This window comes from Anser brachyrhynchus (genome assembly GCF_964034855.1).
Source record: "Anser brachyrhynchus genome assembly, chromosome: 1".
NCBI classification, from domain to species: domain Eukaryota; kingdom Metazoa; phylum Chordata; class Aves; order Anseriformes; family Anatidae; genus Anser; species Anser brachyrhynchus.
In genome coordinates this window covers 54,535,774-54,679,448 of record NC_137694.1, presented here as the reverse complement: position 1 = coordinate 54,679,448, position 143,675 = coordinate 54,535,774, and the positions used below count along the sequence as shown (strand labels likewise).

At 43.5% G+C, this 143,675-nt stretch overlaps 2 protein-coding genes across 22 annotated transcripts in view; both read left to right on the top strand.

Annotated features, from left to right (window-relative positions):
• Positions 1–32,474, top strand: part of CACNA1I (calcium voltage-gated channel subunit alpha1 I) — a 178,600-nt gene extending 146,126 nt beyond the window's left edge. For 10 of the 13 annotated variants that reach the window (XM_080590047.1, XM_080590052.1, XM_080590051.1 and 7 more), the window contains 21 exons: positions 349–765; positions 1,661–1,761; positions 2,820–2,943; positions 3,871–3,939; positions 4,958–5,142; positions 5,482–5,608; positions 6,665–6,790; positions 7,277–7,366; positions 8,340–8,559; positions 9,612–9,763; positions 11,443–11,552; positions 12,141–12,274; positions 12,916–12,986; positions 16,647–16,725; positions 17,304–17,425; positions 18,184–18,522; positions 19,158–19,304; positions 23,569–23,685; positions 24,047–24,212; positions 24,966–25,162; positions 26,602–32,473. In XM_080590047.1, coding sequence (XP_080446173.1) covers positions 349–765; positions 1,661–1,761; positions 2,820–2,943; positions 3,871–3,939; positions 4,958–5,142; positions 5,482–5,608; positions 6,665–6,790; positions 7,277–7,366; positions 8,340–8,559; positions 9,612–9,763; positions 11,443–11,552; positions 12,141–12,274; positions 12,916–12,986; positions 16,647–16,725; positions 17,304–17,425; positions 18,184–18,522; positions 19,158–19,304; positions 23,569–23,685; positions 24,047–24,212; positions 24,966–25,162; positions 26,602–27,303 — 3,795 coding nt within the window. In that variant the 3' untranslated portion in view covers positions 27,304–32,473. Of the gene's footprint in view, positions 1–348; positions 766–1,660; positions 1,762–2,819; positions 2,944–3,870; positions 3,940–4,957; positions 5,143–5,481; positions 5,609–6,664; positions 6,791–7,276; positions 7,367–8,339; positions 8,560–9,611; positions 9,764–11,442; positions 11,553–12,140; positions 12,275–12,915; positions 12,987–16,646; positions 16,726–17,303; positions 17,426–18,183; positions 18,523–19,157; positions 19,305–23,568; positions 23,686–24,046; positions 24,213–24,965; positions 25,163–26,601 lie in introns of all 13 variants that reach the window. The other 3 variants (XM_080590045.1, XM_080590046.1, XM_080590042.1) reach the window with 2 other exon arrangements.
• Positions 32,475–35,908: 3,434 nt separating this feature from the next.
• On the top strand, positions 35,909–139,867 carry GRAP2 (GRB2 related adaptor protein 2). Of its 9 annotated transcripts, none has more exons than XM_080554932.1 (10): positions 35,909–36,225; positions 36,658–36,721; positions 109,538–109,633; positions 127,151–127,253; positions 130,447–130,538; positions 132,817–132,936; positions 134,101–134,266; positions 135,898–136,029; positions 138,106–138,225; positions 138,607–139,867. In XM_080554932.1, the coding sequence occupies exons 4-10, from the start codon at positions 127,176–127,178 to the stop codon at positions 138,784–138,786; spliced, it is 888 nt and encodes a 295-aa protein (XP_080411058.1). In that variant the 5' UTR covers positions 35,909–36,225; positions 36,658–36,721; positions 109,538–109,633; positions 127,151–127,175; the 3' UTR covers positions 138,787–139,867. The 9 variants fall into 9 exon arrangements, 7 of the variants coding, with proteins under 7 accessions (XP_080411058.1, XP_080411060.1, XP_080411059.1 ...); XM_080554934.1 differs by having other exon boundaries at positions 35,910–36,225; positions 109,624–109,671; XM_080554933.1 differs by lacking the exon at positions 109,538–109,633 and having other exon boundaries at positions 35,911–36,225.
• Positions 139,868–143,675: the final 3,808 nt, after the last annotated feature.

The following is a 143,675-nucleotide window of genomic DNA, read 5'->3' as shown; positions in this document are numbered from 1 at the left end:
TACCCCAGGGCAGTGTAAAATGCTGCCAATCAGATTTTTGGAAAGCTTTATTCTTGCTCTGTGCTGGTGTAAGTAACAACATCAGGCACCTGGCCTTTGGCTTTATTGTTTACCTTCCCTGTAAGTACCTTGCACACAGATGGTGCTATAAAGCAATCTCAGCCAACACCATCACTAGCTCATTATCAATTTGTTGTTAGATTTACAGCAATTACCGCTACCTTCCCAACACGCACCTTCCTCGAGGGTTAAAAAAAGTCCACCTGGGGAAGTCTGCGGCCTGAAACAGGGCAGCATGCTCCCTCCCTGTGCCCTCAGCGGCTGAGTCCCTGTCCTGCTCTCTTACAGTCCAGCTCTCGCAGTTCCCACTACGGGGCCTGGGGCCGCAGCGGGGCCTGGGGGAGCCGTCGCTCCAGCTGGAACAGCCTGGCCCGAGGACACAGCCTGAAGTACAAACCTCCCTCTGCCGAGCACGAGTCCCTCCTGTCTGGGGAGAGGCACAGGACAGGAGATGGGGAGCCAGATGGGGCAGGGAGGGCGTTTCATCACCGCCGGACGCTCTCCCTGGACAACAAAGGCTCCTGTGACCTGCTGGAGTTGGCCTCTGTCCCATCCAGCCACAGAGGGACCCGAAAGCTCGGGACAACATCAGGGGCCAGCGAGCATCAGGACTGCAATGGCAAAATGCCCAGTATTGCCAAGGAGATCTTCCCAAAGATGAACAACCGCAAGGAGCGGGGGGAGGATGATGAAGAGATCGATTATGTGAGTACTTGGTGCAAGGAACCTGGGGTTTTACTACGGTGCTGTGGGAAACCCCAGCTCCATCCTCAAGTGCTTTAAGTACAAGCTGGAGGGCATCACTGAATGTAGGCGGGATCTTCTGTGCACAGATAAGCCCACACCATATCATCAGGCTGCCCATAAGGTAGTTGTGCAGGTGGGTGGTGGGAGGAAGGCAGAGGTGATGGACATGCATGGCCATTTGGAGGCTGTTACTTCAGATCAGTGCAGCCAGTGATCTCTACAGGTTAGGATAGGTGGGTCTTTGTGAGAAGCAAGAGCTTTGCCTTAGGAACCTTAGGAACGTCAGCAGACCAGAGCAGGAAGCAGAGGAACAAGAGAGAAGGCAAGTGGATTTTGCTGTGCCAAACTTGGAGACTGCAATGCCCAGTTTGTGAGCAGATCAAAGGGTGGAAAAAGTGGAGGGAGGGTCAACAGAAATTTTAGCAGACCTACATGCTGTATGAAAATGAATCACCTCTTATCCCGAGTGCCACCAGAAGGCCATCTTGTCCTGGTTTCTCATTCAGCTGAAATAACAAGGGAACACTACCCAAGTAACAGAGCCATTCCAACAGCTCTGAGAAGACATCGTGAACATCCTTCTCTAGATAGGATACTAGCAGTATTATTTCTAACAATGTGAAAAGAAAGAAATTAGAAGCCGAGAGGTAAACAGGCCATGGCAAAATATTGCCTACCTCCTCTTCTGTGTTCTTTGGGTCCATCTCCTCATTCAGGTGGTTAAGAAAGGCAGGTAGTGCACCTGGGAAAGAACAGGTAGTGGTGTTTTGGGATCATATGAAAAAGGAAAAGTACCTTTGTCAGGCAAATGGGAAGTTAACCAGTGACACTCGCTTCTGCTGCATCTCTCCAGAGCCTGTGCTTTCGCATCCGGAAGATGATGGAAGTCTATAAGCCAGACTGGTGTGAGCTCCGGGAAGACTGGTCCATTTATCTCTTTTCTCCTCAAAACAGGTTTGTGCAGTTTTTGCCATGAGAGGGTTGAGGAGGGGGGACAGATTCTGTTGCCATGCCAGCAGCTTTCCCTGAGCTGGACATTAGGTTGCAACTTTAAACTTACCAGTTGGGAATGTGTTTTGTCTCCTCCATCTCTCCTTCTACAGTCAAACAATGTTTCTCTTCCTTGATTCTGGAGACGAAAAGGAGGATGTGAATCCTAAATGGCCATTGTGATTTCTCCTCCCTTTGGAGCATTCCATTTTTCTTCTGTGTAATCATAAATATTTATAGCCAAGTGAGGTAGGGAATACTGACATTAACTCAAAAAGGAGAAGGAATGTATTATTAATGACTCCATAACAATGGTATTTCCTCCCCTGGTACCAGAACAGCCTCTCCATTCCATTTTCAGTCCCAGTGCCAACTTATCAGCAGTCATATCACACCTTTTAGGGCAAAGTTAGAATTCTCCATGCCTGAAAAACAAAACAACAACATGCAAACATTTTGAGATATATTCTTCCTGCTAAATGGCTCTTCCCACCGGGCCAAAATGCTCGTGTAACCCAGACAGCAGTATTCTCACCAGTGGGTTGCCCCTTGAAGTGAAAGGCCTTTTGTCACAGCCCGTGGAGGAGAGCTCTTTGCTTTGTGTGACACCTGTGCTAATGGGCAGTGTCCTTCAGAGCAGGCAGAGGTGTGTTCCCCATGACAGCCAACCTACCTGCCTGTCCTCAGCTTTCAGCATGTGGCCTCTTTGCCCTGGTGTGAGTTTGGGAGGGAAACTGAAACGGAACCTTTCCTGTACAGGGCAAGAGAGGAGCACAGAGTTGTAGTGGTTAGGAGACCGCTCTGGCACTGGGGCGATGGATTAAAGTTCAGTTCCTTGCTCTGCCCCAGGCTCCCAGTGTGGGCTATGCCAAAATACTGCCATGGCAAGAGACATCAGTATTAGCAATAGGAAAGTAGCCACATCAGAGCTCAGTTTTGGCCAGATCACTCAGTTTTCTGTGCTCCTAGCTCCTAAACTCTCTCTGCCCAAGACACAGATGCCTACTGGAACTTTCTTGCAGGTTTCGTCTACTCTGCCAAACCATCATTGCTCACAAGCTCTTCGACTATGTTGTGCTGGCCTTCATCTTCCTGAACTGCATCACCATTGCCCTGGAGAGACCGCAGATTGAACACAGAAGCACGGTGAGCACCATTCCCTCCCACCTACTTTTTAACACAACATTTGACAGAGGTGCACAAGTCTTCCTGGCACCAAAATGGCTTCTGGACAAAACCTACCATCAAACACTAACTCCCGTTCATCTACTCAAATGTCCATGTATTAGCAATTCACATCATACATGCTTCTCCTGTGGGGTCTTGCAATGCAGCAATCCTCTTTGTAATAGGCTCATCCTAGTTCCCTCCCTAACCATGGTAAGAGCCCCCATGGTTAAGAGATTGTTTGGCAGAAGGGTGGGGACTCGGAAATAAAAAACAGAAGTGACTTACGTGTGCAGCAAAGCCTCTGTAGGAATGGTATGATATCATTCATGTACACTGCTTTTGAGCAATATAGGAGGTGGCTCAGACTGGTGTGTCAAAGGGAAGAGAGACTGCGCTGGCAAGTGAATTTTTATTTTTTTTTTTTGTATCTCTGCCTTAACTGACCCCCAGCTCTACTGCACTTAAACACGATTCCAGGTCAGTGCTCAGAAACCCTTTGGGAAGGAGTCCCAGGGTAGTGCAATAGATCAGGAGACTGAGCAGCACTGGCAGACTGGGGCAGTGAGCACCTTGAAACCAGATTCATAGGATGCATTGCAAATCCCACCCACTGTGCTTTTGGAGAGCTTTGTGGGATCTATCCTGGCTGTGGCACAGGGCAGAGCTACGGTGTGCAAGCTAAAAGCTGTCTGGCACCAACCTCTGCCAGGGACACCTCTCATTCCTCCCACCTTCAGACCCCTTGCAGGAAAGTAAAAGATATCGAGGTCATCAGAGAGGCCTCACAGAGTAACAAGAAAAAGTCAAGATGCATTTAAGGCCTTTCTCTGTTTTGCTGTTGTTGTTGTTTTATGCTTGTTTGTTTTCTTTTATTTTGTTGGTTTTATTTTGTTTGTTTTCTAGGAGAGAATCTTTCTTACTGTGTCCAACTACATTTTCACAGCAATTTTCGTAGCTGAGATGACGCTGAAGGTAAGTTAATGGAGCTGAACAGCTCAGAGTCTTTTCCCAGTGTCAGGAATAACATGGTTCATGTTTGCTCAGCACCCTTCTAAAATCTCTGCATCTTTTCGGTGTGCCGGTCCTTCCCCCTACCTTGATAAAGGCAAATACTGCCTGGGGTGTTTCCCTTCTGAACATGCATGGAGGGGATGCTTATCCTGGGTTTTAAAACCAAAGGGATCTTGATGTCTGGGAGGAATAGCTGGCCTCCAGGTATGCATTTTGTAATAATGTCAAATGTCCATTCCCTTCCTCCTGGAGCAAGAGTGGGGAAAATTACAGTGATGTTAACGAATTGTTCTTAGCCGAGATAATTATTCAATAGGTGTCTCTGCAACAATAGGGAAATCTTGTTAATCCTCTCGTGTTGAGGGAAGAGTCTCAAAGCTGTGTAAAGAGAGTCTCAAAACTGGATGCCTGAAGCTAAACCTCCTAAAATTTGTTTCTAAATTACTGCCATGATTTTTAGAGTGTTCAGTTCTCCCTCAGGGCCAGTGATGTCTGTAGCACATGCTGGTGTTGAGAACTGCTGTGAATCAAACCACTCCCTTAGGAGCCAGAGTATGGGTTTTGGTGCCCCGTTTTATCTGCTAAAACCAAGGTGATGTCTGGACTGGGACCCTTGCCCCAGATCTGTGGTATGGTAGGGAAAAGTTTTCTAAACGTTCCCATGTCCTGTTGCTCAGGGAGGCAGAGGAGAGGTGAGAAGGCAAACGTGGTGAAATGCTACTCCAGAGCACGGTTGTTGTTTCTAGAGTTATGTGCCACCACTTTCGCCAAGGACATTTTCCTTTGTAGCCTTCCAGCCAAAAGAAAAAGGTGATGAGATTGATTGTGGGGTGCAAAATGGGTCCTCGCTGCTTCCTTAGGAAGGGTCATATGGAGTTCATGGGAGTTGATAGCCGTTCTCCATCCTTCCTCTCTCTCTGTGGCTGCCCTCTATCAAGCAACATGGAGGAGCCATTTACCCGTCTCCCCTCTCTTGCAGGTGGTTTCTCTAGGCCTGTATTTTGGCGATCAGGCTTATCTCCGCAGCAGCTGGAACATCCTGGATGGCTTCTTGGTCTTTGTGTCTCTCATCGACATTGTGGTCTCGGTGGCTTCTGCTGGTGGTGCCAAAATCCTGGGGGTGCTGCGGGTCCTCCGGCTGCTGCGCACCTTACGGCCCCTCCGGTCAGAGCCCAACCGCGTCCTACTCTGCCTCCCCTTCCCACTGGACCCCCAGGAAGGGTCTCAGAGTCAGACCCCACTGTTACTGGTCAAAGTGTCATCTTTGACAAGCCACTAAACAGAGGGAGGTTCCCCTTAGCCGTATGGCTCTGGCCCTGGAGATACCTCATCAGACAACCAATCCATGGGACAAAAGAAGCTTTTTAGCCCTGATAGGAGTGTTCCCCAATGAAAAGTCACTGCACAGGGAGAGCAGGGGCCCACTTCTGCTGAAAATACTTAGCTGGGGTTGAACATCCCTGCTCTGTTCTTCTGTCACCCCTCCCTTTTCTTCCTTTCCAGAGTCATCAGCCGAGCCCCTGGCCTGAAGCTGGTGGTGGAGACACTCATTTCTTCCCTCAAGCCCATAGGAAACATTGTCCTCATCTGCTGTGCTTTCTTCATCATCTTCGGGATCCTGGGTGTGCAGGTAGGGTTGGTATTACCCTCAAACAGCCCTTGTGACCCCAACAGAGCAGGAGGGGCAGGCAAGCCGGGAAACCTTCTGTAGCTTCCCACCTCCATTAGCTGTCTCCCACCGAAATGTCCCCGTGGCCTTTGGCAAGGGCGGCCAGCTGCTCAGCAAGTGCAAGTGTTGCTGGATGTGTGAGACAGGAGTTAATGCTCGTGCATGCATGGCAGGAGTAGGATCAGGGTTTGGGTCAGTGTTACAGAGAGAGCCCAGGGCTGGCTCACTGGGCACATCCGTGCCACACAGCAAGGGCAAGCAGCTCCATGCCTGCTTGCACAAACCCTGCCTCCAGTCAGCTCTGTTCCTCCCCCTCACTCCCAGCCTGAAGTCCACCCACAACCTCCTTTTATTTTTTTATTTAATCCTCTTTATTTTCGGCTGTTGCGTTGCAGAGGAGCAAGGGCGTGGGCGTTACTTCCATCTCAGGGAATGCGCTATACTTAGTCTGCTCTGATGCATCTGTACAAATGCACAATCCAGTACCTTCCGTATGGGGAAAGGAGCCCTGGGCAGAAGAGATACAGCAGTGCAGATTTGCAGGGAAAAAAAAAAAAGTATCTAAGAAGAAGGGGATGTTTTTTCTGGTTCTTTACCCTCAGATGATATCTTTTTTTCCCATCAGCTAACTGGGAGGCAGGGAGGGGAGATTGGTCTCAGTGGCTGAAAGTATTTTTTTTTTCCTTTTGGGCCAGTGGTTCTAACTGGGCCCCAAAAACTGCCCCAACGTCTATCAGATGGTGAGGGACGTACAGTCACTGCTGGCCTGGGGCAATACAGGAGGCTGAAAAGCCAGATCTGAGTTTACAAGTGTGGCCCTGGTTCCTTACCAGTACATCATCCAGGGCTGTACAATGTGCTGGTCTTCCTCCATGCTTGTCCTGCACTACTCACCTGGCTTATAGCCAGAGGGAGCCCTGCAGCCCCCCTGCCATCTCAGGAGCTTCTGTACGTCCCAGGGAGCATGAGGGGGACCCTGGTACAAAAGGGGCTGATGGTGTTGCTCCTCTCTCGCAGCTCTTCAAAGGCAAGTTCTACCACTGCCTGGGGGTCGACATCAGGAACATCACCAACCGATCCGACTGCGTGGCTGCCAACTACAAGTGGGTGCACCACAAGTACAACTTTGATAACCTGGGACAGGTGAGTGTGCCTGCGGCCCAGCTCTGATGGGAACTCAGCTCAGGGTTTGTCTCCTCCTATATGTACCACTCCCTGGAGCACAGATGCCTTGTGCCTGAAAAGCCTTATCCCAGGGCCAGGAAGAGCAGTTATTTGGAATGGGTATCCATGCAGAGACTCCGTCACTCATATTTTGGTATCACAATGATGCTTACAGGTTGTGGGGGAAAGAAAAGGGTGGCAGCAGCGGGCTTGATTTTCTTTTTTCCTCCTGCTGTGAAACAGATGTTCTTCATGACCTCTCTCCTCTGGTGGGTCTGACTTCCTGTCCCCCCTGCCCCCTTCTCGACAGAGAAAAGAGCAAGTTTTGATGTGTGCAGAGACACAGGCAGGAAGAGTATTTCAACACTGTGTGTGTTAGAGCATAAACCACACTTTTTTTTTTTCTGTTTTTCCCAGCCTGCCAGATGCACCTGCTCCACATCTGTTTTGCTTTTTCTGTTACAGGCCCTGATGTCTCTCTTTGTTCTGGCTTCCAAGGATGGATGGGTCAATATTATGTATAATGGACTAGATGCTGTGGCTGTAGACCAGCAGGTATAAAGAATTTGCAAAAGGACCTTTCTGACTTTCCTTGGGCCGGAAAGGTGGGAGCATGCTCTAACATCCTTTGAACAACCTCCCTCAAACCAGGAGTCCCTTTTGAATCCTTTGGGTCAAGGCTTTGCCAAGTAGAGGTGGGGAAGCGCAGCTGTGGCTGGGCAGTGGGTGTCTGTAGTAATTCTCACCCTCTAACCAGTTCGGATCACACAGCAGGTCTTTATTTGTAACAACGGAGCAACAAAGCCACGTGCATTTCTGGGCATGCTGGCTCCCTCCTAGCCCACAGATGGTTGTTTTAATACCCCATAAGCAGGGGCTGTTGGGCTACTGCCCACTGCAGTGCTATTCCTCCACTGCCAAAGCAATGACCTTGATAGTGCTAGTGTAGGCACCTGCCATAGGCTGCACAGCCACAGGCCTGAACCTTGGGGATGATGCTCCATTTACCTCTGAAACTCTACACAAGACGCACCACTGTTGGCTTCGTATGTGCTTTGTCAGTAGATCCAGTCAAAGGCAGGGCCCCCTTTCTTCTCTGAGCCTGAATGGCATTTCTGTCTGGGTCTGGCGACTGTCCTGGTGGTGTGTGGATGTGCCCTCTACTGGCCCTTGAGCCAAAGGTGTTTCCAGTGCCTGGACTGTCTATTTTACCACGTATTGGGGTTGTACCTGATCTGTGGATGGGGTTGTGTCTGAACTGTGGGTGACTCTGTACAGGTGGGCCCTTGCCCTTCACTGTCACCCACTCCATCAATGCAAGCTGTATTTTCACCAACTGATGCCAAAGTCCAGTCAGCCAATCACAAGTTGCCCTGCATAAAGCTCCAGCTCTTCCCAGCTCATTCCCCTCATTTTCATAATCATGCCCCCCTCCCCAACATCTAATCACTGCAGTGGCTCCCACCCCCATCATTTCTATACCACCGCCCATCTGACCACTGCCTCTCTGTTCTCCTCCCTCCTCCAGCCGGTCACCAACAACAACCCGTGGATGCTCCTCTACTTCATCTCCTTCCTCCTCATCGTCAGCTTCTTCGTGCTCAACATGTTTGTGGGGGTGGTGGTGGAGAACTTCCACAAGTGCCGGCAGCACCAGGAGGCTGAGGAGGCACGCCGGCGGGAAGAGAAGCGCCTGCGGCGCCTGGAGAAGAAAAGAAGGAGTAAGGCACAGCCTAAGTGTTTGGTCGGTTCGTAGGCCAAGGTTTTCTGACAAAAACCTTCTCCTCTTCTTTTTCTTTCTTGACGGGCCGGTCTCTGAAATGCATTGCTTGTGGCCGCGCTCTGAGCCTTCCTCCCCGTGCCATTGCCACGTCGCTACACACCACACCGGGGCGGTCTGGGGGAGAGGGGGTGGTTTATGAGGTCTGTAGGGAAGCTGGGGTGTCAGGGAAGCAATGGGGGTTTAGCACCCAGCCCATGGGGAAATACCATGTACCAAAATATACCTGTGCACATGCTGGCACACACTGTCAACGCAGGACATGCACACATCGGTAGACCTCCTGGGCTTCCTGCAGCCCCAGCTGGTGTTAGGGGGAAGACCTGGACAGGCTATTGTGTTTAACCCAAAATTTAAAAAAAGGGAGAGGGAAAAAAAAGAGGAAGACTTGTGTTTTGTTCTTGGCTGTTTCCATCAGTGTTGCAGTGTCACTCTTTGGGGTCCCAGACCCTTCAGGGTGAAGCAACCCCTCATCCTGGTGTTCCTGTCCTCTTCTGTATTACTTTTAAGCAAAAATTGCAAAAGCATACTTGCCCCTGGATATCTTCCCTACTACCCCAGACTGATGGTTTTCTTCCATTCACAGCCCATGGGCATGCTTTCCCTTCCCATGCTCCAGTTTTTTTCTCTCTCCTGTGACACCCTGGGGCCTCTCCTGGAACCATCTGCTCCCTTTTATCATCTGTGATCTTAATTTGTCGAGGCATGAAATGCTGATTTAGCACCATTCCCACAAACATGGACTGACAGATTTTCGTTTAAGCATTCCTTTCCTTTTCTTTATTCTGTTTATTTTTCACCCTACTTCTACTTTCCTCTTCTTTGCATTTCATTTTTCTCCTTCCTATGGCCCCTATCTTTTATCTATCCTTTGCTGTTCTTTCTCTCTTCTGCCTTCATCTCCTGATCTTTCAACCCATCACCACGTTTATACCTGCTCACTCCTCAATGTTTCTTACCCATCTCTTCCTTTCTTCCAATTTCCTTCTAACTCTCCCCATCTCCCTCTTTCCACTGAAGAAGCGCAGCGTTTGCCGTACTATGCTACCTACTGCCCCATACGCCTCCTTATCCATTCGGTCTGCACCAGCCACTATCTGGACATCTTCATCACTTTCATCATCTGCCTCAACGTGGTCACCATGTCCTTGGAGCACTACAACCAACCTGTGGTGAGTGAGATCATGCAGATATGCCCTGTCTCTAGTAATTATGCTATTTTGCTATGGCTCTCTGTCTACCAGAAGAGGTAGGACACTTGTGTGTCTCTAAAAATACTGTTAAAGTGTGGCAAGAGTTAATGTACTAAGCAGAGATACGTGAGGAGTTTGGTATGTACCCAGAAAGGCAGCCCCTGCACAGACATATGTTATTGCCTGAACTCAATAGAGATAATGCATATAAGAAAGAGTTGGTCCACTAAAATGCTTTGTGCAATTAGGTCTCTGTGCTTTTTATTATTAAGGGTTTATATGGGTCACCCAAATTTAGCTGCCTAGCCTGCTTTGTGTCTTCCCCTGGATCCTAACAAGAATGGTGGAAGCTGCAGTGTCCAGGGAGCTTCAGGCTTTGCATCATGTTTCCAAATGTCAGACCAATTCTCCTGTCGTATGGCCTGCCTGAGCTGTGGGGACTGGATTGTCTGGTTGTTTGTCACAGGAGATGATCTCTTCACTCAGCCACCTGTTTTCTGTAAGAGAAGCTGAAGGGGCAAAGCACTGAGCAGGGCCTCTCTCAGCTGCAGGGAGTGATTCCCAGCAAAGGGCTCTGAAGGCCAAAGAAGTTTTATACTTAGGCTGTAGAAGACCAGGTACCTCTCTCAGTTCCTAGCAAAGCTCTAGATGTCTCTGATACGAAAAAAATATATATGCTGCATATATCAAAGGAACTTTCTGCCTCTATATGCAGACAAAGCATTCATTATGATATCTGCCCAGTGGCATTTCAGTTTATTTTTGAGGAGATTGTTGGTTTAGATAACAGTTGTGGTGCCTGAGCACATGCTGTTCAAGGTATCTCAGGCTTTGATCAGGAGCTGAATCTGTCTCTTATAATTCAAATCTGCTGCCACGTTCCTCTGTTTCTCGCCCATCTTGCCCAGCCGCCCACCTTTTATCTTGCCCCTGGTGGTACCCAGTTTTACTCTGCAGGAACTCTCAGTCCTTACTTGTTGTCACCCTTGTGTTAGGCCTTTGCTCATATCAGAACAAGTCACTCTTCTTACTTCTCAGCTCCTTCCCCTGTAACACTCTGGTACAGCCATGCTGTCAGGCTCTGATCATAAATCCTGCCAAAGCGCTTTGAACACTCCCAGTATGAGGTGCCACCAAATGCTGCCCACTGATCCCATTGATCCTTGGTGGTGGTGAAGGGGCAGCACAATGACCTACCAGAAATCCACAGCTGAGAGGTGACACATGCCTGTCCCAGAGGCCAAGGCATGGAGGGATTTCCTCCCATCAGAGATGGCTTTTATCCACAACTGAAGTAAACTTCTTGCCTCACTCTTGGTCCATAGCTATGCCAGTGTCATTAACATGGTGGCATGGGCTATTGGCAGAGGAGGAGGCTGATAGTACTTAGTGGATTCTCCTTGCAGTAGCCTTCTCCTCCCTCTTGTACAGAGAAGTACAAGAGAAAGGAGCAATAACTGACCCCCAGAACAACATGGGGCAGAGGGGCCAGCTGATGGTTGCTCTTAGAAGGTGGCGTCTATGTTCAAGATGGTAGGAGGCATGGGGCAGCTTCCCCATCTACTCTCAAATTCCTGGTGCTCAGGAGAGTCTCCCACAGGTTACGTACTTGATACTGCTCTTGCCTCAATTATTTCACCCTTTCTTTCTGCTGGCAGTCCCTGGAGACAGCTCTTAAGTACTGCAACTACCTGTTCACTACTGTCTTTGTGTTGGAGGCAGTTCTCAAGCTGGTGGCATTCGGTCTGCGGCGATTCTTCAAAGACAGGTGAGCAGAGGGTTCTGTCAAAGGTGGCTGTGGGACAGTTGGGCTTTGGGTGGAGGTTTTGAGGATGGATCCCTATCTGGAGTGTGAGGCAGGAGCAGAATGTCCCGACTGTCTTTCGGTTCTGCACAGCAGAGCCGCAATGCCTAGGCAATAATAAGAATTGTCCAAGAACTGCTTCTTGGCTGGCATCTACTACTTAGGCTAGAAAGTAAAGGAGGTGGGCTCAGAAACAGCCATTTTTTTTTCCTGCCCTCAAGGCAAACTGGAAGCATGCTGAAGCAGAACGTATATAATGAAGCTGATTCGAGGTAGTAAGGCCATAAAAAGCTGAGCCCATTAGTCAAAGCATAGCACCATAGTAACACAGCTCCATGCTTTCAGATCAGGCTGGCTTGCCTCTGGCTGCTCGGGGTGTGTGCAAAGTGAATCTCTGTTTGTCTGCAAAAGCCCATATAGGCTGACTCAGAGTGGGGCCTTGGATTCATACGTAAAGGAATGTTTAGGTTAAAGTGAAAACAATTCACTTTCTTTTTTGGGGAATTGGAAAAATTCTGTCTTCCCTAACTCTCTTCATTTTTTCTTCTTAAGGTGGAACCAGCTAGATCTAGCCATTGTGTTGCTGTCTGTCATGGGCATCACACTGGAAGAGATTGAAATCAATGCTGCTCTCCCAATTAACCCCACTATCATCCGGATCATGAGGGTGCTGCGCATTGCCCGGGGTGAGAAGGACACTGGCTGGAGGCAGGGGTGTAGGTGGTCACGGGGTGGGACCAGTACAAGCAGAGGCTGTAGAGGCTGAAGGGAGGCAGAGAACGGAAAGGATAGCCTAGAGGCTAAGATTTTCCGGTTTATTTAAGCCAGGCATTTAGATGCAGTGGCTTTAACAGGAGGTGAAGGACCAAGAAGGTGAGGAGATCATGCAAGAGCTGAATTTTTCCTGTTATTCTTCTATGGCTTGAGTATGGCGGCAGCATTTGGAGAGGGGATCACCAAGCAGGTTAAAGTTTGCACAGAAAGAGGATTGAATCCTCCTGGTTACCACCAAGATGTGCTAAGCTGCCTTAACAGATAGTGGCTGGAGAAAGGGAAAGTGGTGGAAAGCATGAAAATTTGGAGCAGAGGGAGAATTGTGATACAGATTGCTGGGAGAAAGAGGGTTCTTTGACAGACCATGTCTGGGTGAAGCAGAAGAAGCATGGGTGGCCTATGGGAAAAAGGAAAATGGGAACACGAGGGACAATCCAGTTTTTCTAGGGCAAGGGGAAATCAGCATCTGTCTTGTGCTACTGACGTTAGTAAGTTACATAAAAGGATGGACCTTCTGAGTGTCTGAGTGACACTTTTATGTTTGTTGTGGCAGTCCTGAAGCTACTGAAGATGGCCACAGGAATGCGAGCACTCCTGGATACAGTTGTTCAAGCCCTGCCACAGGTAAAACACACAAGCTTCCCCCAAGACTCTCCTTTTCTGCACCTTTTTTCCAAAGGGTCACTTCTCTGCGTGTCTCAAAGGTGGTATTGACTGTGTTGTGTAGGCAACTGCCTGAAAGCAGTGCCCAAGTTTTCATGTCATGGGGATACAGCTCACCTCGCATCTCTGTTCTCCAGCGGGTGAATGAAATAAGGCTTGACTTTTGGGTAAGGGCAGGTTTCTTCACATCATGTCTAGCTAGCGTCTTCCACTTGTGGCTAGTCCCCAGCTCCTCTCTCCCCTCTCTGTAAGAAGGGGACAGTGACTGGCAGCCATTTCGGGGGGAAAGCAGGTCTTTGTTTCTCCATCCTTCTCACCCTTCCCTGCATATTCCCCCTCTCTCACTCACATTCCTGTCACTCCTTTGCTTATCCAGTGCCTCCCCCTTCCTACTTTCATTTCTTCCTTTTTCCTCCTGGATCCCTTCACGTTTCCGAGCCTCTCATGTATGAGAAGCAGTGACGCGCTCTGTTGTGGCTCACGCAGCCGGCAGTTAAGTGTCTACCACAAGACAGCTAGACAGAAGGATTTCATGAGCTGTGAGCGGCAGCTGTTCCCGAATGAGATGCTGACATGGTGCTTTACACAGGCACCGAGCCTACTGAGAGGATCCTCCGTGATGGATGAGCAGCCTGGGAGACTGGTCCCTTTCCTTTTGGATCCTCAAGAGAGAATTGTTAAGCAAGGAGTAATGGCACCAAGTTGCTCTACTGATCATACATCAGTCGTTCCCCTGGCAGGCCCCAAGCAGGCAGCTATCTTGGATGATATCAAAATGCATGGGCATTTGTCAGTTGATTTATCAGCTAATGTGCCAGTCTTGCTGAGTGATGCAGAGCTGAGAATCAATCTGAAAACAGCATGAGTAGTTACACAAGGAATTCACTTCCAATGTTAGTGACAATAAATGATGTCAATCTGAATTAGGGGAATCTCATGGCACAAAAGCCAGGGGGAAATGCTGTGATCTTTCCTGGATCTTGAGCTCTGACTGATCTCCCATTTTTTTTTATTAAGCAGTAATAATTTATATTTTTATATAATAATAATAATGATATAACTCATATATAGGATATATAATAATATCCTTTGTCATCAAGGATACTTTGGGGCTGAGGTACATTAAACAATGTGAAGAATGGGAGATTAAGGGTGTTCTGGTAGCAGGCAGCTTTGGACCACTGAAGGGTATTAGTTCTGTCTCTGCTGCCCCAGACTGGCTCAGTGCAGCCCCTCTGCACGTTGTTTTTTTCTGTTCTAGCAGCCACAAGTGATTCACTCAGACAAGGATCTGAAATGGAGCAGGCCTCCAGATCCAACATCTGCATGTCTGTGACATGTTTATTCTGCAGCCCAGATAAATGGACACTGATATGATGAGCTTGCTGAAGTAGTATCTAGAAGCCCTTGGTAAGAGGACTCTGCAGTATATTTGCACTTAAATGGTGAGACTGGACTTCTACCCCCAAAATATTGTGAATAAATAGGAGAAGGGGAAATGTTCATATCTCTGCTATGCAGATGGAGAAACTGAGTCACTGGGCAGAGAAGTGTTTTTCTCAGGATGGCAAAGAACACAGCTGGGACCTCAATTCAAGCCCAGCTCTCCGGTCTTAGCCACAAACCACAAGCATATTCTTCCATTCTTTACAAATTCTTTCTTTTCTCTCTCACACTCACCCACAGACCCTTTGCTAACCGAGATGATCTGTCGTTTGGAGGTCATTAATATCTGCCACAATACCTTCACAAGCAGATGTCTAAAGGTCTGGCTTCTAGGTATTCCCTAGAAGGTAATAACAAGCAGTGCTTAATCCTTCCAGCATCAAAGTCTATGATCAATCCACTTGCTATTGACTGGCTGTTGCTTCCCTCTGTAATGGGTTGGCTTCACTTAATAAAGTTATATAACAGAGGGATCAAAAATCACTCCATAGTTAAAGTTGTGTCAAAATCTGCTCTCAAAGCGGGGCTAAAATCCCCCAGTTTCACTGTTAAAAATTGAATTTAGTCTCCATATTTTACACACTGAGTCTTCAGGGGACAATTGAATTATCTGTAATATTATTCTCCAAGATTTATTGGCTTTGCCAAAAGAAGCAGTTTAAAATAAGCTGTCCTTTCCCTTGCGCTTTTTCCTCCTCTCGACCTTTCTCTTTATGTTCCTAGAACACAGATTCACATCAGGGATTTTGGCTTGCTAGTGGCATATAAGGCGCCTCCAGTTGTCCTGTTTCAATTCTCTTCCTTTCTTTGTTATACAGCAACAATTCTAAATAGTGAATAGAGCTTTAATTTTCAGAGCCCCTTGGAAATTTAGCCCTTAGCTAAATTTTATTAGCTTCTCTTCTTTTAATGCCTGATAGACACAGGCACAGAGGTGTGTGTTCAGAGCATTAACTATGGTGTCCAATTTAGTCATCAGAAATAATTCCTTCCACTGCATATGTAGGGAGCCAGGTTCTGGCAGCCCAGTGGAGTGGGTGGGCTGAATCATTCATTTCTCTCCTGAATCTGGATGTCACAGCAGTTGCAATGACTAAATTAGGCTCCTGAAGTAGATGATCCTAACAAAGGCCCAGTGACCACATGCACTCACAAGCATTCGAATCAGACACTGTTCAGTTTTTCAAAAACACCCAAATACCAGGTCCTTAACTCATCCCTGCCTCCCCTTGCTCCACAAATGGTGTGGTAATCATTACTGGCATTTTCTGTTGCTGTTCAGCCTGCATATTCCAAGCCCCCTCCTGCTTCCCATATATAATCCATATGCCCCACATGCTGGGATGCAGGAGATTCAGAAGCAGAGCAGTGATTTGGGAGAGTGAGGATGTGGGGGCAGAGGACTGGGGGGCAGTGCACACATTGCTGGTGACACTGCTGCCTTTGTGCGCCATGAAGCAGCAATCCTCCCATCGTGGGGTTTCTAAACAGCAACTGCTGGAAGCCCAGAAATCAGGCTTTGCCCTGTTATTCACAGGATGCAAAAGCCCCTCTTGGCTTATTCATAGTGTCTTCCCCTCTTCTCCTCTCTTTGCATTTTAAAAGGGTCTCTTCACCCATCTTCCTTCCCACATGCCTCCCCAAGCCCTGCTCAGCCCTCCGCCTGTGGAGGGTTCATTGCAGGAGCTGGGGTACCTATGCCCCCATCCCTTTGGAGCCCTGTTGTTATGCTTCAAAAAGCATAACTTCAGGGGATTTAGGCAGCTTGGTGGGGCAAGTAACACTGCAGCACATGGCTGTATGCTGTAATACATAGTTTGGCCCTCACCCAGCCAAACTGGGTTCATTTCTCTGTGCCCCTGCTCCAACACGCCCGTCTTCATTTGGCCCAGAAATTGTACAGTTTAGTCAGTCCTGGCCAGAGTTTGTGCTACAGTAGAGGCAGCTAGGAACAGAGCATCCTTCGAGTCTGCTGGTGGCAGTTGTAGCATGGATGGTGCCATCACTAGTGATTTCCCATGCACTGAGTAATTGTTTGGTTGCATTTGTACACTGGTAATTTGCTGCTCTTCTCTTCTGACTTTGAAAGACAGAAACCAGTCTGTGTATGATCCACACTCGCCTGTTCAGATGAGGTAGGCTTTGGGATAGGCTGACCATGCGGTTTGCTTTCAGGTGGGGAACCTTGGACTGCTTTTCATGCTCCTCTTTTTCATCTACGCTGCTCTAGGAGTGGAGCTCTTTGGAAAACTAGGTAAGTCTCAATCAGCTTGTGCTCCAGTGTGAGCTGCAGACCTGCTGGGAAAATGAGGTTTCTCAAGCTCAGTACTCATTCAATAACAGGACTGAATTATTTGGTGTCCTTTATTCTCCTTTTTGCGTACTTGATATAAGCGGAATTTCCCCTCTAAAATTTTGTTGTTCTAACAGCCTAAAAGAATAAAAACAATTTCTGCTTTCTCTTTCATTCCTAAACTTATTTTTTTTTCTGCACTGCCTTCCTTGACACTGCTTTAAGGTTACAGAAGAGAACTCAGAGAAAGCTTATTCACGTCTCTTGCCGTGGAATATTGATCAAAAAGAAAGGCAGCCCAGTGACATTGTTGGAAGGATACCCAAAGCAATCGAGTTACATTGCTATCAGTGATTTTTCTGTATTGCTGGTCAACAGCCAACTGTTGGGCAACAGCCTGCTGTCGGACAGGGTGCTGAGGCCATTAACTGAGATGTCCAGGTTGTGAGAAGCCTGAAGTGCCCTTCCCTAGTTCCTGCTGTTGACCTCAGGGCAGGCAGTGTGTCCTCCACTGATAGTTGTGATCCCCTTCCTTTCAGTATGCAATGACGAGAACCCCTGTGAGGGCATGAGCCGTCACGCCACCTTTGAGAACTTCGGGATGGCCTTCCTCACGCTGTTCCAGGTGTCCACAGGTGACAATTGGAACGGGATCATGAAGGTAACTGGGCCTCAGTGGTGTGGGTGTCCCTGCTATGGGGAAGGAGAAATCCTTACCTGTGCTCAGTTCAGCAGTGCTTTGGTTGGAAAGAGGAGAGGAGCCCAGGAGCTGAGTCGCTAGGTCAAGTCCCAGCTCTGGCCAGAATCTCCCACCTCAACATGGTAACTTAGACCCTGGGCTCATCTGGTCCTACAGCCATCTGGCTGAGAGAAGTGCAGATTGTCCTTGGAAGGAGCAAGAAGGCCATCCCAGCAAAGAGAATATCCACTGTCATAAGGCCCATTACTGAAGTTAAAAGTAATGAATTTTACGTGGCACCCGTCTACAGAGCTACCAGAGCAATCCAAATTAATATTTCCTTCCTTCAAAGGATGGGAAGAGAGGAGAAGATGAGTTCTTTGAACACATATGGTGCTTTTGAGCCTGATGAGAGAAGGTAACACCAGACAGCATCAGTTCATACACATGGGGCTATAGTGGCAGCAACATGCAGTGGTCTGTAAGGAGTTTGTTCTGTACACCTTTGATGACACATTTGCTTTGAAGCAGAGAGCACAAGTTGTGTCCCATGATCAGATAACGTCCTTGATTCTTGGGGTACTTCGTGATCCTAGAGGGTGTGGGGTGATAGAAATGTTGGCTCTGTTCTTTCCAGTGGCATCAGTGTTTTTTTGACAGAAAGAGCAGCCAAGCTTATATTCTTACTTTAGTCCTTCCTTCCTTCCATCATTCTCTCCCAAACCCAACTTCCCCTCAAGGATACCTTACGTGACTGCAGCCACGATGACCGGAGCTGCCTCAGCAACCTGCAGTTCATCTCCCCACTGTACTTTGTCAGCTTTGTGCTCACAGCCCAGTTTGTCCTCATCAATGTGGTGGTAGCTGTGCTCATGAAACATCTGGATGACAGCAACAAGGAAGCCCAGGAGGATGCGGAGATGGATGCTGAGATTGAGCTGGAATTTGCACATGGGCTGTGCTCCCGCAAGTCAGGCTCTCCGAATTCAGGGCAGGGAAAAGGAGCAGGAACAGGAGGCAGTGGTGGGAGAACAGATCCTGAAGGACGTCTGTGCATGAGATGCTACTCTCCGGCACAGGTGGGTACACCTTTGAGCTTACCAACCAGACTGTAGCAAGCAGGTGTGGGGAGAAGCCAGGCAGCCTAGACAACTGAAGGCTTAGCAGCAGCAGGCAGACTCTTCCACCTCAGGGTGAGGGGTTTGCTTTCAGCAGTAGACATCTGAGTTGGTAGCACTGTGCAGGGAAAGGGAGGTAACGGCAGTGGGTCCTGTAGCACTGCCTGGAAGTTTTGGCATCGTGGTGTAGGATCCTGAAGGCCAGCAGAAGAGGGAAGGAGCAGATCAGCTGAAGATGTGTTAGGAGGAATTTGAGAAGGTAGCTCAGGAGAAGAGAGCAGGGGAAATGGCAGATCAAGAGCGAGGCATGCCAGCAGAGCTGGAACGGAGACGTGAGCAGTGCTGTGGTGCATTGACAGTGATTGAAGACAGTCCATCCCTTTTTTTTTTTTTTTGCATTGGACTTTGGCACCTTTACATACCCTAAGGAGCACATGCTCCCCCCGTGATCCTGTGCAGGTACCTGCAGAACAAGGTACTGCTCCAGATGAGTCAGGGTGGAGAACCCAGCCCCAAATTCACAAGAAACTTTGAAGCAAAAAACTCGGCATTCTTAAAATGATTTCTCCCATCCTCCCCCCTTTCTTGTCCCCTAGGAGAACTTATGGCTGGACAGTGTCTCTTTAATTATTAAGGACTCCTTCGACGGGGAGTTAATGATCATCGATAACCTATCGGGCTCCGTCTTCCATCATTACTCCTCGCCGGCCATGTGCGAGAAGTGTAACCATGACAAGCAAGAGGTAACCTGCGTACGAGGATGCGTGAGGGGACTGTCCCCCCAAGACCTGCACACCCACACTCACATGCCCGCAGGTCATCCAACGTGTGCTCTTAGCTGTAGATTATGTAGACAGACAGCTTGGACTGTGTTTTCCATCCGTCACACGTTGCTAATACTTTCTCTGGTACGAGCCTGCCCTCCTTAGTCACGGGGGGATGTCTGAGGTGGCAGAAAGCTGAGATGTCCCAGGATATAGGTCAGGAGGGATGAAACGAGACGTAGAGGAATGACTGTGAAGGCAGTGTTGTGTTCAGTTCTGCAAGAAGAGCAGAGAGTCAAGCTCATGTACAAAGGACTGGAAGGTTTGCACCCCAATAATAGCACTTGGGGACAATTCAATTTAAGCACATGTTTTGCCTTAATTTGAAGCATGTGCTTGCTTATTCCCTGTTGAGATTGGTGAGTTAAGCACATGTTTACATGCCTTGTTGAACTGAGTCACTGTCTGTGAGCAAGGATTGGTTTGTGATGAAAACTGGTTAATTAGTTTGAGCAAAAACTAAATAAAGATGGGCCCACTGAGAAAGTTTTAGAGTCTCTTTTCAGATGTAGAACCTGTTAGCTGACAAATGGATTGTTGCTAAGAGCAGGACGTCAAATGGCTTAGACTTGTGCTCCTAAAGTTCATACGTGTTTGGAAAACCACTTTGTAAGCAATTAGTCTTTTAATGTTGTAGAACTTCAGGAGCAAAGTAGCCTGTGAGAAGTTAGGTGAGAAGCAGAATTATTTTTGTTTCTAAAACAGTTTTGTTATATTTAAGTACTGTGATCATAGTTAGACTTGGCTCAGTAGCTTGTTTCATCTGTCATCAGTGGCAATCTTCACCATCTCCGTCACCATAACTAGCCTGATAGGTTGTTATTGCTTTTAAAGAAACCAGGAAAGTTGGGAAGAGAGCTCTCATTGGCAGATTACTCTATCCATATTTGAAGACAACAATATTTCATTCAGCATTGGACCCCTAGTTCTGATGCTTTAATTTTTTTTCAGCCTTTCAGCTACCTACTTGTCCCAATAGCTTCCCTTTGAAAATACCAGAATGAGAAAATTGCTGCGGTTTCTCAGTGCTGCAACACTTCACCCATGGATACTGCATTAATACAGCCAAATAACTAGTTCTCAAGTCACTGTACTTCCCAACGCCTTACATAAGTCCTTATATTCAGCAGTCAGTGCTCAGCCTTCTCAGAAAAATCAGGTTTTCTAAAGTGTTCCGGAAGGATTACCCCCAAATCAAGTAATTTGCAGCTAGTTTGGTGCATTTGAAAACCTTCCAGATAGTGTTCAGTACCCTGCCTGGGAATAAAGACAACAGCAACAGATTTTCTCACCTTCCCAGCAAGGAAACTAGACAGCAGACTCTTCAAGTGCAACCCACAGCCACAGCAAAGAGTTTAACAGAATGATCACCACCAAATAATTATTCTTAGACCATATTTTCTAATGGCTATTATATAGCCATAAATTATTTTTCTAAATTGATATTTCAGTACATCTAAAATGTGGAATTGGAAAGAAATTATCTATATCCACAGGAATACCTTTAATAATGAAATGTAGATCTTTTATTTCTCATCATATGAATCAAAATTAAAGCTCAGGATTTTAAGTCACGGTTGGTCATGACCTTCTCTTCATATTTCATAGCAGGAAAAACAATGAGGAAATTCCAACAGGAAATCACTGCACACTGTCACAGCTAGGTTTGAATCCAGCACTAACACCAGCAAGGCACATAGCAGTATACATAGTCATTAATTAACTAGAGTGTACTAAGGTATACCAACATAACCAGAGTTGTACATTAGTACTAGCTGTACATTGTACACAACGATTCGTACTGTTTCAGAAACAACAGCAGTTTATACAGGCAGAGCTGTTTTTATCTAGTCCTTTTCAGCACATGTGCGTTTGAACAAAACAGTCTGCTTGCTGCACACCAAATCACCCTTAACTCTGCCCTTGTGAAAACAATCACATATCAGACAAAAAGGTTTGCTCCCATTTCATTTGTAGTTTAATCCAGGAAGATACTGAGCAAAGCAGATAAATACAACACTTAATGTAGGCTCAAAGTTATTAATATGTGCTAAGCTTTCTCCTGTGTTGAGTAGAAGTGCTCAGCATCATTACGAGTCAAACTCCCGGCATCTTATTTTCAAACCAATTCTTTGGACAATGAAGGATTTTTCTAATCATGGCTCTGTTTTAAAGATAGCTTATATCTGCAACTAGTTATTTTCTAAGGGCTATATGTGCGTGTTTCAGTGTCTGTGGTTGATACCCCAAGCATTTTTTTATAGATTGTACTCATCCCCACATTTATTTTACTTTTTTGTCCCTCCATCTTTAGTCAGAATATTTTTAAATATTCTCCAGTAATGGAAACTATAAGAACAAAACAGGAAAACATTACTTTTTTCTCATACCATTAACCTATTCTCATTTCATCTCTATCCTTTCACTTTTGGGCTGGTTGACTGTTAGACATCTGCGTATTGGTGGCTGATAGCATAGCTAGCCAGTGGCAGGAGTTTGTCAGTGAGCAGCCGTGAACAGTGTTTTTGCACATGCAGTTTCTCTACTCGTGACTTTGTTGATTATGCTTTTTTTTGAGGATCACAAGGTGATGAGAATTTGTGAGCAAGTGGTTCAGTGAAGAACAGACGATTCTGGCGTTTGTTGAAACCCTTTTTTTATGGTTGGAGAAGGTAGTCGCAGATGTTATCACATTTCACACTCACGTCTCTACGAGCACAGCTGTAAGGCTGTTCTGCTGTAACAAGCGCTTAGGCGAGTAATGGATGAGTACGCACATTAAGTGGGACTAGATGAAGACAGTGTGTCTATACACAAGCAGTTGCTGACTGGTGGCTGTGTAGTATGCTTGACACAATGTTCTTGTGGGTTCTCTGGTGTGTCTGCACTCCAAGCAGCAGTTGTTGGTTTTGAGCTCTTTTCATGGTTGAATGGCGCCAAGTTTGTAAGTCAGAATAACAACCCAAATGTGGATGCTGTTTGTGCCCTTTATTTAAATCCAGCTCAGGTTTTCCCTTCTGTATATTCGAAGTGCCTTATCCAAGGATGGAGACTTCCAGTCTCTGGCATTGGCCCAGGCCACTAAACTCCCAGCTCGAAGGAGTCATCTCTCCAAATGTTCCACCTGCTCTTAGAGCGCAAAAGCTGTACCTACTTCTTGCAAACACAAAAACAGGGGAGGACAAGATAACTGCCCAGGAAGCAAGCTCTCCTGACTGAGACAGCCCAGAATATAACTATTGAGTCAGGTGCTGGTGGTGGGAACTGATGGGACTCTAGAGACCAGCAACAAAAAGTCAAGCACAAGAGGGGATAGAGCAGCTGCTTAGGCTACTAGAAAAAGGAGGGTACTTTTCAGGCATTGTAGGATGAGATGAAGTCAGGCTGAGGGGAATTAAAAGCTTGGCGGAAGGAGGATGGGAGAGGGGACATATGCTATGAAATAGGCTGAATGATGAAACAAACTCAGGCATGGGACTGGAGCAGAGCTGAGCCTCAAGGACAAGAAAGATGCAGTAGTCAGACTTGGTTTCAGAAAGCAAGAGAGCTGAGCATGGGAAGGCTGGAGGGGTGAGTTTAGGGATGGAGAACAGGAGGGAGGGTGGTGTTAGCTGAGGTCATGGGTAGGTTAGAGGTGAGGGGAGATAAAAGATGCAGGAAAGATGGAGGGAGATGGGGTTTCAGTGGCGAAGGTAAGAGTATATGAAAAGCATGATACCGGCATGGACTGCAAGAGGCATGACTACCCCTGGAATGAAAGCACCTTCATGTTTAAGCAGGGCTGTTCTTGGCGCCTTCAGAGGGATGGGTCCAATCCTCATCCCTCAGCAGAGCAGATTGCCTTATCATCAGCCTGAGGGAGCCCTTTTTCTGCCTGGCTTTACTTGCAGGGCCTTGTGCTAGCTGTATCGCTGGGATGGATTCAGGACTCCTTTCTGTAATGCTGGCACTAGGGGAGCATGGACTGGTGGTGGGCTGCTTGCAGATCTTACATTCAAGCTTCCTTAAAATTGGATTCTCCTGTCCAGCCCAGGTCTGGGTTAGGCAGTACCTGATATATCCAAGGAATATAACGTAAAATTCATCTCGGGTCTACAGGCTCTTACTTATCCATCATAAACGGTGTGAGTGCTTGAAATGTGGGCTCCAGACGTTCAATGACAGCTCCTTTCCCTTCCTGCAGGTCCAGCTGGCCGAAATGGAAGCATTATCTCTCAACTCAGACAAGTCCTCTTCCATCCTTCTAGGAGATGAGTCAGATAATCGCAGCACTTCTCAGCTGAGTCCTAAGGAGACCAAGGTTAGCCCCAGGTGGTCATGGGCATGTTGCACTCTGTATTTCTGTGCCTGCTTTTCTGAAGTGCTCAGTATTCATCCAAGTGTCCCTGCTGAGGAATATAAATGCTGGTCACTTTTCAAGAGCTTCTCCGTAGAAGAGGAAAAAAAAAAGGATGTACGTTTTTGAAAGTTTTCTTCACTGCTGTCAGTAACTGCCTCTGAACGAGACCAAATTTAGGGGATTTTGGTGGGAAATCTGAGCATCTCTCAGCTAACTTGAAGATACCTTCAGAGTCAGGCCTTTCTGAGGCTTTGACAAGTCTACTCTGTTGTCTGCTGTTAAATTTCACCAAGCTTTGTCTTCACTTATTTTTTTCCAACAGGAGGGCAAGGACAGCCCTGACTCCACTGGGGTAGGAGATTTAGGGGAATGCCTCCTCCCAATATCCAGCGCGGATGGCTCTACAAACCCAGACAGTTACTTGTGTGAAATGGAGAAAACTCCTTTCAACTCAGTCCAATCTTGGCTAAAGCATGAAGGTACCAAAGGTAAGGACAGCTTTCATCATTCTCCAGGTTTGCAGAGAGTGTGGGGTGGTGCAGCTCATCTGCCTTCCTCCTGCCTTCCCCCATGCCAGAAATGGAGGTAATCTGATGTGGGGTTACACTAACCAAGAACTAGCTTTCAGTTTGCCAGTCCTCAGGAATGGGGTGAGGAGCATTTCCTTCTTCAACTGCTATGTCTTCCTCCCTCCCTCAGACTTGCCTACGTGTCCCCTGAGACCAGGCTCCTCAGATACAGACATAGGGAACATGTAGCAGGTCTGCCCTTTGTGGAAGTGCCCCTATTCTACTCCTGAGTGCTCTCTAGCCTCCTGTGGTCACCAGGTTTCCTAAATCACCAGTTAATTTATCTCCCTTCATCCCTTGCTTTGTAGAATCTGGGATGAAAGTCCTCTGTCAGTGATTGACAGATTGGTTGAATCAAGGCCTTATGGCTCAGCCTTTCCCTCCAAGAGCAGCAACAGGAGAGGCAAGCTGGGCTGTTGCTTTACAGCTCTGAGCTCTGTTAGATCTTCAGGGTCTGGCACAGGTTTTGGTTGTTGTGCAGAAAGAGGGACTCACGGTGTGAACAGTAGACTGAGGCTCCTTGGCCAGGAGTGCATGTAACCGAATACCCTCCATGTACTGGACTTGCAGGACCCTCAGTGTAACAGCAGAAAAGACACCAAATCAAATTGGAGGACTCCTAAACATTTTTTGTTTGTTTTCTCTTCCCCATTTATTTTGGTGCTTTGTCAGTCCCTCCCAGCCCCTTTTCTCCAGGTACATCTTGCCCTCTGTTACCTGTACCAGCAGAATTTTTCCACCCAGCCATCTCTGCCACCCAGACAGGGCCTGAGAAGGTCTCGTGTCCACGCAACCTTCCTAAGATCTCTCTGCAAGGCTCATGGGCATCACTGAGGTCTCCGAGTGTGAACTGTTCACTTCTTCACCAGGTGAGGAATCCTCTTTCCTCTCTGAAGGAGAGAGGCCAGCTGTGGTCAGAGGCTGGGTGACCTGGATCTGACCTGCTGGAGGAGCACAGGGGACTACAGGGTGCAGGAGGGCTGGGGAGGAGAGAGATTTGTACACCAAAGGAGGGTTGCATAGCTCCATCCCCTGAAATTATATGCTTTTCTGCTTTGGATCAAAAAGTAGCTTGACAGCTGCAGCTAGCCCCACATGAAAATGAAATCATATCACTTTTTAGCTTGCCCCTGAGCCACTGGACCAAGTGCAGTGCAGACACCTGCATGCACAGCAGCCACAGCGTGAGCCAGGGAGATGGCAGCCGCATAGCCACTGCAGTCCCTCCAGGCGCCATGACTCTGGATCACACACCTGCTTTCTCCCCACCTACGTCCTCCACAGTCTGTCGTGCCACATCCGTACTCCATGTCCCAGAGCTCACTGTTTTTCCCCTGCCCACTTAGATCTTGCATTCCAGAAAGGTGCTGTCTTTTTCTGAAAAGGCAGCTATTTCTCACTGAAGAGAAGAATAAAAGCATTGAGGAAAGATCAAGTGTCTCTGAAGAGCAGAGGAGACAGAGAGATGAAAGCACAACAGAGATCCCTGTTATTGTTCTTGGAAGATACTCCATGAACAATTCCTGTTTGAAGTGTACAGGGACACTCTATTCCAGACAAACTAAGAAAAAAATAAAAATAAATTATATGTTATCCAGTTCTATGTGATAGACACAGTTGGCACAATACAAATGTGTATAAATTCACCAGGGATAAATTTAGCCTTGAACTGAGGCCACTGAATTGTTGCAGCGTTGGAACTTCTCATAGAGTTTAGACATGACGGGAGAGAGCTCTGGAGCCGGCATAGTGCTGGGGCAAAAGTACTGAGCCATTGTAAAGGAGAAATTGGTAGACTTCTCATTATGTGAGGTAAACTGTATTGAATAGCTATGGTTTGGGCGACTGGACAACACCAAGCTGAGTAGTGCAGTTGACACACTGGAGGGAAGGGAGGCCATCCACAGGGACCGCGATAGGCTTGAGAGGTGGGCCTGTGTGAACCTCGTGAAGTTCAACAGGGCCAAGTGCAAGGTTCTGCAGCTGGGCTGGAGGAAGCCCAAACATGAACACAGGTTGGGTGATGAGTGGATTGAGAGCAGCCCTGTAGAGAAGAATTTGGGAGTATTGGTGGATGAAAGGATTGGTGGTGACAGGACAAGGAGAAATGGCTTTAAACTAAACGAGGGTAGGTTGTTTAGACTTTTAGCATGTTTCAAACGGATAGTAGCTGCCATCCTCAACAGCAGGGAGAGAGGGAGGAATGAATTTATTTCTTCACATCCTAAATCATTTAAAAAAAATAAAAGAAGTGTCTCGTCTGTCTTCTTGCCTGAGCTCTGTATGTTTTCACCCCACTGCTCCCTAGGCCCCTGAGAGTGACACCTCGCTGGACAGCCGGAGCAGCAGCTCGGCGGGCAGCCTGCAGACCACACTGGAGGACAGCCTCAACCTCAGCGACTCTCCCCAGTGCACCCTGGACCTCCCGGTGGGCCTGTGCCCTGTACCAGCCGCCGGCGACCAAAGACCCCTGGCGGCCCCCCTCTCCCCGGCCTCCCGTCGCCGCAGCTTGCGGGGCCGGGGGCTCTTCAGCCTGCGGAGCATCCGCCGGCACCAGCGGAGCCACAGCAGCGGCGGGAGCACCAGCCCCGGCTGCACCCACCACGACTCCATGGACCCCTCGGACGAGGAGGGGGCAGGCAGCAGCCTGCGGGGGGGCGGCAACAACAGCGAGCCCTCGGAGACCCTCAGCAGCCTCTCGCTGACCTCCCTCTTCTCGCCCCCGCCGCCGGGGCTGACGCTGGGGAAGAAGTGCAGCAGCACCAGCAGCCTCCACGCCAGCCCCTTGCCCCGCCGCCCCGCTGCCCACCACACCAAGCCCTTCTACACCGTCGACCCCCGGGGCTTCCTCTCCATGCCCTCGTGGGTGACGGACTTCTGCAAGGACACCCCCTCGCCCGGGCAAGGAGAGGAGCCGGACGGCCCTGGCAGACTGGGGACAGGGGAGCGCAGCTCCCCGCTGCCGTCCGAGCTGGAGCTGGGTGACGGGGTCAGCAAGAGGAACAGATGAGGGTCCCTGGGGTGCGAGGGGGGGAGCGTTCGGCCGCCAGCATGGGGAGCGCGTTTCACCAGCTGCTCCCCAGCAGCGATTCCAAAGGATTTGCGGGAAAAAGAACCAGGCAAACAAAAAATTATAAATATATATATATACATAAATATATATATATATATAGAATAAATACTCTGGTACCGTACCTCAGAGGCGTGGGAGAGTGCAAGCAATACGGGAACAGTCCTGCCCGAGGGCAAGACCTGGACCATCACTGCAGAGACTACAGTGACTAGAAAAGGCCATGGGGCTGGGAGGGACGGGACCCTCCGGCCAGGTGACTGCTGCCTGGCAGCCATTTAGTTATATACATATATAGAGAGAGATCGATTTATTTATTTTTTTTACCGAGAGATTACGAATTTCAGAAAGTGCTAAGGAGGAAGGAGCAAATGGGGGCTGAAGGAGGTGCTATGCAGAATTAAGGGGGGTGGGCAAGCAGGGTGGGGTGAAGGGAAGCGGGGTGAGCAGCAGGGAAAGAGCATCCGGGGCTTGCCTCGCCTGTTTCTGGGAACTTCCTTATTGTTCATGCTTCCATTTCAAACATTAAAAATTGTGGGCCAGGTCTTCAGGTCTAGCGTAAATTGGCCAAACAGTGATTGTGCACTTCTGTTGGTGTAGTGCAGCGGAGCTCTGGCTTGAAGTGGATTCACTGCTGAAAATCGCGGGAAAATCTAGCCCTGGTGGCGGCGAAAATCAAACAGCCGTGGAGCACGGGAAATGTTTTGAGGTGAAAAGCCTGGCTTTGAAAGGAATGTGCAAGCATAGAGGGGGTGCTCATGGGTGGAGGGGATGGGGGCTCTGTGGTGTATTTTTGTAGCTGTTTTGTTGGGTTTGTCCTTTGCATTTTGTTCCAAAGAAAGAAAACTGCTAAGGGAAAAAATGTGCAAGGTACACAAGGAAATTTGGAGTGGGACAGGCAGGGGAGGAGAGGGAGGGAGAGGTAAAAAAAAAAATAGGGAGAGGGGAAACTGCACTTTTCCCCTTTCATTTGCAGTAATTGTGATATTTTCTTTTAGAAGCCCAAAGGTGCAAAAACCATCTCTAGAGAAACCTATCTGTTATTTTTGTATCTATAGCTATATATATATATATATATATTAAAAGACGACAAAAATAGAATTTTAAAAAGGACAAATAAAAGCAAAGGGGGCTTCAACACAAAACGTAGTGGGCCCCCTGACTGGATACCAACCCTGCCCTACGTCCCGGCAGGAAGAACCTACAAGAGCATCCTTGGCTTGGTGATGGCTCTGCCTCTTCTCCAGTGTCACCTCCATCCGCTGGTGTTTTTCCAATTTCCATCAGTGTAGCCGGGATCAGGGGCCTGCTCTGTGTGCATCCGTGGATGTGGGGAGCAGAAACATCAGCGTGTGTGTCTGTATGTGTGTGTGCATGCACAGATGTGAGGGTGCTTGTGTGCATTGTGTCCCGGCTGGCTCACCAGATGGTGAGAAGGAGGGAGCTGCATCCAGCTGTATCACAGGAGACCATCCATGTGCTGCGGGGTGGTGGGAGAGGGCAGACCGATTCCTCAAACCGAGCTTTCTCAGGACCCCAATCCAGAGATATGATCCTCTCCCATGTGGCTGCAGTGAGGTCTCCAGGGGCTGTGTCCCCCATTCCTCTTCCAGAAATGTGACCACACGTGTCTCCTTCCTCGCTGGGGCCAGCCCACATCTTCCCTGGTTTTGTGCCCTGGCCAGGTTTACAGGTGGGTAGGAAAGGGCATCAGCCAGCCACCCAGGGGGGCACTAAGACTTTGCGATGTTTCCTCCTGACCCACACAAGACCCACCAAGGTATCTCAGAGGAAGCAGAGAAGGGCAGCAGAGGGAGGACAGCAACCCTACAGAGATGGGGAGGCTGATGCACTACTCAGAGAAAGAGCAGGGCTCACTGGTGGATTCCCATCTCATTTTTTTCCACCAGATCAAGAGGGTCACTGCAGCAGAGCTCTCCCTGTTGGCATTTGAGGCATTGCAGAGTGGGTGGCACACCACAGACTTCCTGGTTTTATCGTTACCTGTCTGAATTTTAAGCTGCTGCTGCATTTTATGAACTGGAGTTGTAAACAGCAATCACGTCAATTGGGACAAACAACAGAAAGGAAAAGGATAATTACTACACGGACTTGACTTATTTGCTGAACGGAGCGTTTGTTGTCTCGGCAGTGTGCACGCTGACTGCAGGGAGGTCAGACCTGTGGACAGAGGACAGGAGAGCCCAGGTCCTCCTTGCAGAAAGGTTTCCAGTCCAGATTAATTAAAGCAATAATAAGGGTCTTTAAATGCCTTTTTTTTGCGCTCGTTGTTCTTTGGGTGAGTTGCCCCTGCCCGCTCTCCCAGGGGCAGAGAGGAGAAATGAGACACGTGGTTCCTTGTTCTCGGGGAAGGAGGGCAGTCAGACCCCAAATGGCCAAACATCAAACTCAGGCTACACAAGGCTTAAACTCAAACCCAGAAGCCAGAGGTAGGGCTTACAAAACAAACAAATGGGGAAAAAATATATTAATTAGTCCAACCCCCTCACAGACCGATGCATAGGGTGTTTCCTGCAAAGTGGCTGTAGGGGACTTGGAGGTGGGCTTCCACAGTGCTAGAAGCTATATGGTCATGATACACGTATGGCCTGCAGGTGAGATAGCTGGGAGGGAAGAGGGGTCACACTCCAGGAGGAGCTCACCCAGGTTGCCAGCAGGAGGATCACTACTCCTCCCTCAGTAAAGGAAACACGGGCCTGTTGAAGGTGCAGGTGACTGTGGATCATATCACAAGTCTGGGTGACTGCTCACCTGGTTGCTTTCACCTCCCCAGTGAGAGCAAGCAGTAGGAACTACGGGCAGATGGACAGGCTGGATTTCCCCCCAGGGCTGAGGAATGGTTTTGTGGGGGATGAATGCTGCCTGAAGGCCCCAATTCCTCCTCTGAGGAGTCCAAATCACCTGCTGCCTCTGCAAAATCCTGCCCACTCCTTCTGCAGAGGGTGTCTGCCCCCCCTGCCCCTCACCACTCTGCAGACCCTGCTCCAGGGCTGCAGCTCCTGTGCCAGGCCTCCTTGCCTCCATGCCACGGTGGGCAAGGCGGTGGTGGAGGCCTCACAGGGCGACTAGCAGGCCCCAGGGTGGACGTGCTCTCAGCTTATTCTCACTTCCTCCTGGAACTGACTTGCAAGGGAAAAATCTTTGCTTCTCTGGTGGTTGGGGGTTTGTGACAGCCCTTGTGCTCTGCATGAGGTCTCCCCTTCACCTCCCGACGGGGTCATGCCACTGCTTCTGCCTCCCCAGGAGAGGACTTTCACCCTGCGCCGTACGACTCCAGTAGAAAGCTTCTGGCTTTGGAAGGAGGTTGCCATGGAAACAGAAGAGTAGGTTATCTTTAGAGAATATTTTGTCTCTCTCTTTAAATTATTTACTAACTGTTTGAAGAGGAAGGAGGAAACATCCGTCCTTCCCGAGGAGGACGCAGGATGCTAACACCCAGCAAACACCTTGTGTATCTGCTGGGGCTCTCTGCAGCGGGGCAGGTTGCGTGGTTTCTCCTGGTGAGAGCTGCCTTTCCCAGCTGTCAGCACCAGCAAAAACCTCCATCATCACCCGCCCACCTCCCAGACAACACCTGAGGGCAGCCCAGGATCTGCCTAGCCTCTCCTACTCCCTGCTTCCCACGGGGGAATGCTTTGCAGCAGCTCCTGCTAGGAAGCTCCTTGCTGTTGCCAGCCCAAGATTGCTCCGTTGTGTCAAACTGCCTCACCACCTTCACACCCTGCCCTTCCCCACACTTGTCACCAAAATCATCTCTTCGCCCTGCTTGAAGCCAAGCTCCTCCACGTGCCCTCGCACCACTGCCGCGTCCTCCTTTACCAAGCTGGATGCATTTAGCGCTTTCCACCTTGCCTTGCCAACCAGTTTCTCCACCACTTACATCATTTTTTCTAAGTCCTCCATGTACATTTTCCTCTCTTCCCACATCCTCCAGTCCAGAGCAGCACCCAAACTTCTCACCTTCTCTAAACTGCCCATGGAAAACACACCAGTATTTATTTCTTCTGCACCCAGAGTCCCTTTCCCAGCACTGCCAAATGAACAAGGCATGCCTCTGGAGTTAATTCTCCTGGCTTCTCCATCTTCATCTGTCTTTCTCATCCCCACTACCATAAGCTTCCTAATGAAATTAGAAACACGGAAAGCAATGACCAGTGTGCAGGCTGTCGCCTTTCTTAGGAAGTCAGCATTGCTGTGCATTTGGGTCCCCAGCCAGTGAGGTGCCCAAAAGACACCACAGGAGATGTCCCCGTCACCCGCACAATGAGAGCAAAAGGCGTCATGGCAATGGTTTGGAAGCAGAGAGTTATTTTGGCCAATGTGCTGCCAGTTGCCAACTGAAAACTCAAAATTTTATTACAGAAGATGTGGAGGTAGGCAGCTTCGATTTTCTTGTTCTCATCACCAGCACTTCACAGAGAGGAGGAAAATTAAACCCCGCTGATTTTCTGGTGGGCTGAAATACAAAACGTGCAGCACACCTTGTAGGAGGTGCTCAGTGCTTTGCAAAGTCAGGCCCCTGGATGTATGCCATCTAGTTCAGTTTATCTGCATGTGATCTGACTTTCCAAATATTCACTTCCCTGGTCTTCATGAATACTTTATTTTATGAGCTCTGCCTTACTTCTCAGTTTTTCCATGTTATTTTTGTTCCTTGCTAAGCACTGGCTTCCAGTAGGAGCTCAGTATGTCGGTATCTTTGAATTATCATTCATTTCTTCCCTCTCATTTAGATATATATATTTCTTCTCTAGCACTTTTCCCTTCTTCTGCATATTTCCAAGCCCTGTGTTTATTTCTGCTAAGATCCTGACACACTTTGAACAAGAGCTGGCACTGTGATATTCAATATTTATGCCTCCCGGCCACTTCCAGAGCAGATGTGCTCAATTTACAAGTGAAGAGCTCTCACCCCCACCAAAGCCAGCAGCCCAGCCACCGCTTTGCAGCATGCCTCTTCTGCTCCGGCAGCCGTCACAGCAGTAAGGGCTCTGCCCTTTCACTCATGCCTGTGATGGGATGGCGCAGATGGCAGGGTACATCCCCCATGTTGCTGTATTTCCAAGGATGCTTCCCTGGAGGCCAGCGCACATCAGCCCCCACTGTCTCAGTCAGATGTATTGTTTCTGAAAACTTCAGAAGACGCTGTGGCTTCTTGTTGTTGTTTTGCTTCTGGTTTGCATTGCACCATGGAAAACACCAGCAGCCCCTCCTGCAGCTCTTCCTCTCCCTTTCCTCCAGCACATTCACCCTGGTGGGAATCTTTGTGCTGTAAATCAGGTTTCTGTGCTGACCATGGTGCAGTGGGATTTGCCACCTGTCACTGCCCTGCTGCCATCACTTCCTTTCTCTTCCTTCTCATGAGTGATGCTAAGGGAGTAGTGCTGTCCCTTTGCAGAAGCTGGCAGAGCATTTCCAAGAGAGGGGCAAGCAACCACCAGCACGAGCAAGCAGGGCGGCTACACCTCCTTCGGGCACAAACACCTATATGGGTGCAGATGTCACCTCAAAACAAACCATCAGTGATGGATGGCAAGCCAGAGAGAAAATATTTTTCAGTGAAACAACTTTAATCCAAGCTTTTGTTCTTAAATTGTGAAGTGCCTTCTTAGGAGAAAGCTGCCAACCCGCGCATGAGGGGAGACATTACCCAAGAACCCAAGGTACATGGTATGTGCACAGGCGGGCAGATTTATTACCCTGCCAGTCCTTGGTAAAAGCCTTGCCCTCGAGCTATCACAGCTTTGGATATGAAGTACCAGGTGGGCTTTCCTCTAAAATAACTGCTGTCACCTTTAGCTGCTTCTAATCTTTGCTGGGATGATAGCAATGAAAGCAGATGACCCCATTTCTCCTCTCAATTAAGACGTCACAGTTAATTTATGTTCCCATTTACACACTTCTTCACCCACGTCCTTATCTGAGCCTTGTGAGGGTTTTGTTTCAAGATACAATCTGCGCACAGAAATGCTACATACATGCTGGATAATAATAGGTATTCCTAATAAAGAGTCAAGAGCAATGTGAAGGGGTGGCCTGGATAGTTCTGCACTGGGGTGTGTATTCCCTCTACTTACATATTCCCCACACACTCACACATACAGGTACACTTATCTTTCTTGCCACAGTCTTTAAAAATGACCTTCTATCAAACAAAAAGTTAATAACATGGGAAGGACTGTTAATCAGTTGGCCACTGATTAGTTTGTGATGTTGTAGTAAGCCCAGGCGTAGGAAATAAATTGGAAAATTATATATATACATATATTAAAAAGAAAAAGTAACAAACAACATTTAATCGAACTAGAGAGGGAGAGAGCGAGAGGCTATTTTGAAAATACATTGGTGTGTTTTTATTCCTTAGGGTCTCATAGCCACTGTTGCTTTGTGCGTGTGTGTGTGTGTACGTTTGTAGGCACAGGCATGTATCAGTTGCACAGTGGCTGTGGTTTATAAGCAGATCTGCCACTGTTTCTGTTTTTAAAAGTGCGTATTGAGGCAATAAAGAGCCCAAACTGTTATTTACTGCAATTACTTAGGATCTTAATTACAGATCTCACAGATTCAGAGGGGCAGTTATCATCCACCTGAGCACCCACAGGGGTCTGCATGCAGAACGGAGAATGCAGGCAGCCAGCGGGAGCCTCTGCCCCAGACCCCGACACCCCGGAGCCTGCTCACAGTCTGACCCGTAATGCAGCATTTTGCTTCCAGTCCCAGGCACTTCTGCCATGGGTAAGGCTGAACAGCCCCAAATCCCTCCATGGCTCACCCACAGCCCCCCCTGCTCCTGATCACTGCCCACTGCCCCTGCAAAGCCCTCGCCTCCAGCCCCCAAGCTGCTGGGACCCCAGGGCCAGGGCTGCTGGCTCCATCCCAGCCTGGGCAGTAAGCAGCCTTCCCTTTGTGCTTGTGATGTTTATTTGTGTCCAACCAGGCAAAAATACAGCCTGCGTAACAAAGAGGTGAAAAGGCCCGAGGGGAATTTACAATAATGATGGAGAAAGCTAGTTAAGGGTCTGGAGGAGGTGAAGATCTGAATCCCGGCTTGAGACTGGGCTGATTCACCCTGAGGGACACCCTGCAGGTGCAGGTTTCTTCCCTCCAGCCTCCCGCTAGCTGCCACTGCATTTTTCTTGCTCTGAAAACCCTGCAGGAATCAATGCAGCGGCTAATGTAGCACTTCTGACATTTGAGGGAGGATTATCTCAGAAATGAGTGTATAAAATCTGATTCATCACAAGTCCAGAGGCGGAAAGCGGATGCCAGCTTGCCGAGTCCCTGGTAGCAGCCCTGCAAAGGCAGCACCCATGGGTGCGGGAGGCTGTGGGGCCTCGGCAGCACCCAGCGGCTCCGAGCGTGCAGGTAGGGCGGAAAGGAGGCAGCCCGGCTGGTTGTGGTGTTTGCTTTGCGCTGGTGATGATGCAGCGGTATCATTTCACGCTAAATGCTAATTTTCTGCTTTGCTGGCCTCAGGATTGCCTACATCCGTACCCTTCGTGGCAGCAATTAAAGGGCCAGGTGCTTGAGCTGAGGCTCTCTCGCTTAGCATATGCAGGTTGGGTACAGAGCACAGTTATGGAAGAGCTGTTTTTGCTGAGCATGGGCCACTAGACCCATGTACATGTGTTTTTGACCTGCTTCCCAGCCGGGGGCCAGCCTGCAGGATGAGGAGGTTGAAGCATTTAGAGAGGATGCGGTTTCTCCCCTCCACCAAGCTCCCAGCTCCTGCCCAGTGGGACTTTCTGTCAGACCCCAGAACTGAGGATGAGCAAGAACCTGGCCAGGGTGGACATGGGCTTGGACACAGAGGTTTCTCTCTCCTTCCCCCAGAAACCCAGGTGAGAAGGGAGTGTTTCCCCACATATTTTATACCCAACCTCTCCTCCTTCCTCTGTGTGCGAATAACAGCAAGAAAAGATGAGGAGCTGGGGACTCACAACCATGAGGGATTTCAGTTGTCATTTTGGACAGACCTCCCTCTGTCTCTTGTCTTTCCATTCCTTGCTGCCAATTCCCCCCCCCTTTTTTTTTCCTTCCCCCAACCATTTTACAGCCCCAAACCCTGTCCTTGAGCCCAGCTCTTCTCTTCCTTGTGTCCTTGTCCTTGCCTTTTCTGTAAGCAAGGAATTAAACAAGCCTTTGTGAAGACAAATCCATGTAGTAGTTTCTCTCTTTACTCCCTGGCTAGGATATCAGTACAATTAAAGAAGAAGCAGTGACCAAGGAAGTTGCATTTATTTTAATATCAGCTCTACCGAGTCAAGGCTTTGAGAGCATCCTCTGAGCTGCATGCATGCTTGCAACACGAGAGCTTGCTGTCAAGTCCCAAATCCTCTAGGTACACAGGTCCCTGCCACTTCTGGTGGCAATAAGCCCCCTCCAGACATGTAGGGATAGGGAAAGTGGAATCTCACCAGCACCAAGGCTTCCCCCTCCCTCAAACAAGGCCCACCTAGAAACTCAGTAATAAAGAGGGAAATTGGCAACCAGCCTAAGGTCATTTGCAATTTGTGAGTAATGAAGGAACCTGGAGGTAGTAGAAGCAGATAAGAATGAAGAAGGAGGGAGGGGAAGGGTTTATTTGCTCTCCAGGGCTTCCTAGGCTGGGGCTCTTCCTTAGCACTGCTGTCTGGTCTCTGTGTGTTTCTATCAGAGTAAATAAACCTCCTCTTGTAAATGCTGACCTCCGGCAATGTAGTAAATGCTGGTGTCAGCCAAACCTGGGCTCAGTCACTCGCGGGGATGTGTTGCTCCTCAGTGTGATGCTGTGGTATTGCTTCCCCTACAAGCACCAAAAGGAGAGGCCACGAGACACCTTCCTTTGGGTCTCAGTTCCAGGTATGCTCCAGAGTCTACTGACTTATTTATTTTTATTACTGCTCCCTTTCTGCCCTCGTTTTGTAAAAGCAGCTAACTCCCCTGTTGTGTTTTATGTGATGTTCCTACTTGAGAGCTGACTTAATCTTTGCATTTTGCTCTCCCTGTTAATCTCAGGATTAAGAAACTGCCGTGCAAGTGTGACTGGAGCTTTTAGAAGTGATTTCTACTTTTTTAAAGGAATAAAAAATCTGCAATGAGCAATGCTTTTTATTTAGAACTGAATTCATGAATTTTAACTGAAGATGGGCATGTTGGGCATTAATATATGTATAATTATGCAGAACCACTGTTATGTCTCTAATGAAAATTAGATTCTACCACCGAGGCTGTGTTTGGCGATAGCGTACATCTTCATTTGCGCTGCATATTTATTTATTTATTTTTTCCTAGCTTGCATGACCTAGGATTACAGTTGCTATGGCGATGAGACAGTTAGTGAAGGAAGGAGTGAAAGGTAAGTTTGTTCATCTGCCTGTGTGCTGGGAGGATGGGGGGGGCTGGCAGTCTCATTGCCCGATGCTGTGTCTTGGTTTCTCTGTACTGATGGTCTTAGAGGGATTTAGGGTTGGGGATGCCTGGGCTAGAGGCCCAGAGTCAAATCTTATGACTGTGCTCATGTGTTCATTGATTGATATTTGTGATTTTATGGGCCCTGGACTTGGAGGTGGTGGTGCTGAGCACCAGTAGCAGCTCTGTCCCCCCATACCCAAAGTGATGCTGAGAGCCCTTCCTGCTTGCCGGGGTTGGCCTCATGGCAGGAAGGGAGGCAGCATGCCCCAAAACCTCTTCAGCAGCCTTTGCCACCACCTAACCAGAGCAGCTGGAGTGCAGGGTTTTTTCAACACATAATTGATAGTGAAAGAAAACCTGTCCTTGGTGTGTCTTTACAGATGAGGAATATATGCATGGTCCTACTCACCTAAATGTAGCTGCTTAGAAGTCTGTGCGCCTCTCCTGGCCTGTACTCTGCAGTCAAAGCCGTCTGAGCTTGCCCTGAGTTGTTGGGGAAGTGTTTTCTTGGCATCCTGCCCATCTCCCCTGTGTTTCTGCTTGTGCTTGACTGTGTGCTCCTCCATCAAGACAGTCCTCTCCATTTGCTTGGATCTCCTGGTGGAAATGCCTTCCATGGAAACCCAGGCTGACCAGCTTTAATGGTTGCAAGACTTGAGGCAGTTTCTTGCAATTGTCTATTTCAAACCAGCTGCTTCTTCCTCCCCCTCCCAAAAGATGGGTGGCTGTAACCACCAGCGTTTTCACCTGATCCTCCTAGCAGTAATGCTTTTGTAACTCTGGAGTTTTGAGGTTATGTTCTTCTTTCAAGTACATCATGATTTAACATATCGATGGCCAGTGAGTAAGTCTCAGGCTTTTACCAATTGGTCTCAGTCTAATTTTGAATCTCTCCTTGGAATTCTTGAACTTTTTATTAGGTATAATTTTTCCACCAGAGATCTTATTACCGTGATTATCAAAAGACAAATATGTTTAAAAAAGGTCTCTGCTGCCCTGCCGCGCTTCATGGTTTTTCCCCAAGTGAACTCTTTTCTGGCTTGCAGCTCATCGGCAGCGCAGCCGCTTCAATGCAAGCAGACAGCTCTCTCCCACTCACTTGGATGGGGGTAAGGCAAATGAGCTGGCTGACAGGGACAATCCTGTGCTTGTACTGCTCTCTCCCCTCAAGGAAAACTCTTCCAAGCTGCTGAGCCTCTGAGAGGGGGTCATCTTCATGCTCAGACACCCTCCCACCCGCAACCATCAGTGTCTGCACAAAATGCCTGTGCTCACAATGTGCTCCCTTCCTCCACAGCTGGGGGGAGAAGCTGTAAAAACCTGATGGGTGGTGCCCAGGGCCGACTAGAGAGCAGAGCGGTGTTGATCGTTGGCCATATAGGTGGGAGCTTGAAGATGCTGTATTTCTCTGAGCCTGTTGGAGAGTTGTTGACACCCTTTGATGGGAGAGAACATAGCCTTGGGGCTAAGGCTCTTCCAATCCAGAAGTTGGTGAAATACTGAAAAAACAGAGCACTGCTTCACCTGCTCCTCTAGCAGAAGTCTGTTGTCTTCCCAAAACCCAGATATCATGGCAGGCACCAAGGACAGGGCAAACCTGCAGGTTGCTGCTGCAGTTCCCATGGGAATGCACAACAAAGTAAACTTGCCTGTGATTTCTCCAAAAAAACAGTGCTCAGAAGTGCAGGCTGCCCAACCTTCCCCTTGAGGACTGTTTCAAAGCACTTGCGAGTGTGTACTGGAGAACAGGGTATGCTGTGTGCAAAACCTGAGCAAACAAGGAGGAATAAAGAGCTGTACAAGGGGATGCACATACAGGAAGAGGGAGCAAAATGAAATCCCACATTTTTTGACTCTCCTTCTTGAGGTGCAGAAAACAGTAAGGTGGGGAAAGAAATGGCTTTCTCCTGAGAAACCCCTCTGGTAAAGCCCTGATGCAGCTGCACTGCATCTTTTCAATGAGATGAGCCTGGCCAAGCTGTGGTCCTTCTTACAGCCAGTGCCTGGGGTGAGGGTGAGCATGAAGTAAAGGCAGATTTATTGCACAGCCCCTGGGGAGTTCAGTTAATGCAGCGGGTTGCCTGGTGCTGGTGAAGTGTCAGATAGCAGCTGTCTTTAGAGGGAAGACCCTGAGCCTCTGGGGCTCAGTTATACTGCGGGTCCAGCCCAGGTCAGCAGCACACTGAGTCATAAACACCAGCAGAGGTTTGGGAGCAGGCTGCCTAACAGCACTGGGCTTCGGGTTGGATCTGCCAGCGACAGGTCACCAAAATCAATGCAGCGTTGAGCTGCATCTTCATCAGTCTTTGACTTCTCTGATCTCCTCCCTCAGCCTTCTGCAGGTCAGTGCTGAGGCAGATGAGAAGTGTGTGTGTACATACAAACTCGGTGCCTCTGGCAGCTGGGTACGGAGGGCTGGGAGGCACCCTGGGTGGCTGTCTGAATGGCCTCTTCTCTGGAAGAAAGCCTGTTGGGGAAAAAAAAAATCAGATAATTTCATGATTCCCCCTCCCCTTCTGTAAATATTCATCACAAGCAGTTAAATGGAAGCAGCAGCTGTGGACGATGAATCCTGGCTTGTCATTGTCCTTCATCAGGAGGACAGCCCAGTCAGCACTCAAATATCCTTCCCTTCTCTGCCCCCCTTACTGCCTCCGTGTGCTGCATCCTCATGCTGCAAGGGCTTCGTAAGGAGCATATAGAGGCAGGGATGCAGCAAGCATATGCTGTGACTGTAATCTCAAATGAGCTAGTGAGGTGCTTAAGGACAGAGGCGAGGCTATTTCCAGGGGACGAGCAGTTAGCTGCAAGGTGGCCATGGGGAGTGATGGCTGTCGTGAGTTTGGTGTCCCTGGGGGGGAGTGAGTGAAGGGGTCAGAAGTGGTCACAGCCTTGCTTTTGCATCTTCAGATGCTGATGCAGCAATGTGGCTCCATCGACCCCTCTCGTCCTGTCACCAGCAGTGCCGTCAGGTACAGACATGTCCTGTCCAGGGCCAACAGGTAGCCAGGAGCAATGCAGTTGGAGGAGTGAGGTTCCTTCTTGCTTTGCAGGGAGAACAGGGAGGTGTCACATCCTCCTGGTTGGAGGACAGAAGGAAATGGTGGTGTGTGGAAGGGATACAGGTGGGCAATTTGTCACTGACTGCTTTGGGATGCTTTGTAATTGCAGGGGTTATCAGGCAGGTTATCAGCAATAGCTTGGGGGGGAAGCATTTTAGCATTTTTGTCTTTTTTTAGCAAGACCCACAGGATGTTGTGATGTCTCTTTACATCATTTGCCTGTGCTCTCAGGTTGATCCAGGTCACTAAGCTTGCTCCTGTACCAGCTCAGGACCAGCAGGGATGTGTCATGTCCTCACCCTGGTGGGACAGTGAGATCCTGATGGGAGGAGGACAGGAGTTGGGAGCTATAGTGGGTCCTCAGTGAGGATGGGCAGACACTGCTGTGTCTTCCTGAGATCTTTCTCACCTGAAGGTTTTCCTCTCTCACATAGAATAGCGTGAAGAAGGAAGAGTTGTCTGGTTTGCCTCTTAGCTTGGGAGTAAAGATTTTTTTTTTTTGGCTGGAGGTCTGGTGCTGGGGGTTTCATCTGCAGTGGCTGGGCTCCTGCTGTGACTGGGTGCTAGTGACCTCTAATGGACAGCAATGAAAAGCCTCACCGAGGGATGGAGGCTTTTAGATGGGACTATATTGTTAGTCTCTTTATGTAGGTACAGTGGATGTGGCTTTAGCGATCTCATGCATCTTTAAGGCAATCCTGTTGCTTATGACTTGTGTGCTCTTGCATTTTTATTCCTCCTTCGCCAGTGGAAAGAAGCAGCTGGAACAACCCAACCTGTAGACCTTCATAGCACAACTATTTTCCTTGGCATCCAGACAGTGAGGAGGATGAAAGGGATCCAGGAGGGACAGACTAAAAATGAGGACTGCAGTCAGATTCTTAATCTTTAAATAGTAATTCCACAGTCAGGGAGACCTCTGTGGCTCTACTGTATTCCATTAATCTGCATGTAATTTGGAGTACATATCTCTAAGTGCCTTGTCTTAAAAAATGGAGTATAGAAGTTAAATTCACATAGAATGAGGAGCCTTTCGTGTCCCTTAAATCAAAGGGGAGAGCTCATGGCTGTTTGGCAGCCTGCACAGTCAAGTACTCCACAACCCTTCTGCTCATTGCTGGCAAAAGTGCTCTTTGACATCCTGAGACACCTGCTGAAAGCAAATAATCTGTGCTTACAAGCTGGCTCTTGGGAGCATTTGATATTTCTATTCCTATATCCTCTTAAGGCCCCTGTATTCTTCGCCCTTTGACTTTTGTGGCAAACTCCCGCGGTGGGCCATGGGGGCGTGTTTCCAAGGTGGGTAAAAAAGCATTTCAGCTCTCCTTATACCAGCCTCTTTGGGATGCCTAAAATCCAGCACCTTATTCAGAGGACAACAGATGAAATTAAAAGACAGCAAGCTTTGGAACTAAGCTCCAAATCATTACTAAATGGGAGCATGCTGTAAAACTAATTCCCTGTCCCAGATCAGCACCAAAACAGGATCTCTGCAAGATTCGTTTGGGTTGGGATGTGAGGGGTGACAGAATATCCAGAGGGCTCAGAATAAATATGTATTGGTAGCAAGCTAAACCTTATGCTTCAGTTCCTCAGTGAATTTCTATTCATTGATAAGAATGAATAATTTCTTCATGACTAATACAGAAGATCAATGCTGCTGCATCTTTCACCTTCTGTGTGAGGCCTGGTGGTGGCCACAGGGAGACCAGACTGGGGAGAGGCTTGGCCTGGGCCTGCAGCCCTGTGCTCTCTCAGGGAGCTGCAGGTCTCCTTCCCTTGTTTCATCCCTACCTGCCCCTGTCAGCGGCGCTTACGGGAAGATTAACTGAACCGGAGGGTCGGACAATCATGGCATGACTTACAGCTTCCCGTTCCACATGATTGAGCTGCTGGCAGGGCAAATGGAGGCTGTCATGTTGTTACCAGCACCTCCCATCAGCTTGTTTGTACATATCCCCTCCTGGGGCCTGTCTGGGCACCCAGGAAGGGGGGAAACCTGCTGCTGGGGCACCAGGAGCTTTTTAGACTCTAACTCAAAAATCCAGAGAAATAGCCTGTGCTTAGGGATAGCAACAATCCAGGAGGCAAGGCTGAAATAACCAAATATAAACAGATGAGGAGAGGCCTAAAAGGCAGCTACAATCTCACACCAGTGAGGACAGCGGGAGGGAGCAGGGAAGGAAGGGAGATTGAGGGTGGTGAGAGCTGATATAGCCAGGAGCAATGATGTGGGGCCGAGCGGGGGAAACGGAGCCTGCGGATCAGCAGGGGATTACTGCTTTATTAGCCTCTGGATTAGTGTCCAAGGGCCAGAGACTGCAGAATAGGCTGTATTGAATTATTCCTTATCAGCCGGTGCTGACTGACTGCCTAGGGTCTGTCCCAGTAAGCTCCAGGGTAGGGAGGTATTTTCTGTGTTCAGGCTGGTACGCCACAGTAAAAAGCCTGGAAAGAGATGGCTTTTAGGAACACAAAAGCCACATGGAGATGAGAAATTAGGGGGAATGGGAGGTTAGAGTTATACAGTAGTTGCCTAATACTATCCTTTTTCTTTCCTTAAATTGGAAGGGCTCTCTTATCTCCAGATCAAGTCTCTCAAGACATAGCTGGAGATTTCTAGTCTTTGATTGCAATACCTTTGATTCCAACACCTTTCCATGTTCCTATTTATTCTTCAAAAGTGAATTCAGACTAGTTCAATCTGCTTTGGCTACAGGTCTAAAATATCTGGGGATATCATTTTAACCAAAGAAAACAGTCACACTGTTGATATATGTATGAATGAGGAAGAGAAACAGACTGCGAAGGAGAGGGTAAGTCTGTCTGCAGCCTTCTTGTAACTGCTGTGGGGTCGGAGGAGGCAAAGAGATGGCCAAAGGTGGCAGAAGGTGATATTGTTTCAGCAGGGGATGCACCTCCATCCAAGCTAGCAGCAGTTCCTTATCAGCTGTGAGCGTGGTGATCCTGGTCTGGATGAAACACCAGCACAGGTATCCCATTTGCTTGTCACCATTACGGGCTTTTGTGCTGCGTTCTCTGGGAACAGGACACACTGTTGTGCCTCTGGCTGGGAGGAAAAGTGGATTATGCTTTGCATCCCTACAGTCCTTCAAAAAACATTAGTGGAAGACGCACCCTCCCTTATTTTTCTTCCAATGCCAGGCCACAGACCTTCCCTTTGGAGGCTAGGCTGCCTTCTGATCCATGGCTGGCCACAGCAGAGAGAGGCAACTCTGTGTCTGTTACCATATTAGATGAGGAAAGTTGGTAAGAGGCTATCTGAGATTACTACTTATCTGAGATCTCTTCTGCATCAGTACCTCTTCTCCCAAAGAAAGCCGTTGCCAAGTAAAGCAGTGGGTAGTAGCTGGTCAGAGCATCTGATACCGGGCGGAGGAGGGTTTGATTTGTTGGCTTTGTTTCTGCCACCTTCCAATTCTCCTGGAGGTGTAAAGGAGCATGGGGCTACCTGTGAGAGAAGCTCTGGCAGTTCCAGTGCTGCGAAGAACTATTGAAGTGCTGTGTATTATAAAGCTAACAAAGGAAATTCCTGTTGCTGGGGTATTGCCCTCGGGTTTGGGGATAGTTCTACTCTCTGCAGTATCCAGGACGGTGTTTATACTAATGTTTAGCCTTTGTTTGCAAAGGAAGGTTTCCAAGCGTGAACCAATTACAACTTCACGCGCTTCAAGGCTTGAAACAGCAAACATCCAGAACTAAGGCTTTTGAGCAGGGCTGACTTCCCCTAGTAATCCATCACCAGAAGCTTCTGAATAAAATGCTGGCCACTTGAATATATGAAGCTTGTTGTGATGCAAACAATGAGAGCTGGGTAGTTACAGGCAATAAGCAAAATGAAGGTACTGCTAGCAGCAAGCCTCCTGTCTCCAACATCCATTTTGAAGTGTAGGAAGCAGCTGTAGGTGAATATACAAAAAACAGGTAACTAAAACTGTAGTTCCTGGATGCAAATGGTGGCCTGCCAGCTGCCTCTGTGCAAGTCTCCATGCTTCAATAGCTGGTGGGGATTATGTGCCTCAAATAGGTAGTGTGGTTCACTGTCCAAAACACAATCCCATCCTCCTCCATGCAATCCCACTGGCATATGAGGGGCTTCACTTCCATTAGTTCTTAGAGCAAGCAAGAGAGCCTCCTGTTGCCTGACTGACCTCTCTCAGAAGCTATCCTGAGATTTCCTGGCCTCACAGGAATGTAAGAATGAGTTTTGTGCTTGGGCTATGGTCACACTGGCTCTTGAGAAATTTTAAACTTCACTAGGCTTCACTGATTGATACTCAGCTGGGGAACCTTTGAGCACAGGTGACTCAAAAATTAATGTTGATGACTCACTAGGTAACACTTGGGCCCTCTCTTACACTGGCAGAGGTGGTTACTGGATTTTCATTCAGTGGTAAACCCCAAGGCTTAATTGTTAGTGAGGCTGTAACATCTTCCATGTGAGTTTGAATACAATGTTCAATGTTCTACTAAATTTCACCTAGAGAAAGTACTATTCTGCTGACATAGCGTTTGGTTTGTAATTCAACCAGAACAGTTACTCTTCATTTTCCTCTCTGACGCTGCTATATAGTTTTATTACGTGCTGTTATATAACTTAGTTCTGATGTGAAGGCAGCTATATCTCTGAGTTAGATGAACAATCCCTATATAATATGCATATGTCTGCAAAGTGCTTCAGATAAAAGACCCTAAGAAATGCAGGTTATTATTTTGTCTTTCTGCGGGTCTTGCTTTGTGGCATGCTATTTAGCAACTCTGCTGTTGTTCTGTCTCAATGCTTTGTTGAATGAAGTGTTCTGAACAGTTTTGGGAGTGCTGGCATATTTTATTAATTGCCTTTTATAGGTTGTTTTTCTCTTTTGAAACTCCACATTTTACAGACATAATCATAAAGAAACATTTCAAGCTAGAGTTCTAACAATCAGGTTAGAAGAGAGGAAGGGAAAAAAGCTCAGCAAAATATTTGGCCTATACTAAGATAAGCTTTGGGGATGACATGATATCAGACTTCTTTTAAGGGTCTTAGGGTACAGGAAAAATAACTGGGAAGGGGGAGAGGTGGGTGCGCAGTGTTCCAGGCAGGATAAAATCAGCAGCCCATCTGGGTCTCTGACGACTTCTCAAAGTAGGGTTTTGTACTCCGAGATCTATTCTGACAGCACAGTGTTTGGAAAATGTTTAGGACTCCTGCCATCATATTTCTTTTAAAGTCTGATTACCTTATGTGACATATCCTCAGCTGTTGTAAATTGATAGCGCTTCATCAACTTCAGCAGCATCTTGTCAGTTGTTGTCGGCAGAAGATTAGCCCTCTGCATCCAGACATGTTGCCTTGAGCTGGGTTGGGATCTCATCATAAGTCATTATGAGACTGATGAGAGAGTGCTGAAGGGAAGACATGGGTTATGATAGGTCGTGGTGAGGACTGACCCCATAAGTGGAACTCATTTCTTTTTGATTTATTACTAATTCTAGTTTCTCAGTATGATTTTGGCTCCAGGACATATCTTCTGAGATAACAGTTACAAGTGTGTGTTTTTTTTAAGACCTCCATGCCAGTCTTTAGAAGAATGGGGAAGATGCTGGTGCTTGTGTTCCAGACAGAGCCAAAGTGAGAAATTTTATTCACCCCACCAAAAGTCCCCTTACAACTACCTTTGATACTCATCTTTGTTGCTTGTCATAAGGCTACTGTGTGATACTTAATGTGCTGCAGTGTTTTGTCACAACCCAGGTATAAGAATTTCTCTGCAAAGGACAGTTTGAAGTGTCCTTTGGCATCCATTAGTGTGAAATGTGCCATGGAAATGTAAATCATGTCACTGGTTGTCAGGGAGCACCTGGCCTTCAAAGAGTGCCCTGCCGCATTAGGAAGGGAGGGGTGAGGAGGCCAGCAGGGCAAAGCAAATTTTGCTGATTTTTTTTTATTTCGCTTAAAGGACTAGAATTCAATTCCACACCACACCCTGCTCTGCTGGGATTAGAGCTCCTGAATGTGAGGGCCATGGTGCTGTTCATCTGGTGCACGTGGAAGGTTATGCACTATTGTGCTTGCTCCTACCCTACTGCAGAGGCAGTTCTGTCATTTGGTGAGCAGATTACTTCTCCTGTGGGTAAACCTTCCCATAACAGAGAAACATTTAACTTTCTGGACTCAGGCAGGAACCATCTTTTCCTGTGGCTGTGGATCTGGGCAGGAAGGGCTTCCCCACCTGGGTAGCACCAGCGAGTGCAGTGCTCGGACTCCTGGTCTGGCTTGGTGGGGCTGAGCACACAACACCATCATGGTGAGGAGCTCCTGCCTTGTTTCAGCCCTGATTAAGCTCAGCTGGCTGCATGCGATAATATCGGTGTCTTCCTGTGTGTGAAGTAGTATTTCCAAGGACTGATGCTCTACGTAAAGACACTGGATGACATGACTGAGTAGAGACGATATAAATCTATGGTGTACCATGAGGTACTGCAGTTCAAGCCAACAATAGGCCAATGTATCTACTGTAATGATCCAACGGCAGCTCACTGTCAGATGACTGGGGCTGCAAGACAGCCACCGAGCTTCCATTTGAAAATATTATAATTCATTATTGATGCAGTTTAGTCAATTGGCAGGTTGTGAAGGTCAGACCAGGGCATCTCTTAACCCTTGCCTGTGTACTCAGTCTTTGCAGTAATATCTTCAGTCAAAAAATAAAAATTATTCCAAATGTATCATCTTCATCCCATCCGAACCCCAACCCGTGACACTCACCCAGAAGTGGTGTTATCAAGAAGTGAGCTGTTTTGTTGAAAAGCTGTATTTTTCACTGGCTCTCAATGTCCTGTCACCTTTCTTAATTTGTGGCTAGCTGTGGGTTAGGTGCTTAGTGATTCTTCAAGGCTCCCAGCACAGACATCAGCTTTGTCAATGTGGAGTGCAGTAGTCTACAGTAGGTCTGGTTGTCACTGGGGAGACTATGAACTGAGGATATTTGGTTTGCTGTCCCAGGAAATAACACTTAATCTTGTCTTCTACAGTAGATGCAGCCTTCAAGCTGTCCTTAGGCTAAAGGAAATAGTTTCAAGCCCTGTTAAATGAAGCGTTTCCCAGTAATCTTAGAAAGGAGAAGACTATTATGCTTCTGTATCATGTATGTATTGAACCTACCAAGGCATATATGTCAGACAGGTAATGTGCAGGTCTTTGGGCAAGAGACCCAATTCCACAAGCCTTGCAGATGACTCCCTAATGGACTTTGCTTGAAGCCATATGACCTTGCAAGAGGGAGATCTTTAAACCCTACTGCTTAATTTCTGTCTAATGGTTAAACTTGTGCAGATGGGGACAAGCACAGTGTGTTATGAATGAGAACTGCTCTCCCTGTTAAAAGCAAAGCTAACAGGAAAAGCAGTCTCTCCCCTCAGCTACAGGGTTTTTCCCCCGGTATTAGGCAGGTCTATCTTACAAGGAGATTACATAGCTGAGAGAGAGGGTTTGGAAAACTTCTTCATGCTCCCATATGAAGCATGCTGTAAAAAGATTTTGCTGCTGAGTACTGCAATGTTTGCTTATTGGTGAAACTACACAGATTATTTAGTGATGACTGTCAAACTCTTGCTAATACTGTGTGCGCTACTGATATGACGAGCTACTAAATAACTATGGTGTTGTCAGAGACCAATTTCTATAAGAACTACAGTATCTGGATTTTGGTATAATGAGGCTCCTAATCATGTATAGAATCTCCCCTTGTCAGGATAACATATTGTGCCTCTGAAGTAAACATTTCTGCTAAACTGGAATATTTTCTTAGCCCCTGTGACTACCCAACTTCTATACATGTGCACATAGCATGGAGAATTGGCAATGTCTATGCAGTAATGATTTTAGCTAGCTTTGCATCCAATTTTGAAGCCTTCTAAATCCCCTCAGTAACAAAGTCCATTCTCTTGATTGTTTGTGTGATGTGGGGCCAATAAACCATATTTCTGGCAATTTAAAGCTGTTTTGTTGAAATGAAATTCCAATATCAGCTGTACTATTTGCTTTTCTGCAAATGTTTCTTTCTCATGTTCTATCTCAAAAGTGACTTGGCCTAGACACTCGGTTTCTGCAAGAATCCTTGATGATATGCTGAAATAGCGTGACTTTGGATCAAACTGGGAAATATTTTTAAGCAGCTGGCAAGGTCTTTTTGAATTTTTGCAATATTTGCTGGCTGTGGATTGTATAGACAGATTTTTCCAGAGCATTTTGTGCTTGCTTAACTCTTCTGATCCAAGCCTCCTTGGATTTCCACAGAGTGAAGCCTACTTCAAGATTCTATCCAAAGAGCCTAGATTAGGCTGGTGATGCTGGGCTATGGAGAAGGGTCTGAAGTTCCCAGTCTGCACAAGCAACTTTGGACTGTCTTGTTGCAGATGGTTAAGTGTTAAATTCTGCTAGTTGTACTGTTTGGGTCCAGATTAGTTATGTGCACAACCTATGAATTTTGGAAGATCTGGCTGAGCCCTTCTCTTTTGATGGGGGTATGATAGCTTCTGCCCAAGAAGCCAGTGGAGTTTGTAAACTCCATTAGCCCAGCTGTTTGAATTTACATTCAAGAAATAGTCTCTTGGTCTGGTCTGCACTCTTGCTGATTGCAGCATGCCAAAACAGTCCTGGCAAGATTGAGGTGCTTATTTAAGGAGCTTTTGCTATGGAATTTCTTAAACTTTTGATGCATTTTAGATTAACTTTGTAGGATTCACCTATCACCTAGCAGAGATGAGGACTTCTCACTCAGGCAACAGCTGGGGCTTCTTTTGCTGATTCCTGCAGAACTGAAGAGTCTACTCTCTTCTGTTAGCCTACTTGGTTTAATTGTTCGGATATGAAGCCAATGGAGGGTGGTGTAAAGTGTTCTTTGTGATCTGAGTTATCTGTAATTCTAGGAGCAAACTGATCTTGCCCTTTCTGTAGATTGAAGCTGGTTACAAACAGTTTTTCCTTTTTTTTGAAGGAAAGGGATGCAGAGGAAGAGTATGAGGAAGACATGAGGTCCCACCAGGGATGTTGCTGAGAACTTGGTCAGCTTGATAGAGCCACCTTGCACCTGTGGCATACCTAATGCAGAAGATCTGAGCTAAGGACATCTGATGTCCTCATTGTCTTGTCTGTCCCCATGAACTATGCATCAGTGACCCTGTGGCTGGAGTACTCTATGGCCCCTTTTTATTCTGCTCTGTTCATCTTTGTCACCTGATGTGATATATGTCAACATGAAAACCTCATAGTACAATAAACCCAAACAAAGCACACAGCTAAACAAATGCAATTTAGCTTTTTTTAACGAAGTCACTCCAAGCTTCAGAAAGGTGGGAACTACTCTTCTAAAAGCAAGATCAGTTACCCATTGTAATGTTGGATCTGGGGTTTTGACTACAAAACAGCCAAGGGCTTGCTCTGTCCTCTGCCCCAAGGCTGTTATTGTAATCACACTGGTGGTTCCACTGGGAATGGTATCTGGCCTATTCCAATTGCAACTTACATCCTCAGATAAGGTTCAGTTTTAATTAATATAATTGATATCCTAAAAAGAGAAATTAAAGACTAAATCCAGTCCTTTTTTTATATTTCTAAAGTAATGTCCTGAAAATAACTTTCCAGCGAAATGGGTTCAGGAAAGCGTTCCTTGGGCTTTAACAGGCTCAGGCAAGAATTTGAATTCATCTTGCAGTTCAAGGGCCAGCACAAGGAGGGCATGTGATCTGAAATGACATGAAAACATTTTTCCTAACTAATACTGACAGTCGTATCTTGTTGAAGTCAAAAAAAAAAAAAAAAGGCAACCTTATTTTTAAAAAAGCAAGCCATACTGTAGGAAGACCCTCCTCCTTTTCTCCTGTCTGTCAGCTGATAGACAGAAATATGTTGGCTAAGCTGGAGGCAGATGTCAGGGGAAAGCAGAGGAAGGGAAAGTATGAGGGTGTGCAGAAAGTATTCTGTATCTCCTGTGCCTCAGATGTTGCCCTTCACAGCATTGCATCCCCCGCAGCCTTTCTGGGCTACTCTGAACTGAATCAGAAGCTGTGTCAAAGTTGTCTGGAGTATCCTCTTTTAAGGAGAGCTGGTGCATATCTAGCTTGCTCTTTCCTCTTCTTTCCCCTTCTGCTGGAAGGGGAGATAGGGAAAACATATCTCAGAAGACCCTGCTTCCCGAGACGTAGCCAAACATTGTTCTTTGTTGGGAAGTAGTAATTTCTTTTCTCTCTCTGTGCTTCCATGTGGCCTTTGCTTTTTTTCCCCTCTTCCTTTTCCCTTTAATTAAACTGTCCTTATCTCAACCTGTGAGTTTTCCTTTTCTGGCATACTTGTTTTAACTTTCCAGCATAATTTCATCTTCCCCTTCTAAGGATGGGGAGTGAGAAGCAGTTGTGGTGGAGTCCAGCTGCCCAGCAAGGTAAAACCACCACACGCTGCTACCGAACGCGTGCAGTTTGCTCACTGTAACGTAACTGATTTCTCTGCAGGGTGTGAAGAAGTGAAGCTGTAGGCCATGCAGACATACCATAGGTAGATTAAACCACAGATAGGAAGCATCTGTGTTGAGAACACGAAGGCAGTCATCGCTGGGGGCATCACACCATCAGCTGGCCACATGCTCTGCTGCTTGTGCAACCCAATGGCCTGTGATGGTTTTCTCCACCAGTGAGGCTGAAGCTTGCCTGCGTGTGGCTGTGCAGGTTGCGGTCACGTCTGCTGCTGCTGCACAGCAGGGGACCTGGAGGAGCAGCAAGGTGAACAGCCCTGCACCACGTTTGCAGTAGATGCTGTGCTCTTGCTGCCTGTGGTGGTGTTGGTGACAGGAGCTTTGACTGGACCAAAGGCAGCATGGCTTTACTCTCCTTCTCTGTGCTGCTGCCCTTGCTGGGATGTCAATGAAACCACAGGCTGGCTGATCACTGATCACTCAGTGAGGGTGACATGCGGTGTAATGCTGTCCTTTGAGCATCAGGAAGCAGGACTCTGAAGGAAGGTGCATGTTGCTGGCATTCCTAAGACAGAATAAATGTGAGGGGTAGCACTGGCCAAAACAGGGAAAAAAAAGAGAAATTGCTCCTCAGGTCTTTGGCAGGAGATGATGTGGTTCTCCAAGCGTGGGTTGCCCTTCCAGGGATGGTGATGTCAGGAGACTTGGGAGATCTGGGCTTTGCTCTTGACTTTGCTGAGGGCCCCCCCTGCAGTTCTCGTACTCATCTCTTCAGCTCTGCTCGCCTCTATCTACAATGAGATGTACTTCCCACAGGGGAGCGTTTTGTCAGACTAAATTCAATAACGCCGACGAGGCACTCGGACACAGCAGTGAGAGAGGGCATTAAAAGGATCCAGGTAAAATTCATCAAAATTTGTGTATAGCTGTAAGAGAATGCACTGGAAAAATCACTGTGTAATGCTTCTCTCACTAGTCTGAATTGCATTGAGGGATATTTGGCTGTTGTGCAAATATGTGCATGTGTACACTTATTTACATATCTGTAGAGATAATTAATGTATATATGAATAAACACAAAAATCAATAACCGCAGAGTGGGAAAAGAAAAAGATGTAGTTTGTCTAGTATCTGTATAGACTTCTGTACCCTTTGCCAAGTGAGGGCATTTGATTTCTTCTTTCTCCAGAATGTAGCTGGTAGTAATCTTCCTTTTGTCATATAATCACAAATAAATCTTGTGTTTTGTTTAGTAATTGAAATTGGCATTTTTTAGTCTGATGCTTCAAGGCACTGCACTGCAGGAATCAATATCATATGTGACAGTCGCAATTGATTTGTGAGCAGTGACACCTACGCTGAGGATTTCAGGCCTCGGGGATAAAATGTCTGAAGAGAGCATTAAAATCATTTTAAATCAGGAGGGATTATTAGAAAAGGGAGGTGATCCCCAGGCTCGATCATGAAGCCTAGTACAATGAAGAAATCAATTCCTTGCTTTGTCAGAGACTTTGTGTGTGATCGTATACAAGTACTTAAAATTATCACAAGTGTAACTTATTTATGCTGTAAATTTTGCACTGTCCAAAGCAGCACCTTGCCTGCTCCATGCTTATTGTTTGTGCTGGTACTGATGCTGAGGATTGTAACAAAGGCATGTCCTTAGTGTGAACAAGTGAAACATAAGCAACTTTTTTTTCAAGGTGAACCTGAGCTTGGTGCTGGGCTGCTCCTTTCTCAGGGCATGATACCTGGGCCAGCTGGCAGGGACAGGACAGCCTGTCTCTGAAGAGACAGAGTTTGAGTAGAAAGTTGTTCACTTGTCCCCTTTCACTGAAACCATGTGCGGAGGCTGGTCAGCAAGGTGTGTTTTGACTATTATCAGTGAATAATATCAGCGGTAAGGTTATCAGATTTGCAGATGCTTTAGTTTCTTCCTCTTTCTTCTGGGTGGCAGAAGCTTTCTTTGACAAAATGTTCCATACGTGGCTGTTCCATTATTTTTGAATCCTAGTCCCAGTGGGAATGCTGCAGATCATGGCGTTTAGTGGTAACTATGGGCTTCTTTAAAAGGAGGGGGTAAATAAAAGGTGGAGAGAACTCAGAACACTGCAGTAGATGTCTAGATAGAATTCTGGCAATTTTTCTGCTGTTTTCAGCCCTTCCAGCCTGAGATATTCCTAGCATATTGTTCCTTTACGTACATTGATCCTATGAAGCATGGCCTCTTCAGATGAAGAGGCAGGGATTAATGAACCACATGGAAACACTAATTTGTCTGAGTTAGAGGAGATTAGCTTACTTAGACCATTAACATAATTAATCTGAGGCTAGAAATGCGCATTCAATATTGCAAACTTGCTGGATTTTTAAGAAGGTGTAGTCCAATGCTACTTAAAAAAAAAAAACAACCTTCCTAATACATATTCAAAAAACTTAATCTCTCTTCTTTGAAGGCATGTAGAAGAAAGATGTCTTATTGCTTTAATAATTTACCTCTACAGTGTCTTGAGGGATCCCAAAGTTCCTCTGGGAGCTTCAAATCAAGGGCTACAAGGTACATAGGTTCGAAGGAACAAGCAGTCAAGGAATACAAGGCTCTTGTTGGGGAAAACAGTTTTCCTTGCATTTTGTGGAGCAGTGAGAGGCTTACAGAGATGCTTGCTAAAGCTGATAGGAGAAACTAGAAAAAGAAAATGGGGCTGATGAGAGAGTTCATTTCTGCCATATCAGATCCCTAAGAATACGTATGAAGTTGCACCTGTTTCTGTAGCTGTGCACCCCTGACTACTAAATTGTTTTTTTCCTTTCCGAGTCTTGAGGTTTGATATCGATGCAGTCTGAACTGTACTGCAATGAGTTTGCCTTTAGAAATTCTGTTTTAAGACTTCTACAGTTACAAATCTATCTGAAAAAGTATAAAATATTAAGGGGCTGGTGCTGAAATGAATGTGCAGGCTGAAGCTGTTACAGGAAAAGCATTTGGGGGGGGGGGGGGAAGCAATGATTTGGGGATATAGCTTGTGTTGTTCCTTGATTTGGTTTGAGGGAATTCAGTAACTCTTCTGGAAATATTTTTAATGTGGAGCTACTAAGTGAACTTGTTCTAGCAATGTGGAGCCCTGAGCTTTATAACCTTAGACATGAGGTTTTATTTCCAGCTCTGTGAGAGTAATGGGAGGAGCAGCTTTCCTTTTTGACATTTACTTTAATTCATAAAAATTACAGGTATCTGCCAAAATATCCTAAATTGTGGGGGAGGTGGAATTTGGGTCACGGAGAAAGATTAACATTGAACAAAAATATTTGCCAGCAGTTTAAGATGAGAAAGTGAAAACAGTGCGCTGTAGAAGAATTGGCTGCCTGTGCTTTTACACAACCACTACTGGTTCATTATCTTAACTGAGAACGAAGAGGGCTGGAGTCAGGCTAATTTTCTTTGTGCTTATTTGCTCTTCGGCTTTTATACATCATCAGATCCCCATGTCCTGCTCTTTTGATGGGGAGGATACTTGGACTGATTTCAGATATCTTTGTGGTTAGGGACTGCAAGACCAGATTCTCAGCAGACAAGCCTTCCGCAGGGGTCACATCTTATAAATGCGAAAAGCTGCAGACAACTTGCTAGCAGCAGCCACAGTGGAAACCGAGCTGCTTCTCTGGGTGGACAGAGGGAGGAAGGCAATGTGCCCACAGCGGATTTTAATATATTCATCAGTGCCAGACAGATTCTGATTAACAGCAGTTGTCTCTTTCACCGAAGCATGACGATCAGGGACCATCCATCCTCTCTCTCTCTCTGTGTGCTGCCTTCCAAACAAACCTCACCAGTCACTTATTCTCCCATTAGTCCTTTATCAGACAGTGTTTAAACCGCCACTTGAAATCAGCCACCTCGAGTCTATTATTGGCATATCCACTTCTATTTCCAGTTCTCAGCTTCTCCAGTCGATGAACTTGTGTTATCATTATGTAGTCTTCAGTGCCTTCAAAGCCTTATGCTTACTCCTTCCATCTCGGCACCTAAATCTATTAACCTCTTGTTTTCCATTCCTGGCATATTGAACACCATTTGCAAGGAATGTCAGACATTCAGTATGAAATAAGATATAATAGGTCCACTGATAATACGAAACAAATGTCATGTTATTTCCTATTAAGTGTAACTGGCACCTTTAATATTAAAAGTTTATCTGAAAAGGACACTTTGGGGTTGAAATTGCTACTAAGTTTTGAGGGGACGGGAGGCAGAGTCTTCTCTGTGAAGGTTCTGTGGTTCTGTAAAGTTTTGTTATGCACAGATATCTCTTCTCCTAATAGATCCTAAACTGCTTAAACAGCTATACACGTTATTCTTGAGCTACAGCTCAAAGTTAGCTATTTCTAAGGTTAAATTTAGTTAGCTCTCAGCAATATTGTGTGACAGTTCATGACAGGGAATAAAATATACTTTCAGTAGAACTGCAAGGAGGACACTTAAGCTAAGTGAAATGTACTGGAGTTGTGGTTAAAATGCAGGAGGGATTTTTACTTGTAAAGACTTGCTACAAACAAGGGTACACAAGAAGTCAAGCCTCCAGAATCTCTTGTGTTGTCTCTGGTAGGCAGTGTACAGAAGCCCTTGGTTCCTCTGTGTTTTCTTGATCAGCTAAATATTAGCTTTAAAAGGAAGGGTGTCATGTATGAATTGCAGCCTGTTTTCTTCAGTACGTGAGTATTTTTAAAGGTCTCTGTGTCAACCTTCCAGCTCAGTCCAGCTTGACAGATTCATACTGGTTACACCTTTTGCTGGAAGGATTCAATTTCTTTCCCTGCTGCTTCCTACTCAACTCAGATTTTTCGAATGCCCTGTGATGGGAAAGAGATGGGTTTGGGTGGTCTGACATGCATGGATGCATTTTGCTTTACTGAAGGTCAGGTTGCTTGTATTTAGGAACCTGCCTGGGGACAAGTCTTAAATTGTGAAATATATACGTGTGCACATGTATCTGGACTTTACTAGCAGGGTTAAGTTAAACCACACATTTTAGTTACCAATGAGTTCTAATTCATCTTTGCTGTGATAGGGTATCAATATAGGGTTGGGTGAGTTGCGGGGTTCTCTGGGTACCGTACAGTTCCTAAGAGTGCATGTCAATCGTTCCTGCATCCATGCTTTGTCCACACAATGGGCCAATTCTGAGGATAATGGAAAACTTGTCTAGTCTGTTTTGGTCTTGTAGCCAGGCAAGAAGCTGCCAGCTATTTTATAGAGGTATGCAGAACATATACTGGCGTGCTGCCAAGAGGAAAATTTCTAATTGCTGGAGAAGGACAGTGAGGCTGTGGATTGTAAAACACTACTTCAGAGTCTGTTTAGTCTGTGGTACAAGAAACAAATGGTAAGATAATGTTTTAAGAAGTCCATCACTTAGAAAATTAGGGACTTATTTAGCTTGTATAGGGTTGTAATAAATCAGGTTTTGTATTGCATAGAATACTTCCTAGTTTAGTTTTCCCTCGTGATGAAATAAACAACTTTATAGATTTCATTTAGTTCATTTTTAGGTTTTGATCCTAAATCTTCTGCTTCTTGCCTGATAGTTCCTATAGCTGCCCATAGACATCCTTCATACCATCCCTTTATGTGTTTCCCCACAATTATCCTTATGCTTTGTTGGTAAGACATCTTTATTTTTCTACTTATCAGCAGATCAGAAGATTGGGAAATACAGGGACAACCTGCATATACAAATACAGATGAATGTGCAGATAGCTAAGAAATACACAGGCAGATAGTACTGCATAAATGTTTTATCTTTTATACACAGTCAGTTCTTGAGGATTAAACTCCTGAACAATGGGGGCATGCTAATAGTTTAAGCAGTAACAAAACGAAGGATAAAATGCAAAAAGTCTATCTTCAAGAAAAGAACTGAACAATTTGGTGTTTGATTATAATTATTTTAACACCTTAAATGAAATCTGATGCCCTGTGACATAAATTATGACAGAATAGCACAAACTTGTAAGCAAGGCCGGCATAGTCATCCTGCATCCTGAGACCTACAAGTAACTAGACATCCTTGATGCTTGAATGGCATTGTCCAGAATCTGATCAGATACTGAATGGTTTTAACCATGATTGTAACCTCCATCCTAATAATTTGCAGCTCCTGGACCATAATACTTATATATTGCCCTGAAACCCCAAAATTTCACTTTTCATCTCCAAGACCACTGTGTTCAGTAATGCAATGGCATTCAGCAGCAGAAGAATTAGAGGTTATGACCCTGACTTTTGAGTTCTTTGAAATGGAAGATGAGAACCCCTGAGGTGAACACAAAAGATCTTCTGGCAACAGTAAGTGAAGGATGATTTGTCTGCTGGAGTAACTGAATTAGGAGTTGAGACAGATGTAAAGAGAAGCCGATGCCATGGGAATGGCTGAAACTAAAATATGCATGAGAGAAATACAAATCAACATTATACCAGATTTTCATAAAATGCAAGTTTAATTTGTGAGTCCTCGTTAGCAGTGACAGTAGAACAAATTAGCCACAATAAAATTGCTCAAGTTCCTATTTTTGAATGCAGCTGTATTTTGCAGAAGAACAGGTAGCTGGAAAAGCATTCTGAACCCTTTCCGTACAGGTGTGATCAAAGAACTGATAAATAAGTGGTAGAAAATGGCACAAAAATAAATATAAAAAATCTTTATCCAAAAGTGTATGTCTAAAACTGCACATGTTTTCACCACCAAAAACTCCGCCAGAAATAGTCGTTCTGAAATGAGAAAGCGATTATTTACAGCAGGTATTTGCTAATGGGTATGCTAACAGGTATCTGATGCAAATACTTGTTGACCTGATTCCTGCTTAAAATAAGTGAATTTAAAAAGTTTGACCAGTTTAAATAGGCAATAGCAGGGAGAGAGGATATGGGAACAAAATAAAGGAAATAATGAGGCTGCATGATGCTTTTCTGGGAGGTTTTTGTGTACTCTAGCAAAGGTAAGTGTAAAAACTTAAAATGAGCAAGGAATCGTACCCCCTGTATGCTGGGGTGGGTGCCAAGCCTCAAATTTCTAGGTAGTCCTATTATATGAAGATGTGTTGTGTTCTGGTCAGTATGGGATTGATCATCACTAGTTAATTTAGATTCAGATCTTCTAAACACCATAAGCTTTCCTCTGCAAGTGCTGCTCACTTATCTGTAGCTTTGTTGTGGGGTCATTCAATTCTACGAGCAAAGATAGAAAAATCCACACACTCCCTCATCCAACTTTATCAAAGCATATGGAGGGAAGCTGTGGCAAGGTTCAGCTCGCCAAATGAGAATTCAAAAGGGAGAGGAGGAAAATATTTAGTTCTGCAAGAGGAAATATTAAGAAACACTGCTTCACAAGAATACTTAAAAATAAAATTGAAGCTTTAAAATATTACAACTATGGAAAGACATTTCTTTAATTCAGTTTGTTGCGTCTGCTGTTGTAGCTGTTGATGTCTGTTTGTAAGCTTTCCCCTTCTCCAAGGGGAAAATGTGTTTAAATTAAACTGTGTGCTAGAAGCTTGTCTAAACTAACGCTGAGGTTTTGACATGAAGAATAAATTTAAGGAGTTGGCCTTTTGCTTAAAATCAATCATTTCATACAGCAACAACTGTTAACAGCAGTTAAAACTACTGCACCACTCAGGCCAGAGCCCAAGGGTGGGGGAAGGGGAAAAATGATGGTCTGCAGCAAAGAGCAACCAGCAACACAGTACCTCCACTGGAAAGACAAAGCCTGACCTAGTTCTGCATTTCACGGGCTCCTGCAAAAAGTTTAAAGATCCAAACTGACTGTAGCAACCTGCTAGCATGCATGTAGGGTGGAGTATGTGATTTAAGAGAGGCAGAGCTGCTCCCCAGCTGACGATAGCTGTGGGGCTGAGTGGCTGTCACTGGAGAGCAATGAAACCTGCATCCTTGAGGAGGGAAGCTGGGGGGGTATCAGAGCAGGGAAGGAGGGATGAGAGTTAAACGGGAGATGCTGTCAGCAAAGCTCCCTGTGGATTTACCAAGGGTTTGGGTTCTGTTTCGCGAAACAAGCCATTTATGTGCAGATAAAAGCATCCCCAGAAAGCTGAAGTGCAGCACAGCCTTACTTGTCAGACAGTGCCACGTTGCTCTTGGCACAGTCCCAGGCTTGATGCTGGCCTGATCTGTGTACCAGAAAGCACTCACCCAACAGCAACCTAAACAGTGACTTATCAAGGTACAGACTTACAGGCAGAGCAGCTACCAGTTTCAAAATTCAGGTGTGCATTTTGCTCCCTCTCCACCTGTGAATTTTGTCTTCTACACCACTCCTGTGAGCACTGCCTCACAATTTGATGACAAGATCACACCGAGGACTACCTACACAAGTGGGAATGCCACCTTTTGTATTCTTCCTCTGCTTCCTAGGGCCAGGTGGGGATTGTTCAGCCTCCGAGGTAATTCATTATGCTGGTTTGAAATAACCCTGCAGCTATTTATTACAGTTCGATATATTCCTTCTTTGGAATGCAGGAGTGTGCCTGGAACTGGCATAATTCTCTGTCTGTGGAGGAATGAGCTGATGTCTTCTTTAGAGAAGCTTTATGGCTCCTCTTTGCTAGCAGACACGAGAGTCCTTGTGAGCAGTGATCTGCTGTGTACATGTCACATGGTAACGTGCTGATGTGAGATAGCAGTGTATAGCAGGCACTGTTCCAGCTCCTATGAAAATGCAGTAGAGATGTAATTTTTGTTATATTGAATATTTTTATATTCTCACAATAACACAAGTTTAACAATTTCTTAATTTAAAAGATATTGTTCTGATATGCAGATTTGGATTGTTGTTTTTTGCAACAATCAGTATTGGTCTTCTGACTGTCTACCTCCAAGCACCACTGACCACGCAGTATGTGCTTTTTAATTTAATAGTTTGTCTGATACAATGGTTTCTGTTTTGTACTTCCACAGTGGTGCCTTTTTGTTTATTCTCAAATGCTTAGTATTTTCTCTTTGGCAGTAGTTGGCTCTGTTAAAATAAAGTCCTTCTTCCAGCATCTTCAGAGTATTCACTCACTCCAGGATGCTCTGAAACAGTTTTCTAGGCTCTGCAGAAAAGCTACGAGCAGAATGCAAAAATCTGTCTGGCAGTGACATGTCTTTCAGTGGAGTGAGTGCCCTGAATGCCACCACCGTTCTTTAGTAGTGAATGATGCAATGATGTGGCAAGGTGAAAGCAAGAGTTGCTTCTTTATCTCATCTACCAAAACAAATGATTTTTTTCATCTGGGTCTAAGTATCTCTCTCTGACTGTGGACCTACCTAAAAGAGTTGCAAATGGCAGCTTAAGTCTAGACTTACTTAATGTCTAGAAATGGCTTTAGGTTTGAATTCAGGGGACTGACAGAGGGGACTGTGTCTGGGAAAAGCTTGCTGTGTCCCTGATGAAATTGTTCTTATTTTACAGGTAACTGGAGAGTTTTTCATTTTGTAGTTGGTAAGCCAGAGTCCTTGCCCAGGTCTGAAAAGTGGATACATGCAAATGTGTTAACAGTTACTGGCTTTCATTATTACATTTTTAGCCTTTGATTGTCAACACTTACTGTTGAATATGATAACTTAAATTATAACAGTTAAACTCTGGACAATTTGAACACTGAAGCAGCAGGGCATATTCACATTGTACTCACCTGGGGCTGACAGTAAGAATTGTCAACAGCACAAAGGTGATGCTGATAACGCGCTTTAATCTGGAGGACTGATGTGCCTACCTGAGCTACCACAAAACTCAGTCAGCAAACACTAGGAAGCCCCCTGGAAGTGAGAGAATGAAGAAATATGAGTACACGTAGGAGTGGCTATGAATTCACTTGACCTTGGAGTAGGATACAGACCTGCTAGCTGCCTGCACACTATCACAAGTTGAAGAGCTTCAAAATTTCAAAATTTCTTCAAAATTTCATTGCTTGGGTGTGTTTCCCAAAGGCTGAAAGGCACTGAACGTAGTAGCAAGGTGGATGGTCTGCACAGAAGCTTTGTGACTGGGTGGAAAAAGGTCTGACTCTGAAGTTTCATGGCTACTGGTGACATCAGCTCATGGGGCTGGTAACCAAGGATCAAGCAAGGCGACTTGTGGGTTTTGAAGTGCTTGCACCTGGTGCTTTTGTGGAAGGAAGCTTCAGGGTTATGCAGGAAGCAGGGTCTGAGGCAACATCATCCCCCTTCCTGTTGAAGGCCCTCTGTGAAGTAGTTTGGTTTGTCTCTGAAAGGCAGGAAGCAGCACCTGCAAGGCAGCAAATAAAGATGTCTTAGAAAAGGGATGCATCACAGATGGGGTTGGGGAAGTATGTTGTAATTGTGCTAGTCGGTGCGTAAATTGCTTAGCGTAAATGTGATCATGCATTTCAGTGTACTTTACTAAGTGGGAATGTGCTACAAGGACATCTGAACTGACAAACCCGACTGAGCAGGAGTCAGGCTGGCCAGAGGCTTCCTCAGATGGAGGTGATGTTTTTACATATGATGATACTATATATATTCTTCTTTTATGAATGAGGTCAGTCACTTTTTGCACCTGGGTAAACCTCTGGTGTTCATAACATCCTCTGTCAAGGAGCTCCACAGTTCAACTATTAATTTGTGTAATTAACTTTTTTATTTTATCTGTCAGTCCACCTCTTTCTTTGTTCTTGTATTCAAGTCATTCTATATCCGCTCTTACCACCTTGCGTGTGATTTTGGGGGAGGTCTGATGCCTCTCTAACTTGTTCTGTTACATGGTTCTGGGGATGGGTGGGAGGCATGCGTGTACCAGGATATGATGCGGTATTTGAAGTGTTAGCACACCATAAATGCATACTGTTGCATAATGATCTGCTTTGGTCTCTGTTCCTTCTCATAGTTGGAATGTCATTCCACTTGCTTTTTGGCCAGTGATGAGCACCAAGCTGACACTTTCTCAGGTCTTTTACAAGGCTGTGTTCCAAAGTGGTGATTGCCATCTCAAAGCTAATAACTTGTGTAAAGTTGCTGTTTCTCCACATGGGTGTTGCTTTACCTACACTGTACTGCCTCATTATAACACTTTTTTCAGTTTTTCAGCAGGACTGTGTGGTCATTCTTTATCTTATCAATCCGATTAATTTAGGCACCTCAGCAAAGTTTGTCATCACAGGGTGTAATCTTTTTCTAGACCTTTTCTGAATATGTTGAACAGACATGTCCCAACAGATTCCTAAGGGATGTTATTGGTGACCTTCTACTAAAAAAGCCCTTCTATTCTTATCTTTCACCTGTAACATAATCACTTGAGGACTTTTATCCCATGGCAGGTTATTTTCTTTAAGAATCTCAGGTAATGATCTTGTTAAATTCCTTTGCCTTTATAGAGAAGGAAGGGTTGAGGTTCTCAGGGTGACTGCTCCAGCTGTGCTATGCCACAGCTGGGGTGAACTGACTGCTATCAAATAGTTCTTCAGAGTAATTTAAAGGAAACTGTGATGAATAGCAAATTGCAATCACTATAGCAAATTGCACATAACTTAGATTTAGCAACTTATGCTTTCTTTTCTATTAATAGAACATCAACAATAAGAAAGTTACAGTCTTGTTCTCTGGTACTGGATCAGCCAAGGAAAATGATCTTAAATGTATAGGGCAGTCATTCTGATCTACATAAATGGGAAAAGGGGCTGCTTGTCTGTAAACATTAACTGTTGAGCTACTTTAATCAGAAATATAATCATGGCTATAATCTTAATGAGTTTGTTTTATGCATTCAGAATGGGTTTTGCCTTCTAAGATCTGAAATTTGGAGGAGTCTTGTATCCTTGTTAATAAGGCCACTTGGTAACCTAAGATGTGGAATTATGAACAGCACCAGAGCATGAAGCTTGACCTGCTGATAAACCATATGGTGCTATTATATTATAATGATGTCACTCCCTGCCCCCTATGCACACAGGAGCTGTTAAGCATTCATTTCTTAAAACTAAGTGAACCCAGGTGGCATTGTGAGTGACCCAAGCCTCCTCCTTGGGATTCTCTGCTCAAGCATGGTGAGAACAGTTAGGTGTTTATGTGGTGTGAAACAGGTGACTGGAATGAAACTGCAAAACAGACTGCCAGCCCCAGACACTGACCCCATGGGGGAATCAGCGAACAAGATGAAAACAAAAAAAATTATCCCCCTGTACACTACTGCTTTAATCCTGATTTGTACCAATGCCAATGTTATGAGTAGAAAATTTTATGCAATTTTGTCAAAAATAAGCAGGTGAATGGCTATTATTGTCTGACATTAGAACAGGGCATTTTAATAAACTTCCACGCATTTAGTAATTTAGGTTATTGCATGTTTTGACTTGGCTAGATAAATTACTTGAAGGTCATCTTGCCTAATGAAGTGAAATCACCTAAGTCTTGTTAGTTGTGCAACAATTCAGCAAAGTTAGGGTTGAAATGTATTCATGCGTGGTCTAAAGAAGAGCTCTGTTTCCAGAAAGTTACCTACAGGTAGTAATATTGATGAAAGAGTAAACTAAAAAATAGGAAATAGTGCTGTGGGGAGCACACCACTTTCAAACCTGCCATAGCAATCCATAACAACATGGGAAACGTTGTGTTCAGGTAATTGTTACAGTTTCTCAAGATAAATCAATGTGGCAAAATTAAGTGCTGGTGACACCAACACAATAGGAGCAGTTTATCATGCCAGCCCGCTCGGTTCAATCTGAAACAAGGCACTACAGCAAAAGAGAATATTTTCAGTGAATTCTGATGAAGTTGAGAATGACTTAGCACTCTGAGTTGGTTTTTTATTACTGGATAAAAAAATATTTAAGATAATGAAAAAGATAATGAAATTCTCGTTGATTAGAATGTCTTATTCTACTGCTAAATAGACTATTTACAGAGAATGGAGACTTTTCTAGTAACTGAGTTACACAGAGAAAGACCCTAAAAAGGCTTCATTACATCTGAGACAGGATAGCAGCATGCAAAGCTTATGTCCAGGATGACAATGAGGGTCGGTGTCTTGACCAAGTTGTAAATACAGCCTAGAAGAAGAGATTGCTAAGGGATTCCTGTCTCACTCTCAGTAGCTCAGTAAGAACAGTAATAAATCAATCAAACAACTATAAAATATGAGTGGTAGAACACTTCTGAAAAACAAGTTTTATATTTTGACTGCTGTTTTTTAATACTTCATAAATATTGAAGTCGATCTTTATAAACCAGTATCAGCATGCCACTGTCAATACAAGGAAAACTCTTTAACCATTTATGATGGATTAAGGTGCTCTCAGGCAATCTTTTTGATAGAGTCTGTAAATGGCTTTATGACAAAAGTTGCTAAACAATAAAACAATGGAAAAAGTTTACTTACAGTGGTAGCTAGCAAAAAAATGAAGCTTTAACCCATTTCAGCAGGAGGATAGATGCTTTCCATAGGACTAACAATTAAGTATCCATACGATAAAAGCCTTTTATGAATCATGTTGCCTGATTTTTCATTATCTGTTAAGCTAATGCTGTCATTACAGTATTCTAATATAGTGCCTGATTTGCTGGAAAAGGATTTCCTTATGCATCTCCAAAGGCGGTCTAATCAGCAAAGACTTGCATGATGTTGGTTTGGGATTTTTGATCAATGCCTTAGGGAGTGAGCTCGAGTGACAAAATTATTGGAAATTAATCTGCAGTTTCTATGCACAGGCCTCATATCTCATTGTGAGTCATCATCCTGTGATCTTGTGAAACAAACGAGCGAGTCCTGGTCAGGCAATAGAAGACAGACAATTCAATTCTGTTTTATATCAAAAAAAGAGCAATGAATGTGCCCAGGAACTTTAGGAAACGTAAGTTTATGATAAATCTTAGGGGGATCTATGGTATCTGTTTGTACCTGGCTTCATGACAGTAGGTCATCAGAATTCCATGAGAAGGTCAGCCACCAAGAGCTGCTTTTTTTTCCCTGATTATGTTAATATTAATTGTTGTGCCCATGAGATGATAAAATATGCTTTATATTATTCCCAGTAGAAAATATTTTCTGCTGCCCATTTAGACAATAGCCTTGAAACTTTTTGTGAGGAAAATATTTCAGTGACACATGACATGAGAGGAAGATTTCATACCTCTCGTGTTTGTTTTGTCCTTTGAGAAGATAATTGCAAGGCCCTCACTGACAGTACTTGTAAAATGGCACACTTCTTTATCTCTCCACAGTTAGCCTTGAGTACTGGAAGGGCAACATCCAGAATTAATATGGAATCTTTCTTATAGGCTTAACTATTCCAATATGACTAAAATATTGTGAGTGTAGGACCACCACAAGCTTTGTGCTGATTAATGGCACTGTGCAGTAACATGGAAACGTTTTGTTGCTTATCTGTCTGCTTTTACCACTGGCTATCAAATTAAAATGCTTTAATGCATCATAATACAGGTGATCTACAGAAGCATTTGGCATGAAAACAAATGCCTATCTTAGTTTGAAAATAATGAACTAAAATCAACCAGCAAAATTGATTTTACACAGCCTCTTGCAAAGAAGTAATTCTGACGATGGTATTGTGGGTCTTAATGGAGCAACTCTAATCGACACACTAGGTCCCAGTAAGAGTATTGACGATTATGCATTAGCAATGAGGTGAAATGTCAAGATTCAAGATCCTGTTTGTTTATAAACTGAACCACAACCATCAAAGCTTGAAGTCAAAGAGAGGGAGTGTGTGTATGTGTATATCTAATCCTAAACTGTTGACAGTACCACAGATGCACAGAATGTAGTTGAAGCGCGTATGCTATGAAATCTAATGAGCAGTCTTGCTGTTGCTGATGAAGATCTTGTCAAGACTGAACAATTTATTCTTTATCACTGTGGCCATACCCATGACAGCACAACTGTTAATACCACCAGATTAGTTCTATTTTCTCATAAAAAAGTAAAACAGTAGAAAACATTCCACCCACTCATCCCACATCGATACAGCATATTCACTGAGCAGCCCTAAAAGTTAGCTGCTGGCACCAAATGGTCTTAAACACGATCATTAGCAAATTCAGAGCCATGTGGAGAAGGAAAGGTAGAGGGAGGTTTCCAGCCTGCATGGAAAACTCCTGAAATAGGAGTTGTTGGAAACAGCTTGCATAAAGAGTTGTGCGTATCTCCAGAAGCTGCCCCACAGCATCCTGCTCTCTGTGTGGTAGTGTGTGAAACCCAACGTGCAGCAGGTAGATATGCAGAGGAAGTATGGTGAATTAAAAATAGTAAGCATGCCTGCTTGGCTTACAAGGGAAGTGTGCAAATTTGTAAGACACATGTAAGAATTGAGTAAAATCCATTTTCCCTCAACTACATAACAGAAGGTAAGTACCATCTGCAGAAATGCGAGAACTGTATAGCATATGGTAATATTTTTCCTTCTTTTATTTAAGTCATAGTGAAAGTCTGTTAATGTGGCTTCCCTCCCTTTCCACTTTCCCTCTCGGTCACTTTTCCATGGCAGATTTCTGACAATGCAGCTATCCAAACACATACAGGTTGCCAGTCATGGTTGATGTGCAGAAGACCCCATTGTATGGCGCGTCTTGGATCTTCCGCTGGCAGCCCCAAGCCTGGGATGTACTGTGTCAGTGTACATAACTGCAACAGCAAACAGCATCTTCTGTAGCACAACTTGGTTGTGTGCATGGGGCACTCATGTTGCTGAAGCACAACATGCAGATTTGCACGTGACTTATGGCTACATTTAAATTAAGGGTGTTTTGGTAGTACGAGAAGCAGCTTTGTACGGGATATAGCCTCGTTTCTCATGTGAGAGATCCCTTCGGGTGATCCAGAAGTGCAGTTTCTTCTAATAGCTGTAATGCCTCTAATACTACTGTCACAGGCTGGTGCCATGTGAGCCCCTGCAACTGTGGTTTAGATAGATCTGTACTGCTGTTTCCTTTTTGACTGCTGATTTGCTTTAGCTTCTCATTGTAGGCATATACTGTGTTGCTCTTCGTGCGCTGCTAACTGGAGCTTTCTTAGAGAAAGCTAGATTATATTTTTATTCAAAATTGTCTGTATAAGCAATTTCTTTGGTAGGCTGATATGCCATATCCCATTAAAGATTACAAAGCAGAGTCAGTGAGCATGACAAGGGATTTAAAAAAAAAGTTTAAATTTATCTCTTGATTTGAGAATGTGGAAATGAAAAAAATTTTCCCTTCAGTAATTATGTTGCTCAAAGAAATAGAGCTCAGAGATAATAGAAAGTCCAGTGTAGTAATTGCTTGTAGTACTAAACAGTTGATACAGCAGGGAGATTTGAATTGCTTAATGAACTGATGTAAAGGCAGATACATTGTGTCCTTTGACAATGATTGTGTATGTTCTTCCACATACCCCATTTGAGAGAGAGATTTTTAATTCTTCTCTCTTCCTCTTTCTTCTACCTCCTATACAATGAAGAGGCAATAATATCCTACCAGTAATGGAAAGATGAAATGTCTGTACAAATCTACAGATTATCAAAAACCTTTAAGCATCTTAAGCGTGGGGAAGCATTTTCCCTCAGGACCCTCATGCTACAGCTTTGGCAGAAAGCCTGTCATCCAATTAGGTAAAGGTCATCCAATTAGATAACTATGGATAATCTAGGTGGTATCCTCTGGCTTTCTCACATTGGAACCTGCTGTGAAGCTGCTGAGTGTGGCTCCTGTACAGCAGAGCTCCCTCTGACAAATGTCACAGGTGCAGATCCCCTTCCCCTTCTTGTGGTTTGGGTGGCTCTCATTCTTCACTCGATTCCAGGTCTTATGCTAGTATTTTATCACTGGCCTACTCATCCAAAACTCTCCCACAGACGTGATACCAAGAAATGTTGTTCTTATCGTTCACTTTCACTTAACTCATCTCCTTCCTCTCTCTACCTCCATCTTCCTCCTCCCTCCCCCAAACGCTCATTTCTTTTGATATCAGAGAACACAAGAAACAAGCGGGCAAGTATGATATCAGCCAAACTTCTGTCATTCCAAGAAGCTCTATAAACCTCCTGAAAACAGAACTGTGTATGAAGGGCTGACTGTAGTTTCCCTACAGGACTTTCACTACCGTCGTGAACTTTGGTGCCTAGAAGGGTGGGGGGTTTGCACCATACTTCCTACACACAGGCAAGCAAATCTCCTGTGAGGGAGCCAGAATGGGCTCTGATCTTGACATCCAAAGCCCAGACTGTGCAGGGCACTACAGACCACACCAGCACTGGGACATGGCCTGACCTTGGTCTCTGAGACCTGCGCTTGCAGAGATCTCCATGGCATGCACACCTTGCCAGGGTGAGCAGCTGGGCACAAAGCACTCTTGAAAAATTAGGGACTATTTCTGCCTGGTTTTATAAAGATACGCATCTGGTTTTAGGGTCCCAGGCTTTGGGGAAGGAGGGTTTTAACTACTCACTTTGTTTTCCTGTAAGTCTTTGCAGAAAGAACAAGCTGTGTTCTAATCAGTGCATGAAGCTGGAGGTACTAGGGCTTGATGTGTTTGACTCAGGTGATTTAAATTTGAGGTGAGAGCTGGGGGGAATGGCAAGGTACTCTGTCACTCTTGCTCATGCATTTTGACCATAATTTTGTAGCGAGTTAAGAAGCTCTGACCTAACCACCGGAAACAATTAGATTGCTTTTCTTGTGCTGCAGCTCAGCGTATGCAGCTCTAATCAGAGACCGAATGAAGCAGACCTGTATCAGACAAGTAGCCTCTAAGTGATTGCTGAGTGACAATAGTACTAGAGTCAGATTAAATTTTAAAATAGCCCACAAGGGGAAAAAAAAAAAAAGATAAAAGCCTCTTGAGAGCTGCTTTTTTTCTGGAATTATGGAAGAGAGTTGGAAAAGATTTAAACAGAACTTTATTGCTGCAAGGAATGGATGCCAGAAAAAGGAAGGCAATTGGAATAGACCTTTATTTTCTGACAGTGGCTGGGTATGAAGCACTAGATGTTAAATAGTTTTCAGTTAACTCAAACAGTAAAACTCAGTTATGAAACCATGCAACAGAAATTTGAAAGGTATTACATTATACAAAGATGGGATGTCAGAGAGACCCTAGAATAGATTGCAAATGGTTTGAAGAGGAAAGATGTGTTTTTACTTCTTGCTGTCTGCTTATGTCCCTATTGAAAAATCAGGCAGTAACAAAGCTTCAAGACCAAGAGAAAGATGGCCACTAGAGAAGCCAAAACTCACGGTTAGAAAGAAAAGAACTTGCCAAGCAGAAGTTTTGCAGCCTATAGAACAGCTTATGGCAATATGCTAATGTTGTAATTTTATGTGGTTTGAGAGAGCAGCCTAGACACGCTTAGATATACATCTATGGAGCACTGGAGCAGCAGCTGCTCTGTTACACTCTTTATATATGCAACAGGTAGTCTTGAAGTTAACGTCTCATTGCTAAGAAAAGGTTGGGCATTCCTCTTCTAGAAAATTCAATTCTAAGAAAAGATATCAAACAGAAAAATGTAACAGGTAGAATCTGCATGAAACAGTTATTTATGTTGGGGGGGGGGGAATCTGAGGCAATCCTTTGCACTTAAAAGAATGACCATGTTTCTTATAAATCTTACAAATTCCATGGTTTTGTAAGGGTTTAATATTGGCAAGGTATACTCCGCAAAAACATAAAAATGGAAGAAATATCATTATCTCCTTGAGACTCAGTGGATAGTGCTGCAGTGATTAGTAGACTGTCAGATTAGAGTGTATCTGGTTTCAGTTAGATGTAGGTGCACAACCAGCAGCACAGAGCATTTAAAAACAACCATAGTAAAAGGAGAAAAATAGAGAGGTGAGCATACCCTTTGTAACAGAATGTGGGGTGTATACAAGTTGTGGTTTTTTTGTAGTTTCAGGAAAAATATCCAACAATCCAAAGATATTCAGGTCTTCTAAGCAGTATTCCTTCCCAGACACAAGAAGAAAACTGAGGGAGAACGTGAAGTTGTTTTGAAGGTCTTCAAGAGCTCTCACTAAGCCCAGAGCAGGGTATCTTCTGCCACTCCCTTAAGAAAGGTCTTCTCTCAAGCTGAGGAGGAACGAGGTAAGCTTGCTGCTTTGAGGCGTGCAGCAGCCAGGAGTGCAAGCAGGGCGGCTGCTGCCAGAGCCTTACCGAGTGCTGGCGGAGGGCTGCATGCGGCGTGGTCGCCGTAGCTCCCAGCTGCATGTAAAGCCTCAGACAGTATTTTCAAGTACGTTCACATGTGCCCCGCTTGTGAGAAACATTCATTTGTTTATTGCAAGCTGGGAGTGTGAAAGTGCTTGTAAAAAGCACTCTGCGCTCTCACCCACACGGGGCCCTCACCTCCCTGGGCAAGGACCTCAGCAGTGTTGCCTCCTTCCCTCCAGCGGTGACACTGCTGTCACCTCCTCTAGAGGTACTCCCAGCGCAGTCCTGATGGCTGGCACTACGCTAGGCCCCTGTGCTTGGTGCAGGTACCAAACTCTGACAGGGCTCCGGCAGGGATCCTTAGCAACTCCTGAGGCATCCAGAGCTGCCTGCCTTGGCATCAACAAGCAAAAATGTGAATTCTGTGTTGGAATACAGCTCAAGAAGTTCTTCAGCAATAGAAGTAATTGTCAAATCGTCTCTATTGAAGAACAGGGAGGGAACGCAAGGTAATGCAAACTGAGAAGCTTCCTCCCCGAATTACCTGATTCAGCACCCTGATTGTGCAAAGCTGTCTAATGGGCACAGGGATGGAAAGAGGCTCTAGTTCTCAGGTACCATGGTAATAGGTACAAACTCAGTTTGATTGCACCTCTTCAAGCCAAAGGTGGGGGGGGTGGGGGGGTCAAGCCCAGATTCTTTAACAGCATGGTTGATGGTGGGGGTCAACAGCGTGTACATCAGATGCTAACAAAACTTAAATGTCAATATGTTCAAATAAAGCAGAAGCTATTGACCATAACATATGCAGTAAGAATAAGAAAGGTAGGGTTTTTTGTTTTGTTTTTCTGAGATCTCTACTAGCTGAAACCAATTAGAAACTGGGGCTGATTTTGTGACAAGACCTGCTGCTGCTTACCTGTCCAAAACCAGGAATAATAATACTCACTATTTAAATTCAAAACTGAATGTCTGCTGACATTAATTTTTGTCTTTGTTACAATGGGAAATGAATCTTACCAATGGTATACATCACAGATGTTAGTTCCTGGATAGTTTTGCTCTTTGGTGAGTTCTCTTGGTGTCTAGTTGGTGCAGAGGTAAAAGTTTGGTGAATTCTTCAATAGTTTTAGTCTTTCCTATGCAACTTGAGAATTAACACCATAGCTGCTGGGGAAGGAATCTGAAGGAATCCGTTTCAGAACCATTCAAGATTTGAAAAATGCCTTTTCCACTTGTGAAAACCTAAATCTACCTACCTTGCTTAACTACAAGGCCCGTAAGGAAATCCTAGGGACAAGGGAGAGGTACTATGATGTTGGCGCACTGACATGTTTCCAAACTTCCTGTTGTAGCTTTTCTGCATTGGCATGGGACAATTAAAATATTTATTGAGCCAAAGATGGGGACTAATGGCTTGGCACTCATCTGGAAAGTAGAATATCTGTTTTGTCATGAATGCTTAAGCATTTAATCCAAAGCGAGCAGTGTTAATATTGATACAGTTGTCCTATTTTTCTCTAAGCTCATTGTTTGAGCATTCTCTTAAGGAGCAGGCATCTTCAGATGACATTTAAAAAACTACTCCATCCCACATTTTTGGCCAGCTGCTGCTTCATTTGTGTTTGGTGAGGTTCATAGTCTTTCACTTCCCTCATTTTACTTTTGGTAAAGGATCCCTGAAATAAGGGGGGAAAAATACATTGAACCATTGAACGCACATGTTTTAAATTGAAAAAACTTGGTTTGGATCAGACAAAGGAAAGTGCCTTTGTTATGCTTACTGAAACAACCAGGGGAAAATTCACACAACCCTAATGCCAACCCATTTTAGGGGAAAAAAGGAGTTGAGAATGGGATTTAGCCACACTGAATAGTTTAAAGCCTCTGTGACCAGAAGTTCCTTAGCTAGTGGTGGCTTGGCATGATCCGTGGTGTCAAACATATTTTAGGAGCCAGGCCTGTTCTGATGGCCTGTTTTCGGTGTAGCAAAAATTCACTGAAACGGGGACAGAGATTAGAGGCAACTCTCACTGGTATTTACATTTTGGTTTTGTTTGCTGCTCTGATTGCTTCTTCATACCCCACAGCTCAGACCCTGAAAAGGTAGAGCCATGCACAGGACACTGTGCCAAAAAAGCTGGGCCGTAGCCCTGGAGCAGCTTTCTGCAGATGCAGTGGTGCCTCTCCTGGATGCTGAGCATCCCACCCGCATGGCGTGGCGTTACGCCCTGTGCCCTCGCCCCGACCTGACACCAGCTCGGGGCTCCCCACGTCGCTCCCTGCTGCAGCCACCCAAATGTTCACAGGAAGTCAGCAGGCCAAATGCGTGTTTTCTGCAGACCAGATCTGTGTGCTCAACAGAGCCGGTAAGCCTGTTAACACTAAATGAAGGCTTGGCTCAGTCTTCTGTGAAGTATTTCCCAGCACTCATTTTCTGGGGTGCAGCCTTTTTAAACAAATAAAAATTAAAAAAAAAAAAGTCAAAAGGGTTACCAAAAGAGTATCTGGGGACAATCTTTCATGGAGAAGCACAACACTGTGGCTGTGATCTGAAAATGTATCTTTGGCCCCAGCACTGAGGATGGGATGCTTGGCTGTTTAGACAAGCCTCTCAGTGCTGTCTCTCAGAAGGCACCTGGAAATTGCTCTAAATGCCTCATAGTGCAAGTTGCAGAGCAGCTCATTGTGCTTATGCTGTCAGGCAGTCAATGTTTAAAAAAACACTTATTTTCTGTTTTCATTGCTGTACCTCAGAAGAAATGCATTCTGTTTTATCTAAACAGAATTACATTTGACTACTTTGCTTGCAAAAACTGCCTGTAATGTAGCTGAAGGTTTTGTTACTTGCCTTTTTTATTTCCCAAATGAAGTAAAAAAAAGAATTAATTGCTAAGATGCAGCTCTGACATCAAGGAAACGTAACCCAAAAAATTGTTCTGATATAGCTTAGAGATGGGCTGGATGCCTGTGAGAGAATATAGGAAAGCTAAAAGCAATATAATCTTGCTTCATGCAACTCTTGTTATTGCTGTGCTACTGCAGTACAGTATGCTAGCTACATCCTGAGTATCTCGTACTTTTTTCTTGCTGCTAAAGCTATAAGCAACTTTGGTACATCTTAGACAAGGGGCAATGAACTTGATACCATCTTAAGAGGTTTCATGATCCTTAATGTCTGATGAGTGAGGAAAAAGAATTAAGAAAAAACTACAGGGGATATACTCAGACCTCACAGATTGTCCTGATAAAGCCAAGCTTTTAACAAATTCCTAGAGACTTCTGTTAAAATAAAAATAAAATAAAAGAGTATGACCAGATCAAAGAACATGGTCGTACAACAGGTGCATTTAGACTACTAGGTTCTGTGGCCAAATATATAGAGGAGAAAGTAGCAGAATGGCTTGAACCAGGGAGAAGTCAGGTTGCACTAGATGTAACACAGAGATGAAAAAAATCAGGTTGTTCAGGACAGTGTTTTGTAGGATTTACAATCCTACAAAAATAATTTTGTTTCACTTTAGCGAACTCCTAGGGGAGCATGTAGCAATGCCACAAAACTTCAAGTGCTGTGTTTACCATGTACAGCTACTGACCTATGTATTTGTTTGATTTATGCACGTTGGCATGCAGTCTCTCAGGCATGTTGCTGCCTGCCTTGAACAGGAGGGCACTTAAGCATCAAACTTCGCTGCTGGAGAAAGCTTGGAAGACCAGACGAATGGTCTGACTACTGTAATTCATTCATGCTAGTCTGAGTATTGCAGGAAAGGCTGCAGGTCAGAGTTGCTCCCACTTGCAATGGCTAGAAATACAATGCTCAAACACAGGATTGCTTATTTGGTGTACCAGTGCATGAAGAAAAACAGATCTGTAAATGCAGCTGAGAGAATGACTTTCCACTGCAGCTCTGTACCTCTCTGATCCAAGGCCCATGCTGTAAGGCCATTCATCCCTTCAGAGATGCCTACTGGCAAACTCAGGGCTATTTTTACAGAGCAGTCACTGAAGAGGCTGAAAAAAATAAACAGAAGCAGAGAAATTTCCTCTTTAGCCATAACCAATCAAAAAATACCATCCCTGTACCTGTGGGCTGACTCCCGTGCCCACAGCCCTTTTCTAGTAGCAGGGCAGTTTAAAAGGCAGTAATGTTCAAGTGCTCTGCTATGGCTCTTCTGGTGTTAAGGCAGGGGAAAATGCATGCTGGAGCACTTTTTGGCTGCAGCTGGTGCCAGAGAAAGGCAGGAGTAAGTCACTTCAGCTGTTTCAAAAGTTATCACGAGGAAATATAATGGCCTCTGTTAAAAACCATCTTCAGTTCAGTTCAAGAGGCAGCCCTCGAATTTTACTGCAAGGCACTGCAGGTAGCCAAGTCTTTAGCATGGAGAACATGAACAATGAAATTAGCTGTGTTTTCAAAGAAAGGGAAGAGCGAGGAAACAAGATGAAAATTTCTTAAGTTTCATATGATTGTAGTCATACCTCACTTATGGTACATCACCAGAGTCAATTAAATGCTGCAGGTTTTTTGGATGCACTCCTGATTCTCAGTCATTCTCTCTTTGGGGTTTTAACTGTGGTTTAACTGCCGTTGCTTTATCTAGAGCTAAGCAGCTTGCACCAATTTCAGGTTGCTGCTGCTTATTAAAAATTGGAGTGTACCTTTTTTCTGTTCTTAGGGGATATAGGTGAGGTGCTGAGCAGCTCTGAAATTGAGTTTGTAAGTAGGAAACACATGGCGTTTGCTAGACTGCACAAATAAGTCTGGGGTGGGGAGTGCTGCTTTTGCAAAGCTAGGATGACTTTAACTGAGAGCACTGCTAGTGTTCCACCATTTTGTCAGCAGGAAAAACCTGACTGAAAAAGAAGAATCTCGTTGGTAGTGTTCTTGCTACTAAAACTGAAATGAAGTACTTGCTGGTAAGCTGCAATTTAGGCAAGTGCAGCTCAGGCAGCCGCAGACAATTTTGTTGCTTATTAAGCTAATCAGAGTTGTATCACTTGCTCCCTTCCCCCACGTATGATTTACCTGTTGTCTTCTCAAAACAAAATAAAGCTCTTCAAAGGACTGCTTTTAAGTCACAGCTCGTAGCTAAATGAAGACCTCATAGGAGGCTCTAAGTGCTACCACAGTACAAGTAATTATTTTTAAAAATACATTCTTCATCACTGGCCCTTTTCCTACAGTTCTTGCTCTCCTAATGTAATGGTAAACACAAACAACATATGTAAAAAAGATTTACAGAAGCTCAGGATAGAAAGTGAAGAACAATAACCTAGTTTTATAACAATATTTCAAAATGCAAGTTTTTACATTAAGGAATGTTTCCTTCCTGACAGGAACTCAAAAATACCATTTTACATTCCACTTCTACATTTACAAGTTTGCATACCAATACCACTTTTATATTTACATTACAAGTATGGACATTTGTGTGTCAACTAAGTTGCCTCAGAACACTTCCATCATCTACTTAAGCTAATGAGCTGGCTTCACATTGAGGCACATGAAGAGCATCCGTATATTTTACTTTACAAGGTTCAAATATACAGGTCCTCATCTCTACCTAAAAGGCAGTAGTAAGCATTTAAGAGACAGTAACATCTCAAATGATTCCAGATTATTGTCAAGTGAATGTTACTTAGCAGCTAGATACAGAGCCATTTGCTCTCCAGCTGCTGATAATATGACTGGTAATATACGAGACCAATAATATGTTGTTCAGTTAATACTAAGTGATGACAACATAGAGAATTTGGGATATGGGAGGTATGAGAAGTATAATTAATTCAGATCCTCTGTTACCGCTTTTTTTTAATTAATATTTTGTTAGATTTTTTATGTTGAGTTCCTTCCTCTGGCTAGATTTTTTTCTATACTTTTTGTATGTGTTGTGAGAGCAAGAACGTGCATGTGATACAGCCAATTTGACAATAACTGAGGCAACAATCTAGAAAACAGAGTAGCAATTTACTGCATTAAATTCAGTGTATTTTAAGATAGGTTTTTGCTAAGGGCATGTTAGAAGATTTGCGTTACCCCAAGGTTCGTGGGACAGACCCTGTAATCACAGGCATGCAAGTCTCAAACTTACCTGAGGCTTTTGAATATGATATAATGATTCAGGATAAACGCAAGGGAATTGCAGCCTTAAGTATGCTTAAGCCTTTTCATTCTTTTGGCCCTCTAATTGACTTTTACTGCAGCCACTTTTTTGGTGGCCTATTGCATTAACAGGAGTAAAAATGAACCTTCTTGCCGTTGCATTACTGCCACCACACCCAGTTCCTTCAGAGGCATTTAGAAAGAAATGTATGGCCTGTTTTATATGCACAATTAATAGTAACACATTCTCCTATGTTTTCACAGTCAAAGGCCAGGAATAAAATTCAACAGGATTTTTCTGCTGCATGTATTTCTTGTGTGCATACCTAAATGCAATTTTACAAGTCTAGCTGTCTTCTCTTTGTCTTCTCTTTCATGTCTTCATTATGAATGTAAGGAGTTGCTGAAATCTCACTGAATGCATGAGGAAAAAAAAAGAAAACCAATTCACTTTTTAATCACTGAGATATCCTTCATCTGACTCCTCTTCATTTTTCATCTCTAAGGAGACGAGCAGTGTCATGAAAACAGCCTCCTGGTTTTTGATAGTTCAGTTATCCCTACCACTAATTCTTCTGTCACCTTGTGCCTTTTATTTACAGTCTTAGCCCTCTGCTAGTGACATCAACAGTGACGTTATAGAAGACTCTCACTGGAGGTGTAGGAAACAAGGCAGCGGGAGGAAGAGGTGGACTGTCTTCAACGAAGCTGATTTTAGTCCCAATGAAATAGAAGAAAGGAAAGCACAGAACATATTGGGGGAAAGCTGAACTGCTCCTACATAAAAAGATATTTTAAGCTGATGTCAGCTGTTAAAAATTAACATATAGAAAGTTCAGTTTCAAGGACTGCTTCCATTACACTAGTATTATGCAAAACATATCTGAAAAATACTAAGAGTTTTCTATTTAGGCTTCCTGGCCCAAATTCCCCTCTCATGTTGCTTAGATCTGATCCTCGTTTCTGTTTTTCTGCCCTGTCTTCCTCCCTTCCTACTCTCGTCTGCTTCCCAAAATGTTTCCCTGCTACATAACCTTCCCATTTCACTCTCAGTATCTTATGAAAATGTGCTTCTCTCCCTGTAGTACTGAACGTCTCTAGAGGCTGAGTTGGGTAATCCAGTGTATTTTCTGTATTTTTATAAGTAATTATATGCTAAGATAAAGGACATCTATGAACGAGGATGAAAAGAGGATAATAATCTGTATGCAAGAGGGCTGTTGTGGGACTTTAGCACCATAAGGTCGAAGAAAAAGGGGGTTCAAGAAAAAGATTTAATATCTACAGATGCATATTGTATCTGTATTTGTGCATAGTTGCCTGAATCAAACCAAGCCTCTTCTGAAATCCCTTCTTACGCTATTTCTTCCTGGTGGACTGGACTTCACTTTTAAATGTATGTCATAATATATGGGGTAGGGCCTGTTTTGCTTTCTGTACTAATACTTCATTATGCAATAACTTTCAAAATAGATTTATTTTGATAAACTTCAGGAAGATGAAAGTCCTGTGTTAACCAGGATATAAGCTTTGATCAAGCCGTGAACATTTTAAACATCATACTTCAACTCCAGGCACTGCTGACAGCATTCTTAGCCACGGGTGCCATTCGTCATGTGCTGTTATGGCAAAACAGGATGATGGTAAAGTAGTGGTGGAGGGGATCAGCTCATCTTCACTGAACACTGTCAAGTCCTGATAGAAAAGAAAAAGAGAAATGATAAATGGAGGGATGAATATTCATATATGAGCTGCTCTGATCATTATGAGTATTTTTTTTTTCCATTCAATTTAAGTTGGAGGAGGAGGAAGAAGAGCCAGGTGGTTACAAATGCAAACTATTTGATTGGTATTGGTGCATAATGAATCTGTTTGCCCAAGTACCAATAGTTTTAAAAAATGCTTAAGATTACAGGTAATTGTGTGTGTAACCATGAGAAATTGAGGTGATTAGAAGCAGGTATTTAACAACAAAAATAATTGAATGCTTGTTTCCCTCCTCTGTAAAAGGGTTTAAGGGAGATTAAAATATTTCCCCTGCTGCAAGCAGTAATACCACTAATTCCACTGCAGCTAGAGGTGCTGCTGCTCTGTGTTGTTACAACAAGAGCATAGAACCCTATAATGAGCTCTCACAGGCTTCTCTGATCACTGTTAAAGTAATGGACCTATTTGGTAGACCTGGTCTACTAGAGAACATCTTTCATACTTAGACCAAACTTTGCTCTTAAAATAAAAAGTCCTTGCACTGCATTTCCATAGCTGTTACTGAAAACATGTTCTAAGAAGAGCTGTCTTTTATCCAGTTAACATTTTTAGTTCTGTTGATAGTGTTTCTAATGCTTGTACTTTATCATATCTTTTGTATTAAAGTACTTAAGGATAAAATTAAATGAACTACATGGCACTCTTGTGAAATAGTGTACCAAAGGTTTGGGCATATCTTGACTGGAGGGGAGGCACTGTGCAACCACACACAGAACATCCCAAGGGCCTAAGGAGGGAGAATACAGCCTGTTTCGGTACAGCCCTTACTGGGAAATTCATACTAAATGTGCCTTTGCAGGCATGGAAACTCCTTGTTTCTCTTGATTCTGTTGAAATGGTAGCCAGGTCTTTGCATGAAATGAGTTGTTATTGCCCCAGCACCATAAGTCACTACATATTGGTTTTCATAAGGTGAAATTGTAGCCAACTTCCCCTTGAAGTTGGTTTGATTTTCAAGGGGAAACCAGAAACTGATAAATGGCTTCTCTGCTTGTGTACTGGTTGATGACACACAAAGCTAGAATCCAACCATGTAGTATTTGAGATGCTTATCTTCCTTTGCAGAAAAGTCTTAAAAATTACAGCAGGATGCTGGTTGTTTAAATAGTTTATCGCTGCACTGCTAAAAGCAGTTGAACAGGGAACTAAGGCTTTTTTTCTATACTAGAATAAAAGTAATTTTCTTGAAGGAGGATGATGGGAAGAAATGAAGTTGAAACAATGCTGAATAATATTCAAGCATGTCAGGACAATTTTAACTGCATCTACTGTTAACACCCATTATTAGCAAAGGATATTTCTGTGCTACAGTCATGATGAAAGGCATAAATTCTTAGAACAGGTTAAAGTGATTCTGCCCTGATAACAGATTGACAGCCACCCAGGGTAGACAGGGAGGAACCGTGATTGACATATGACTGGTAGCAGTAACTGTGAGTGACATAAATGTGTATGATCTTATAGGATTGCAATGTGGGTGGGTTAACAGAAACAGCCATGTAGAAGTTGAAAGCAGTTACTTGATGATGAACAGGATGAAAGTTTGAACACAGATCTTCAGGAAATGCCCTGAAATTCATATTTCTCTTGTCTAAGTTTATCTTTCTTCAAGACAATTATGACAACAATAAGAAAACTAGACACACGCATGCACAGATGCACAAAAAAAAAGAATAACCCACATCTATGTTCCTTTTTCTCACAACAAAGAAAGAGTACCACAGAAGTCCAATTCCTTTTAGGCTGTTCAGAGCTGGCCCAACATTAAAGTCTTGGTAGCTTAATTCACTTAAGCATCCAAAAGTTTGGCTGATGTTTGTTTTCCCTCTTCCTCTCAAATTTGAAAAACTAGACCAGAATTACCAGGGTGGGAGGGAATCCTTTCAGCATTTCTCTGTTTTGTTTCACATGGTAAAGATAATACAGAGCTTTGAAATGAAAAATGACTGGAAAAACTGATAGGCCATTCTCAAGTCTCTATTTGTTTAGGTTCAACTCCAAATTGAAAGAGAGGCTTGCTTTTTTGTTTTGTTTCTAAATATGGATCAGGCTTTAGTTGATATACATGTTATTCTAATAGCCATGCCATGTTATGTCAGGATTAGCTGGAAGAAGAAAAGCTGAAGGAGAGTGCCATTTTTATGAAAGGCTAAGGAGGGTAAATTAATGTTTGGGATCTAAATAGTATTTATTTCTAAATATAAATAAATAAATAATAAAATTCTAAATAGTATTTAAGGTGCAAAATAGTATTTAGTGCAAAACTGTTGTATGTAGCCAATCAAAAGAACCGATGTAGTAACAAAACAATGAATGGTTGAAATTTTTAATTGCTATTTTGCCCAATGTCTACATTTTTCCTCTGCCGCATGTTTGTAGTTGCTCGGCACTCTATATTTTAAATCCAAAACCTCTTACTCTTCCCTTTGATTTCTTAGGGGCCAGCAAAAGCATTCTCAGAGCTTTTTAAGGATGCAGAAATAAAGCTGCAAAGCCAGCTGCAAAAGTAAACAATGAAGATCAATAGCAATGCTACCTCCTACGTTCAGGACATCTTGCTGCAATTTCGGTTCTCCTTTCCAAGATCTTGTCAAGGAGTGGAATGGTTGTCAAGTGCTGTGGAGTACACTGCAGTCCATTAAGTAGCATTGCCTTCATTTAGACTGATGCATTTGGCAGCAGTTGAACCGTTAGAGCTTAATAATGTAGTTTATTTTGCTTAAACTCGTATGTGTCTACTGAAAGTCACTTTTCAGAACTGTCTGGTCAGTGTTTGCATTTCTCTCTTGTTCCAAAACTTTCCTTGTATTATTTCTGATCTCCTTCCTGAAGCTTTCCTGTTTGTCCACTATGGCTTGTCTCATCCTTTTCAGGTTTGAGGAAACAAACTATATACAAGCTCGTGATTCTGCACATAGCTGTGTTCCCCTTACCTTTCTTCCTTTTCTTTGACTACTAAGCTGTCACTCCATTTTAAATCTAGTAGGCACACTTCTGTTTTGAGAAGTCCTCGATCACTAATAAAAAAATTATTACCCTGTAGTTAATTATAATGATGTCTCATCTATCCCTTGATATTTCTCACTGATCTCTTTTCTCTGGTGACCAGTGATAGGGCCTGAGGAAACAGCATGGAGCTGCGACAGGGGAGGTTCAGGCTGGACGTTAGGAAGAGGTGTTTGGGCACTGGAACAGGCTGCCCAAGGAAGGGGTTAGGGCAGCAAGCCTGCCAGAGTTCAAGAATCATTTGGACAGTGCCTTCAGATAGACGGTTTGTCTTTGGGGCGTTCCTGTGAGGAACGAGGAGTTGGACTCAATGATCATTGTGCATCCCTTCCAACTCAGAATATCTTATGGTTCCGTGATTTCACCACATGTGGCACAATAACCTTCTCTTCTAGTCCAGTATTCTAGTTCAACCTGGAGGATATCTTCAGTCAGAGTTACTAGGGAGATATATTAGAATTTACACAAAACCATAAGGGTGAATGAGGATTCAAAAAGGTTCACAAAAAAAATAAGTTGAGGGCTAGCTCTGATCAATGGAGCAGTTCCCAAAACATTTTCTTTTGAAGGTTCCAGCAAGAGAGCAAATGAATTTTCAAGAGAGTAAGAAAAAGGGCTGATCTGCTTCAAAATACAGCATCCACGGGGGTGATATTGGAGGTCCAGCACTGAATGGATGAAATGTATTGTTTCAAAGCTTAATGTTTAAGCTGAAAGAATTGTTCCATGTAAGCTTTTTTTTTTTTTTTCCTCCTCCAAGTCTGTCTTCTGAGACTTGAGACCTGCATTGTGTGGAGTGAAGTGGGGAATTATATGCTAAATCAACAAGCATCTCCAACATAGTTAAAAATATGTATTTCATAGCTTGCTGTTGGCAGTTTAGGCAGCATTATGATTTTGCTCACTCATGCTCTGCATTGTTTGTACATCACTTTTCCAGTAAAATATGCTCCAGACTTATGTTCATGTATTAAACATCAAGAAAAATTTAAACCTGGATATAGAAGTAAGAAGAGCTAATTAGGCACCCTACCTGTGCATATAGTTAAAAATACAATGTCATATTAACAATTTGTCCAAGGGGTCCTCAATGTCATGTCCTGCCATAATAATCTCCTCTCCTGAAAACTCTTCTACCGTTATTTCTGTTTCTTCTCTAATCTTTCACCTCTTCCTTTGTTCATCTTTTTCAGTCTAATCACAAATAGTCTGGAATGTCAGCCTCTGATGGCTCATGTTACGGTACAAAACTGTATACTTACCAGTAATACGGGTTGTTTACACCCAAATTTGTAAGTCCTTTCCTTTAAAAGCTGACGAGAGTGTGGTTTCCCTCTCTAACCCTAGACCCTGCATTCATAGAGACATAATCAAAATGACTTAGCCAGATCCACGTTTGCCTGCTCCACCTGATTCTGGTCCAGTGCTCACCTATCCCCTTACCACTGTATCACAACACAGGAAATCTCCGTGTTACTCATAGCAACTAAGGCTACATAGAAGGGTGACAAAATTAATCCAGTTTACTAGGAAAGCTGTACATTGCTATTGTGAATTAACCTACTAGCATTGACACAGTCCTCCTTCTTTCAGACCTTAAGTATTTTAATCTTCTCAGTGTTCTTTGGCATTTTGTGATGGGTTTTAAATCAGTTATTAGTGCTTGCAAAAGACACCTTAAGTTTGTCTCACATGGATCTATGAAAATATCTGTTCATAGCTGCACAGAGGTGAAAAAGACAAAGAGAACATTAAGAGTTACTGAAAATAGAATAAATCAGAAAACACCATTGTATTACTGTATGAATTCCTGGTGCATTTTCACCTTGACTGTCACAAAGAACTAGAAAGATTACAGAGGACAGCAAGTGTGATTTAAGGTAAAGAGTGGCTCATACAGGGGGAAGTACTAAATGGTTTCATTAGCTTGGAAAAAAACAGGAGATATTATGCAGATCTATAAAAGACATGTGGAGCACAGAAAGTGAATAGGAAATGACTACTTGTTATTTCTCACAACACAAAAACTAAAGGTCACCCAGTGAATTTATAAGCTGTAATAAATTAGCTTTAATACAAACCGAAAGCAACACATTTCCCCACTGCATATAATCGTGGAACTCAGCGCCACAGAATTTTGAGGAGGCCAAGAATAGAAAGGGGTTCAAAATCAGACTGATCAATTTCAATGTGTGGCTGAAATTTCAAATGTGTGGCTGCTGAATGTGGTCTACCTACATCCTTTATGTCAGGTTCTTGAAACTATTACATGACTTGAAGCTAGAAGTTTGCTTCAATAAAAGATCACCCAGAACTTATCTCAGTTCTTGCAGGTTTTGCCAAGGTAGTACTTAGGTTCTTCTATTACTGAAGATACTGAACTAGGACCTTTAGTCCAATTTTGCAGAATTATTCTTATATTCTCTGAATTATGTAATTTTGACAGTAAACTCAGACATCTGTTCATATATTGAAACGTAGTGAATGATTTATCTCGTGTAGATTGGGATTTCATCTCCCTTGATGCACCAGACCAGACACGTTGGTCTTGAGCAAGGTAGGAGCATGTTCCTGTGGTGATATTATTTTATATGTCAGAGAGAATCAGAATGAAAATGTAGAATATGTTGTAAGATAATGTTCAGTTAACCCCGCAGTTAGTGTCATGATTCTGGTACTACTGATTGCCAAGGGAGCTTCCTATCAAAACTATGTTCCTATGCAAAAATCCTCAGTAATGTGAGGATCTGCTGTGATGCAAGAGGTGAGGCAACTGGATTAGCTTTTAGCTGTTCCAGCAGATCTGGGTGTGGAAAGCTACTGCCAGAGATTATGCTGGCTCCTGCTGGTATAGGGATGCTTCTGTGGACACAAATTCAAATGAAGAAAGGTGCCCAAAGAGTTTCTATTTCTCCACCTCCTGCTTTTGGTCTTCTTCCTGGATCTTATCCAGGTATCTCAGCTGACATCACACGTTAGCAGGCGATAACTGAAGATGAGACTGGAGAGAAGTTGTAGTGGCCAGGGATGGCCCAAGTTATTTGGTAAACTTAAGCCTGTGAAAGATGATAGGGTCCTAGGGTTGACCCTGGTGACCTGTACCTCCTCACAAGTCCGTTGTGGAAAATGTTGGAGCAGGTATTGCAAACAAGCCTGAAGTCCCCTCCTAGAAGAGGCTCACACCTCCCTATCTACATTGAACTGCTCAGCTTTTGCCTCAGTATCTGGGGTTTGCCAAGTGTGTGGGAGTAAGCAGTGTGCTTTCTCACTCTGATGACACAAAGGATGGGTGAACATGTTTCCTCTGCTGTAGCGCAACTATGCAATGAGTCTGCCAAGGTCCAAAACTCTGTGGTCTGGGGAGCTCCAGGATGTGGCTAGGCTGTGGAGGAGGTATTTCTAGAACTACACAACAGGGGAGATAGGCATTAGTAAAGGACAAGGTGAAAAGAAGAGTGAATGAGTGGAGAGGCATCAAGGCCACTGTTTCACCATAAGGATGTCACGGAAGCGCAAACATCTGATATCCTTTCATCTATAGTTGCTATCATTAAGAACAAAGTTGGGAGGAAGCTTGCTCTCTGAAATGTTTGGCACTGTTTTTAAGTAAGGCCATGCCATCTTTTCTGAGTCAGGGGAGGAGATGTCTGTGTGTCATGGGGGCATCCCAGTGCTAGTCAGAATCAGTTTTGTGTGAAGGTGCTCATGTACGTGCATTTGCCTGTGAATCGAGCTGTGAGGTGCTTGGCTATTACACAGCACTATGCATTTTTAACAAAGCTACATGGCCATATAATATTAAGGCCAATATTCAGTTTGCCAGAGTTGTGTTTTTATATTTTGTTGCTGCTAGTACTTCATACATACTCTGGGCCATACCATGAAAGAATGTCAGGAAACATTAGAATAGGTTGCTCTAGACATGGTCTGCAACCACATTTGAAGTGTGTTCAGGTTTTCTGAGCTGTTTTTAAGTATTTCCTACAAGAGGGTCTTCTTGTGGGTTTGCTTCCAGCTGGAGCACAGGTTGTACAACAAGGCAACACTGGACAGGATGCAAAACTGGGAATGAAACAACCTGCTAGTGTTCAAACTCTTAAAAAACCTCTTTATGTTGCCTTAAAATAGTGCTACAACCAACAAGAATCCGGTCCCTAACTTCAGGAAGAGTACCACCTAATGTTATTACCATTAGGACCATTAAAAAGTCAGCGTTCCCCTGCTGCTATCATATTGTGAGAAAGCACAGCAGTTCACTATTTTTAGAACAGAAGTACAAAATATCAGATAACATTGTGCAGTACTGCGCCTGAGTATCTATTGCCTTTTTTGAGGAGTTAGTATCTTACAGTGATATTTAATTAGACAGTGAGTTGAAACAGTAAAGTGTTTTCTGAATGCTAAATATTAATATTACAAAGCATGAAAAGTAGGAAGGCATAGCTATGAGTTGGAAAGCCCTGCTTTCCTAAATTTCTGTGGGCTATGCATGGAAATCAGAATAGAATGAAGCAGATTTTATCTCAAACCATTTAAAAAAAGAGATGTGCAAGCTTTGCCTGTGCTGACTTAGCAACCATAGAGATGAACTCTTTACAAAATCCACTTTTGTAATCAGATTGCGCGTCTTCCTTCAGTGCCATAGATCACGTACAAGCCCTTGCACAGCACGTGTGGGCATCACTAATACGATTTTCTGTTTATCCATGCCAAGTTTCATCATCCACTGAGAGAGCAGCTTGCTGAGCAGAGGGAAGAGTTGGGTCGTAGTGGATGCTGCTGATACTAATAAGAGAAGAAATTTGGCAAGAATGTGGTGGAATATTACCATCATTTAATAATGTTTTTAAAACAAAAATATGTATATAACTTCCAAACCTCTTTGAAATGCAGTGGCACAATTTATAGGAGATTATATGGATTCAAGAAGGAGGCAAACCAGTTATAGCAGGTCTTCACAGAGCCTACTGAAATAATCATCATGGGCAGGTAGGAATAAGAGATGAGACTGCCCTCCATTTCCTACTAAGATGTCATAAAAATCTGGGGGCATGTACCTCCCCTCCTGGGTGCACAAAGAATTAGTTGCCTTGGCTGAAGAATGTGTCCTCAGAATCATACAGTGTGGAGTTATAACTGATTACAATTTGTTTACAAAGTGCTTCTCTGAGGACAGATGCAATATTTTAGGTTCAAATTTTCTTTCTTATTCCTCTCTTCTCCTGCTGCTCTGCAATTCAGTTGCTGAAGACCTCATTTACCCAACAGCTGAATTCAAATCCAGCCGTGGTCTGTATTCTCTACTGTAAGGAATGAGTTGTTGCTTGATAATTTCAGAGATTTTGTTTTTTATTTTTTTGTTTGCCAGTTTCAGTATAGGTCACGCTAGTGCCCTTCCCTATGTCCTAACATTAAGGGAAGAGCATAGATATGTTCACGTAACCTTAAAGGGGATTGCCTCCTCAGTGCTCTGGAATCTTTCAGCACACAGTCATTAAAAACATACCTTGAGAAGTATGGATGGTATATTTATTCATAAAGCAGCTTCCAAATTAAACATTTTAACTAGCTAGGTGAAATATTTCATACACTTGACAGATGTAAAACATTGATGATTCATGTACTAATTAACTAGTTTTAAAATAGTCTATTTTGTGCAGAGCCAGGCATCCAATGCAACTTTAATGAACTAAGGAGTTTTACCCTGGAATACCCACATAATTTTGTAGATATATTATGCATTTATTCACTATTGATATACATAATTCTGCAAATTACACTGCATTTTACAAAAGATCTTCCAAAACATGTTTGGGGGGCTTCATTTCTGCTGACTGGTAGTCATATGCCAGAACTGATTTAGCCAAGAAGCCTAAGTCTCTATCTAAATTGCTGAGTCAAACAGTGATATTTTTTACTCCTGTTAGGTAGCACCTGATTGATTTAAATGGGATTACTGATGATCTAAGAGAGTATTTAATGTGAGTACGTGGCAAAATTCAGAAAGGGTGTCTTGCTGGGATCAGTGCAGTTTTACAACATGAGATAAAATAAACTCCATCCTAAGATACCACAATGTCCCAGTAAAAACTATTCTGAAGTAGTCTGAGCTGCATACTCTTTACAGATCTCTCAGAGGACCTAGAGAAAGCATTATAATGTTCAAACTGTGCAGTTTTATCTCTGGTGTAGTTTTAATTGCAGTTTGTGCATTTGTTTTGATAGAATTTTGATTCCTGTCAGTGCATGCCAGATAAGAAACCATCACGGTCCCCTTCCTTGTATTTGGGAATGTGATAGAGACTTGGCAAAGCATGGTTAAGTCCACACTCTTACAGCATTTATACCAGAAGGAAAAGATGGCAGACAAAATCGCTACATTCATTTCAGTTATTGGTGTCCAAAAATCTGCCCCTGAGAGCACATCTTCATTTGGAGTATTTCACTGCTAACACCAGCTGCTTGTTATTTCTTAGTTACTCTGAAGGTGGGAGAATAGAATGATGATAAAAATAAATCTGCTAGGTATCCATCAACTTTTCCTCTAAATGCAGCGCTGTTACCCATAAAATTTGACTCTGATAATTTCATAGCAGTGATGTCCAGAAATTGTCTTGTGTCACAGCTGCTCGCCTGGGTGTCAGGAAAAGCTGGTTTCTATGTGTGAAGGATGCTGCCTTGGAAAAAAATGTTCTGCTGAGATTATTTTTTTTTTAATTATTTGGGGTGGTGTCTTTTTACACAGGTGCTAAATTTCCTGGAGTTAATCGGGTAGAAAAATGCCTCTGAGGCATCATTCAGTCCATTAACTGCAATGCCAACTGCCAATGGCTGGAGTTGAATACTAACAGAGTTTATAACTCTTTATGATAATTGACAAAGCCAGACAGATTCACGGTTCAGCATAGCCCTCCTGTTCTTACCTGCTGCCTTCTGTGTTCATATCCCTGGTGGCTGAAACATGCTCCCTTTTTTTTTTTTTTAACAGGGGAGACATGAATATAAGAAGCAGGGTTGTTTTGCTCATTTATGTGAAAATTATACAGATGAGTGAACACCCTGCAAACCAGGATCAGCATCCCTTCCCCCTCATCTACTTATTACTTTAAAAGGAACATTATTGCTGCATTATGTCTGACATGCGCTCCATAACACACGGAGCGTAACAGGAGAGTAGGGAACAGTTGAAAAACTAATGACAATTTTTTAAGATTGCTATTTCCTGAGATAAATTTATATACTTAAGATAAATGTAGAAAAAAACATAGAAGGAAAATGAAAAGATATTGTCATTACTTGGTGTATATGTGTTCTTTTGTTGGCTGTTTCACACTGTGCTGTATGAAAGCATTTATTTTTTTTCTGTATTAATGATCAGTGTCCTGAATCATAAGGTCTTTCCTACAGAAAGCACTAATCCTTCATAGAATTCTTCCCTGAAGAATCCAGTTCAGCAGAAAGGTGTAGAGCATTCCTAAAATGTACATGGGTTATGTGGCCATGCACTTTGGATTCTTACCTCCATATTTCACTTGGGCTATGAGGCTCATGCATTTTAGTTCTCAGCCAGGAGTCTTCAAGCAAAACTTTGCTGGAATGGGGGCCACAACAATTTAATCTGCAGAACACTCCTCTGAGTTTGTATTACACCAACACCCATAAAATATGCTGACTTTGCAATCAGCTATGGATGAGACACAAAATCCAACGTCCTTATTAGCTGGAGTGGTTAATTATCCCAAATTACACTTAAAAGATTAGGAGGTTAATTTTAGCGTCCTGATGATTTACATTATATACAATTAAAAGCTCCTCTCAGCAGTTTCTACAGAATATATGGTATTTCTGTTATACCTCCCATTGTGGGTGTTCCGATATGATTCGATGAAGGAACAACACAGCTAACTATTTAATAGCATTTTTATCTATCTGCCATGTGGTATCCCTGCAGCAGTCTTATTTCTTTGTTATTTGAAAGTTTCTGTATACATGCATTTATAAGGTACTTGGGAATGTGAGGATAAAAAGCAAAAAATAAATGTTTGGAAAGGATATGTTGTACTAAATCTGCAAAGGGTAAAGAGCTCCAGAGGAAGAAGGCAAGAAAATTGGCTCCACCTTAGAAAACTAATGTGAGAGCTGCTGAGTAAAAAAGAACAGTCATCCAGCTGCGATTTATTAAGTGGAAAGCTTTTTTAAAAAAAAGCTGTGGAAGACCAGAAATCAAAGATCGCTGTATATTTACTGGCTTTTTTGAAGCATCTGTTCTCTAATATCAGAGTCTCTCACAAAGACTAATCAACTGATCTTCAGAATATCCTTATAAGTTTGAGATGCATTAGCCTCATTTTACCATCAGAGGCATAAAGAGATTATTTGTCCAAGACTACACAGGAAATCAGCGACAGAAATAATAATGTAGGCCTGTATCAAGTACTAAGACTCAAACATAAAACTGTTCTGTTAGGGTAGGAAGGCAATAACAGAGGGCTCTTGGTATAAACCATAGCCACAGGAGAAATGCTGATGAGAGACACCCGCAACAGTTGGAGAGTGCTATATTGTTCTGTTTATGGTGGAGAAAATTTGCCCTTAGTCTTGGCATTTGGTTAAAGGCAGAATGATGTAAATGTATTTTCAGGTAAAAAAACCTTTGGTGGGCATCTTTGATAGTAGGTTGAAAATGTTGAAAAGAGACAGGCCCCTTCAGGTGTAATAAAGCAAAGACTGTATTTTGATCTTTGTCCACACAATGCCTATTTTTATGAAAAGCAAGAGGATTTGTATGCCACTGAAGATAGTAATACCTATGTTAGTGGAAGTTACGTCATTTTAAATTGATAAAAGGCAAGTATAGCTGGCCTATAAAAGGAAAAAAAAAATTTATTGCTCCAAGGGTAGTTTAAACTGGAATTTCCAATATAAAAAAGAAAAGAGAAAAATCATGTTAAATAAAATTTTTACACTTTGTGTTTTCCTTCAGGTTTTGACCATACATATCTAGGATTGTATAACTAAAAGAATTACGTCTATTAAAACTTTTACTCATTGGGATTGCTGGGTGAACTGGCTATATTTTTTCATAGCTCCTAAAGGGACAGTCGTACAGTATTAGCTAAGCTTATTTCATTATTTATATTACTGTGAGTAAGGATGTCTTTGCAACCGTATTCAATCTGGTTAAGTGAGCTTTTTTCTGTATGTGGGTGTTAGGACTTGCACATCTATATTGTAACTGCTATAGAATATTTAAGAAAGCTGATGCAACTTTTATTAGGTATATTAACTTATTTGTAATAAAGGATTCTCAGGCTTTCATCCAAATTTTCAAGGTATATCCACCAATTCCATGATGTGCTTCTAAGGGATCTGAGAGCTCAGAAAAATAAGACTACCATCATTATGCCTACTTTCGCTGTTCAGAAGTCTGCAACTTAACTGTACAATCTTTAGGGCTCCACTGATCAAAAAGGTTCAAATTCACTGCCTTCTAGGACTTCCCAGTAAATAGAATAAAATTGCCTTATCCAGTACATTTTCCACAGAGACAGATGATCAAAAGGGAGCTACCGGTAACTGAATTCAACAGTGCATATATTTGATCTACTTTTTATTTGCACTATGGTTTTCCACATAGTTCTGGCAATGTGTAAAATGTTCTCAGAGTGGATGCAAATGCGGTACTATTTACATGCGCTTTAAAGTTTCTCATCATTGCTAGAGTTGTGTAAAAGGGTGTGATTTTGAAATACAGCTAAATCCATCCAATGGCTGGCAGTCGTTGAGGTGGGCAGCCTCACACCTCCCCTTCTCCTCCTCTCTTGCCCAGCCCACTTTCCGCCAGAACTTCAACCATGAGATTAAGGCAGCTACACTGAAAAAAAATAATCTCTCAAAAAGTAATTAGGTTCTCTACTAGGGTTAGATGGGTACAGCTTTCTGCACAAGTGCATATCTGCAGCTAGAACTGAGAGGAAGGAATAGGATGATATCCTTTGGAATTTGGACATTGCTTTAGAATTCAGTATTCCTTTGGAAATTTGAATATGGTCTTGCACATAGTCATAAGAATCATAATGAAAAAATAAATCTCTGAGGTGTTGTGGAGGGCTTACATAGGTGTGCTTTTCAGCATTGTTTTGATTTTAAAAGGAAAAGTTATGGTGCTATGACTGAGTGATACATATTCTTCAAGGTACTGCAGAGCACACACTGGAGACACCTTGATTTTTCAGTTTCTTAGTTTTGATATGATTATTATTTCTCCCCAGTTAACTGTAAACATAATTTAGTGTGGAAAAAAATATCATTTCAAGGATTCTGATGATTGCCATGCAAGCCTGTTTGTAGCTAACATTGCATTATGGAACTGGTGAAATGCAAAGAAAAGGTACCTAAGCTGCTAGGAATTCATATCAAGGATGATTTAATGACCTTTAGAAAATTTGTTTTTGAAGTTTCTTCTATTAGGAGCTACACAGTGTTCCAAAGATTTGATAAATAGAAGAGGTGAAACTATTTGCCTGAAAAAGTTTGACTTTTCTGGAAGATGGAGAAGGCTAAGGCTCCTGTCTGGTGAGAAGGAGAAAGCAAGCTTGGGAGATGGAAAGTGGACAAGTTGCAGATTATAGTGGTTTTCTCTGCCTTGGTTACAAGAAATATTAAATAAATAGATAAATAAATAAGGTGACTAGAAAAGGGTAGCATTTCAAGTGTTAGTTGATTTGTTATCAGCCAACAAATAAACTGAGCTGAAATTCTAGACTCTACTCCCATGGTGATCAGATATTACAGTACATATGGTATGGAAACATTAAGCTGTGTTTGACGACCTCACAACGCCTAAACACAGCATGCCAGCCAACTGGTGACCATACGCTATAGCTGCCATAAACATGCAGTTGCCTCCTGCTATGCTGCACCTGAATTGCTACGCGTATAAATCATAGACGTTATTGCAGAGGAAGGCCTCGCAAAGGATTTCATATACTTTCTGTCCACCGTAGCTGCAGCAAATAGACGGTACATCCCAACCAATAAAAACAGATGTAATCTTCTGTCTGTTTGAAATGACTTTGTCATATCAGACATTTGTTGCCACTGTGTCCAAAAATTGCAGCACTTCTGTTTTTCTCTTGGTGAAACTAGACAATATGATATCCTTTATCTTACACTGACTGCATCTAAACTGCAGAAATATTTAAGAATGATGGGTCAGGGTGAAAGGTGCAGCAACAGACTAAATGCTGTACACGGTGACTTTGGTTGGTTTGGACTATATGTCAACTTGAATAGTCATGTCCAGTAACTTTGCATTCAATATCTGGCATTTAAGTCTTTGAAAAACAAGCCAAAAATTCTGAGTAGATTCCTTCTGATATTAAACATGGGCTTCTTTAGTTAAGCTTCGTAGTGCAACTTCAACTCAAATGAAATCTACAGCATTTTAAATTATCTGAACAAAATTAACTCCTGGCAATATTAATTATTCACTAGTCTCCTCTCCTTTTATTTTATAGTTTAAATGTTATGTAGAATTATTTACTCATGAATAAATAGCCTTGCTGTTTTCTAGACCTCAGCAATAACTGATATATGTAAAAGCTGTACAAAAATAACTGAAAATAATGCTCGCAGGGGGCAATTTTTCTTTGTTTTGTGGCATAGAGCCATACTGATTTAGTTAGCACTAGGGTACAGTCATCTTATTCCCATGTTATTTCACAGTGAATATGATCTGACAATTTATTCTGAAAGTAGTGATCTGCCTGGAAATTGGAGGACTTTTTTTTTTGAACACCACATAAAAAAGAATTAATTTCCTCTGTTACCTATATATCCTATATGGTTTGTGTGAATACCAGTGGTCTCTAAATTATGCAAGACATCTGTAGTGAGATGAAGCATAAAGTTACAAAAATCCTGTAAACAATGTTGATCTCTACCCATCTCTTCGGAGCATTTCATCTCCTACAGCATCCCCATTCTTCTAGTGTTGGTCTCTGCATTTCTCAGTCCAAATATTATTGCACAGTTCTAACAAGAGTCCATTAAACTGATCACTTGTCATTCCCCTGCTGATGCTTTCTTCCTAGTTCTGCACAGAAACCTCAGTCTTGACCCAAAGCAATTCTTCATTTTCCTGGTTATGGAACCCCAACGTGTTTTTTGTCAAACTATTTTAAGAATAACCATTTTTAAGACTATTTAAGACTAACCGTTAATACACCCTGCTATTCCAGTCCTGAGTGAATTTTTTGGTCAAACCAAATTGTACCAAACAGTGAACAGATTGAGAGAAATGTTTGCCCAATTTAAACACCCACAATATGACTCTATCTGAGACTACATGAGAGAGTGTAGTCTATAAAAAGACCTGTTATTTATTACTAAATGTTTCATTTTCCCCTTTTTCTAAAACCATTGACCTATAGATTTATTTATTTATTTAACGGATAGCACTTTTGTTTGGAATAGAAAGCATTTTCTTTTTGATTCACTTAGAGTTTTGGCATACCTATTCTTAAAATTTAAGGTAGAGACGTCTAGGTTGAAGTTTGTCTGAACCAGGAAATTCTGTTAGGAGCTGAAGAGGATATGATGTTGGTGAGCAACCTTTGATAGTAGCCCTCTTAGAGGACAACATCACATAGAAAGGACAATATCTAGATTTGTTTTAGCTACCTTGCTGTCATATAACTTCTGATGCTGTCAGGAGCCACAAGAAAGGGAAGTTAAGGCAGATTTTTCCTGGTTTTGGCATGCTGAACAGAGTCTTTTGCATATGTTACATAATGCCTCAAGAGACAGACTGCAGACAGTGAAAGACCTCTGGCTTCCTCCTCTCTTAGATTTATAAACCTGAAAATTCAGTACTGTATAACGTGTTACCTTTTCTCTTTATTTCCTTCTTTCTGTTGATAATTTTTTCAAGCACTGAATGCAATAATGCACTTGATCTCACTGTAGTGTCACATTGAAGAATTTTGGCCTTGCCTGGCCCAATGGATAAATTAATTGGATTGGCAGCCGGTAGTTCAAGTGGTTACTTCTAGTTATTGAGGACTGTTGGGCTTCCAGACTGCTTTCCCAAGGGTTTTTTAGGTTAATACATTTCACTTCATAAACCGGGTGGAGTAAGATAATGTCATAATGTCAGTTCCCAGAACTCTGGTGAAAGGCAATAGCTAATTAAGACAGTGAAACACCTCTTATAACTGAGTGACCAAGTCTGAGTTGTTTTCCCTGGCTTGTACTAAACCCAGCATTAAACCACATACTCCTTTCAAGTTAAACAGTGAGATGGTGGAAGCGCATGCCATCTTTTGCTGAAGTAGGAGAAAAGGGCATTGAAATGCAAATTCTCATGGTACTGTTCCAGTTTTACTTAGTCTAATCTCATAGCCTCCAGATTTTTGTACAATCATTAAACAGACTTGAATTTATCTCATCTATCAGTATAAAATCAAGCAAAATCATTATGCACAGCTGTACTATAGCCGTGTCACGATGCAATTATTTTGTTGCACAGAACAGATGCATGCTGTTGGCATCTCAGAGCCAGGAGGAGCTGTATGGAGCTTGTATCAGCTGGAATTTGCTTTCACATAGATCACTCGGGGACATGAATGCGCAACGTGACAGGCCCATCACTACCAATAATTCATCTAATTTACTATGGCAAGGTGGATACATGGTTGTGTCTGAAAGCCAGCAGGTCAGTGGCTTCATCTAACAGCTCATGCTGTTCCCAGCAGTGCTACGTTCCTACTAATAATTTAATCTTGTATTTGAAGTTCGGTTCCTAACAGTTTGCCTCCTTTTTCTCATTTTCTTTCACTTCTACTTAAAAATATAATGGTCCATTTCAGCAAAATTAACTGCAATTTCATGGTTCAGTACAGCAGGAATAAGTTTTATACATAATACTGTAATCCATCTATTTGTTCCCCAGAATGTAAATTGACTTGATGAGCAATTCTGTGTCCTGTGTAAATAACTGACAAAGGGGGAGGGAAAGGAAGATTGTTTCTCTGGCTTTGACTTTCTGCTAATTTTGCCAGGATCTTTAACTTAAATAACAATGAGAAAAGTCTATCATATAGAAAATACAGGTAACAGTTACCGTAATTTATTTATGAATAAAAACTCTGGTGCTCAGATTGTATTTCTTTCATTTTTTCTTTTCCCTAGAAAATGTAGTTTGCAGCATTTGGATTCTCATATAATATGTCAGATGACAATATGTACAATACAGAAGTCATTTATCTAATAGATACCAGTTATCGTGAGAGCAAGGATAGAACATGCTCTTGTTCTTCCATAAGCTTGTCAGTAATGTGCAAGAAGAAATACTCTACAATAGACTGGACAATAGGAAGTTCATTTTCCACAGCCACTCTGACATTCAGATTCTCTGTAGGGATTGCTGGCAGGTAGAATAATTGATGTGAACTGGATAATTGTCTTTGTAGCATGGATGCTTTTCTACTGTGAATTGATTGGCATTTCTTTTTCTTTTCACTGTCAAGATGTTAGTAATTATCAAGAACTTCTTGCAGGTTAAGAACTAAAACCAATGTCTAGAGATGATATCGAAAATAAAGATAACAGCTTTCATATGCTGTTACAGCTTTCCTAAATTACAAAGTTTCTTAACTGATCTGATTGATTTTGAAATAGAAAATATTACTTACATTTCAGTGGTAAAGATGCTTTAGTGGTCAGTGTTGTGCCTTTACTTTAAATGTAAACTTCTGAACTACTGATTTGAAGTTGATTAAGTTAGCATGGCCTACTTTCTCCAAGAGTAACAAGCTTACATTACTGAAATTACCAGACAGTAGGTTTTGAACAAAAAGAAGGAAGTATTTTTCCATACTGTGCATTAAGTAAACTGTGAAATTTATTGCTAAAGAGTGTAACGAAAGGCAAAAACATAAAGAAGTGAATTTACAGTGAAAAAGTACCTCTTCACTATAATTTATTATATATAACCTCTGTTTCAACAAGACCCTAGACTGTTGGAGGTAACAATCCCATCAAGAATGTCAAGAGAAGGCTCGCTATTTCTTTTCTTCCTGCCCACTTTCAGTAAATAGACCTTACTGGCACTATTAGCTAGAGGACACTAAGCCAGATGGGCTTTTTGCCTGACCCTGTACCTTTAGTATGATTTCTCAACAAAATCACATTTGTTTCAAAGCCAACTTGTTTTGACCGGTGATATTTGTCAGAACTGCGGACTGAGCAAACCCACTGGGTGAAACAGCTTCAGCACTTGCTTCCTAAATGACATACACCTGGGATGCTCTTTAGTAACTTAAGTTGTCCAGGCTATTATAGCACCAAGCATCCACATCAATTACCCTATTCTCATATTAGTGCTTGTGTAACAAAGAATTTTTATACACAGATTCTCTCTTACTGTCTTCTCCAGTGCAATTCCCTTCATTAATCTAGGAAAATACATCTATGAAAGCTCAATATAAATCCCAATCTATTTTAGTATGTATTTTATAGCTAGGAAATATTAGTTCTTCTTGTTTATTTTCAAGCCAGTAATTTTCAGAAATGCCAACTGGATGCTAATTTCTTTTCAGTTTTCAGCATTTCAGCTCATCTGTCTTTATAATCAAAAACATTTCCACTGATATGTAAACCTAAAGTCATTGGTGATGTATTTTTTCCTAAGTTATTGTCTGTAAATGTGATGGTATTTTTGTGTTTTCTCCCAAAATAATATGGAAATGTTTGTTTCCCTACTCTCTTTCTGATTTCTTTGTGCAGCTATAAATACTTGCTATTTTTCCTTGAGAAATTAGTTTAAATAACCACCCATACACTTCCTAATTTTAATTGACAGGCCTTCTCAAGTCCTCCTTACCTCGATCCCTTTCAGTGTTATCCATAAAGTGAAAATTGTAATTCTTTGGTGTCTCAATGTTGAAGAAGCCCTCTTGATAATGGTGTGACTTGCTCTGATCCACTATTGATAAAACAGTCCAACAGCATGAAGCACTTAAAGAATTGCCTCCAGTTCTTTCCACAGTCATTCATCCTGTGATATATCACGTCCATAATCTCTGAAAGAGAAACTGTACTATGTGTTAGTTCACTGATCCCTCACACTAGTGAACTTGGGGGCCCCAGGGATTAGTAGAGGTTGCTTCCCTGACTTTCACTTTAGCCTCAGAATAATTTTTCATAAAGCTCTTCATGTACCTCCTGAGTGCCATAGGTAACAAGTTATTTTGCATAAATACGGTCACTAAGTGATGCCAAACATATCTTGTGGTGTTTATTTTCTCCAAATCTGTAAACTAACACAATTCTGCAAATATAACTGTTCAAAGATTCACTTAACTTATTGCAGAAAGACACACAGACAGAAATAGGTTCATTCTCTATTTCTCATATGTGTAGGACAGCAAACACTAGGATTCCACTGTAGGAAAATTAAAGAGGAAGGTAGAAAAGAGATTGCTTTCTGCAATAACATATTCATCTGCCCTTAACCAAAAATACAGCAACCATGATAGACCCGAGGAGAAAATACAGAGAATATGCCTACCCCCTCTTGTTTCGGAGAGAATACAGTTTGACACCGAACTAGAAGGAAAGTGGCTTGGTCCTTCTCAATAATGTATTCCATAACAATGAACTGCTTTGACATTTATAGGTTGAAAACACCGTATTCAGGTGCTTTACTATTAAAAGTCTACCAAGAATGCAGCAAGCACTAGCAAGTGAAAGAAGAAATGGTTCAATTTATTTTCCAGTAAGCTTGTTTAAATGCAGCATAACACCTTCTACTATTAAACCACGGCTTCACTTGACTTTTATGGTGTTACCGTAGTTAGCATTTTGATCACACCTATAACGGGATCCAAATGCAAATGTCAGATCCAGTGAAAGTTACATTACACCAAAAGGACAATATCTGCAGCCAGGGAGAAGGGAAGGAAATGCCTTATGTCAATCTATAGCAACCCTTCTGTCTAAGGAATTGCTGATGGGCTCTAAACAGGAGCAGAGAGGTGACAGAATTAAAACAAGAGCTTCCATTTGTCTGTGAATTGCTCTGCTAAACTGTAACAACAGTGTTTCTAGACTGATCTGCTTGGATCTGTCAGCTTTCACAGCTGGTATACTCAATAGGAGGTGCATTTTAGTCAATGCAGTAATAGCATAAAAAGGGAATGCAGCCTCCAAATGATTTAAATGATGCTTGTGAATTGTCATTTCACAGCTTTATGAGATGTTCCAGTTCCCCTCCCTTCCTTTTATTAGTTAGCATCAGGCTGGGTAGATTTCTGTGCGATTCCCAGCTGAGTCACCAGAGAAGGGTCCGCCTTCACCATGTATCAATTTGATTTCAAGCCCTGACAAACACCCAGCCTCAAGAAGGGAGGCAATCTGTAATGCACTTTGTGAGAACAAAAGGTAAAAATATTAAAATTCATAATAAATGTTTGCTTTCCATCACAGCCCCATCCCCCCAGCCCTGTTAACCAGCATGCTTCTCCTGACTGCTTGCTACTACAGTCCAGATTGAGGGATATTTTTAATGCAAGGACAGGCATGAATCTCAAGCAAAAGATAAAAATGGCACCTTTTTAATTTTTTAAAGAATAGAGCTAATTAACCTTTTTATCAAACTACACACATCTTCAAAAAGACTTAGATGGGAAATATATTGGTTTAATTAAGATTTCACAGGGCGAGACAGTTGCAAACACTTGGAACTGAGAGAAAGTGGGATGTTTATGAGGAGGGTGCTGTATGTTTTACAACTCCCTGTGTCTCTTTGTTGTTTGCACTTCAAATGGAGTCCATTTTTATCTGTCTCTCCTGCTGAGAGAAACTGAATTTATCATGTGTTTCAATGAAGCTATTAAAAACTCCAATCATGAGATTCCTCGTTTGCTTTTGTATGTTTGTTACTCACTCCCTCTGTCAGAGTTGCACTCTGACAATAGTTATGTCAGCATAACTTAGTTTTTGTTTTTATTATTACTGTTATTGTTATTTTACAAAATGATTATATAATCCTGCTGCAATCATAACTTGCTTGAACAGAAAACTTAGTATCTAGGTTTTTAATATCTAGGTCCCCATTCAGTTTGATTTTGATACATCCAGGATTTTGATGAGATGTGCTGTCATCATACAGGGCATGTCATGCTTCTTCCTGTTTCTTTGGTTTTAGTAAATGGTGAAAAGTTTGAGAGTGACAGCTTGAAGTTCTGTATGGTTACAAAAAGAACAACATGAACAGTGTCAGCGTACACTTCCATGTCCTTTCAGGATCTCAGGAATATTTCAGATGTAAAAAAGAGTATACTACATTGACATGACATTACAAGTATTTGGGGGGGGGGGGTGATACCTCACAGGACTTCTACATTGACAGATCATATACTCTTAATGCACAGAGGTATTTATTTATCTGCTACTCCAAGATATTAAAGGGGTAGGATGTTCTAGAGATAAAAATATGTTAGTACAGTTGAATCATAACAAAACAAAGTCATTAGCGTAAAAGATCCTACTCTGACCAAAAAAAAAAATTAAACAAAAAGAAGAAATATAAAATTGTATAAGTGTTCTTATTTAAATAATATTCAAATCAAGTCATTGAGACTATAAAGTTTTGAAGCTTCAGTATACCCATGAATTATTTTCCTGTCTTTTGCTTTTGTTTGTCAATTAATGTCATGTAGATCATGTTACATAAATGAAGTTGAACACAGTTTAGGTATTAGCGTTAGTAGACAAGAAATCAACATCTGATTCTTACATTCTGTGCTTCCCTCCCTGAGCCAACTCTGTGTGATTAGTCCTACCGTGCTGTATATATAACTGATTTTTAGTCATATTGAAAATTATTTACATATTGAAATGCTTACAAGACTAAAGTTTCTAATGCAAAATGAAAAATACTTTTTTTTTTTTTTTTGGCTGAATAGTTCAGAGTATTTTATCTTAGGCCAAATGGAAAGTTATGTTTTGTGCCCACCCAAAAAAAATATATAAAAAAGTTTGCTTAAGGGTTTAATGTTTTACTTTTTTTTATTCAAATCAAAGAAAATGTTGAGATACAGAGCAGTTTTAAATTGAAAAATCAGAACATTCCATATCAGAAGTGCTGAAGACATTAAAAGAGCAAGAGAGCAATTTAGTAAAAATTCACAAAACACCTTAATCCTTCTCTGTAATTTTGGGGGGCAAAAGATACTATTAAGAACATTTTTTTCCAACATTAGATATTTCATTATTATCAATCATAACTTTTTGTTCATTTGTATTTGTAACATCTGTGGTCTATTGAGAGATACAGATACAACCTGAGCAATCTGGCTTCTTGTTTTTCAGTCAACAATAATTAGAAGTTTAAAACATTTTGTATCTCTGCTTTTGACCAGTAGGCTGGAAAAAGCACAGACATTTGGCCAAGCTCTGAACCATGCTCAAGGAAACAGAATCCCATCCAGGTCCTCAAACCGGTACAAGGACAAGAAAAGTGGCCTCAAGAAATCAGGGACTGTGGATATCACTCACTCAAGAACTCGATAACTTATAAATCTATTTCAGCTTCAGCAAACAGTCCTTTCCTTGCTTACAGTCAACCAGGCAGAATTTAGATGATGTTTTTAGGCTATGATTTCAAGCGGTCTCTGAGTGATGGCTGCAGGGAGAAATTTCACTTGATGTCAAGTCTTTTTTACTCTTCTCTGAAATGTCCGGTGCTAACTGCCGCAGGCACAGCACCGGATGGCTGTGGGCCAGGGAAAGGGCTGTGTTTCCTAAGGGGGCTCCTGCCCTCCAGTAACAACTTTTCCCACCAATGTCCCTTCTTCCACAGGCCGCTGGCAGCCCTCAGGCTGGAGGAGGGACTGGAGCCCTGTGGGAAGAAAATGAAAGAAAATAAAAGACTTCTGTGAGGCAGAGCCCCGATGGGGACAGGACAAGCACTGGGCAGGGCCATCACCTCCCTCTACTCTGGGGCAGGGGAGACCGCCGCCATTTTATGTGGGGATGGTGGATGGAGCCCATGGCAGAGTTGTGAGGTGGCACAGCCTATTCAGTGGCCCCACAGTGTACTTTCAGCCTTTAATCACCTGGGGAGAAACCTTAATTACACATTTTTTTCCCCTTGCATTTACATGGTCCATAAATACTTTGCCATCTGAGAGAGACGTAGCACAGACGTTGGCCAGGCAAGTCTTTAGCGCTCTACGTAGATGGCAGTTGCTCTCTTCAGGCCATCAGCCTCCTGCAGTGCACCCCTGCTAGTGACTAAACTGGTGCAACAACTAAATAAACAGATGTGCCTTTTTTTTTTTTTTTTTAATAACAGTCAGATATTCATACCTTTTTCTCACAGCTCAAAGACAGCTCCCCTATTGATGATAATCCTGGAGCCTGCTGAAGTCCTGGATGCTTTTTTAAATTGTCTCCCTCTTGGCCCATGTCTGTGCTGCTCAAGATGATCCTTTTGTTTGCTTGTATTTTCTTACAGAGATGCATCTTCTCACGTGTAGGTGCACTGTGTGACCTGCGGACTCTGCCACATCAGGGGGATATATGGCAGGAGAGGTGCCTCACAAGTTCAAACGCTGGTAGTTTATGACCACACATCACCCTATATTAGAGAGGAGGGTATCTTTCAGGACACACTTGGTAGCTTGCTCCTGTGAATCACTGCTTGTGTCCAATAGCGTCTGGTATTTTCCAGACAGATGCATTAAATACCCAAGCGTTGAGCAAGTTATGGGGTGCCCCAACGCTTGAGATGCAGCTGGAGTGGCGAACAGCTGTAGCGTTCACAGAAACTGCTCTCGAGCAGCTGTTACCCTGGCAGTAGAATAAAACCGCACTAAGCTGAGCCCCACACCCGGCTATGTAAGCTGCCGTGCCTGCGAGTTCCTGCGTGGTTTGCGGTTTGCACCCTGCCGGCTTGATTGGCTGTGCTTGGCGAGGGAGAGGTGAAGATGCCTCAGTGAAGACCTGTGTGTCCTGAATGGCTCTGCAGGCTTCAACCCGTGCTGAGCACTGGCACTGAAGGCAGGAGGCAAGTTGGTTATCTTGTTATGAAACTTCTACTGCTCCCCACCGCTTTGTCTCAGCACAGATCCTGAAACAGCAGAGTGCAACCACCAGCCCTCAAAGGTACAGATCTGCTTGACTCCTTGCTTCTTTTGCTATGAAGTTTTAAGAGTAGTGTTGGCTAAACTAGCATGACATTCTCTGCAGAGTTTAACAAGGAAGGTCTTACATGCAAGGCTGAGAATTCAGTGTGTTTTCACTTCCACCACAGCTGCATCAAGCTTTTCTGTTTGTCAATGGGGGATCAGGAATGTGTTTGGAAGGAGAAAATAATGTTTTCTTTTGTATTGTTTTATAGTCAGAAGGACAAAGCAAAGGGAGATCCAGATTTCCCAGAAACTTTAAGGTTGCCCTGAGAGAGATCAGGCTATTGTGTCTCCGAGACACCCAGTGTGATCATACTGACTGGGGCAAGATGCCTAGAAAGAAAAAATGCTTCTGGCAACTGCAGATCTGGCATCACTGACCCTCTTTTTGATGTCTCCTGTGAAATGTGCTGGGGTCTCAAGGGACAAGGTCTGAATGTAATTTCTCCTTAACTGCTTCGTTAACATTCTTATAAAGCTTTTTGGTGGACTGTAAGCGCAATATGCAACACTGGTATGAGATGTTTTGTTAGGATGGCATGTTAGAGAGCTGCGTGGCATGGTCTTTGTATGTTTCACGTATGTTTGTGTGCATGGAGAATGCTTGTACCGCTTGACCTGTCTTGCAGTTCACTTCAGAGCAAAAGGATATCAGTCTCCAGGACATTATTTAGTAGTGCGTATTAGTACAAAATTTTTCTAGAAAAAATAATAATGTAAACTCTTTTCAGCAACAGTAGGAGAAGCTGTCGCATACTTGTCTGGAGAAGAAAGGTTTTGTATTAACTGAGTTTCTAGTAAATGGCTATGGCAGGAAGAGCTGGGCTTTGGGGTGAGAAACCCTGAAGAGTTGCCCGCTGTTTGTGTTTTAGCATGGCCCATACTTTAGCCTCTGCTCCCAGGTCTGTCAATATGTCATGAACCCTGTCTGTGATGTGACAGTGAAATGAATTGGGGAAAAGATATGAAGAAAACATGTGAAGGGAAAAAAAAAAAACAAAACTGCTTTTGTTTGAAAAAACTGAGTCAATTCCTCAGCCTTTCCTGTCAAGTGATATTTACCTCTGTTTCTTTCTTGCATCCAAATTTGGTAATTCCCCAGATAAGAGATTAAACACAAAATAGCCCTGTATGTCATTCCCATTTGTGTGCAGGAAACAGAGTGACCTGGAGATGGTTGGATAGGCAATGTGAAACGTACCCATATAAACTTGGCTTAATTTTGTTGTCTGGATTTGGAAGTTAGCTTTATCTCTACTATTCCTCTCCATACACAGCTTCTAAAATTGTTACGACTGAGGTATCTTCCAGGGCAAAACAAAAATTGGCTTTTCACAAGACAGAATTTTTACAGTTCCTAGAGTACCAGGGCTCTGCTGCTCAACTTAGCTGTCTGTCCTGATCTCATATACCTTTTCACATTAGTTTGCAGAAGGTATAGTATGTCTGGAAGCCTGTCTGGTTTTCGTAAGTTATAGCCATTACTCTATAATAAAAGACATCACTTCTCTCTTCAAACCTTGTCTTCCCTTACCTAGTCATACAGAATATTTTTTTCCACACTTCTTACCTTTCACTCTTGCAACCATATGCCAGTGCCCTCCGTTTTCGCTGATTCAAGGGCAGCAGCATGAGGAAGTAATGCCCTCCATACAATCTTACACTTTGCCCTCCCCATCAGTTTGCAGCTTGACAGCAGCTCTCTGTGGCCACAAGCAATATCTGAAAGTTTGGCAGGCAAGGGGTTGCTATTAAGCCACAGGTCTGGAACTACTGCTGTAGGCAGTCTCTTTTAGTTTATTTTTACTGCCTGACATAATGAAAATGATCTTCATCCCCTTCACTATGTTTCTTCCCCTAACAGTATTTTCACTTGAAATTCTCCTCTTAGTGGAGCTGTAAGATATACACCATAAAATACACTCGCTGCCAAGTTTAGCCTCTGATATAAGTAGTCAGAAGGGCCCGACCACTGTGGCTAGAGAAATGCCTTATGTTTTACCAGTAATGAAGCACTTCTACCACCACTTGGTATCCCTATGTGTTTGGGGCTCGTTTTAGTTTCTTTCGTTTTTACGATATAATAAGGCCCTATCTTCCTCTACCTTTCTCCTTTCCCTCCAGCGTCTGGTTTTAGTGTAAGAGAAATGTAACTATCCTGTCTTCTTTCAGTTCCTTAAAATGCTACGCAGAATATGATGGTTGTCACACACTTGATCTGAGGCTCACGGCTGGCTGCAAGCCATGTTCCAGTCAGCACAAATGGCATCCATAAATCCCTTGACGTATTTCAAAAATCTGTATTTTGCAGCTCCCTTGAAGGAGACTTCTTAGTTTTCTCAGCTAAGTTTTCCACCATTCTTCGTACTTTTGGGCAGCACCAAATGAAGTGTATTGCTATCAGGAGTTATGCGGCAGCAACTTTAGTTTTCCTGTATAAACCTTTCTTCTTAATGTCTGCACAGATTTTTGGCTATTGATGGGAATTTTACCTGTTTGCCCTTACGACGGGTCAGTATGAATGCTCTTACTATATAGTTATAATCAGACCTATGTAAATGAATGTAAAGTCGTTGAGATATCAGAAGTACTAAAGCCATACTAGCTTAACTAACTTGACAACCTGCAAAAATGAACAGGCCTTCTGAGAATCAAGCTTTATGGCTCAAAAGCCATAACCGCAGCCCATGTCAGTACCTCCGTGTATGACTACACTGTACTTTATAGATGTGTCCTACAGTTCAGAGAGGTCAAGTAAGTTGTCTGGAGGTGCACAGCAAAGCTTTACCTGAGCTGGGCTTGGAAACTGGATTCTTGGTCTTTTTTCTTAATCAGTAGACAAGGCTGCCTTTTTTCTGTGTTTTATAGTGACAGTCTCATTTTAAATGTGATTTCAAATAAGCACTGTTTAAAAAGAGAGTGGAAAAGGGAGGGGCTTGTGCAAACATGAGTGGAATTGGTAGTGATACTAGCTAGGCTAACAAGTGTAGTAGGTACTATCACCTTCATGTTTCGAGGTACAAACTGATTCCCATGATATAGCCATTTGAGTGGGTTGATGCTTTACTCGGATGTTTCTGATCTCTGGTCCCTCTTGTGCCAGGGATATCAGGCTTACCTAGCTGCACAATCTGGGTGAGAGGAAGGGCATCTTTTCTTCTTTTGGCTTTAGCCCAGAATACTGTCTCCGAAATACAGTAAATACTGTTGCTAGCTTCAAATAGATGAGAATGAAAAAAGTGATCTTGGAAGGGTCTGAGTTCTTCCTGTAGCCTTAATTTTTTTAAATTGTTTTGCTGATTAGAGAACCACACTAAAGTACCATTTAAATAACATCTAAGCATGGGAGACTAACCTTTGAGGAATAAGCTTGCTAAGACGGGCCTCATTATGCTGGCACTGAGTTCATAGGTTAATACTGTGAAATATTATGAGATGAAAGAAAATGACTGGAATGCCTAAATGAGCAGTATGCACCAATACATGATGAAATCCTTTTTTCCTCCCTCTTGGAGCTCCAACATCCATCCTTCTTCCCTCTCCCCAAGTCTATAACCTTTTTTACATGCAGCTTTATCTTTTCTGAGCAGTGTATGGTTATAATTGCATGCCATTCTTTTCCCTGAGGCACTGTATGCCTTGTGTTCTCTAGACGTTTCTTTCTAGTTCCCCAATTTATTTATTTTTTATTATCTCATCGTGACAAATTTGCCAGTAACCCTTAGAGTAAAAACTTCAACCCTCAGAGCTCTGGCATCTCTCTTTTATTTTTAAAATCTAGCTACATAAATAACAACATCATGTTTCTAGGTCGCAGCCCCTCCAAGCTACAGCTGAGTTCTGGCACAGGAGACACACTCCTTAACCCTGCAAACTAAACAGGGATTATCTTAGGATGCGGGCAAACTTCTAAAATTATCTTGGTGCATGAATGTGCTCTGATAATTGTTTTTCATGCAGAAGTGTGTAGCGTCTAAAGATAAGATACTGGAGGCATTCTGTCTGACTGTTTGTACATGGGATTTGCTGTACCAGATCAGACTATCCATCTATCACGTCCCGTGTGCTACCCAAATAGTGGTTTAAACATAATGATTCGGAGAAAGGTGACCCGGCCCTCTGTCAGCTGGGTATGCAGAGCTCTCGCATGGATGGAACAAATACTTTCTAACAGGGCGATTATTTTACAGTGTGAAGTTTCAAGTTGCATTATCATTATGCTAACAGATTAATAATGCCTTTGTTGAACCCTAATGTGTTTGGCTCCTCCTTTTTTGGTAATCCTGACAGTGTACCAGATCTCTGAGATTCAATCCATCAAACTAAAACATTCTCCTGATTCTCTACAATATAGGAGAACTGAATCTGGTCTCAACGTATTTTCCTGTCTTGAACAGAAGGAGAATCTTAATTCATTGAAGTCATTAAATACTTTGAGAAGGGAATGAATAGAATTGCAACATTACATTGCTGAAGATTATATAGGTGTTGTCATAATCATATCATTACCTTCAGCAGGAGCGATGTACTGCAGTGGCACCCTTTGCCTAGCGATTTGGTATAGTGTATGTTTCCATCTCCTGTATTCCAAGTAATTACAGCTGTAATACATGCCTAAATGGTTTAATGCTATCTTCTCCTTTTGCTGTAATGAGCCCATGCAATAATCAAAGCCTCTGAATGTTTGTGATGTCAGAGCAGCTTTAAATGATGTTCAAGAAAATATTTTTTCTTTCCCACGACATCACGACGAGGCAGTTCTCAGTGGGGCTGATACCGCTGCGCACAGTTGGAGTTTCATCATTAAGAGCAGCAGCTGCTTCCCTCTGTCTCCAACAGAAGTGAAGCCAAGTGTCCCTGACGAGAGACGATGGAGTCTCTGCCGTCTGCAGACAATCCCGGCATGAAGCGATGAACAATTCGAAAGGGCCATGCTAGCTGTGGGCAGCTCGGGTATCTTGAAAAGTCCCTCTGTAGCATCCCCTGAAGGAAAAAATTAAACACCAGGGTTTTTTGAAGGGGAATTTTTTGATAAAGAAGTAAGATAGAGGTAAAAAGGCTACCAATTTTGGGAAAACCTTCAAATGTTTTCAATGCAAGATTTTTGTGATCTTTGAGTAGAATGAAGATCTGGATTAATCCATTATCAAGTTTAGAGAAATAAATAAAAGATCAAACCCAAAGCGTCAAGATTCTTCAAGAATCTATATTTTAAATTAATTTTAGTTCTTAAATTAGTTAGTAGATTTACTTGTAAATTCTCAGAAAATTCATTATGTGGTCTTACAGTTAGTGTTGTAATTCTCAGTGAATGTGATGCTTCTCATACATTAAAGAAAACACTGGCTTTTAATTTTGAATATAAGACTCAACTCAGCTGTAAGTACACAGACATGGCAAGTACCTCCATAGTTTTATTTTGATTTTTCAATACTGTTCTGATTTGGTACCCTTGGCTGTTAAGGTCACTGTGGGAAGCAGGGTTGAAGCAAACACAGGATGATGTCTGTAGACATTAATTGTTCATTAATAACTGTAACTTCAGAATGGGTTTAGGAATACTTTCTTAAATCTCCAGAGCTTCTGAGGGTCAGCTCCTTAAGCACCCTGAGCTCTATTATTAATTAGTTCCTTCACAGCAGAGCTTTAGCTGACTTTCAGACACTGTTGACACCATATCCTTTGCACTGGCAGAGGTTATTTCTCCATTGTGAAAAATAGGCAATTCCATAATATTCAAGTGGTTTACTCAAGGTCTATTCCTCAGTGTGGAGTATCAGGGAGCAGAAAGCACAGGTGATTTGGTGGCAGGGTGGGTAGCTTTGGTCAATACAATACACCTGCCTGGAAGGTACCTCCAACAGCTACATCAAGGTAATAATCCCAATAATTTATACAATAGCTGTCTTGATGAAAAATAAATAAATAACAGTTCTTGCAATGAAGGTAAAGTCATAAAAGTCATAGCAGAAGATGACCCAGGCTTCAGCAAGCTCCCAGTCTAAAGAGAAAGGTAAATGAAGTGTGGAAAGTAGAGGGGAGGAAAGATGAAGGGCTTGTTTGAGTGAGGAGCTCCCTCAGTGTTGTCCTGCCAGGGTAGTGGCTTGGGGACAGTTCTTTGGTGGCCACTAGAACTCCTGAATAAGAGTTCCTTTTTCTGGCTTGCTCTCCATCTCTTTGGTAGAACCTCAAAGCTCCCCACACCTGCTTTTACCTATATTATCACTGAATCACTGTAGTAAATCAACAGGGGTGCCACTCAGCTGAAGGATTCCTTTCCTCTCCATAACCAGCTAAAGAGCTTTCATGGCTTTTGCCTTTCTTTGTATGCTACAGCCTCCAGAGGCACTGAGAATGGTAGCACACTTGTAACAACTGCTTTGAGTCTTTTAGGCACCTTCTGGTTTCATCTGGTAATTTAGGGGGGATTTCAAAGGAAACTCTCTGCACTTCGGGAGATGGTGTTAGTGACTCAGAGAGAATCGAGCCCTTCCTTCTGCCTCAGTGCTGAATGATTTGTCCTAACGCACTTCGTGCAAGTGAGACCCTCCACCACAGCTTGATTACCTGTGGTCATCAATTGTCCTTCGGCTAATTGCATAAGTCTGAAGGTGTTTGCCCTGATAGCCCAGGCAGATTTCAGTTTGCCTTCTGCACATCTGACATTTTGATTTTAATTGGGCAGTTGTTGCTTCTGCTCCTAACCTGCTGTGCACTGCTGAAAAGCACTGGAGGATGGATTTCATTGTTAGGTGAAGGGATAGATACAGAGGCAGAGAAAGTGGCAGCCAAACTGGAGGTACACTCCGGGGCAAATGTGAGGTCGAAGGACACAGTTGTCATGTTCTAATATTCAGGCTTACTGGCTCAGCTACTGTATACCAGAAGTGTCCAGAGAAGCACAATTCTCAGTGAGGCTGCGGCAAGAAAAGAGCTCATAATAGGGTTTCTTAATTAAACTGCTGGGTAGTGCTAGCAAGAGAAGCCGAAGGAGCAGCTGTAATCCTTTAAAACACACCAGGGAGAAACTACAGCAGTGTGTGGCCCCTGCACCCTGCCCAGCATTGCTGCATCCCCCTCTGATGAAGCCAATCAGGATGAAAGAAATACAAAGTGAGGCTGAATTTAATTCCTGGTTTGTGAAACATGGTGGAAGTCTCTCGGGGTGAACAGCAGTTATTTTCTTAATGAATTAGTGCTGTTTGGAACTGTTTCTGTTTGGTATGGTTAGTTTTACTTTTTTGTATGAAATGTTTTTAGCTTTCGAGCAGGATGTTCTTTTTGAAATGTTCTTCTGTTCAGTCTAAATAAGCCTGGCATGACGTTTTCTAAGGGGGTGGTGAAAAATGCATCAACTTCTGCTATACAATCTCCAACACATAATTGGCTTCAGCTTGGGAAGGGCTGAGCACCTACCTCTTTCTTTGACCGGCTGTGAAGTCCAACCATTTTCAGACTGAGCAACCTAGAAAGAGTACGCCAAAATTTAGTGAATGCTTTTTCAGGATATTTGGGGATTAGCTTCTGTTCCAAAGGTAATCATTTTATTAAATATAGCTTAATTTTTGAAAAGCTGCAAGCTAAACTGCAAAGCTCATCTTCAAGACTAAAGAGACAACGTACTGTAATCAAATATCGCAAGATATGCAATAGTAATGAAACTGAACATTACAGTTTCTTAAATCTGATAGCAAGTAAAATAGATATGAGTAGAAGAAACTGGTAGAAAACAGAACAGAAAATGGAAGTGCAGTCAGCAGAGGGGTTTGGGTATTTTGTTTTTTGTTTTTTGTTTTTTTTTTTTTTATATATGGAAGCGGAAGTTTAGTATTGAAAATGTTCTTAATTTATTCAGTTTGAATAAAATTCATCTAGTCCATCAGTGAAGTAATCACACTAATCCCTATTTTGAGGGGATAAGTCTTGGAGAAGTACATGGACCTTGCTTAAGTCTTGTGATGAGTAATTCTCACCATTGGCTGGTTTCCCACTGCAGAGCCCTTACCACATTCATGATGCATCTTGAAGGGTGAGAGCTGCACAGTTCCTACACTTCACAGCTCTCAAAACTGTCTTCTGCAGGTTTTCTAAGGTATGTAGAAGAGGAGCACCTCTTGAAAACTGTATAAGGTACATGACATAGATGGTCTTGCAGTGTCTAGCCTGGTAATTTTTATCTGCTGTGTCTAATCTAGAAATTTTAACTTTTTCATTCTGAAATTTCTTTATTTCCTCTTTTGCCTTTTTTTTTTTTTTCAGAATTCTATCTACAAACAGTGATCTTTTTAAAGTTATGTAGTTTAAAGTTATGTTGTAAAAGTGGAAGGCATACAAAATTCAGGAAATAATAATTGTAATGATTATTTTAATGTGTGTTTTGATAATATGCAACTGGATAATTGGAGTCTAGCACTGAAGTCAATATGAAAATTTTTTTAATTTTTTTTTTAAATCTTTTATGGTACATAGTGAAAGGAAAACTTGAATCATTTAATGAACATTTTGTACCTACATGATTTTCAGTATGTCTTTGATCTACACAGGTACATAACTTCTTATTGCCTGATTGAGACCGGTGTTGCATTAGAGTAGTCACTGTAGAAAAATTGGGTTGCATCCTCATCTCATATAATTTCAAAGTTATCCCTGCCATGAGCAGGGCCTTGAACTGGGTGAACTCCACAAGTCCCTTTTAATCTAATTGTTGTATGATTCCATAAAGAGTCCCAACCCATTGGTTCTTGTTAAGTTGCACCATATGGAAGAATACCATCTGTGACCGCCTGCTGCTCCAAGTAGTTTGCATTATGTATAGGGAAGACAGTCCAAAGAATAAGGAAAACAGGTATAACATCGAAACACCACAATCGATGCAATAGACCAGCGATATTATTATCATAATTTCTTTTCAACTCTTTCATGAGGTGATTCTTAGGTGACAATGCTCCCGTCAGCACAGTGTGTTTGCAAGAATAATTATAGGAACAACTGACTGTGATGTTTTATTGTGTTATGGAAGAAATAGCATGTTGTCCTCTCCTCATAAACCATAGTGAAACATTGAATGCAACAGCTGGCTTTTTTAGAAGTCTGCACGCCTATGTCTGAGCCTGAGAGCAAAGCTGAGGTAAGACAATTGCGCTCTCACAATTGCATGAGCTGGTGGGACCAGAGCTGATTTTCAGAGTGTCTGTGAACTGATTTGTAGCTGCCGTAGATCATGCTGTGCCGCTGTCCTGATCACCTGAGTCCTTTTGTGTAGATTCTCTCCCACCACTTCCAATGGCTATTGCAACTCTTTGTACCTCAATAAGTGTGTCTTGGAGTGGACTCAGTAATTAAGATTGGATTTCCAGCTCATTCCATTTTATCTGATGTACAAAACCAATACAAGCATAGTGGATAGGTTGAAACTGAAATAATATGCCTGCAGTTGAAACCCAAATAAATAGAAAAGTATATTTTTGTAAACTTTTTTTTAATCAAAATTGCACACACTTCGCTATTTAATAGGGCAGAATCTGTGTAGGCTATGCCCAATGTTTAGGCTTTCAGATAAAGAAACATATGAGACTTAATATGAATACAAATGTCATGAATATACACTTTTGTTTCCATTAAAGCAATTTTACTTGGAGGTTTAAGTACTGCCATTCAGTGGTTTGTATGCAAACAGTGGCTTTGAGCAAGAATGACTGAATCTGAGAGAGGCAATGTCCAGCACATATTCACAAGGTTAATTGAGTGCGGTATCAATAACTTGCAGAATAGAGGTGCAGGTGCCGGGGTAGGGAGGATCTGCAGTGCGTTAAGCAGTAAGGAAATCTTAATTTAAAGAATACAATAACTTGGACACTACCAATAAAAAATTTAATTATAATAACACAGATCTTGGCAATACCCTTTACCAATGTAACATGCTGCAAGTCTTGCTTTGGATGCAAATACATTGTTAGCTCTGTGCAAAACCAAACCTGACTGCTCTTAGTTGGAGGTGAGATACCAGTGCCCTGCTTGCCCCACTCAAGTGATGTTTCATCTCCTCCAGAATTAGTTCAAGTGTGGCCCCCTGCTTCCATATCTCAGCCAGATTCTCCATCTTCATCCTCCTTTGCGACATAACCTTGAGTAGTCTCATGAAGCATCTTTTAGGTTCGCCTCCTTCACCTTCTGAAAATATTTTCTCTACAGTATTTCACCAGGATCTTCATAGTGATAGCTTTTTTTTTTTTTTTCTTAAGTAAGGGCTAAATCATTGTCTTTGTCCAGAATTTCAAACCCAAGGGCTTGAACTGAGGATCCTAAGCCTCATAGGTGAGCATGTGTTTTAAAATGGTGTAATACTTACAGTTGCTAAATATGCATGGCTCAGACTTCAGTGGGAGCTATAAGCAGTCATACTCTGCAAACTTGTGCTTCCAGCTGGAAGTACAACCAAGAGTGAAGGAGCATAATGTTAGGCCAGCTCACACTAAGAATTTTCCATATATTATTTCCATTGAAGTCTAAATCGGTGGTTCATTGCTGCTGATTTTTGACTAATATCTAAATTCCAGATTCAGCTGATACCTGCTCCTGGGTGCTCCCTGTCACCCACATGCACCTTCCCTCCAAGTATACGCAGACCAACTCATTCACAGTTGCTCAGATTTGTGTTTGCCAAGGAAAACATGACACACATCACCCGAAGTGTGCTCGCGGGACCTCTGTTCCTCCGTTCAGGCATACTGCAAATGAACATCTTTCATTTATAATCAGATCCCTAGAGATACAAATGTTCAAACATACTTTTGCTCAGATGTGTTCAGGCTTGCATGCAGAATGCCTGCTCTCGTACAAGGGCAGAAGAGGCAGTTTGCTGGCTGCTGCGTTCACCCAGACATGCATGTAATCCCACTTTCTCACATGCATGCAGCCTGCTGTTTTCCACATGTGTATTATAGAGAAAAAAAATGTAAATATCTTTCTTCCCATCCTGCATAACATGCAAATGTGGATAGCACATTGAGATTAGAAGTAAATGTAGCAGAATGACTTCAGTCAACCTCAAATGTCGAATGACTCATTCACACCCTTTGCGCAGTGTTCCCTTTTTGCCACATGCAATCTATTGAGCAGTCTGGCGGCTGCGTGGTTCCCTGCTGCAGAGCTGCAATCGATCGCTCGCTCGCTCGCTGGAGGAGCGGGGCTGTGATTAGCTGTGCAGGGTGTGCAGGGGTTACCCGGTGAGGTTCCCATCAGTCTCACTGCTGGGAAAGTTCCCATGCTGCAGGAGTGGGAAGCGTGGGATGTGGGGTCTCGTCTCTGCCTGTAGGAACTTTGCGTGTTTAATGACATCTTAGCCTGCACATCAGTTCAGAAACCGATATTCCTACATCAGGATGTGGTCTGGGTATTTCTACTCCAGATGCTGAAAACCTATTCCAATTTGATAAAACTTATTTTTGGATTAAGATAAACAAGGACAAGTTGTTCCTACTTGAGAGTAAAAGTGTCTACACATTAAATCATTCAAGAACTGCTGCTGCACTTTAATTTCAAAGGTATCGTAATCCAAGTGAACTAAAAAATGCATAGACAAGCATGAAATACGTTCCTCACTTCTACTTAAAATGCTACGATTTCCGTGCAGAGACAAACCCCAGGAATAGTAACAAGCTGGCGCTCACATTTACCTTACAATCAGAAGAAAAATTGGATTGACTGTTGGAGTTGCATCTTTAAACATATGAATTATTGTAATTGATTGCTTTTAAAACCCTTTCAAAAGCATTCCCAAGCGCAGATGCATGCGGGCTGACTTTAATTTATGGAAAGGCTGTTTTGTAGCACTTAAGCCTTGTAAAAGGGGTGCTGTGTTTAAATGGAAGTTGGGCCATAAAGATCCATTAAGCAGAAAAAAAAAACAGCTAATGCAGCACTGAGGCTCAGAATGTAAATATGCAAGTAGTGACATTATGCAACGAAGGTACCATAGAGTGCTAACTGTGCCACATGGCAGATACCTCTAGCAGGGTTTCAATTTCTCTGTCGTTACTTAAACACGAAACTTTATATAAAAGTCTATCAGATGTTCTTCTCAGAACAGATGTGGCTGTGAGCTGAAATTATATATAACATGGCCAAGATAAGAGGACTCTTGGAACCTAATTATCAGATTTCCTATGTTTGTGTTTAGATTATCGTAGCTAAATGTACATTGAAGCCGACATTTATATTTCTTCCTTTTGTAAAAGCACAAGAGGAGAGGAAAAATATATAAAGAAAATGGTGAAAAAAACTTTTCAGTAGAAAAGCACAGCTTATACAGACAGGTGCAATTTTGAACAAAAATAGCTCTATGGTTAAAAGGACAAAGAAATGCTACTTTTTCTTACTGACTTAACTGTAATCCTACTTTTGTGCAAAATACTATTGGCACACAATGCAGTTTTAGTAGTAGAGTTGCAAGTTTTGCACGATTGTTTGTGTTGCCAGGATGAGTCTTACCAAAACCAAAAATAAGAAAACAAAACAAACAAAAGAAAATAGCAGCTTCCTCACTGATCTCACTCGTCTTCCCGTTTTACATAAAATTCCATCAGCTGGCACGATCAAAGAAACATGCAGTAGCTGATTTGAAATGTAATACTATGTACCCAGCTGTATTTGCTAGCAGATTTTCATACCATTTTGTTCGCATATCCCACTCGAATGTATTGCTCTATAGTAGGGTCCAGTAAAAGAGTAAAAGGTATTTTTACCAGACTGGATTAATGCCTTAATGTAAAGAAATCTCTAGGTTGTGCTGTGCTCAGATGTAAAGAAATGTTAGCCTTCTGTTGTATCCTTCATCATTTATATATAAAGAGAGGAGTTTCTGGACAGTTTTGGAAATGAACCAAAGGCATGGAGCAAACTTACTCCTATCTTAGCATTTACACTCTTTTTCTGTATTTCTGATTCACATTGTGAAATGTAGGGTCCTGCATGGATAAAGGGAATTTAGCATTCACGTGCACATCTAGTGTGTACTCACACGCAGACCATATGAGTAGGGACACCAGCAGAGCTCAGCTCTTAGCTGCAGTGCAAGAGCTCAGATTTACAGAACAGTGCATTGGATGCTCCGTATGTTTTGCAAATCTCTCTCTGACTGCCAAAGCTGGAGCTAATGAATCTTGAGTATACTTTACTCATATTTGATACCCGAATAGAAGGAAAGTACCTTTGAATAGCTGGATCTAATTGTAGGTGGGTTTTACTGTCTGTGGAGGCTGGTTGTATTTAATCTAGTCTCATTTTGACGGATTCTTGATTTTGTTCTGACTCTTTTGCACTGGAAGCAGCTTTTGGAAAGTCCTTCCTGATAGGAAACGTGCCTGAAATACAGCATCATTCCTCATCCTAGTCTCTTGTATGATCAATTTGAGAAGTCTGATAGTTGGCACATAGTGCTTTGCAGACCTCTGACACCGACTGAAGTAGGACAGCAGGAGGTATGAGAAGCAACAAGTCTCCAGCCGACTTGTTGCTGCCAGCAGGATGGTTCCCTGCAACTGTTCACAGCTGGTGTGATTCAGAGAAGCTTTGACAGTACTTGTAATTACACCACAGACCAGTTTTAGGATGAGTAGTCCCAGAATTTCACAGAGCCCAAGCATGGTCTGATGCCCCCTTGATCCCACTCTACTGCAGTCTTTTAATAAGCTTAGATCCTCACAGAAGATAAAGATCATAGCAGGCTACACCTGCAAAAAGCAGATGTACGTACACATATATGGACTGCAGATCAAATTCAGGGGTGTGCATCCTTGCGCTTGTTCTGATCTACATCCATTTATCCTCTAATGCACCTCCAGTATTAGTGCAAATACACTAAATGCACGGGGTGGAACTATTGATTTAGTAGCCTGTTGCAGCCTTATGTTCTGTGAGACCACAAAGTACAAGCTCCACCTGTACACCAAGGCAGATCCCTCGCATACATGCGCACATGCACAACGGGAGCGTGATTCTTATTCTGATAACCACACACTTGCAGTAAAATACATATCAGCCAGCACTGAAGCTTACCAAGAAAAGATGAGAAAAATTGAGAGGCAGTTAGTTAGATAAAGTATGAGGGGATTTTTTTTTTTAAATAAAAAGCATTGAAGGAAGTGGCTACATTTTTTCATACTTTAGGTATTCGTCTGGAGGGCTCGAGAAGGAGCTGCTCGACAATTGTGCCGAAAGAGACCGTTCGAAGCAACTTCCCATCAGGCGGCATTCCTCAAGTGTCGGCTCTTTAGGAGCAGTCAGGGAAAATTCATTCTGTGGGAAGCAGTTAATGGAGCTGCATTACCGACCCCTTATCGCTCTGCCTGATAGAGAGACAGCAGGTTCACTTCGGCAGCTCCAGAGCCCTGATCAGTTCAGATTAGGGGCACATTTTCTGTCTGGCTTAATCAAGCATGTTTAGGTATATTTATCATGATTAAAGGGGTGTAGCGCAGGGAGGGGAGTGAAATAGAAGGAGAATACTGTTCTCTAACTTCAAATGGAAGCTTAGCAAATCCCACTGAGTCACTAGGTGCTCATCAAAGGGAGAATTAAATCCTGAAAAGGAATGTTTTGTTGAACACTCCAGCACTGGATTCAAATCACTGAAGAAGAGTTATTTCTCTCTTTCTTTCTCTTGTTTCTTTTCTCCCTGTACTGCTTGCATGCAGCGAAGAAGCAAATCAGCAGCTCATGCAGCCCATGTTGATTTTGGCTTGGTAGCCACGCAGCCCCTGCTTAGCTTACCGGTAGTTCAAATTCTCGTAACATGATGACAAAATTAACTATCGTCATAAAGACCTAGACGAATGGCTCCCCTAGTTTTGTCATGTTTATCTTTCAGGGAAGCACAGCGAACCACTGCAACAGCCTGGAGGACTTTGCTAATTGTTAGCATTCAGAAGGGATGATGATGAGCAAATTGTAGACTGGGACGAGGCTCTTTTTTTCTAGGGCTAGCACAGCTTCTCTGCCTTCACTTCGCTGTTGTTTTTATTACTATTATTATTATATTTATATTTATTTTTATTTGAACTCTGTGAAAAGAGTTAGCCCTATTCACTATAAAATCAGACGTGCCAAATTTGTGGCAGGTGTAGGTTGGTACAGTTCACAGATGATGGTGGAGACCAACTCATAAAGCTCAAAGAGGTGGTGTCGGCTCCCAAGAGAGCAGTAAGGAGAAAGGTTTCTTAGGTCTGTCTTGGTGCTGACAGCGATCAGAGACTGGTCCTGCTGGGGAAAGGCTCCAGAGCAGCAGTCAGGCTGCAAGATCCATGGGTTCTTGCCCTGAGTCACTGGCCATCTTTAGCTCCTACGTGAGATAAATGTAGAGCAGGCTTGGAAAAAGTGCTGTTATGATGAGCATATTCTGTTCATCTTTTCCTGTGGACTCCAAACTTCTTTGGTCTTGCATATTCATCTAGATTTCCCAATGAAGGCACAAGCTGCTGTTTGGTGTACAGAGGCCTCCTTGACAGTGGTGGATCTGCAGAACCTTAAAAAGTATTTCATGGTCCCCACGTTAAAAACGTCTGAGGCAGAACAGTACACAGCCCAACAGGCATGCTTTGGCTCTGTGTCCTCAAAGCAGCCATCAACACAGAAGCTGTAAAGCAGTTTCTTCTGTCTGGACTCTTGGGCAACCATGAAGCAGTTAAAGGAAATCTATGGAAACCCAGGGGAATTGTTTCGTAGTAAAGAAAAGAGGTCAAAACTTCCCTTTCTCCATTGTAATCTGCTGCCTCTTCCTCTGCTAATCCATTCACTTCTGTGGCAGTTCAGTTCCTGTGATGTTGTAATTGCTGTCAAGATGATGATCTGGGATGTCATGAGCATGGCTCAGTGTAATCACTCTACAAAGACAGAAGGTGGAGAACTTAACTGATTATATACAAAAAGTCCTAGTGAGACTAGTAATGCAGTAATCAGGAGTTATGGGGTGGGGAACGTGTAAGAGGGAGTTGGCAGGTTTGGAGGGATTTGAAGAAAATATTTAATCTCATCAAGTTTGGCAGTGCGTCTTTAGAATATGAAGCTAGAAGATCACAGCAATATATTCCCAAAGAAAAATCTCTCAGAAGCACAGAGATGCTCATCAGCCAGAATGGTAGGGGGTATCTTTGGAGATGAATTAGCAGTGTGATGGGAAGGGTTGCTTGAACCGTATAGCAAAATAGCACTGCTGTTCAGGATTAAAGCCACATCTCCTTGCAGTAAGCGGTGCTACAGTAATGATACCAGGCAGTTAAAGTTGTACGCTCTCCCGACGCACAGGCAACTGTAGAATTAGGGCAGTACTCTTACAGTTAGAGCTTATTCCTGTAAGAAAAATGGCTTCACACCCTTGCTTGAAATAGGTGTATGAAATGTGCAAGCACAGTAGGCTTTAGTCACTGCAGCTTAACTGAATGTGGTTTATGAGGGTGACAAGTCCAGCGCTAGAACAGCAATAGGTGAGTGTGTCAACAAGTGATGCAGAGTTGGCTGAGCTGTTTGAAAATCCCATGGTGCGAACAGGTAGGACCACTGCAGGTGACCAACACGGCGCAGAGATTTCGAGACAATCTTTATTAACAGGAGGCACAGCAAGCTGGGACACAGCTCTGCCCAGATCAGTTCACGGAGCTCTGCAGAGAAGCTTTTACAGCGCTGCCACTCCTGTGCACTCAGTCCTGAAAAAAATAACTGCCCGCTAATGACCTGTCACTACGGACAGCCCGAGCAGCTGCTTGCAGAAAGCAAAGCGGTGAGGGAGGATGAATTGCTGTGTGTGGAGCACATCTGAGTGTGGGACAGGAATAGATGGGAGATCAGGCAGGAGCAGACAGCTTCCATTCATAACATTCAGCTTTATGTGGATTTACAGCCCTGATGCTCCTGAATCCACAGATGCTGAGTTATTACTTACAACAAAATATAGCAATTGAAATTTCCCTTGTTTCCACACTCCAACTTCTGTTTTCCTTGCTGGCAATGTTACTTTTGGAGGAAAACTAATTAAGAACATGGAGAAGTAGTTTACACTGAGGACAAACAAACCGTAGCCACTTAAGCTTTCATATATTAGCAACCTGAACAATTTGGAGTAGGCAAAATGTTTGATTCCTATGTTTTATTGGAAAAAACATTTTTTCCCCTTTTTTTCCTTCTCTCTTTTTTTTTTTTTCTTTTACCTTCTGTTTGATTTTATTTCTGGCAGCTCCCCTGTCTCCCAGATAGAAATTGAAGTGGATAAAATGCCTTTGGAGAAGTTTTTTCTCTTGAAATCTCCAGCTCAAGAAGAAATGAATAAAGTTTTGTGGTTTTTTTTTTCTTTTTTTTTTGTGTGTGAGTTTATTCTTAGGCAGTTTTCAGACATCTTTGCAGACACATTTATTTTGGATTGTTCACTTAAGCATAAAACCAGGTGTAAGCTTATCTGAATCAAATTTTTTAAATCCAGGTCTTCCCAGACCATACCATAGCCATGTTCATCCATACCCTCTCTGTTAGTGTCAGTAGCAGATGCTCTTGAGGATGATGTAAGAAGTCTGCAGCAGGTAGTTGTGGAATAATCTGTCTGCTTGGCTTGAGGTTCATGTGGTTGTCTAACAGAGGTTGGCCAAAACGTGGAGTCTACAGCCCTTTCTGTAGGGTTACCATTAATTCTGGCAGGATTATCTGGGTGTTTCTTTGAATTTTTTTGACACAGCTGTGATGCGTGGTGAAAAGGTTAACACACTACCATAATGGTGTCAGGGGAGAATTCTACAGATGTAAAAAAAAGAAAGAAAAGAGTGTTTGTTCTTATCCTGTCCTATTCCCAATCCTTTCTCATTGTTAGGAGCCTGCCACTGTTGAGTCTTTTATTTGCAGCAGAGAAAGCCATGTATTTTAGGGTTTGACATTAAATATATTCAATATTATCATGGAATAGTTCTGGATATCTATCAGGAAGGCAGCCAGTGCTTTCTGACAGTGCCAGGCAGCAGGCATGAGTGACAGCTCACAGCAACTCTCTTGCTGGGGGGCTCGTTAGATCACATCATGGTAAAAACAGAGAAAATAGGTCATTACAATGCGTAATGTAATGTAATCTGTCAGGCCATTCACAGAGCATGAAAATGAACATAGCTGAAAAACAAGGGGACTGTGAGGATCAGTGTCGCACCTGGCTGTACAGAAGTTTGTATTCCTGATGTGTGCAGTGATAGCCATGTGTAAAACTTTCCACAATGAGAGCTGACTGCTATACACTTCTTATGGTCCCCTGCTATCCTCATCTATATATATATATACTTTTTTTTTTTTTTTTTCCAGCAAAACATATAGGGGATTATCCTCTGCAGAGGGAAACCTCATTCCTTCTACCCCTTCCTGGTTTGAGTGCTCCATAACGTACAGCCTACCTCTGTTTTCACTAGCAGCTATTCCAGGGACATCATTCCCTCCTGAAAGGGTGGTGCATGTGGGAATGGCCACCGTTTGCTGCTGGACTGGTTGTCTTAGACTAGCACAAAGTGGTGGGTTTTGTGAAGCCCTGGGGCTCATAGGAAAGGGTGAATCGCGTCAGGCTACAGCTCCACGCCGCCCATGAGGCTGTGCCCAGCCAGGGTTTGGGGAAGGAGGGGAAGAAAAGGCAAGTAGACAGTGAAGTTTCTTTCACTGGGGCCTGCCAGATCCCGGCTCTCTTTACAATGAGCTGCTAGTATATATGAGAAACAATGCATAAAAATTTCCTCTTTGCCTTTTCCGTGATTCTCACTATTTTCCACATTGCTTTTGCCTTTACCCTTCAGACAACTTTTTTCCTAGGATGAAGGATCTTAGTCTGTTTTATGTGGACCTCTCTTGTTCAGAAACTTTCCATTCCTTTGGTCATTCTTAGTGATTTCTCTGTATTATTTCCAAATACTACTGCCTCCATTGTTGAAATGGAGGGGTGAGAACTAGCTGCCGTATTCAAGTTATAAATATTCAAACAGGTGCCCCATGGATTTGTATGGTGACACGACGTTGCTTCAGGTTTTGTTCTCTGTTGCTTTTCTGACATTTCCTAACCCATCTTTTTGACTTCCACTGAGCTGATGCTTTGATAGAGTTATCTGCAGGGGCTCAAATGTATTTTTCCTGAGTGATAGTTGCTAATTTTAAGTTCATCACTGTGTTCATATAGTTAAGGTTGTTTATTCCCACATCCATTATTTTGCAGTCATTAGCAGTGAGATTTGTCTTTCATTTTAACAGTATTTTGAAACCCGTCTGCAAGTCTTCGTGATCAGGTTTAATTTGTATTACCCTGATTTTTTTTTCTCATCAGTAAGCTTTGTCACTTCATTTTTTCCAGATTATTTATGAGTATGTTGAACTATTCATTCATTTAATAACTTTTAATAAGCTGTTAATCCTCTAAAGGAACTTTCCTCTTCCTCTTGGAGAGCTTAGGAGGTTTTTTAAGAGTCTTTGGTGAGAGTCTTCGTCTGAAAGGAATATAAACGCAAGTACATCATATCAAATGATCACCCGTATCCACGTGTTCATCAGCTCCTTCAAAGAACTGCATCAGATTTGGGCAGTATGACTTCCTTCTGCAAAAGCTGCGTGAAGGGCAATTGCTATGTCATTTCTCTCTTGTGCCCAGTAATTCTTTTCTTCATAGTTGTTTCTATCAGTTCAGACGTACAGAAGTTGGACCTGCCCTTTGCATCCCCTCAAAGCACTTTTAAAAATTGTGGTGTTTGCTGCTTTTCGGCTTAGTATTGAGGCCAGGTTAGGTACTACATTGTATACCACAGCTTAATTGCTCAACAGTTATTATTTCATGCTAAGTTTAGGTTTCCGTCAAGATTTCTGAAATATCAAATCCTCAGATTTACTCCTGTTCATTTACTGTTTTGTCCTAAAACCTCTTCTTCCATTTCTTCAGCTGGAGACGGTTCCCCTGGCTCTTCTCTGCAGAGAAAACCCCAGTACAGGGACCAACTTACATTCCTTTGGAAGATGCATGGATGCAGAGAATTCATTTAGCATTTATGCCTTGTCCTTATCTTCTTTGAGCACTCTTTTTACATCTCAATCATCTGTCAGCCCTACAGACACTCTGGCAGGCTTCCTGCTTCTGTTGTCTTTGAAAATAATTTTATTACATGTTTTTATGTCTGCAGCTACTTGTTCCTCAAGATACGCTTTTCAACGGACTTTATATGGTTTCTCATTTAACTCGCCAGGTCTGTGCTCTTTTCTGTTTTCCTTATTTGGGTACAACTTACACTTTTTAAGGGACCGTACCCTCCTTTATTTGTCTGTTAAACCAGGCTGGGCTGGGGCAGCAGCAAAGGGCAGGTCCTTTTCAACTGCCAGCACCATTATAAACACACATCGTACCAAATATTTCCAACGTTAGAGACTGATAATGGTCCGTGCCCACTCTGTCCTGTGACGGGCACCGTGCTGTGCCCCCACATCTGTCCCGTGCCCACTCCCGACTGTCATCGTCCACTCACGTGGACCCGCTACCGATGTGGCACATTATTGCTGCAGGGAGGAGCCTGCTATGGGCTGAGCTCTCCTTCTCTTCCGTCCCCTAGATGGTAACGTGCCTCCTGCTTTCTAGCAAGGTGCCAGAGGAGAGGAGAGCTGCCACAAGGTATGGGGCGAGCACGGCTCAGGGACCTGGGGGGGCTGAGCTGTGTGGGAAAGGTACCAGGGAGGATGGTGGGCTTTTGGAGGGAGAAGTAAAGAAATGCAAGGCAGGGGAAGAGCATGGGATCCCAGTGCCGTCTTGTTCAGCAGCTTCCCCAGCAGGGCAGTGCTTCTGCAGGACAAATCCCTGCCCCTCAGCCAAATCTGACCTGCTGGAAACCGAAGGAGGAGGTGGGCAAACAGGAGGTGCTTTCCCCCACCCTAGTACTCCACACCAACCCTGGCACAGCAAAGATTCACGATTGTATACTCTCACAATAATCTGCAGTGCTGTGATACTCTCTTTTGGTGCTGCCGGTGTACAGGCTTCCCGTGGTGCTGCCCAGCTCTGCTCTGGCGTGGCTGGAAGCAGCGCAGAAGGCCCAGGTTTTCCTCAGGGAGATGAGGTGCCATCCTTGCCTGGGGCATTTCTTACCAACTGCTGTTGGTTATAGAGCCCTGGAAGTTCGTTCGTTCTGTGATTCCCGTTCCTAGGAGATATATTTTGTCTGGGCGTTGTGCAGGGTCTCAGCCCAGAGCTCTGAATTCCTATGGATGGCAGGACAGCCAAGACTTAAATGTGGCAGTGCTGAGCATTTTAGTGACTTGTTCTCCCATATAAATTTTACCCTCTTATCACTGACAGTCAGCGGAGCTGCGCCGTTAACTCGGTAGCAAGAGGTTTGTGTTTTTGGAACGAAATATTCCCATGCCACTTGTATGTGGCTTAGCTGGTGACAACAAAGCTTTTATCTATCACAGCTCTTCTAGATAACGGGTCCCTTCACCATTGTTTCTGCTGAAATGTCATCTGGAGTTTCTGTACAGATGTTCGGGGTTGAATTCCATCCCTGTTTGCTCATCAGTCCAATAGGTTGTTCTTGCAGAACTGAACAAAGACACAGCAGCTCACACGGCATCCATCAGTGCAAAACCTCACTGGATGGAGCTGCCCGCTGGAGGTGTGCATGCTGCAGGCATGAAAATCAACCTTTTGTTCATGTGGCTCCTTTAAGCAGGCACACCGCTGCCACCCGTGCCCTCTTCTGTGATGTTAATACGTGAGATTGAGTGGGGCTGAGCCTGGGCTGTCCCGCAGTGGTAAACCTCTTCGTAGGTGGTGACCTTCCCTGGCATTGCTGTTATGGAATTTTGATCCAGCTTGGTGTAGGGGAACGGTGTTAAACTCTTTGGGATGCTGCTGTCGGTCCGTGTTGCTTGCTGACATGATTTAGGCCTTGACGCTTTTGATCAACAGAGAGATGCTGATGTTCTTGCTCATGGCATTTTGCCAAGCTGAAATACCTACCTAGTGCTCTCAAAGCCGAGCCGCTTTTCGCTTCTCCTTTCATGAGTCTTCTGCTGTGTTGGTCCCACAGAATGGCAGTAGCCCCATGCCCCTTGGATCCGCCTCGTTACAGTGGGGAACCACAGAGAAAATTCACCTCCATGCAGGGAGTCAGCACAAAATGGAGGTACCGGTCGACCCACACTCAGAACTGAAAAATCCTCCTTTAAACATTGCATGGGCTGCACGCTAAATCCTGTACAAAGGTGATTTTCGCACAGAACATTATGCACAGTCTAAAATTGTCCTTGGTTACTCGAAAGCTCAAAGGAGTTGCACCAGGCAGTTAAAAGCGGAATCCGGCTGTTTGCAAACAGCAGTGCTGTCCTTTGGGATGAAAGGTGCTTGAGAAATGAAATGTAAGTTATGACAATTACAAAAAAAATCCCATCTCAGTGTGTCGTGGGATGGTGCCGAGGTCACACACATGCAGAGAGGGACAGAAAGAGCCCCTGGCAGGGGAGTTTTCATGAGGGCCCAGCACTGACCCGCACGGAGCGAGGATCCTCGAGGTACAGATGGAGGGAGGAACAGGATCAGAAAAACAGAACTGGTTTGAAGTTCAGGTGATGAAAAGTGGTAGGCTGGAGTTCAAAGACAGGATTATTGCCTAGTGTTGCTTTAGTAGTTGGTGGGGAAAGAGCTTAAGGCCACAGTGTTACTGCATTGCTGATTTATCAACACAGCCAACACTGTGTATGGTATTAGAGTCGCTTCTAAATCCAGCCGCTGGCAATGAAAAGCACATTTAATCCATGTGTTAGATTGTTTGAAGAGGTATCTGTCTCCTGGTCTCTCCCCATGGTTGTGATTGCTGAAATCGAAAATGAGGTGAGAGAGGAGACTTTAACCATTTCGCAAGCCCTTCTCCCTTTGAGGGAGTCACGTCTCCAATAGCATCTTTATCGCTTGGGATGTTGAAAAACGAAAGGCTCTCTCCTCTCATACCTCCTGCAGAGAGAGACCCCACTGTCTCTCCTGTCACTAAGGAGCAAAAATCAAGTACTGGATTTGTATTTAAGCAGTTTACTGTTTTTAACTGCTTGCTTTTGTTTTGTGTGTTTTGTTTTGTTCTCTCAAGCTGAGATTAATGCTCTGCACTTAGGAGTTCCAGGAATCTTTTGCACTCCTGGCTCTGATCTCTCTGCAGCAGCCCTCTGCTGCAAGATATAATGCTGAAATACATCCCTTATTAAAATAATTTTCCTCGGTCTTTTTCTTCAGTTCCCTTCCATGAAAGGGTATCATTGTGTAGCTAGTTCCCTCTATGGTTAATTCCACCCCTACTTCGTTCCCTTATGCTCTATTAGTGCACAGGTGGCTCGCACAGGCTGTGGGGTGTTGCAGACTGGAGCTCCAAGCATGTCAGTGCAAGAATAGAGGGCAGTCCCCAGATCAGGTCTGATCTGCGCCTACAGAGTTACACCAGTGCCTTGAATAAGCGAGGGGCAATCGGAGGCCAAGGTTAATCCATATTTGCAGATCTGATACATACAGTGCAAATAAGTAAGAATTAAAGAGCATCAATAAGTGGATGGTGAGAAAAGGAGGTGAAAAGGTCAGGGGAACAACCGGGAAGCTCAATAACGTGAATAAAGCACATTGGTAAGGTGCTGTGACTCAGTATTGAAGCGTTTGACAAAACTCTGAGGCACTGGGCTGGAGCTGCAGGCGTATGGCAGGTCACGACAGCCGCGTGTGTGCCAAGCCACCTGGGAGGCCCCAGCACTGAAACAAGCCCGGCTGCTCCAGGAAGGGTTCGCGCTTAACGGGCAGAGCTGCCCGTGACTGCTCACCAATTTGCTGCGTAGCTCGCGTCAGTCACATGAATACAAATTCACCTGCAATAAGCAGCAAAAAAAAGAGGGTGCTAACGGAATCCAAGAGAAAGCAAGTGAAGATTTTTTTTTTTTTTTGTAGTTAGAAATGAGATATAACGGATCTCGGTACTAATCTCCAGTGACGCTGTGGCCCATCTAAAGTGGATTGCTTTATCCAGGCATCTTTTGTCAAGCGCAAAGGGACTCTGCGAGCAGGAAATACACAACTTAGCCAATAAATAACTGTTTTTATACAGTTAACATGCACAGAAGCCAGCTAGGATTTACCGAAATATCATGCTAAGCATTAGCACGCTCACTGCCTGCGTAAAGACACCCAAAGAGTCCTTGCTGGTGAGGCAGGCATCAGGCAGGAGGGAACAGTCAGCCTCTGTGGATCAAACCTTGGTGTTGCTGCATTGCTATCTGCCACCACCTCAGTCAACACTGGTGGCACTGACAAGTCAGTCACCCCAATGGTTTGTGACTAGTTCCCAGCTAGACTGGCTATCCTGACTAGATCTCCTGGTTTGTTTGTTTGTTTGTTTGTTTTTTCCCTCTGAAATGTTTTATATTTCCATGCCGGCGTTTTTCCTCTTGAATCCTGGTGCCATCTCAACAGCACTACCTCTGTCTGTAATTTTCTTCCTTCTAACCTCTCTATGTATTTCCTGTATTTTTTTTGTGGGAGGTGAAGGTAGGTAATGGAGCCTTTGGCTTCAGGATCATTGCTCTCGGATGAACCCAGCTTAGTAACCATTAAAGTTACTTCTGTGTTAGAGCTGTTGGATGGTCTTCACAAGCTGGACTGTGAGAACAACCCCCAGCAGCGCCTTTGATGAATGTGGCGCTGCCTAGCTTTTCTTGCCTTGTCACTGGCAGCCTCACTGCCGGGCTGCAGGGTCCACAAGCCAGCCATGGGAACCAAGTAACTCTCTTGATCATAGAAGTGGTCCCGAGTTACATGAGCAGGAAGTGGTGAAGAAGCAAAGCTCGTGTTGCTACTTCCCCTGCCACGTGTGCTCTGCTGATGAAAAGCAGGCTCTGGTTTGCAGGCTGTCTGGTACATTTCAGGCTCCTAAGTTATGAACGCTGAGGAAGGGTAGGTGCATGCCTTAAATTTGTCAGTGCTACAGTTTCACACTCTGTCCACTTCAAAACAGGGACTGGAGTCTTTCTGCAAACAGTTTTTCCTGGCTGAAAGTTGTGGTTAGCCATGCTAAGCCATCACAGAAAAAAGTCTCTTTCAACCTTCAGAATTGTGGACTCCATCCAAGAAAAAATTACATTTATTGCAAGCTGTTCATTTTGTCCACAATTTGTCTCTCTCTTGAGATAAAGAGTTAGTCATTGCAGAGGGCAAGTGCATTCTTCTATTGCATGACAGAATCACTTGCTTTATTGGGAACTGTGTCAGAGTGGTCCTTGGTCTACGCAGAAGAAGCTTTTCCCTGCTACCAGGTTATTTGGGTGATGTGTGCAAACTTTTCCATGAAATTGCTGCAGAGGAATTTCTGCAGCTGTTGGAATGAGTTTACACGTTGGATTCTTTGAATTACTTGAGCAAGTTATATCTTCTTGGCCATGTCATCTCTTCTGCCTGCTAATGTCTTTCAGTGTCTAGTAACTACCTTCTTCTAATGGTAGGTGCATTCTCAGCAATGTGCAAATCACAGCATTGCCTATAAGCTTTCTATAAGCTAAACTCAGCAGTCCCAGCAGCTCGTTGATGCTGACAAGCATATACTTCTTCCAGCTCTGCCCTGCCACCAAGACACAGTATGGAAGCCATCGCCAAGTTTGACTTCACTGCTTCTGGAGAGGATGAGCTGAGTTTCCAGGCTGGGGACATACTGAAGGTAAGCGCAGCTCCAGGCATGACCACAGCTCAGTGCCAAGATTCTGCCAGGTCTTTCTGTGCTCCAATTTGCATTAACAAAACAGACGAACACAGATGTCCATTAACTGGGATAGAAATGCAGGACACTAGACACCCATATGGCTTGCTACACGTCAACCAGCAACTCCCAGGTCACTTGAGTCTGTGTCCGCTCCACTTGATTTTAGGTCCCTAAACTACAAATGTAGTTGTCCTACAGTCCTCCAGTAGTCAGCAAGGAAGTATCTTTGCAGGGGAAGAGATCCAGGTCTTTGGCAGAACAGATTTTGAAGATTCACTCTGTTTTCATGGACTATATAGGTAGTCTAGGGTGACTGTGTTTAGGAAGACTATGTCTAAAGGTAGGCAGGATGAGTGTGGGCCAGACAGATTGCTGTTTTCCTTATTTCCAACTATTAAACTGTTAGAAATGATAGGTGTCATGCATTGTAGAACTTATACGTAACTTTTCACTGTAAGTAATCACTGTTAGTTGCCACAGGGGTTTTAGGCAATTGCAAATGGAAGAGGAAATATCCACAAAACAGTCTGTTATACACATAATGGAAGAGTTTAAATGGTCCTCAGCTAATACTGTTATATACACCCTGCAGGAATTTAGTAGTGAAAGAACGACAGACTGGCAGAAGTAGAGATGATCATATGCAATACAGCGCATGTGAGAGTATGAGAGTCTCTTTAAAGTTGTTTGGCTTATGTTACGGTAGAACAGTTAGAACCCTACTGAAGTCCCATAGGGGACTACTTGTTAAACCTATACCCTCATTACTTATTCACTTCTCAGTCCACAGCATAGCTATTCTGTTTTAGTGTGAAATGACTGAGTAAAACACCTCTCTAAGGCCTTGACTCCTTCACTGGCCGAAGGGATGTTGTACAACAATCAGGTCTAAACCCTCGCTCTGCCACGAAGCCTTTACTACCTCTCTGTACATTCCCAGCTGTTCCATTTAATGGCCAGATATTACATCTCAGCCTTGCCTCTTCCATCACCATTTTTTGTTTTATTGCCCTTTTAATCTTTGAAGCTTAGACAAAGCTGATGGCATCCAGAACTCATTGAGATCAAAGACCATTTTTTTCCAGAGAGCTATGAGAAGTGTTCTGGAGAAATCACTTGTTCTCTTAAGGGTTGATGAAAACTCTCATTCCTGATTCTTCCTTAGTTCAAGAGTAGTCCTCACATCCCTGGTATTTACCTGATATCTGCTTTCTAAGGGGACTGCGGTTTCATTAAGCCCCTGTCTTGGGTGACAGTGTTGGCAAGATCACTTTTCCTTCTGTTACTCCATTTCTCTCCCTGTAAAATCATCATAAGCTAAAGCTTCCTTTCAAATTACATTAGAAGCTACTGATGAAAAGTGTCAAATAATGCTACACACCAGTATTAATATTAGTTGTCACTGAAACTTCACTATCGCAAAAGTCAGGCTGCCTCCTGTTTTAACGTCCTTGAGGTGAACAAAATAACACCGCCCAAGCCATAGTAACGGTAAATTCGCCTGAGTAACATCTTTCCTTCTGGCGTACGCACACACATATTCATACCCTGTCCCGAGCCCCCTTCTGCTGCCTGAGCAACCTCCCGGCTGTCTTTTCTGATCTGTGAGGGAGATAAGATGAACAGTATTGATGTAGAGATTAGAAAACAGGAAACACAAGGCCCACAACCACCAGTGACAGGAGGAAATCCACCCTCTCTCTCTCTCTCTCTCTCACACACACACACACACACACACCCACATCCTTCTTTGAGAGGATGACACACTGAGTGAAACCTTCCAGCTTTTCACCGAGGACCATCAGGTAGGTCCTTCTGGAAACCCTGCTGCCAACAGCGCAGGCCATGAGGCAGCACAGGGTGTAGCTAACATCCCCTTCGGTTTGCCACAGCAGCAAAAAGGAACCTTAATCCAGCACCCGCGGGGGGTGAAGCAGTGACCGGACAAGCAGAGATCTCCACAGCTTTCTACTCCTCAACTTTTCATTACCCAGATGCGCGGAAAAAGCCTGTGTGGCAGGCAAGGCAATGGGGAATCAGCCCCGGAGACAGTAACATCCTGTTGCCAGCACCAAGCAGTTAGAATGTGTGTTAAGCTCCCAAACACATGAGATTGGCTTACAGAACGAGTATTATTATTGTTAACAATAGATTTCAAATGAAGTCTTTTCCACTTGCTTTTTTTCTTCAAAAACTGTCAGGGCTCACACTTTCAGGCTCCTCTCCAAACCCAGAAGGAACAGAAACATGTTCTACTTTATAAAAAGGAATTCCATCCCAGGAACTGGAACGTCAAACCAAACACCACACCATTTGCGGCAAAATCACAAAATGGTTGTATCCGTCCTCTCGCCTCTAACTTAGAGCTGTATCAGAGGCCATCAGCCAGGGAGCAGTGAATTTGGGCAGTCCCTGGTCAGTGGTGCTGTCCCTCAGGGCCATTCCAGTCAACATTAATGTCAACACTCGCAAAGCTGCGCCAGTGTGCACTGTGGGCTGGCTTCCTGCTGTCCAGCAATCTTGGAAGTGGCTAATAGTGGCTTTAAAATACTTTTTTGCCTCCTACTTTTATCTGCCCTGGCAAGCTCAGGGCTGCTGAGGACTTAACCCACTAAATACTCTCTTGCAAAATGACTTGCAAGAGAGCATGATGATATCCATGCAGCCATAACACACACACACAGAGGTATAGCTGTATACCCCTCATACACAGACGTCAGAGGAGTTTTCATCGATTTTTCCTCCCTTGTGAAGCTGACATGATCCAGTACTAACTATTAAAAGCAGCACAGAGAACTCCTTAAACCCCTATTAACTCCTTCAGAGCTGATTTCCTCCATCTCACAGACATCAGAGATATTCAGGCTGCATCCCCAGCCACCTGAAACGGCATTCAGATGAAGGGATAAAGTTAACAAGCTGTCCGTCTAATTCCACCCAGCATTCTTCATTGCTGCTTTGTTTGCAGTGAAGTGGTCATCAGCCACTACCCTTGCTGCGAGGTGGGTGGGAAGTAGAGCGTATTGAGGAGTTCTCTTTCTTTTTTTTTTTCTTTTTTTCTTTTACACAAAATTCTAGTTTTCTATCAGAATCTTAGTTCCTTTTGCCTTTCTCAGGAGATGCATTTATTTCATCTGTCTCTCCGTTGCAGGTTTTGAGCTCCCAGGAAGAGTGGTACAAGGCTGAACTCAGGGGTCAAGAGGGCTACGTTCCTAAGAACTTCATTGATTTTCACGTTCCCCCGTAAGTGTTGTGGGCACCACCATTACACAGTGCCACATAGAGTGTCTGTGTGTGCGTGCAGGTAGGCAGGTGTGACAGAGGAAGCACTGGTTATAACCTACTGCAATTTAAGGCTGGCAAGGACTGCCATAATGCTATACACAGTTCTGCCAGCGCACCTTATTCCTACCCTGAAGCATCCTGTGTTCTTTCCGAACTGAATGGTTCTCAATGCTCTGCATCACTCTCAAGTGTCTCCTTTGTTACTGCTGCGCAGAGGGATGTCACCGGGATGTGGCAGGAACTGCATTTAGCTCTCCTTGGACAGAAGAATAGGCATGATGTGAAGTCTTGGCAACAGAGACAGAGTCTGAGCACAAAAGGAAGAGCGAGAACTCTCTATAAATGAATTATAAAAAAATGTAATCCGCCTCCCCCCCCCACACTCTTAACTACATTAACTCCCTTTTTCCTACCCTGCCATCCACGTTCCCTCCCCCCACGAAGCGTGTGCGAGTTTCTCTCGATGCACTAGAGGTCAGTGCAATGCTGCACGAAATGTGACAGCTGGTGTTGCTAATGGATTGACAGAGACGATAGACCAGACATGCCACCCTGCTCCCACACACACGCGCACACACACACACACCCCTCTCCACGCTTCGTGACTGCACACCCAAACACAGATCTGCCAGAGGACAGGCATACCCCCCTTCCTCCCTCCCCGCCGCGTAGATGACACGACAGCAAGGACTGATAGGTGTTTAAACACTTGCTAAATGTGCTGTCCAGCCCCGTGCCATAAATATGCCAACGGGTGGCATTTTTATAACCTTTTTCCTTTCAGTTGGCAGAAATCCTCCCTGAAGCCCCTCTAATTGCCATCTTTTGTAAAAGTGATGCAGCATTTCAGAAGAAGGAGGCAGAGCGTGCACCAAGCCCAGTACTGCTAGCTCTAACACGCTGGTGCCCTGGGCAGGCGAACTGGGAGCGTGCAGGGATTTTGTGGCCTACAAAGAAGTGCCACTGTCCCCTTTGGAGGTGGCACTTACTGGATAGTCTGTTTGGACATGAGCCAGCCTGCCTGGCTGAGCTGAAGGACGTTTTTAATTTGCTTTACAAATATGGGCTGTTGCTTTTGGGCCTCATGGGGACAGAATCTCCCGGCTAATTGTGCTTGTTCACTTTTTCTCAGGGCTGTGGCGTCATGCAGGGACACTAGCAGCTTCTTTTTTTCACACACATTTTCCTCACGATGTTTTCTCTGTGCGAGAACTGTGAAGAAACATTTCCACTTTGACACTTTTCTATGAGTAGCACGTCTGCACTTTGAAGGCCAGATGCTAGAACCAGATGTAGGGAAGAAAGTTGTCTCCTATTTTTGATGGGCCATTTTTCCTATCTATGTATTGTCAATAATCATCAAGAGCAGTTATCAGTGGTGATTAAAGCCTGATTTCCCTTTTGATTGTTAATGATACATAGGTAAACTGTGATGGAGAAGAATAACAAAACTCAAAAGAGGAAATGACAGTCTGAAATTATCAGTCCTTAATTGTAATGCAATACAGGTAATTAAGCATTACATAAAGGCAGAAGACTGCAGATTGTAGATCTTATTAGCCACAGACGTATACGAGTGTACATGATGTTTTTTCTCTCCACTTAAAATTTCCTATTGACACTACATTATTTTACTGTTTAAGGTGACTTTTCTCATTATTTGTCCAGTGCCTTATACTATCCGTTTGTTATGTTTGGTTAAATTTACATAAGCGTACTTATGTATTCTGTGTTTCTGAGATTTTGTGGTAGTATAACTCTTGCAAAAGCCAATTTATTAGTACTGAAACTTTCATGCCTTGCTTCTGTTAAAAATTTATGTTTGTCCCTTGCAATATATCCATCACAGTCCGGTAATTTTCAATCAGTTTACCAAGAGCAATTTGATGTATGTCTGAGAATTGTGTGTATATGTACATATATATACACATTTGTAATTTTAAATTTCCTTGACTAACACCTTACTCTACTGTGCCTGTAATTACACTTTCAGCTGAGTGTTACTTAGCAGGCCAAAGCTTACGTGGTTCTCTTTGCATGCACATGCTTTTACAGCTCAGAGAAAATGGTCTGCCTCCACATGGCCAGTGGGAGTAGACATGTGGGATCCTCTGATTATTTTGTTTTGTCTTTCTTCCATCCTGCTTATTCATGTACTCCCTACCTTCAGTTTTTCTATTCCTTAATTTAATTCACCTTCTTTATTCTTGTCTCCATGATTTTTCCCACTTGACAGATGGTTTGATGAGAGGATATCCCGCCACGAAGCCGAGAGCATCCTCATGAGCAAAGGAGTTGGTTCCTTCATTGTCCGGGCCAGTCAGAACTCTCATGGTGACTTCTCCATCTCTGTCAGGTATCTGCTCCGCATAATGTTTTCCTGTCCCTTTTCCTGGTGAATGGTCTCTTCCATAAGTGGTCTCTTCTAATGGTCTGGCTTCCTAATGACAGGAGTCTTAATGTGACATTGCCTCTCAGGAAGTTTGCATGCTGCCAGTCGCTGGCAGTGCTGCTGTGTCACATGAATGAGAATGAATTAGGCATCTGATTCCCAAATGTTTCTGCCTTTCAAGTGACACAGTGAATTCCCCATTTCAAAGCTGCATCCCCTGGTGACTTGCTTCTCTGAAGGAGCTGCAGCAAAGCAAGGTGGTTCACAGGACATCTTCCACAGTGCAAAAAGTGTGCCTTCCATTTGGTTTATTTTCTTGACAGTGCCATTTGCTATATCCAAGAATTCCACTACTACCAGAATTACATTATTAACTTATTTCCCACAGATCAATAAAACAGCCATTGGATAAGAATAGCCTTTTTTTTTTTTTTCTTTTTACTAGCAGCCCTCCTTCATTTCAGCCACTTAGTGTATCTCAGCCTATCTTAGTGTATTCTCAGAGCTTCAAAGCAGAGCTGTTAAAAGATGGTTGGTTTTCTGATTTTCAGTTAATCAATGTTCAATCAATAATCAGTTTTAAATTAAAGTAGTGATTGGCAATGCCTTTTTTAAGCATTGTGAAGTTTCTGATTCAGAGAGTTCAAACATTATCTGGGGGGAATGCAGGAAAACATTTTGCCAGGAACACTAACTCTGCTGTGGCCACCTCTTTCTGTGTATCAGATGCTTGTTTAAGTCATCCCTTCCAGTTCAGGGTAGACTACAACTGTACCTTTGTGTCTCATACATAGTACAGAATAAAGCTATTAGATATTTGCGGACCTCAAAGCTCCTCTGGCCTTTATTTCAAATGAGAGGCTTTAAAACCCTATGCTTTGTTCTGATAGCACTTGTGACTGGCCAGCCTTTCAACATTCCACGTTTGTAAATTGATGTGTCATTTGAAATACAGAGCCACATCTAGGTCCAGTACACATAAGGGCTACCACTGGTTTACTTTCCAGAAGTCTAGATTTGGCCAAGTGTCAGAAAGAACTGTTAGGGCTCCCTTCGGGAAAAGACTTCTTCTAAGAAGAAGAAGGTGCAAGCCAGTTGGTGATCTCTTACTTTTTCAACTGGATTCAGGCATGAAGATGATGTGCAACACTTCAAAGTGATGAGGGATTCAAAGGGTAACTACTACTTGTGGACAGAGAAATTCTACTCGCTAAACAAGCTGGTAGACTACTACAAGACAACTTCCATCTCCAGGCAGAAGCAGATCTTCCTGAGGGATGAACGAGAAGAGAAGGTAAACACAAACTATCCTTAGGAGTTCCTCAGGGAGAAACCCTTTTACTGAAGGATTTTAGCTCGCAAGAATATCTAGGAGGGAGGTCTGTCCTTGGAAACCCAATCATATCCCTGTGCTGGTGGGCCCTGCAACATAGATTTTTAGTTAATTTGAGCAGAATTTTCTGATTTTGTTTTGGATTGTGATAGAAAATGCTGCAAATCTGCACAGAGGTGCTTTGCTAAAGCTGTGCTGAGGCCTCAGAGCTGAAATCCTAAGATGCCTTGCACAATCGAGGGAAGCAGGTCGTGCCTTATGAAACGCCTAGATTTCATAAGGTCTGGTACAAAGTTTGCTGTTAGGCTGTGTCTGAGAAGAATTTGAGTCTGGTTTCCTAGCGTCCTTGAATGCACACAGAGTGCAGCTGTTATTACAGTGGAAAGTTTCTGTGCTGAGAAGAATCGTCTGTCTCCTGTTACTTAGTGAGTGTAGTAAGGGATGTGGAGGAACCCAAGGCAGAATCTGGCGCAGTGGCTGGTAGGGGGCTGAAAAGTCCTGCTGAGGAGAACATAGCAGATCTGGGAACAAGCTGTGCATTCAGGAAGGACGTAGTAGATGTTTAAGAAGGCAGGGAAATCCCAGTCCAGTGAATGCCTGGTTTTTTGCCAGGAGAACAAGCAAATGACATAGTAAAGCCTGCTATGCGTTGCGCACACAATAGTGGGAGTGAACACACCTGGTCACTGCAGTAACCAAAGTCCTGCTTTACTGGGAAACGGATTCTGGTATTAAATTACCAGGATGTACAGGTGGAGGCAAGGCAGAAAGTGCACAACTTGCTCACTGAAGCGGGAGAGTGTTATAAGCTACATGTGGGTCATTCTTTCTGGCTCCAATAAAGAGAGGATTTATTTTTCAGTCTGAAGGAAGGGCTTGTGTTGTTGTCTCTTTCTAGACCACTTATTCAGCACTTTAAAAATGCATTAGTAGGATGTAAAATAGACACTATGGGTCCTATGAGAAACAGATCACAGCAAATAATAGTTTGGGGAAGGAGAAAGAAAGACTGAATGCATGTATATCTGTCAGTAAGACAACCTGTTTGGGCTGACTCTGAGCAGGGAGGGAAAGGGAACAGCATTTGCTCCAAGATGCAGACAGGCAAATGAAAGAACAGGAGTCAAGTTTGCTTTGGCAAATGCTCTGTATATTTGTTATGGTGATAGGCTCAGCAGGGTATGTTTAGCGCTCATCACAGTGGGGTTTCAGTTCACAATTAGAACTTCTAGATGCTACAACCATATGATAAAATGATAGTAATATACGGATTTTAGTGCAGAGACAAATGAAGGTTAAGGGCAGTATTTCCAAAAAGATTTTGCCTCCTATGCTGGTCCTCACATCAGTGATCACATTTCCAGCCCAGCATCACCTTTTACTACCCACTTTTCGAATCGGGGGTGGGGAAGATCTAAAATATGGGATTCTTTATTTGTCCTTCTGTTCAGAGGGGCAGGAGCATACTTTTGGAAGAGCCTCCAAGGTGAAGGATCGTGATAATGATCAGTAGGTAATGATTGCTAAGCTTCAGTCAGGGTTGTGGTGGGAAGCAAAACCTGACCTCACTTTTGGGATCTTTCTTCCATCAGGAAAGGCGTGGTGGGAGTCTCGAACGGATGGGATGGGAAGCACTCCATCTGGGTGGAGCATCTGCAGAAGCTCATTCTTCTATATCCAGGAGATACGTGGATCATCCAGTCCCTGTACTGCACCAGCAACAGGTATTACCAGGAAAGAGGTCACATGAAGCCTGGGCACATGAAACATTGGCCTTGATTGCTTGGTAGCAAGTGAACAGTCACTTTATCAAAATCTGCCACTCTGAGTCTGCTTTAGGAGGCAGAGTCAGTTATATCTTCATATGGAAGTAGCAGCAATGATGGCAGTGGCCTGGGCAGATCTTTTGGGTTGAAACAAATGTCAGTTTTTATTTAGTTCTGTAATCTTTGGGACTTAATGACAAACCAGCAAAAAAAAAAAAGAAATCAGCACACTGTAACCCTTTCACTGGGAGCCTGAGAGTACTGAGCTCCACCCCAAAAAATGGAAAGCAAGGGCAGTGTCTTGTGACAGTTCGGAAAAACACTCCCAGATCTCGCACACACAAATAGGTAGTTTCAGGAACTCCTCTCAAGTCTGTAGAACAAGTGAAACCTTGCTGTCTGTTTCTTCTCTGTCTTATTCCACTGACAGTCTGAACCACAAAACACATCAGGGATTAGAAATGACTATGGTAAACCTAGAAAACCCTGGCTTCCTCCAAAACATTCCTCCTCCTGTTCTGGGCCCTTTGTGTTCCCTTTCATCACATTGCACCCCTGATGCATGATGTTTCTTTGCTCTCTTGCTGGCATAGGAATGGAGAGGACAACAGCAATCCTTGGTGATGTTTTCAAAGTTCTTCCTGATTAATTAGGGGGGAAATACTTTTCCCAAAAATCCCAAACACAGCATCATGTGAGCCTCTACAAAGAAAATTAACTCTATCCCAGCCAAAGCCATGACACTGGGGTTGTCTCATGTCTCTTGGCAGAGACAGTGTGGCATCAGCCAAGGAGAGGACTTGTCTTGATGAAGGGAAGAAATCCAAAGCCACATTCCTTAAGATGTGAGAACTCCTGTATCACATGGCCAGGGACAATCATGAAATGGCTGTTCTCTCATCAGACAAGTAGCATTGCCTGTCAGGGGACTGATGGTGGAATAACACAATCTCTGACAAAGCTGAGGACCTGCACTCTTTGGAGCACTGTCTATGCCTGAGTCACATGCGTTACAGAGCAGAAAGACTCAGAGGTGTGAAGTGTCCATGCAGTAAATCTTGCAGCTGCAAAGCCAAATTGAGTTCAGTCACATCTAGGCAGGGACAGCCGAGGTGCAAATTGTGCCCCAGTCTCAGGGACCTTTTAGACAGACAAAGGCATAAGTGACACCAAGTGAGCATGTAGAAGAGTAGGTGCAAGAAAATCAGCAGCAAGAGGGAGAAAACAATAGCTGCTCACAGCAAACACAAGCTGTTCTTCCTCCCCTCTGTTGATACAACTGATCAGATCTTGTGTCACTGAAGTACTGCGGCAACCTAAGCTAACGTGATAACAGATTCTGTCAGATTGTTATTGTAAAAAAAAAAAAAAAAAAGTAAAAACAACCTCGGTGCATGTAAAGGCCTGAAGAGCTCAAGACGCTCAGCACTCCTTGGTTGTGCAGACAAAAGAGAACTTGCTCCCTGGATGATTTGTATTGATATGACTTCAGATGTGCAGTCATGCAATTTTTTCTATGGATTTTTTTTTCTCTTTCCTCATTCGCTAATTGAGCTACTGGATTTGAAGGCCTGTTCCCTGCTCTTTACAGTGTGGGGGAGCCCAAAGAAAAAGTAAAGTAGGGAGACTGGGTCATAATAACTCCAGAAAGGCAAAACTCCCCTTGTTGAGCTGGCTTTTCACCTGTGATTTATAATAGGTTTTAGGTTTTCTCCAGGACTTAGGAATAGGTCTTAGGTTTTCTCCAAAACTCCCAGAAGCCAAAAAAGCCACTGGCCCCTCAGCAGATGTGGAACACAGCTGAGAACAGTCAACTTCCAACTTCTAAGAAGAAAAATCCAAAATAGAACAGTCTAAGATGCCCTCTTCCATGAGAGGCATTGCTTCCAGGACTGCAGCACAGGGACTGTACTGGAAGCTGACTTTTAAGATGATTTGTATGAGGCTTGGACCCTGACCACCAATGACTCTTAAAGCCCCTCATTCTTACACCTCAGTATATTCATGACTTTTCTCTTGCTGTTGTCTTTCTAGGATAGATATGGGGGGAGCCTGGACAGGAAAGAAGGGCTGCATGGACTAAGGAATCATGGCCAAGGAAGTGCAGCAGCTATGCAACGGAGACACACAGACCCCCTGCACCAGCAGACACCAGTGAGTGATGTACTTGCAAGGCCCAGCTCAGTGGGTCCCTTGTCAATGGCAAGCAGTCTAGGCAATGCTACCTGCACAGAGGTTGCACGAGGAATAGTGTGTTATGCCTGTTGAGATACATCTTAGAAGATGTTTCTGAGTCTCAAGACTCTATCACAGCTGCTTGAATGTGGTTGAATCTGCTTGAATCTACATGAGCGTAGTTCCAAGACTGTTCTCAAGATCAGTCTTAGTTAACATGCAGAATTATTAGAAGAGGGAACTTAGCATGAGCTCAACGCAATAGGCATCTGGGACTTTGTGAGTGAGCCTGAGCTCACCAGTGGGTCTGGATCAAGCATGTGATTCCTTGTTCCCTGCCTGTTTCTATCTCCTTCCCAGCGAACGCTATGGGTCCGTGCCTTGTACGACTTCGATGCTGTGGAACATGACGAGCTGGGCTTCCGCAGTGGAGACATCGTAGAGGTTCTAGACAGCTCCAACCCATCATGGTGGAAAGGACGTCTGCGTGGGGAACTAGGTCTCTTCCCTGCCAACTATGTCACACCGGTGCTCCTGTGAGGGCATGGTATGCCCCAGAAGGCCGTATCAGAGCTGCTCTTCTGACATGACAGGGACAGAGAGGGAGTGAACCTTCCCTTGCCCCCAGGACATATGGTGTTTTTGATTTTGTCTTAATTTATTGGGAATTGATCTTCTGAAATGTTGGTAAGAAACAGAACCCTTTGAAGAGGGTGGGAATTTTTTCCCCTGTTTTTTTACATCCATAAAGGGGAAGGGAGCAAGAATCCCGGACTGTTTACTGAGACCTTGCTGGATCCTCCCTGACCTGTTATTACTTTGGCTAAGTATTGATAACTTCCTGCAATTAGGTTTGTTTTGTGGAAGTGCACCTCAGACAAGTCAGGCTTCAATCTTTAGGTAGCACTACCCCTTTCTTTTAGATCTGGTTGCACTCATAGTACCTTCAGGCTCTGTTTCACCTTCCTTTCAGAGGCAGGACTAATGCCCAGGTGAGTTAAATGATGATGGGTAATTACATTAATCCTTCAGGTAGGGATGGAAAGTAAGGGGTCCTTAGGCTGACGTGCAAGGCAACCTTGACTTTTCTAAATAGTTTTTGGCTTGCACCTGTAGTACTTCCTGTGGGCATGGAATGTGTGGATATACCAGATGAAGGGACGGGGTCCTGTAAGCTTTTGTACAAACAACCAAGTGGTGAAGATACAGGAGGGTGAGAAGCTAATTTCATAGCTTCTTCAGATAGTCCTGCTCTCCTGCACTTCTGTCTGCACCCTATAACAACAACTTGTCCCATTTTCAATCTGCTTTCCAAGGTACCTAAACATCCCATTCGACATCCTAGTTAGAGCAGGTCAGGCCCTTCAACTAACTGAATATCCCCTGGATTGAATAACAACAGTGGATATCCCTTACTGATACCTTTCTAAAACTGAGTTGGGAAGGGGTTGAGGAGAAGAGGTTTTTCTGTTTCGTGCCAGAAGTTCTTTCCTTGAGAAGGTGGGGTGTTCAGGATCACTGGGTATACAACTCTGACTTGCCAGTGGAATGCATCATGCGACTTGTTGAGCTGTGACTTTACAGTGTGCAGACAATAAAGTTGTGGCCATTGAACAGTCTATTCTCTGTTCCAGTTTCTTTTAGATGAAATAAGGTAAATGAATAGGATTTCAAATCATTGCTGAGTGAATGCCAAGATGTGATACAAATATACTGCAAATGCACATTAAAATGATCCAAACCCCGAGAAAGAGATACTGCTGCCTAGCCACCGCTCATGCATGTTTATATTAAACAAGCTGCCCGAATTTTTCACAACATGTGGAACCTCAGCAGTCAGCAAGGAAGCGATGAATTATCATTCTTGGGAAAGAAAGAAAAGGTAAGTGAAAAGACTCTAAAACCAAATCAGACTCAGCAAGAAAAATGTTCTTATCTTTTGTTAGTCCTAGTGGGAGAAAAAAATCCAGGAAATAGGTTCTTGGTGCAGTCCAATTCAATGTAGCTGGCCTAAATAAAGCTGCCAGCTAGAGAGAGTATTAGCAGAAAGGACCCATTGTCAAGGATTTGAGAGAACTCCACCAAAAGCAGATTATTAATGGTTGAAGTAAAATGAGAATAATTAACAAGGCATATAAGCCCCTACATAGAATAGAAAACTTTGAAAAACACATTAAGAGCTAATCTCCATTGGCTACACGGGTGGCTCAGGAAACGGGGAGACACCATGAGACTTCCTGAGCTGGACTTGGCCCTGTTACTCTTGCAGAGGCTCTGTTCTGGGCCTTTAGCATCTCACCTTTAAAGAGGAGTAAACTCCATGTGGCTTTGTTTGGAACAAGCTACATTATATAGTGGGTTGATGTGGGGGTGGAACCTCTGTGACTCCACAATTTTGAAGTGTTTTGTTTTGATTCATTCTTTTTTAACTTTTTCCTTTTTTTTTTTTTAATAAGCTAATGTCAAATTTGGAAGAGAAAGGGCTAATATTCAATGAGGGAGAGGACTAAGTCCACAGGAAAGGTGGAAGGAAAGAAAGAAAGAAAGCGGTCAAAGCAGAGGAGGGATATGAATGATGATTCTTTCATTCCCGCACAATATCCTTGTTTTCCCACATGACATCCTTGTCTCTAGATCAGCGAGACATGGATTTGACAGATGGACCACTCGGTGGGTAAGGAATTGGCTGGATGGTTGCACTCAAAGAGTTGCGGTCAGTGGCTTGATGTCCAAATGTAGATCACTGACAACTGGCATTCCTTAAGGGTCAGTATTGGGACCTGCACTATTTAACATCTTCATCGGTGACATGGACAGTGGGATTGGGTGCACCCTCAGCAAGTTTCCTGATGACACCAAGCTGTGTGAAGCAGTTGACACGCTGGAGAAAAGAGATGCCATCCAGAGGGACCTGGACAGGCCTGAGAGGTGGGCCTGTGCGAACCTCTTGAGGTTCAACAAGGCCTAGTGCAAGGTCCTGCAGCTGGGCAATCCCAAGCAAAATACAGGCTGGGGGGAGAATGGATTGAAAGTAGCCCTGAGGAGAAGGATCTTGGGGGTGCTGGTTGATGAGAAGCTCAACGTGAGCTGGCAGTGTGCGCCTAGAGTCCAAAAGCCCACTGTATCCTGAGCTGCATCAACAGAAGCATGGCCAGCAGGGCAAGGGAGGTGAGTGTCCCCCTGTGCTCTTGTGAGACCCAACCTGGAGTGCTACGTTCAGCTCTGGGGCCCCCAGCATAGGAAAGACATAGACCTATTGCAGTGGGTCCAGAGGAGGGCCATGAGGATGATCAGGTGTCTGGAGCACCTCTCCTACACAAAGACAGGCTGAGGGAGTTGGGGTTGTTCAGCCTGGAGAAGAGAAGGCCACAGGGAGCGGCCTTCCAGTGCCTAAAGGGGCCGACAGGAAAGCTGGGGAGGGACTCTTTGTCAGGGAGTGTGGTGATGGGACAAGGGGTAATGGCTTTAAACTAAAAGAAGGTAGTTTTAGATTAGATATGAGGAAGAAAATCTTTACTCTGAGGGTGGAGAGGCTCTGGCACAGGTTGCCCAGAGAAAATGTGGATGCCCCATCCCTGGAGGTGTTCAAGGCCAGGTTAGATGGGGCTGTGAGCAACCTGGTCTGCTGGGAGGTGTCTGGCTGAAACAGAAAAAAAAATGGTGTGTTCACCATTATTCCCACTGTGTCAAATCATCTTTCAATTAGTTTTTTTTTTTACTAGTTACTTTTTAAATTGGAAGTAATGCCTCCTTTTCCTTTCCTCGGCACTCTAAAGACCCTCTTGGTAGTGAAGATGTAGTTGCACAAAATTAATTGAAGATAATGCACTTAGCAGTCTGATAGCTTTTTCACACATTTGAAACCCCTTTACAGAGATTGACTAATTAAGCAAGCCTAAGTAGTTCATTGTAAGTACCCCCAAGTTAAGTCATGATTCTTCTGAGGAAGAGGTAAATTTCCACGTGATTTTTTTTAATTGATGTTTAAGGAATTAATACTTAAGGTAACTAGCATTAAAGGGCTGCATGCTAATTATAGACAGCACATCAGGACCACAGCTAAATCATGGTTTCCCATTACAGGCAGCACCTGATGACACCAAAATTACTAGGCAGCATAGGTTTCATGGCATTTGTGATAACGAGACTGGTGCCATGTCCTGCGCTGCCTTGCACAGCTGCGGCCAAGCCTTGGTCTGCGAGTCCCAGTGTCACTTTTGTCCTGGGGAGCAGAGGCAGTGCTACCTGCAGGTACGGTGCATGCCAGCAGCTGGAAGGCACAGGAGTCAGGCTGCATTTTTGTACCCTCCCACAGCAGAAGTGGTTTTCCTCACAGCAAAACAACAGCACAGAGAACTGTGGCCCTTCCCAAGTCAATGGAGCCCCTGGCGACAAGGAGAGGTGTAGGGAAAGGGAAGAATTTTGCTGAGGTGGAAGACGCTGTACCCACAGGGTGGAGGAGTTCTCCATGCCCCATCTTCTGCTGGAGTCTACCCACAAAATGAAATCTCCCATAGGTCAGGTCAATTAACAAGAGAGAGAGACATTCCTCTCCTCCACCCCTGTATCACTCCAACCTTCCTGTTTCTTCTTCCAGCTGGTTTTAATAACACAATCCTTGTTAACATTGTGGTGCTTCGCTCACAACTATGCTATGAAAGCTTCGGATTCTGCACAACAAACGTGTCAGCAGCTGAAGATGGTGGGCCTTAAGATGATAGTGTGGTGCACTGAGCTTTCCAGGCATTTGTCAGTGTTTGGCAAAGAACTAACCCTCCAGAACACAGCCTGAGAGCCCACTGGGAAACCAAAAAAAGGGAAGGATTAAAGAGGAACCCAGAGAAGCGTTTTGTTGGTACTCCTCTTAGGCAAGAAAGACATTTCATGAGAAAAGAGATGGTAAACAGAGATAAAAGTAGGAATCGTATGTGGGAAGGCAAACATTATTATACCAAATGAAACAGAGGAAGCTGGACTGCACATGGAAAAATAACAGTTTGATGAGCACAGCTGAGCTGTGCTTTCTCCTGTCAGAATGAACTTTTCGCCTACATTCTGCCACAGATCCATATTTTGTTTATAAAAGTCTCTGTGATTAATACGGCTGAGCGAAAAACAGTAAATGGAAATCTCCTTTCATGAGAAAGCTGTCCAGACGCTTTTCTGTATCACAGAACAGAGATGTCTCTGTCTTGGTGTACCTGCTTATCCCAGTGGCTGCGCTCACTGGAGCGCTGAACGGGCACGTGCCTGGTTCCCATATGGCTGCTGGCAGCATAAGAGCACCAGGGAGAGGATCCTCAGCACCAGCACAAATCTGCCCTGGGTGGGCCTGCTAGGCCAGTTCCCCTGCACCAGGCACGCAAAGGCATTAATACATAATTAATAATAATTAATACAACAATACAATAATTAATACAACAAGTTCC

Coding starts and splice junctions, on each gene's coding strand:
- GRAP2 (XM_080554931.1), top strand. CDS start 122,133: ATGGTAACGTGCCTCCTGCTTTCTAGCAAGGTGCCAGAGGAGAGGAGA. Junction 130,539..132,816: donor ATTGATTTTCACGTTCCCCC/GTAAGTGTTGTG, acceptor CCCACTTGACAG/ATGGTTTGATGAGAGGATAT. Junction 136,030..138,105: donor CTGTACTGCACCAGCAACAG/GTATTACCAGGA, acceptor TTGTCTTTCTAG/GATAGATATGGGGGGAGCCT.